General features: G+C 54.2%; 6 protein-coding genes across 18 annotated transcripts in view; 5 read left to right on the top strand and 1 right to left on the bottom strand.

The window, feature by feature from the left end:
- The first annotated feature begins 1,727 nt into the window (after positions 1-1,727).
- On the top strand, positions 1,728-18,550 carry LOC116948223 (uncharacterized). 3 transcript variants are annotated; one of them, XM_076071340.1, is made up of 7 exons: positions 1,728-2,015; positions 2,747-2,866; positions 5,679-5,806; positions 11,422-11,463; positions 12,266-12,433; positions 13,016-13,150; positions 17,850-18,550. In XM_076071340.1, the coding sequence occupies exons 1-7, from the start codon at positions 1,921-1,923 to the stop codon at positions 17,957-17,959; spliced, it is 798 nt and encodes a 265-aa protein (XP_075927455.1). In that variant the 5' UTR covers positions 1,728-1,920; the 3' UTR covers positions 17,960-18,550. The 3 variants fall into 3 exon arrangements, with proteins under 3 accessions (XP_075927455.1, XP_075927454.1, XP_032820606.2); XM_076071339.1 differs by lacking the exon at positions 1,728-2,015 and having other exon boundaries at positions 2,127-2,866; XM_032964715.2 differs by lacking the exon at positions 1,728-2,015 and having other exon boundaries at positions 2,128-2,866; positions 11,283-11,463.
- A 17,122-nt stretch (positions 18,551-35,672) lies between these two features.
- Positions 35,673-50,701, bottom strand: LOC116948221 (sodium/potassium-transporting ATPase subunit gamma-like). The gene is made up of 9 exons (XM_032964713.2): positions 50,568-50,701; positions 42,065-42,114; positions 39,733-39,765; positions 39,181-39,213; positions 38,347-38,421; positions 37,556-37,589; positions 37,368-37,402; positions 36,978-37,003; positions 35,673-36,525 (listed from the first exon to the last, which is right to left on the bottom strand). Exons 2-8 carry the CDS (start codon positions 42,108-42,110, stop codon positions 36,987-36,989), a joined length of 273 nt encoding a protein of 90 aa, XP_032820604.2. The 5' UTR covers positions 42,111-42,114; positions 50,568-50,701; the 3' UTR covers positions 35,673-36,525; positions 36,978-36,986.
- Positions 50,702-57,162: 6,461 nt separating this feature from the next.
- On the top strand, positions 57,163-68,273 carry IFT46 (intraflagellar transport 46). 4 transcript variants are annotated; one of them, XM_032964711.2, is made up of 12 exons: positions 57,163-57,302; positions 58,226-58,313; positions 59,816-59,880; positions 60,629-60,708; positions 61,099-61,173; positions 61,856-61,949; positions 62,601-62,729; positions 63,031-63,149; positions 63,276-63,342; positions 63,980-64,040; positions 64,575-64,660; positions 67,711-68,273. In XM_032964711.2, the coding sequence occupies exons 1-12, from the start codon at positions 57,234-57,236 to the stop codon at positions 67,804-67,806; spliced, it is 1,029 nt and encodes a 342-aa protein (XP_032820602.1). In that variant the 5' UTR covers positions 57,163-57,233; the 3' UTR covers positions 67,807-68,273. The 4 variants fall into 4 exon arrangements, with proteins under 4 accessions (XP_032820602.1, XP_032820601.1, XP_032820603.1 ...); XM_032964710.2 differs by having other exon boundaries at positions 60,626-60,708; XM_032964712.2 differs by lacking the exon at positions 64,575-64,660 and having other exon boundaries at positions 60,626-60,708.
- Positions 68,274-72,510: 4,237 nt separating this feature from the next.
- On the top strand, positions 72,511-97,997 carry LOC116948219 (SID1 transmembrane family member 2-like). 3 transcript variants are annotated; one of them, XM_076071334.1, is made up of 26 exons: positions 72,514-72,670; positions 73,879-74,530; positions 75,538-75,659; positions 77,609-77,812; positions 78,152-78,197; positions 78,756-78,872; positions 79,873-79,956; positions 81,144-81,243; positions 82,849-82,917; positions 83,792-83,885; positions 84,897-84,952; positions 86,701-86,787; positions 88,440-88,633; positions 89,022-89,095; positions 89,785-89,851; positions 90,311-90,384; positions 91,268-91,391; positions 91,784-91,901; positions 93,085-93,221; positions 93,737-93,845; positions 94,064-94,140; positions 94,844-94,890; positions 95,251-95,356; positions 95,742-95,852; positions 96,298-96,411; positions 96,815-97,997. In XM_076071334.1, the coding sequence occupies exons 2-26, from the start codon at positions 74,165-74,167 to the stop codon at positions 96,875-96,877; spliced, it is 2,760 nt and encodes a 919-aa protein (XP_075927449.1). In that variant the 5' UTR covers positions 72,514-72,670; positions 73,879-74,164; the 3' UTR covers positions 96,878-97,997. The 3 variants fall into 3 exon arrangements, with proteins under 3 accessions (XP_075927451.1, XP_075927449.1, XP_075927450.1); XM_076071335.1 differs by lacking the exon at positions 86,701-86,787; XM_076071336.1 differs by lacking the exons at positions 95,251-95,356; positions 96,298-96,411; positions 96,815-97,997 and having other exon boundaries at positions 72,511-72,670; positions 95,742-95,853.
- Positions 97,998-100,158: 2,161 nt separating this feature from the next.
- Positions 100,159-113,094, top strand: TMEM145 (transmembrane protein 145). 2 transcript variants are annotated; one of them, XM_032964704.2, is made up of 15 exons: positions 100,159-100,178; positions 101,787-101,861; positions 103,242-103,319; positions 103,627-103,713; positions 103,849-103,938; positions 104,464-104,548; positions 105,139-105,210; positions 105,962-106,030; positions 106,502-106,582; positions 107,028-107,106; positions 107,431-107,524; positions 108,166-108,338; positions 108,461-108,581; positions 108,868-109,128; positions 109,519-113,094. In XM_032964704.2, the coding sequence occupies exons 2-15, from the start codon at positions 101,835-101,837 to the stop codon at positions 109,660-109,662; spliced, it is 1,461 nt and encodes a 486-aa protein (XP_032820595.2). In that variant the 5' UTR covers positions 100,159-100,178; positions 101,787-101,834; the 3' UTR covers positions 109,663-113,094. The 2 variants fall into 2 exon arrangements, with proteins under 2 accessions (XP_032820595.2, XP_032820594.2); XM_032964703.2 differs by lacking the exon at positions 100,159-100,178 and adding an exon at positions 100,185-100,634.
- A 2,570-nt stretch (positions 113,095-115,664) lies between these two features.
- Positions 115,665-121,896, top strand: part of TTC12 (tetratricopeptide repeat domain 12) — a 237,655-nt gene continuing 231,423 nt past the window's right edge. For 2 of the 5 annotated variants that reach the window (XM_076071332.1, XM_076071328.1), the window contains exons 1-7: positions 115,665-116,697; positions 117,607-117,703; positions 118,115-118,284; positions 118,733-118,769; positions 119,743-119,820; positions 120,591-120,712; positions 121,484-121,543. In XM_076071332.1, coding sequence (XP_075927447.1) covers positions 117,643-117,703; positions 118,115-118,284; positions 118,733-118,769; positions 119,743-119,820; positions 120,591-120,712; positions 121,484-121,543 — 528 coding nt within the window. In that variant the 5' untranslated portion in view covers positions 115,665-116,697; positions 117,607-117,642. Of the gene's footprint in view, positions 116,698-116,725; positions 116,988-117,606; positions 117,704-118,114; positions 118,285-118,732; positions 118,770-119,742; positions 119,821-120,590; positions 120,713-121,483; positions 121,544-121,896 lie in introns of those variants that run through there. The other 3 variants (XM_076071329.1, XM_076071331.1, XM_076071330.1) reach the window with 3 other exon arrangements.

Raw genomic sequence — 121,896 nt, 5'->3', positions numbered from 1 at the left:
TACATTAAATACGCACTACAATGACAATAGATTAAAGCGATTTGAAGCATGTTTTATTTTCAAAATGGAAATATGGTTTTGGGGGGGGGGGCAGAGCTTTGTGACGTCATATTTGAGGGGGGATCTGACTTTTTGTGACGCCGTGTCGTCCACAATCGCGTGACGTCATTTATGAACGGCCCCTAAGTGAGAACGCTGTGCTTGATGAGTCGCTGTGGTTGATGAGTCACTGTGGGTGATGAGTCGCTGTGGGTGATGAGTCGCTGTGGGTGATGAGTCGCTGTGGGTGATGAGTCGCTGTGGGTGATGAGTCACTGTAGTTGAGTCTCTGTGGGTGATGAGTCTCTGTGGGTGATGAGTCTCTGTGGGTGATGAGTCGCTGTGAGTGATGAGTCGCTGTGGGTGATGAGTCGTTGTGGGTGATGAGTCGCTGTGGGTGATGAGTCTCTGTGGGTGATGAGTCGCTGTGGGTGATGAGTCGCTGTGGGTGATGAGTCGCTGTGGGTGATGAGTCGCTGTGGGTGATGAGTCGCTGTGAGTGATGAGTCTCTGTGGGTGATGAGTCTCTGTGGGTGATGAGTCGCTGTGGGTGATGCGTCTCTGTGGGTGATGAGTCGCTGTGGGTGATGAGTCGCTGTGGGTGATGAGTCTCTGTGGGTGATGAGTCGCTGTGGGTGATGAGTCACTGTGAGTGATGAGTCGCTGTGAGTGATGAGTCTCTGTGGGTGATGAGTCGCTGTGGGTGATGAGTCGTTGTGTGTGATGAGTCGCTGTGAGTGATGAGTCTCTGTGGGTGATGAGTCGCTGTGATGAGTCTCTGTGGGTGATGAGTCTCTGTGGGTGATGAGTCGCTGTGAGTGATGAGTCTCTGTGGGTGATGAGTCTCTGTGGGTGATGAGTCTCTGTGGGTGATGAGTCGCTGTGGGTGATGAGTCGCTGTGGGTGATGAGTCGCTGTGAGTGATGAGTCGCTGTGAGTGATGAGTCTCTGTGGGTGATGAGTCGCTGTGGGTGATGAGTCGTTGTGTGTGATGAGTCGCTGTGGGTGATGAGTCGCTGTGGGTGATGAGTCTCTGTGGGTGATGAGTCGCTGTGGGTGATGAGTCACTGTGAGTGATGAGTCGCTGTGAGTGATGAGTCTCTGTGGGTGATGAGTCGCTGTGGGTGATGAGTCGTTGTGTGTGATGAGTCGCTGTGAGTGATGAGTCTCTGTGGGTGATGAGTCGCTGTGATGAGTCTCTGTGGGTGATGAGTCTCTGTGGGTGATGAGTCGCTGTGGGTGATGAGTCTCTGTGATGAGTCGCTGTGGGTGATGAGTCGCTGTGGGTGATGAGTCGCTGTGGGTGGTGAGTCGCTGTGGGTGATGAGTCGCTGTGGGTGATGAGTCGCTGTGGGTGATGAGTCGTTGTGGGTGATGAGTCTCTGTGGATGATGAGTCGCTGTGGGTGATGAGTCTCTGTGATGAGTCGCTGTGGGTGATGAGTCGCTGTGGGTGATGAGTCGCTGTGGGTGATGAGTCGCTGTGGGTGATGAGTCGTTGTGGGTGATGAGTCGCTGTGGGTGATGAGTCGCTGTGAGTGATGAGTCGCTGTGGCCGTGACGGCGACTGCCGCCTGCCCGGGCAGTGACAGCGCGAAGCCTCAACGCTGAGTTGCCCCCCCCCTGCCCCCCCCCACTTCCTCCCCGCCCCCCTGCCCCGCGTGTTCACCCCTCATCACCCCTCGCCTGCAAACTGCAAGGATGTTCCGACGCCTTCTCTTGCAAATGACAACCGCCGACTGTACCCATCGCCAACCAAGCCGGGCGGAAATGTTGGCTACGCTGCTGCTGCGACCAGACACGGACGCTCTCTGCTGGAGCCCTCTCGTCGTGATAGGAGTAGCAGAGGCTCCACCTTGGCATCAGGGAGCTGCTGCTGTTGATGCCAACTGTGTGGAGGACCGCACAGGTGGCGGCACAGAGCCCATGGAGGGTGAAGGAGCAGCATCAACCTCTCATCCTCGACTCGCGTCGGTGGTGAGTGGTATTAAAACCCGGTGCTGGCCCTCCTCTAGGTCGACTCAGGCTTGATAAGTATTAGAATAAGTATTAGCTTGTGGTGTCTAATTGTAGTGACTCTCAGGCAACTTGAACTGTCGAGGTTTATTTATTATTTAGGGCGTTTCACGCAGATGACTTGGGCCAGGGATGGCACGCAAGTAGCGACGGCGTGAAGATAGTCGACCCCCATCCCACAGCAGCCCCCAACCTCGCCAAACACTTCCATTAGTTCCCGGCGTGGCCCTCACCACGGCCACGCCCCCTTTCTCGAACCCTCGAGCCCGTTGCCGGACTTACCACGTGGTTCCCCTTCCGTGATTACCCCTCGTGACCACTGCGCCACGTGCTGCACCCGCACCAGTCTGCACCCCTGCACTGCCTCTGCGTAATGAATGTGGCGCCTATTCTGTGTTGGCGAGCCGGCTAACGAGAGGTCGTTGTTGGTTATATCGGCGCGGTCGCTGAGCACTGGGCCCTAGAGGCTAGAAACGGCAGGCGGGCAGCAACAAACAGCACGTTTGGCAATGTGGAAAACCCCGCCGATGTTGAGAAGTGAAACTGGAGCGAACACAACAACAGAGACATCGATTTTCGGAAACCAAAATGTACCCCTCCCACCACCAAATCTCAACACTCCCCCCCCGCCCCCCAGCGAGTGCAGTCAGCATTAAAGTATTAGAGTTGAATGAATGCGACTCGCTCCGCAGTTCGTCGAGGTGGAGTCGAGCTGATGGCAGCGATGATGGCTGTGGTGATGACGGTTATGATGACTCTCGGGAGCCATTTCTTTGTGCAGCTGCTCCTGCTCCTGGTGAATACTGCTTCAGGTACGGGCCCCGCGATCCCCTATGCCCCAACCCCTCCAAACTAGACCTCCCCCTCCTACGTGCACCCATCACCCCTCTCCCATCACCCCCTGCCATCACCCCTCTCCCATCACCCCCTGCCATCACGCCTCTCCCATCACCCCTCTCCTCTCTCTCATCACCCCCTGCCATCACCCCTCTCCCATCACCCCCTGCCATCACGCCTCTCCCATCACCCCCTGCCATCACCCCCTGCCGTCACGCCTCTCCTCTCTCCCATCACCCCTCTGCCATCACCTCCTGCCATCACGCCTCTCCTCTCTCCCATCATGCCCTGCCATCACCCCTCTGCCACCGGGACGTCACTCTGAGTGTGGATGAGCGTGGTTGAGCTTGGGGCAGAGGAGGGAAACTTTCCAATCAGCACACGCGGCTCACCGTGCCGCGTGTGCTGCAGCGGCCTCTCTCTCTCTCTCCGACTCAGAGCGCTTTCGTTCACCCCCTTTTCGCACGAGACGGTGAACGCGCCGACGTTGAGCCAACGTTGCGCATGAGGTTGGAACCGTAGAGCCGTCGGCTCAGCGGCGACGTTGAGCCGACGGCTCAGCGGCGACGTTGAGCCGACGGCCAGTTCCCTCCGTTTGGCCGCTGTTCCGTTGTTAGCCTCGACCATGGGCCACCAGCATGTCCCTCCCAAACCCACTTCGGGTTTTTCTTAGCAGTGTGCGTGATGCCCCTCGACTTGCGTGTTCGCTAAGCCGAGTGGCTCCTCCTCCCGCCCCTCTACTCATAGGGGGCCATATGCACTGATCGAAAACGTCCCTCTGCTGTTTACAATCAGACAATCAGGGTTCCTAAAGTGCTCCACCATGCTCTTGATCGCCTCTATATTGTATTTTGATCCCGGTCCGCCTTCAATCATACATCTAGAGGTGTACAATAATAGATCTAGAGGTGTACAATCATAGATCTATAGGTGTACAATCATAGATCTAGAGGTGTACAATCATAGATCTATAGGTGTACAATCATAGATCTAGAGGTGTACAATCATAGATCTATAGGTGTACAATCAGATCTAGAGGTGTACAATCAAAGATCTAGAGGTGTACAATCATAGATCTATAGGTGTACAATCATAGATCCGTAGGTGTACAATCATAGCTCTAGAGGTGTACAATCATATCTATAGGTGTACAATCATAGATCTAGAGGTGTACAATCATAGATCTATAGGTGTACAATGATAGATCTAGAGGTGTACAATCATAGATCTAGAGGTGTACAATAATATATCTATAGGTGTACAATCATAGATCTAGAGGTGTACAATCATAGACCTTGAGGTGTACAATCATAGATCTAGAGGTGTACAATCATAGATCTAGAGGTGTACAATCATAGATCTAGAGGTGTACAATCATAGATCTAGAGGTGTACAATCATAGATCTAGAGGTGTACAATTATAGACCTAGAGGTGTACTATCATAGATCCAGAGGTGTACAATCATAGATCTAGAGGTGTACAATCATAGATCTAGAGGTGTACAATCATAGATCTAGAGGTGTACAATGATAGATCTAGAGGTGTACAATCATAGATCTAGAGGTGTACAATCATAGATCTAGAGGTGTACAATCATAGATCTAGAGGTGTACAATCATAGATCTAGAGGTGTGCAATCATAGATCTAGAGGTGTACATGCCATGGTGTTGATGCCATTCGCGGTAGCTCAGAAGGGGTCGTCTGTCACCCGGCAGCCGACAGTCGCAGCTAAGGTTGGCCCAACTCCACAAGTTTCAACTCCATCTAGCTCAACTCAACTCCATCCAGTTCCACTAAACTCCACCCAGCTCCACTCAACTCCACCTAGCTCTACCCAGTTCCACTCAAGTCCACCTAGCTCCACTCAACTCCACTCAACTCCACCCAGCTCCACTCAACTCCACCTAGCTCTACCCAGTTCCACTCAAGTCCACCTAGCTCCACTCAACTCCATCAATCTCCACTCAACTCCACCCACCTCTACCCAGTTCCACTCAACTCCATCCAGCTCCACTCAACTCCACTCAACTCCACCCAGCTCCACTCAACTCCACCTAGCTCTACCCAGTTCCACTCAGCTCCACTCAACTCCATCAATCTCCACTCAACTCCACCCACCTCTACCCAGTTCCACTCAACTCCATCCAGCTCCACTCAACTCCACCCACCTCTACCCAGTTCCACTCAACTCCATCCAGCTCCACTCAACTCCACCCAACTCCACCCAGCTCCACTCAACTCCACCAGCTCCACCCAGCTCCACTCAACTCCACCCAGCTCCACTCAACTCCACCTAGCTCCACTCAACTCCATCCAGCTCCACTCAGTTCCACCCAACTCCACCCAGCTCCACTCAACTCCACCAGCTCCCCCCAGCTCCACTCAACTCCACCCAGCTCCACTCCACTCCACCCAGCTCCACTCAACTCCACCAGCCCCACCCAGTTCCACTCAACTCCACCCAGCTCCACTCAACTCCACCAGCGCCACCCAGCTCCACTCAACTCCACCCAGCTCCACTCAATTCCACCTAGCTCCACTCAACTCCACCCAGCTCCACTCAACTCCATCCAGCTCAACCCAGCTCCACTCAACTCCACCAGCTCCACCCAGCTCCACTCAACTCTACCCAGCTCCACTCAACTCCATCCAGCTCCACCGAGTTCCACTCAACTCAACCCAGTTCGTTCCACTTAGCTCCACTCAACTCCACCCAGCGACACCCAATTCCACTCAGCTCCACCCAGCCCATCATATGTCACCTGTTCCCTTCTCCCCCTACCAGCCCAGCAGCAGCACCTGTGGGTGCGCCCGGGCGACAAGGCGACCCTGCCGTGCGGTGGGGGCCTCGGCGAGGGCTCCCCGTTCCTCACCCAGTGGAGACGCCAGAGTGCGGACGGGAGCTGGAGCGTGGTGAGTCCACGTGCGTGAGGGCGTGGCGCCGCGGTGGCTATGAGATGTTAACTCCCTCGCCTGGTATGCAAGAGGTCGTGGGTTCGATCCCAACCCTGACGCCTGCTGCTGTATATTTGGAGTTTGTCTCTCCCTGTGGTCGCGTGAATTTTTCTCCGGGTCCTCCGGTTTTTCCCTCCACGTGTATAATCAACATCACCACGCGATGAGAGTCGTTGCTCCTGCTGTAAATGTTCACGTGATAAGCAACTTCGTTGAGCTGTCACTTGTGGCCAGGTCGACTCTTAAAAAGTGCTGCGTAGCTCAGTGGGCGTTGCCTGGTAAAATATTTTTTTATTTTATTAATTCTAGTGATCATTGTGTGTGTATGCACATGGTGGGTGTACATGGTGAGTGTACATGGTGAGTTAGTGTGTGTACATGGTGAGTTAGTGTGTGTGTGTGTACATGGTGAGTTAGTGTGTGTACATGGTGGGTGTACATGGTGAGTGTACATGGTGAGTTAGTGTGTGTACATGGTGAGTTAGTGTGTGTGTGTGCATGGTGAGTTAGTGTGTGTGTGTACATGGTGAGTTAGTGTGTGTGTGTGTGTACATGGTGAGTTAGTGTGTGTGGGTTTTCATGGTGAGTTAGTGTGTGTGTGTGTACACGGTGAGTTAGTGTGTGTGTACGCGGTGAGTTAGTGTGTGTGTACATGGTGAGTTAGTGTGTGTGTGTGTACATGGTGAGTTAGTGTGTGTGTGTACATGGTGAGTTAGTGTGTGTGTGTGTACATGGTGAGTTAGTGTGTGTGTACATAGTGAGTTAGTGTGTGTGTGTACATGGTGAGTTAGTGTGTACATGGTGAGTTAGTGTGTTTGTGTACATGGTGAGTTAGTGTGTGTGTACACGGTGAGTTAGTGTGTGTGTACACGGTGAGTTAGTGTGTGTGTGTGTGTACATGGTGAGTTAGTGTGTGTACATGGTGAGTTAGTGTGTGTGTGTACATGGTGAGTTAGTGTGTACATGGTGAGTTAGTGTGTACATGGTGAGTTAGTGTGTGTGGGTTTTCATGGTGAGTTAGTGTGTGTGTGTACACGGTGAGTTAGTGTGTGTGTACGCGGTGAGTTAGTGTGTGTGTACACGGTGAGTTAGTGTGTGTGTGTGTACATGGTGAGTTAGTGTGTGTGTGTACATGGTGAGTTAGTGTGTGTGTGTAATGGTGAGTTAGTGAGTGTGTGTACATGGTGAGTTAGTGTGTGTGTGTAATGGTGAGTTAGTGTGTGTGTGTACATGGTAAGTTAGTCTGTGTGTGTACATGGTGAGTTAGTGTGTGTGTGTAATGGTGAGTTAGTGTGTGTGTACATGGTGAGTTAGTGTGTGTGTACACGGTGAGTTAGTGTGTGTGTACACGGTGAGTTAGTGTGTGTGTGTACATGGTGAGTTAGTGTGTGTACATGGTGAGTTAGTGTGTGTGTGTACATGGTGAGTTAGTGTGTACATGGTGAGTTAGTGTGTACATGGTGAGTTAGTGTGTGTGGGTTTTCATGGTGAGTTAGTGTGTGTGTACACGGTGAGTTAGTGTGTGTGTACGCGGTGAGTTAGTGTGTGTGTGTGTACATGGTGAGTTAGTGTGTGTGTGTACATGGTGAGTTAGTGTGTGTGTGTAATGGTGAGTTAGTGAGTGTGTGTACATGGTGAGTTAGTGTGTGTGTGTAATGGTGAGTTAGTGTGTGTGTGTACATGGTAAGTTAGTGTGTGTGTGTACATGGTGAGTTAGTGTGTGTGTGTGTGTAATGGTGAGTTAGTGTGTGTGTACATGGTGAGTTAGTGTGTGTGTACATGGTGAGTTAGTGTGTGTGTGTAATGGTGAGTTTGTGTGTGTGTGTACATGGTGAGTTAGTGTGTGTGTACATGGTGAGTTAGTGTGTGTGTGTACATGGTGAGTTAGTGTGTGTGTGTAATGGTGAGTTAGTGTGTACATGGTGAGTTAGTGTGTGTGTGTACATGGTGAGTTAGTGTGTGTAATGGTGAGTTAGTGTGTGTGTGTGTGTGTACATGGTGATTTAGTGTGTGTGTGTAATGGTGAGTTAGTGTGTGTGTGTAATGGTGAGTTAGTGTGTGTGTACATGGTGAGTTAGTGTGTACATGGTGAGTTAGTGTGTGTGTGTGTACATGGTGAGTTAGTGTGTGTGTGTACATGGTGAGTTAGTGTGTACATGGTGAGTTAGTGTGTGTGTACATGGTGAGTTAGTGTGTACATGGTAAGTTAGTGTGTGTGTGTAATGGTGAGTTAGTGTGTGTGTGTGTACATGGTGAGTTAGTGTGTGTAATGGTGAGTTAGTGTGTGTGTGTGTATATATGGTGAGTTAGTGTGTGTGTGTAATAGTAAGTTTGTGTGTGTGTACATGGTGAGTTAGTGTGTGTGTGAACATGGTGAGTTAGTGTGTACATGGTGAGTTAGTGTGTGTGTGTACATGGTGAGTTAGTGTGTGTGTAATGGTGAGTTAGTGTGTACATGGTGAGTTAGTGTGTGTGTGTACATGGTGATTTAGTGTGTGTGTAATTGTGAGTTTGTGTGTGTGTACATGGTGAGTTAGTGTGTGTGTGTAATGTTGAGTTAGTGTGTGTGTGTGTAATGTTGAGTTAGTGTGTGTGTGTAATGGTAAGTTAGTGTGTGTGTGTACATGGTGAGTTAGTGTGTGTGTAATGGTGAGTTAGTGTGTGTGTATATGGTGAGTTAGTGTGTGTGTGTAATTGTGAGTTTTTGTGTGTGTACATGGTGAGTTAGTGTGTGTGTACATGGTGAGTTAGTGTGTACATGGTGAGTTAGTGTGTACATGGTGAGTTAGTGTGTGTGTACATGGTGAGTTAGTGTGTGTGTACATGGTGAGTTAGTGTGCGTGTACATGGTGAGTTAGTGTGTGTGTGTAATGGTGAGTTAGTGTGTGTGTACATGGTGAGTTAGTGTCTGTGTACACGGTGAGTTAGTGTGGGTGTGTGTAATGGTGAGTTAGTGTGTGTGTGTACATGGTGAGTTAGTGTGTGTGTGTGTACATGGTGGGTTAGTGTGTGTGTGTGTAATGGTCAGTTAGTGTGTGTGTGTAATGGTGAGTTTGTGTGTGTGTACATGGTGAGTTAGTGTGTACATGGTGAGTTAGTGTGTGTCTAATGGTGAGTTAGTGTGTTTGTAATGGTGAGTTTGTGTGTGTGTACATGGTGAGTTAGTGTGTACATGGTGAGTTAGTGTGTGTCTAATGGTGAGTTAGTGTGTGTGTAATGGTAAGTTTGTGTGTGTGTACATGGTGAGTTAGTGTGTGTGTGTAATGGTGAGTTAGTGTGTGTGTACGTGGTGAGTTAGTGTGTACATGGTGAGTTAGTGTGTGTGTGTACATGGTGAGTTAGTGTGTACATGGTGAGTTAGTGTGTGTGTACATGGTGAGTTAGTGTGTACATGGTGAGTTAGTGTGTGTGTACATGATGAGTTAGTGTGTGTGTAATGGTGAGCTAGTGTGTGTGTACATGGTGAGTTAGTGTGTGTGTACATGGTGAGTTAGTGTGTGTGAAATGGTGAGTTAGTGTGTGTGTACATGGTGAGTTAGTGTGTGTGTACATGGTGAGTTAGTGTGTGTGTGTAATGGTGAGTTAGTGTGTGTGTGTAATGGTGAGTTGGTGTGTGTGTACATGGTGAGTTAGTGTGTACATGGTGAGTTAGTGTGTGTCTAATGGTGAGTTAGTGTGTGTGTAATGGTAAGTTTGTGTGTGTGTACATGGTGAGTTAGTGTGTGTGTGTGTAATGGTGAGTTAGTGTGTGTGTGTACGTGGTGAGTTAGTGTGTACATGGTGAGTTAGTGTGTGTGTACATGGTGAGTTAGTGTGTACATGGTGAGTTAGTGTGTGTGTACATGGTGAGTTAGTGTGTGTGTAATGGTGAGCTAGTGTGTGTGTACATGGTGAGTTAGTGTGTGTGTACATGGTGAGTTAGTGTGTGTGAAATGGTGAGTTAGTGTGTGTGTACATGGTGAGTTAGTGTGTGTGTACATGGTGAGTTAGTGTGTGTGTGTAATGGTGAGTTAGTGTGTGTGTGTGTAATGGTGAGTTAGTGTGTACATGGTGAGTTAGTGTGTGTGTGTAATGGTGAGTTAGTGTGTGTGTGTGTGTAATGGTGCGTTGGTGTGTGTGTACATGGTGAGTTAGTGTGTACATGGTGAGTTAGTGTGTGTACATGGTGAGTGTACATGGTGAGTTAGTGTGTACATGGTGAGTTAGTGTGTGTGTAATGGTGAGTTAGTGTGTGTGTAATGGTGAGTTTGTGTGTGCATGTATATGGTGAGTTAGTGTGTGTGTACATGGTGAGTTAGTGTGTGTGTGTACATGGTGAGTTAGTGTGTACATGGTGAGTTAGTGTGTACATGGTGAGTTAGTGTGTGTGGGTTTTCATGGTGAGTTAGTGTGTGTGTGTACACGGTGAGTTAGTGTGTGTGTACGCGGTGAGTTAGTGTGTGTGTGTGTACATGGTGAGTTAGTGTGTGTGTGTACATGGTGAGTTAGTGTGTGTGTGTAATGGTGAGTTAGTGAGTGTGTGTACATGGTGAGTTAGTGTGTGTGTGTGTGTAATGGTGAGTTAGTGTGTGTGTACATGGTGAGTTAGTGTGTGTGTACATGGTGAGTTAGTGTGTGTGTGTAATGGTGAGTTTGTGTGTGTGTGTACATGGTGAGTTAGTGTGTGTGTGTACATGGTGAGTTAGTGTGTGTGTACATGGTGAGTTAGTGTGTGTGTGTGTGCATGGTGAGTTAGTGTGTGTGTACATGGTGAGTTAGTGTGTGTGTAATGGTGAGTTAGTGTGTGTGTAATGGTGAGTTAGTGTGTGTGTAATGGTGAGTTAGTGTGTGTGTAATGGTGAGTTAGTGTGTGTGTGTGTGTAATGGTGAGTTAGTGTGTGTGTAATGGTGAGTTAATGTGTGTGTGTGTACATAGTAAGTTAGTGTGTGTGTGTACATGGTGAGTTAGTGTGTGTGTAATGGTGAGTTAGTGTGTGTGTGTACATAGTGAGTTAGTGTGTGTGTGTGTGTAATGGTGAGTTAGTGTGTGTGTAATGGTGAGTTAATGTGTGTGTGTGTGTACATAGTGAGTTAGTGTGTGTGTGTACATGGTGAGTTAGTGTGTGTGTAATGGTGAGTTAGTGTGTGTGTGTACATAGTGAGTTAGTGTGTGTGTGTACATGGTGAGTTAGTGTGTGTAATGGTGAGTTAGTGTGTGTGTAATGGTGAGTTAGTGTGTGTGTGAGTGTACATGGTGAGTGTACATGGTGAGTTAGTGTGTGTGTAATGGTGAGTTAGTGTGTGTGTGCATGGTGAGTGTACATGGTGAGTGTGGATGGTGAGTGTACATGGTGAGTGTACATGGTGAGTGTACATGGTGAGTGTGGATGGTGAGTGTACATGGTGAGTGTGGATGGTGAGGCCACACGGGCGACCTTTCTCTTCGTGTGCTGAGATCGCGGCTCGCAGCTCTGGGGACTCGACCCCTCCCCCCAGCTGGTTCTCGTGGGGTGAAGGCGGCTCCATGGAGCTGCTCGCCGTGGAGGCGGCGAGAGACTCGGGGAGCTACTTGTGCTTCGTCTTGTCCCGCGCAGACTCCATCCCTGGGGAGGCGGCGCTCAGCCTCTCCGTGTTTGGTGACCATCGAGAGGAGCGGCAGCAGCATCGTCATCCTGCACTTCATCATTACAGCCATCGTTTTCATCTATCACAATCCTCATCACGATCATCATGACCATCATTATCATTCACTTCAAGACCGTAGCTATGGAGTTAACATTGGGGGGGACCAAATCTTCCAGGGGGTCTGGGGGTCCCCCCCCCCCAGAAAAAAATCTAAATTTGAAAACGAATTTCTTGCCTAAAATATTTAAAAATTCACCAACATATGGGATGGACTTTTTAATTTTATTTTTTACAATAATGTCTAATAGTGTATTGTATTACATTGCTCTGTTTTTCTTTTTTACTTTTTTCTTGTTTCATTGTGTGTAATGGCAGAGATTAGGGATTACAAAAGTTCAACCATCACCACAATCGTATAAACAGAAATCTATGCATTGTCATATCAAGTCCAGATATTGTGGCCAAGGTTTAGCAAATTGTTGTTTTTATTTACATAGCATAGCAATTATTATTTTAAAATATTATTGATAGCAATATTTTGAGCATATTTGAATATTGGGGGGGGATGTGTCCCCCCCCCCCCAATTCGCATTTATGATCACCATTTAATTATCATCATACACTTTAACATTCTCATCATCACCATCTACTTCATCACCATCATGATCATTATCATATCAATAATCTCAATCCATTCCATCACCACTGCCATTATTTATCACCATTGTCAACATCATCATCAATATCATCACCACCATACGCTTGATCAATCATTCTCAATATCAACATCGCCCCCCCCCCCCCCCCCCACAGAGTACCCCACCTCCCCCTCGTGTGCCGCGCTCAAGCCGGAAGACGGCGAGGAAGTCGCGGCTGTGATGGAGGTCACCCTGGAGTGCAGAGGCTCCACCGGGACTCCCCCCGTCTCCTACTCATGGCAGCGCACAGATGGGGGGGAGCAGCCGTACATTTGTAAACCAGGTGAGTGAGGGAGGGGGGATTACGAGGTTCAGAGCCCCCCCCCTCCCCCCCCACCATCAAATCATTATAGTGCAGGTTCGAGGCCAGGTATGGGGCTCCGTGGATCATCCTGTATGGGAGTTCCACAGGTTGCTTGTCTTGAACCAGTGCTGCTGATTTCAGATGCACTCGCGGAAGGCCGTGTGGCTGATGAGGTCGCAGCCTCACGGAGGTCGAAGGTGTTGGGCACTGACCGAACTCGGGAGCTCATTGTCCACTTGGGTCGCTGCACATTTCATTAATCTAAAGACAATTTGACAGTGGACCCGGCTAGGGCCATCCATGGGGGAGGGGGGGGGGTTGGGGGGATGGGCGGCCCGGGGCAAATCACCCCGTGTGAGCCCCCTGGCGAATTCAAACTAAACCGGAGGTATTGCATCTGACACCGTGATGTCGAAGTTGTGGGGCACTCCCAAGCACGGGGCCTGGGGCGGTCGCCCCGATTCGCCCGTACCCTAGGGACGGCTTTGGTTGTACCGTGAGTAGGATGATTCAATGGGGGTTCACCGCGTGTGATCCATGTGCATGTGTGTCCGTGTCTAGGATCGAGCGTTTGCGAGCGGTCCGTCTCACCTGCGGATCGTAACTCCACCTACATGTGCACGGCGCGGAACCCGGTGGGAGCCGAGTTCTGCCACGTGATGGTGCATGCCGCGTCCCGGCCAGAGAAACACATCGGTTCGACTCCAGTTATGGGCGCTGGCGCGGGTTTCTGTGAATGAGCACTCGTGGGCAGCGGTGGCGCCGCGGTGGCTATGAGATGTTAACTACCTCGCCTGGTATACAGGAGGTCGTGGGTTCGATGCTATTTAACTCAGCGGGCCTCACCTGGTAAAATAAAAAATAGTTTAGTTTATAGTACATCGCACTGTGAACGTTACGTGTGGTGTGTGTACCTAGTGGTGTGTGTGTGTGTGTACCTCGTGGTGTGTGTGTGTGTACCTCGTGGTGTGTGTGTGTACCTAGTGGTGTGTGTGTGTACCTAGTGGTGTGTGTGTACCGAGTGGTGTGTGTACCTAGTGGTGTGTGTGTGTACCTAGTGGTGTGTGTGTGTGTACCTAGTGGTGTGTGTGTGTACCTAGTGGTGTGTGTACCTAGTGGTGTGTGTGTGTGTACCTAGTGGTGTGTGTGTGTGTACCTAGTGGTGTGTGTACCTAGTGGTGTGTGTTTGTACCTAGTGGTGTGTGTGTGTACCTAGTGGTGTGTGTGTACCTAGTGGTGTGTGTGTACCTAGTGGTGTGTTTGTACCTAGTGGTGTGTGTGTGTACCTAGTGGTGTGTGTGTACCTAGTGGTGTGTGTGTGTACCTAGTGGTGTGTGTACCTAGTGGTGTGTGTGTCCGGCAAAACAACCCCCTACCTCCTCACGGTGCCGGACGGGCAACTCTGGCGTGGACAGTGCTGTGGGGGGAGGGACAATTCCGATTGGCTCCCCCCCTCATGGCGTGTGTGACCACCACAGGGGCTAAACGGGGGCTCTGGACGGGTGCGAGGGGCTGGTAACCCCTCCACCTTCAAAAATTTACCACTAAACCACGACAGAAATATGTAACTAATAAGCTTGTGCCGGAGGCCCCGGGGGGACAGGCGTCTATGACGTCTCCTGGCCAAACCCCAATTGGCGGAGCCAGGAGATTGAATTTCTACCCACGGGGCTCCTCCAGAAACAGCGAAAAGCCACTTCGTGTGGCCACGTGGAATGTTCGAATGCTCACTGCAGAGGAGAGGCTGCCACTCCTCTGTCGGGAGCTGGACCGGTACCGCCTGAATCTCTGTGGCATTCAGGAGGTCCGGTGGACCGGTTCTGCCTCCTGCCACCATGAGGGGTGGACAGTCCTCTACTCGGGGCAGCAGACTGCCAAACAACAGGGTGTGGCTCTTCTTTTGAACAAAAGAATGAAGGGGGCGTGGGAGCATGGCGGTGAGGTGTGGGAAGCTGTAAGCCCCAGGCTACTTTGGGCTCGCCTTCCCATCAACCGGAGGCGAGGAGTGGTGGTCGTGGTTACTTATGCCCCCACCGAAGACGAACATCCGTGGAGGGATGCAGGCAAAGCCGATGAGCCAGATGCCTTCGATGACCTCCTGTCACAGGTGCTGGCTAAAGTGGCCCCTCGGGATAGAGTCATCTTGTTGGGTGACTTCAATGCCCGAGTTGGTCATGATGCTGGCACCTGGTCTGGAGTGATTGGAGGACATGGGCCAGATCAGCTTAATAACAACGGTAGGAGGCTGCTAGATTTTTGTGCAGCCCATGGGCTTGTAATTACCAACACGCTGTTCCGGTGTCGGCGCATCCACACAACATCATGGATGCATGCCGGGTCCAAGCAAGAACATCTGCTGGACTACATAGTGACAAACCAGCGGATGCGAGCCCATGTCCTTGACACCAGGACCTACCGTGGAGCTGATCTGCCCTCTGACCATCGACTAGTCATCTGTAAGATGCGCCTGCCATTCTTCCACTCCGGTGGTGGGTGTGCACCCAGGACCCCATTCCAACCTAAAGTGGCCTGGTCTCAGTTATCTGATGAAAGTTGCAAGCGAGAATTTCATCATCGCTTGCGGCTTGGGTTGGCATCGTCCCCCACTCTTCCTGATGTCGAGGGTAAATGGGCGAGGTTTAGGACTGTGACTCATGCAGCTGCAATGGCTGCTTTGGGTACGCGGTCCAGACCTGCCCAGAGACCCTGGCTGACAGAGGAGGTGTTCAGGATGGTTGAGAAAAAGCGACAGGCCCACTGTCATTGGCTACAGAATCCCACGTCAGAGAATGAGGAGGCTTAACACAGCCTTCGCTCGGAGGTTCGGAGAGCCGTGAGGCGCTGCAAGGATGGGTGGTGGTCGCGGGTTGCTGAGGAGATGGAGTCTGCCTCAGTGGCCCGCGATCACAAATCTCTATTTAACTCCATCAAAAAAGTAACCTGCAGTGCCACACCTATTACCATCATTAGGGGAAAAAACGGTGATCCAATCTCCGACCCCCAGGAACAGGTTTGCAGATTTGCTGAGCATTTCTGTGAGGTCCTGGGGGAGTGAAAATCGCCAGGAAAATATCGTGGCACAAAGTGAGGATGACCCTGTTGAGTCTGCGGTGCCTCAAATATTGGAAGAAGTCACCCCCTGTGAGTGGCTGGCTGAAGTGCCATCTGTTGAGGAAGTACTGAAGGCGATCCGGAGTCTGAGACCAGGAATGGCAGCAGGCAGAGATGATCTCCCAAGCGAAATGCTGAGGGAGGGTGGCGTTTATGCACAGACTGCCCTATATGACATCATAACAACAGTCTGGACCACTGGACGGGTTCCGCAGGATTGGAAGGATGCCCTGGTGGTCGCCCTCTTTAAGAAGGGGGACCGCACAGACTGTAACAACTACAGGGGCATCTCACTCCTCAGTGTGCCGGGAAGGTCCTGGCAAGGATTATTCAACATCGCCTTGCCAGGCACGCTGAGGAGAGGCTTGCGGAGCCCCAATGCGGTCTCAGGAAAGGGCGGTCCTACACAGATGCCATATTTTCTGTCCGTTTGCTACAGCAGAGGTATAGGGAATTCCAGCAAGACCTACATCTCTGCTTTATTGACCTGGTCAAGGCCTAGGATACCATCAGTAGGCCTGGGCTCTGGGTTGTTCTTCGTGCTTTTGGAGTACCTGACCCTCTGCTCACGATCATTAAGGACCTTCATGATGGTGAGTGGGCCCGGGTAAAACTACGTGGCCGGGAGTCAGAGCCATTCCCTGTACACCTTGGGGTGCGACAGGGATGTCCTCTGGCTCCCACATTGTTTAATATCTATTTTGACCACGTAGTTCGTGAAGCCTTCAATAGCTGTACCGGGGGAATCTTCATATGATACAGATATAATGGGAGGCTGATCGATGCACGGGTGCGGTCAAGGGATGGCTCCCTATTGCTCAACCACGTTATGTATGCCGATGATTTGGTAATAGCTGCTCATTCAGAGGAGGAATTGGAGACGCTGCTGCTGAGACTGGAGCGTGCTACTAAGAGATGGGGCCTTACCATCAGCCCCACCAAAACTAAGCACCTGCCTGGGTATTATATACCATCGGACACTCCACCCCCACAACTCCCAATCGGTGATGGGGCAGTTGTGGAGAAAGTAGAGAGTTTCCCATACCTGGGCAGTGTGCGTATGACTGGCTCCAGTTTAACAGCAGAGGTCTCACTCCGAATCAGTCGAGCGGCAATATCTTTTCATCGGTTGCGTAACGCTGTGTGGAAGCTACCTGGTCTGTCACTCCGCACTAAGCTTCAGGTCTTCTCGGCCACGGTCATTCCCTCCTTTCTCTACGCTTGCGAAACGTGGACCGCCCGAATGGAACATCTTCGCTGGTTAGAAACATTTAGGCTGGCCTGCCTACGATCCATCCTGGGTTTAACCAGGCTGGATTGTGTGAGGAGCTCACAAATCCTTGAAATATGTGGGCAAGGTCCCATCGGTGAGCTCCTCCGGCAGGCAAGGCTGCGTTGGCTGGGTCATGTAGCCCGCATGCCCAGCCACCGCATGCCGAAACAGCTTTTGTTCGGCCGGATCGAGGGGGCTAAACGGGCGCGGCACGGGCTAGAGAAGAGATGGAGTGATGTGGTACAGGAGGACGTGGAGCTGAGTGGACTTGCCGATGACTGGTACCAGCGGTGTCAAGATCGGCCTCTGTGGAGGAGGCTCGTGAAGGACGCTACTGGGTAGTTGGTGGCAGTGCCCCTCAAACAACAACGGAGGGGCGGAGGAGCGACGCTCACAACAACGAGCGGAGCACCGGGTGGCTAAAGTACAGCAGGTTGGCAAAGTAGGGGCACGGGTGGTGCATCAGCCAGTCATCTCAGTCAGTCGACCCGTGGCACCTGGGTCTGCCCCGTGACCTCCTGCCAGCGGGTGTTCGACACTTCACGTGGCCTCAAGGTGCACATGGCCTGGCACAAGCGTCGTGGTGACGTCACCGCCACTTAGTGGTGAATGGCGGTTGTTGTTGTTGTGTGTGTGTGTACCTAGTGGTGTGTTTGTGTGTACCTAGTGGTGTGTGTGTATGTGTACCTAGTGGTGTGTGTAGCGGTAGTGTAGTGGTTAGCGCGCTGCGCTATGAACCTGGCGACTTGGGTTCGATTCCCGCTCACGGCCAACACCAGTGACGATTATTTGAACCGGTCGTGGGCCTCCCCTAGGTCGACTCAGCGTCAAATGAGTACCTGGTGCGATGTGTAAGCATCGCCACTGGGGAGACAAAGGCGGTCGGGCGTGGTGCTGGCCACCTACCCCCTCGTGTACCGTCCCGGCCTTCGTAGGTGCTACTCGCTAAGCACTTGCCCCAAAAAGTATGTCGAGACTGTATGGGGGATCTTTGTTTGTGTGTGATCGCAGAGAGGAGCACGTTCACCATTGTGGTGATAATCCTGGCATTCCTCTTGATGTTGGCGATCGTCCTCGCGGTGACACTGTGGTGGCGCGGAGGCCAGGCCGGGAAATGCTGAGCCCAGCACTCCACCACGCGGCCCTCCTCGCAGACAGACAGACAGGCAGGCAGACACACAGACAGACAGGCAGACACAGACAGACAGGCAGGCAGACACACCGACAGACAGACGCTCGACCATTGGCCCGGCAAGAAAAAAAATATCCCAATGAAAAGTTCGGGCAATCGTTTGTGACACGGTGGTGAGACCACGTGTCCCGCTGTGTATTTGGAGTTTGCGTGTCTCTCTCTCTCCCCGTGGTCGCGTGGATTGTTCTCTGGGTCCTTCGGGTTTCCCCTCCACATTTAGGCACGTGCGTTTAGAGTGTTTGACTGCGAGGGACTTCCACGTGACCATAAACCGCTTCGTTGAGCTCTCATTTGTGACAGCCTGGTGGCTTCTGAGAAAGAGCTACAGAGCTCAGTGGGTCTTACCTGGTGAAATAAAACTCTTAAAGAAATGTTCGTGACTTACGCTTGGTTAAACCAAAACACAGCCATAAACATCCCGGTGATTTACAGAACTCGCACCGCGTCTCACACACTCGCAGGGCGACGACGCGCGGGTTCGTCCTGTTTGTTTTATAGATTAAAGTGCTGTTTGCTTGAACTGTGATTGCTCTCTCACACGAGGGTGTCAATGTCGCTACACTTGACATCCATCGCGACGTCCAGGCTCACGTCACCTGTCATCTAGCAGCACTCCACAGGAACGGCTCTCCACTAGGAAAACACGTGTCTCTCTCGTGTCTCTCATGTCTATGGGGTAGTGTAGGGGGGAAGAGTGGAGGGCGGGAAAGTGGAGGGTGGGGGGAGTGGAAGAGGGGGGAGAGTGCGGGGGGGAGGAGTGCGGGGGGGGGGGAGTGTTGGGGGGAGAGTGCGGGGGGGGGGGGTGGGAGTGCGGGGGGGGGAGTGCGGGGGGGGAGAGTGCGGGGGGGGGAGTGGAGGGGGGGGGAAGAGTGGAGGGGTGGGGAGAGTGGAGGGGGGGGGAAGAGTGGAGGGGGGGGAAGAGTGGAGGGGGGAGAGTGGAGGGGGGGAGAGTGCGGGGGGAGAAGTGGAGGGGGGAAGAGTGGAGGGAGGGGGGGGGAAGAGTGGAGGGGGGGGTCTCACGCAGGTAACGAGGCGTGCGGCCTGGTGCCACTGAGCCCCCCAGAGGGGCCCAAGTACCGAGCGAGGGTGTGAAGTGTGAAGGGGTTAAAGGAGGCGACCTGCGCTTGACTTTTTTCACTCCAACGCTGTCCTCCGGACAGGTTGGTCCCTTCACCTGATGAAGGCCACTTGTGTTGTGGTCGAAACGTCGTGATTTTTGTTATTTTATTTTTTACCTACGTGACTTTACCCAATAGAACCAAAGAGTATGGATCCTTGCAGTCACGAAAGCTTTAAATCTAGAAACGGCAGCCATTCCTCAGCTGTGAGTGGGTAAACAGAAAAGACGCCTTGACAAAGGAATTAGCATAAAATGTAAAGCTGTGCAAGCTCGCAAATATCATCAAAAATACATTAGCACCACCGTGAGAGTTTGGGATGCCACTAATTGAATGAATATGCTGTACCATTAAACATTCCTTTAACGTTTGGTTCGATTTAGAACATCTTTCCAATGGTTGCTTAATTTGAAGCCATCTTCTCGGTTGAAATTGTGTCTGTGTTTGTAGATCTGGATTGCCTCGTGAACAAATCTCTGATAAAAACCCGTGGGTTTGCAAAGAATCTTGGTATCGGAGAAAATTATATCGTGATCACCCACAACGTTGTAACAATAATCAGTTACGGCAGAAGAATTCGTTTTGCCGTGTTTCAAATCTGATTTGTGCTCGCGAATTCAATTCCAGACATCCCGCCATCAAATTCACCATGGAAGTGGAGAAAGATGGCAAGATATCATTCTTAGATGTTCTGTTTGAGAGGAGACCTGATGGCTCATTGGGGCATTCTGTCTACAGGAAACCCACCCACACAGATTCCTACTTGAAACCTGATTCCCACCACCCAGCCCAAAATAATTCTCTCATCAAAACTTTATACCATAGGGCTCATTGCATTTCGGACCAACACCACCTGACCAGTGAATTCAAACATGTACACCTGGCCCTCAAAAGGAATGGATACTCTGACCGTACCATCCGCCAAGCTGTTTCTCCCTCCATACAGAAACAACCACTTGATACTCCGGTCAAAACCATCACACTACCATATATAGCAGGCGTTACTAAAAAGATTTCCAAAATTCTAAACAAACACAAGATCCAGGTCCGGTTCAATACAGTACACAAAATTCGTGATCTGATCCCATCCGTGAAGGATGTCATTCCTGGCTTACAATACCTCGGGGTTTACAATTTGAGTTGTACCTGCGGTGATTGCTATATCGGGGAGATAAAGCGACATGTCTCTGACCGAATTCGCGAGCACAAATCAGATTTGAAACACGGCAAAACGAATTCTGCCGTAGCTGATCATTGTTACAACGCTGTGGGTGGTCACGATATAATTTTCTCCGATACCAAGATTCTTTGCAAACCCACGGGTTTTTATCAGAGATTTGTTCACGAGGCAATCCAGATCTACAAACACAGACACAATTTCAACCGAGAAGATGGCTTCAAATTAAGCAACCATTGGAAAGATGTTCTAAATCGAACCAAACGTTAAAGGAATTTTTAATGGTACAGTATTTTCATTCAATTAGTGGCATCCCAAACTCTCACGGTGGTGCTAATGTATTTTTGATGCTATTTGCGAGCTTGCACAGCTTTACATTTTATGCTAATTCCTTTGTCAAGGCGTATTTTCTGTTTACCCACTCACAGCTTAAAGGAGGCGACCTGCGCTTGACTTTTTTCACTCCAACGCTGTCCTCCGGACAGGTTGGTCCCTTCACCTGATGAAGGCCACTTGTGTTGTGGTCGAAACGTCGTGATTTGTGTTATTTTATTTTTTACCTACGTGACTTTACCCAATAGAACCAAAGAGAATGGCTGCCGTGTTCAGTGCACGTCTGCCTCCTGTCCGCCTCCTGTCCTTCCAGCCTGGGCAAGGAAGCTGACTCCAACTCGATGATATTTTAATGGAAGTGACTCCAGCACCTCACGGTGGTTCTTTAGCTCGTGGTCCTAGGGAGCCGCACGTAGCACGTGGACCACAAAGATGCCCCGTGTAGCTTTAACAGACTGTTGGGGCAAGTGCCGTAAGCGAGCACACGAGGGGATGGAGTGGGGAGCACCACGCCCGGACGCCTTTGTCTCTCCAGTGGCGATGTTTACACACCGCACCAGGTACTCATTTGAGGCTGAGTCGACATAGGGGAGGCCCAGTATCCGGTTCAGAGAATGGCCACCGGTGTTGGCCGTGCGCGAGAATCGAACTCGGGTCGCCGGGTTCGTAGCGCAGCGCGCTCGCCACTGCTCCGCCACTCTCCAGGTGGTCACGGATAACAGCAGGAAGTGGCCATAGTCGGTGGTTTGGGATGCGTGTGCCGCGCATACCCGGGGAGATGAGGCGGGGTGAGCCCACAGATATTCACAACTCCGCCACATCTCCCTTCGCGGTAGGGGGGTGGGGCAGGGGGGGGTGGGGCAGGGGGGGGTGGGGCAGAGGGGGGTGGGGCAGAGGGGGGTGGGGCAGGGGGGGATGGGGCAGGGGGGGGTGGGGCAGGGGGGGGTGGGGCAGGGGGGGGTGGGGCAGGGGGGGATGGGGCAGGGGGGGATGGGGCAGGGGGGGATGGGGCAGGGGGGGATGGGGCAGGGGGGGATGGGGCAGGGGGGGATGGGGCAGGGGGGGATGGGGCAGGGGGGGATGGGGCAGGGGGGGATGGGGCAGGGGGGGATGGGGCAGGGGGGGATGGGGCAGGGGGGGATGGGGCAGGGGGATGAACCGGCGGCCTCTGGATCGCACGTCGGGTGTGGATGGCCACTAACATCTCTACCGCGGCTGTAAGGCTGCACACGTGATGATGATTATTATTATTGCAACAGGCATTTGTGTCACGTGTGGGTTGGGCAACCGGTTTTACCGGACTTTTCAAGACGGTTATGCAAAAAAAATGTGTTTCAATAACCTTGGCCGAGAATAACGACGGAGCGGCAGTCAAAGGTGTGAAACGCGCCCAAGAAGACCTCAAGCGCCGTGGTGGCGAGACGTTAACTACCTCGCCCGCTACACCACAGGAGGCCGTGAGCTCGACTCCGACCCTGACGCCTGCTGTTGTATATTTGGAGTTTGAAAATTCTCCCCGTGGTCGCGTGGATTTTTATCCGGGTCCTCCGATTTCCCCCCCCCCCCCAATTAGAATCGAATTCACGCGTTTCGAGTATTTTGCTGCTCGACATTTCCACGTGATGACCAGCCGCTTTGTTGAGCTACCATTTGTGACAGCCAGGTCTTACCTGGTAAAATAAAAAAAGTTTAGTTTAGCGACGGTCTGGAGGAAATACACGAGTCCTTCATTCATTGCTGTGACGTCACCAGGTAAGATGCGCGTGACGTCATGTGGATTAAGACGCGCGTAACATCACTGAGTACGATGCGCGTGACGTCACCAGGTGAGCGGGATGCGCGTGACGTCACAGGACGAGCGAGATGCGCATGACGTCACCAGGTGAGCGAGGTGCGCGTGACGTCACCAGGTGAGCGGGATGCGCGTGACGTCACAGGGCGAGCGAGATGCGCATGACGTCACCAGGTGAGCGAGGTGCGCGTGACGTCATCAGGTGAGCGAGATGCGCGTGACGTCACCAGGTGAGCGGGATGCGCGTGACGTCACCAGGTGAGCGGGATGCGCGTGACGTCACCAGGTGAGCGGGATGCGCGTGACGTCACCAGGTAAGCGAGATGTGCATGACGTCACCAGGCGAGATTTAGATGGGCGTGACGTCACATCCCGTGACATCCAGGTGAGGTGTGGACTGGTAGAGAGAACAACAGAAGGGAGAGAGGCGAGCAGATCCAGGTGAGCTCACACGCAGGTGTAGCGTGCCATCACCATTATCGTCGTCGTCTGCTAGGGTAAATACATTACTGGACGAGGGGATAACTTGACCATACTTCATCGCGGTGGTGATGGCGGAGAGCGCAGACGTCGAGGCGCAGTCACAGCCATCGCCACCACCACGGTCCACGGCTTCCTCCCCAGGCCAGCCGCCTCGCGGCACGATCCAGCGATGCCACAACAAAACTCCTCTGTTCGCGAGCTGACCCTCATACTCGCTCCATCTCCGCGGTGTACGCTCCCCCTCTGAGGCCTCAGTCCCTACCCTGGCTCCTAGCCGTGACGCGCGCTGCCCGAGCTCACGGAGCGGTCCGAGTGGCGTCTCGACCCCGCGTGCTCCCGGCTCGCAGTCTCCCTCCCAGCGTGCATCTCCCCAGGCTGCTCCGCGCACTTTTAAATGTCGTTGTGCGCGCGTGTGTTTGGTATCGAGGTGAGATGCACGTAAGAGCTCATGCTTGTGAGTACTGTACTTAACTTGGGTGAGAATGAGGTCCAGGTGAGATCGTATCCAGGTGAGATTGAACTCCAGGTGAGATTGAACTCCAAGTGGGATTGTATCCAGGTGAGATTGAACTCCAGGTGAGATTGAGATCAAGATGCGATTGAACTCTAGGTGAGATAGTATCCAGGTGAGATTGAGATCAAGATGCGATTGAACTCTAGGTGAGATAGTATCCAGGTGAGATTGAACGCCAGGTGAGATTGAGATCAAGATGCGATTGAACTCTATGTGAGATAGTATCCAGGTGAGATTGAACGCCAGGTGAGATTTAGATCAAGGTGACATATCCAGGTGAGATGGAGATCAAGGTGAGATCGTATTCTAACTCGGGTGGCCGGCTTGGTCGTGGTAGTAATGTACTGTAATGGCTGTGATGGTGGTGATGCTGCTACTGATGATGCTGAGAGTAATATCTGTGATGGTGGTGGCCGATTGTGGACGTTTGATCCAGGTGAGTGTTTGACCCAGGTGAGTTCTGATCCAGGTGAGGGCTGACCCTATCTCAAGTGGCCATGTTGATGGTGGAGCGTAATGCAATGAATGGATGTGGTGGTGATGATGATGCTGCTGATGACGAACATATTGGTGATCCTGATAGTCACTAATCATGGTGGAGGTGGGATCCAGGTGAATTGTGACAACGGGTGAATCATCGTTATTATTAGTAGTTATAATGCATTAGCACCTAGATGTTTTAAATCCAGATGATGTGGTGCAGGTGAGGTCTTATACAGGTGTGCAGCAGGATCCTGGTGAGGGTTTTTGCGGGCGGGTCGGCCTGGTCTGCCGTGAGTGACTTCTGCACTGCACCACGCCTGGCGCGCACTCACCTGCACATGGAGGAGATGGTGAGACATCTGATCACCTGCTGGGTCGTCACGGTGGCCGTGCTAGGTGAGCCACGCATGCTGCTTCCCACAGGGTAACATCACCGTCTACATCACTGCCATCATCACCATCACCATTAGCTATCATCAACAGTATCGTTAACAGAGTAATTCCCATCAATTTCCTCGCTATTAATATCACCAGCAGCACAATGCGTAATAGGTATCATGCCCATCATCATAATGTGTATCAGTAACTACAGCATTGCCATAATTTCCATAATCATCATCATCATCAGAAGCAGCTTGAACTCATTACCACCATCACATTCACCATCACCACCATTTCCTTGCACACCTTCACTACCATTGTCATCAGCAGCATAATTTCTATCATCATCGGACCTCAAAATATTATAATAGGATTTACCCTTTCTGGCAATAAAACAGTTGTGTTAACAGCAAACTGAAACTTCTTGGTTAATGCAGACACGATTATTTGCAACTTTTTATTGCCAGAAAGGGTAAACCCTATTCTTATACCATCATCCTCATCGTCGGTATCTCTCCCATATCTCTACCCCCCCCCCCCCCATGTCTCTACCCCCCCCATGTCTCTACCCCCCCCCCATGTCTCTACCCCCCCCATGTCTCTACCCTCCCCCCATGTCTCTACCCCCCCCCATGTCTCTACCCCCCCCCATGTCTCTACCCCCCCATGTCTCTACCCCCCCCCATGTCTCTACCCCCCCCCCATGTCTCTACCCCCAACCATGTCTCTACCCCCCCCTCCCCATGTCTCTACCCCCCCCCCATGTCTCTACCCTCCCCCATGTCTCTACCCCCCCCCCCCATGTCTCTACCCCCAACCATGTCTCTACCCCCCCCTCCCCATGTCTCTACCCCCCCATGTCTCTACCCCCCCATGTCTCTACCCCCCCCATGTCTCTACCCCCACATGTCTCTACCCCCCCCCATGTCTCTACCCCCCCCCATGTCTCTACCCCCCCATGTCTCTACCCCTCCATGTCTCTACCCCCCCCCGTGTCTCTACCCCCCCCATGTCTCTACCCCCCCCCATGTCTCTACCCCCCCCCGTGTCTCTACCCCCCCCCATGTCTCTACCCCCCCCCCGTGTCTCTACCCCCCCCATGTCTCTACCCCCCCCCATGTCTCTACCCCCCCCCATGTCTCTACCCCCCCCATGTCTCTACCCCCCCCATGTCTCTACCCCTCCATGTCTCTACCCCCCCCCCCCCATGTCTCTACCCCCCCCATGTCTCTACCCCCCCCATGTCTCTACCCCCCCATGTCTCTACCCCCCCCCCCATGTCTCTACCCCCCCCATGTCTCTACCCCCCCCCATGTCTCTACCCCCCCCATGTCTCTACCGCCCCCCCCATGTCTCTACCCCCCCATGTCTCTACCCCCCCATGTCTCTACCCCCCCCCCCATGTCTCTACCCCCCCCATGTCTCTACCCCCCCATGTCTCTACCCCCCCATGTCTCTACCCCCCCCCCCCATGTCTCTACCCCCCCCCCATGTCTCTACCCCCCCCATGTCTCTACCCCCCCCATGTCTCTACCCCCCCCATGTCTCTACCCCCCCCATGTCTCTACCCTCCATGTCTCTACCCTCCCCCATGTCTCTACCCCCCCCATGTCTCTACCCCCCCCATGTCTCTACCCCCCCCATGTCTCTACCCTCCATGTCTCTACCCTCCCCCATGTCTCTACCCCCCCCATGTCTCTACCCTCCATGTCTCTACCCTCCCCCATGTCTCTACCCCCCCCCCCATGTCTCTACCCCCTCCCCATGTCTCTACCCCCCCCATGTCTCTACCCCCCCCCATGTCTCTACCCCCCCCATGTCTCTACCCCCCCCATGTCTCTACCCCCCCCATGTCTCTACCCCCCCCCATGTCTCTACCCCCTCCCCATGTCTCTACCCCCCCCATGTCTCTACCCCCCCCCCCATGTCTCTACCCCCCCCATGTCTCTACCCCCCCTCCCCATGTCTCTACCCCCATGTCTCTACCCCCCCCCCCCCATGTCTCTACCCCCCATGTCTCTACCCCCCCCATGTCTCTACCCCCCTCCCCATGTCTCTACCCCCCCCATGTCTCTACCCCCCCATGTCTCTACCCCCTCCCCATGTCTCTACCCCCCCATGTCTCTACCCCCCCATGTCTCTACCCCCCCATGTCTCTACCCCCCCCCATGTCTCTACCCCCCCTCCCCATGTCTCTACCCCCCCCATGTCTCTACCCCCCCATGTCTCTACCCCCTCCCCATGTCTCTACCCCCCCCCATGTCTCTACCCCCCCCATGTCTCTACCCCCCCCATGTCTCTACCCCCCCCATGTCTCTACACCACCCATGTCTCTACCCCCTCCCCATGTCTCTACCCCCCCATGTCTCTACCCCCCATGTCTCTACCCCCCCCCATGTCTCTACCCCCCCCATGTCTCTACCCCCCCCATGTCTCTACCCCCCCCATGTCTCTACCCCCCATGTCTCTACCCCCATGTCTCTACCCCCATGTCTCTACCCCCTCCCCATGTCTCTACCCCCCCATGTCTCTACTCCCCCATGTCTCTACCCCCATGTCTCTACCCCCCCCCATGTCTCTACCCCCCCCCATGTCTCTACCCCCCCCCCCCATGTCTCTACCCCCCCCCATGTCTCTACCCCCCCCCCCCATGTCTCTACCCCCTCCCCATGTCTCTACCCCCCCCATGTCTCTACCCCCCCCATGTCTCTACCCCACCGATGTCTCTACCCCCCCACCATGTCTCTACCCCCAACCATGTCTCTACCCCCCCCCCATGTCTCTACCCCCCCTCCCCATGTCTCTACCCCCCCTCCCATGTCTCTACCCCCCATGTCTCTACCCCCCCATGTCTCTACTCCCCCCCATGTCTCTACCCCCCCATGTCTCTACCCCCTCCCCATGTCTCTACCCCCCCCCCCCATGTCTTTACCCCCTCCCCATGTCTCTACCCCCCCCCATGTCTCTACCCCCATGTCTCTACCCCCCCCCCATGTCTCTACACCCCCCATGTCTCTACCCCCCCCATGTCTCTACCCCCCCATGTCTCTACCCCCCCCCCCCCATGTCTCTACCCCCCCCATGTCTCTACCTCCCCCATGTCTCTACCCCCCCCCCCCCATGTCTCTACCCCCCATGTCTCATCCCCCCCCATGTCTCTACCCTCCCCCATGTCTCTACCCCCACCCCCATGTCTCTACCCCCACCCCCATGTCTCTACCCCCCTCCATGTCTCTACCCCCCTCCATGTCTCTACCCCCCCCATGTCTCTACCCCCCCCATGTCTCTACCCCCCCATGTCTCTACCCCCCCCCCATTTCTCTACCCCCCCATTTCTCTACCCCCCCCCATGTCTCTACCCCCCTCCATGTCTCTACCCCCCTCCATGTCTCTACCCCCCTCCATGTCTCTACCCCCCATGTATCTACCCCCCCCATGTCTCTACCCCCTCCTCATGTCTCTACCCCCCCCATGTCTCTACCCCCCCCCCATGTCTCTACCCCCCCCCCCCCCATGTCTCTACCCCTCCATGTCTCTACCCCCCTCCATGTCTCTACCCCCCTCCATGTCTCTACCCCCCATGTATCTACCCCCCCCATGTCTCTACCCCCTCCTCATGTCTCTACCCCCCCCATGTCTCTACCCCCCCCCCATGTCTCTACCCCCCCCCATGTCTCTACCCCCCCATGTCTCTACCCCCCCCATGTCTCTACCCCCCCATATCTGTACCCCCCCCCCCATGTCTCTACCCGCCCATGTCTCTACCCCCCCTCCCCATGTCTCTACCCCCCCCATGTCTCTACCCCCCCCCATGTCTCTACCCCCCCATGTCTCTACCCCCCCTCATGTATCTACCCCCCCCCCATGTCTCTACCCCCCCCCATGTCTCTACCCCCTCCCCATGTCTCTACCCCCCCCAATGTCTCTACCCCCATGTCTCTACCCCCCCCCATGTCTCTACCCCCCCATGTCTCTACCCCCCCTCATGTATCTACCCCCCCCCATGTCTCTACCCCCCCCATGTCTCTACCCCCTCCCCATGTCTCTACCCCCCCCCATGTCTCTACCCCCATGTCTCTACCCCCCCCCATGTCTCTACCCCCCCATGTCTCTACCCCCCCCCCCCCCCATGTCTCTACCCCCATGTCTCTACCCCCCCCCCATGTCTCTACACCACCCATGTCTCTACACCCCCCATGTCTCTACCCCCACCTCTACCTCCTCCATGTCTCTACCCCCCCCCCATGTCTCTACCCCCAACCATGTCTCTACCCCCCCATGTCTCTACCCCCCTCCATGTCTCTACCCCCCTCCATGTCTCTACCCCCCCCATGTCTCTACCCCCCTCCATGTCTCTACCCCCATCCATGTCTCTACCCCCCCCCATGTCTCTACCCCCTCCCCATGTCTCTACCCCCCCCATGTCTCTACCCCCATGTCTCTACCCCCATGTCTCTACCCCCCATGTCTCTACCCCCCCATGTCTCTACCCCCCCATGTCTCTACCCCCCCATGTCTCTACCCCCTCCCCATGTCTCTACCCCCCCCCCCATGTCTCTACCCCCATGTCTCTACCCTCCCCCATGTCTCTACCCCCCCCATGTCTCTACCCCCCCCATGTCTCTACCTCCCCCATGTCTCTACCCCCCATGTCTCTACCCCCCCCCCATGTCTCTACCCCCACCCCCATGTCTCTACCCTCCCCATGTCTCTACCCCCACCTCTACCTCCCCCATGTCTCTACCCCCCCCCCCCCCATGTCTCTACCCCCAACCATGTCTCTACCCCCCCATGTCTCTACCCCCAACCATGTCTCTACCCCCCCATGTCTCTACCCCCCCCATGTCTCTACCCCCCTCCATGTCTCTACCCTCCCCATGTCTCTACCCCCCCCCCATGTCTCTACCCCCATCCATGTCTCTACCCCCCCCCATGTCTCTACCCCCCCCATGTCTCTCCCCCCCCATGTCTCTACCCCCCTGTTCCTATTCCCCATGTCCCTCCCCGCGCATCTCTCCAATCCCCCCCCCTCTCGCCGTCAGTATGCATCTCTCCCCCGCGCTGCGGGGACGCTGCCGCCTCTGGGCGCATGGTGCCCGTGAAGGAGCCCAGCTGGGCCGGCAACGTCCCCTGCTTCGCCTGCGAGCTGGAGGCCAACGAGACCTCCATGGTGTGGTGCGTGCGGCCACCCGGGGGAGGGGGGCATGGGGGGCGGTAGCTGTTGGCCAAGAAGACCGCCAGACACGCAGGCCCACAGTCGAACCCAGCCTCTTGAAGTGTGTGAGCCTTGCGTAAGACGAGGAGTGTGACCGCGTCTCAAGGCGCTGAAAAGACACAGTGGGCGCTTTGTGTTGTTGGGGCATAGGTCTCTATGTGAGTCTATGGGTCTCTAATTTAATCTGTGGGTCTCGATGTGAGTCTGTGGGTCTCTAATTTAATCTGTGGGTCTCGATGTGAGTCTGTGGGTCTCTATGTGAGTCTGTGCTAAGAGCGACCTCTCGCTCAGCCCTCCCTCCCCCTCTCTCTCCTGGTCGCTAGGTGGGCCCTGGGGGACGAGGTGGTGTGCATGTGGCCGCCCGACCCCAACCCCGTGGCGACGACGCGCGTGTTGTGTCAGCACGGGCGCGCGCCGGCCACGGGGCTCGTGTCCACGTCGCTGTGCGTGCTGCACGCCGGGATGACCGACTTCGGGAACGGCGCCGCGGTGCGGTGCCAGGCGAGCGAGACGGCGAAACTCCGGAGCGTGCAGCTCAGGGCCAAGATGCGGGCCGGCTCTCGCAGTGAGTGACGGGGAGAGCACAGCGTGAGAGATGGAATACGTGAATGGGTGAGAGTGTACGTACGCGAGTGCGTGCGAGCACGGGCTCACCAACAGCACTTGTCCCAACAACAACAGCCTGTGAAAAGCGACGGGGATTTTCAGCTTTCTATGACATGTTTGTGTATGGCTAAGCACGTGTGATTATACACGTGTGCTTGTGTGTGGTTTTACAGGGGTGTGTGATTATACAGTTGTGTGTTATTATACAGGGGTGTGTTATTATACAGGTGTGTATGCAATAATACAGGTGTGTGTGTGTGTGTGGAATGATACAGTTGTGTGATTATCCGGTTGTGTGTGTGTGGAATGATCTCCCGTCCAAACAGGTTGGGTGAGTGGCGGTGCCAGTACTCCCAGAATGCACCAGGGCGCCCTGGCAGCCTGCGCAATGCTGGCGGCATCTCTGCTGGCATGTACGTGCGTGCCCACACACACACAGACAAAGATCCCCCGTATAGCCTTAACAGACTGTTGGGGTCACACACACACAGACAAAGATCCCCCGTATAGCCTTAACAGACTGTTGGGGTCACACACACACAGACAAAGATCCCCCGTATAGCCTTAACAGACTGTTGGGGTCACACACACACAGCTGTTAGCGAGTAGCACCCATGGCGGGAGTCGGTGGCCAACACCACGCCCACCCTCCCGCCTGAGGGGACCTAGAAAAGACCCAGGACCGGTTAAGATATTCATCACCGATGTTGGTGGCTGTGAGGGGGAATCGAACTCGGGTCGCCAGATTTGTAGCGCAGCGCCCAAACCGCTGCACCACCGCTCCTCACACACACCTATTTATCGTTTATTTGTATAGTATGAAGATGTGGGGAGCGGTAGTGTAGCGCTTTGTGTGTATATATAGATGCTTGTATATATTATATCATGTTATTCAACTGGTTCGTGTTACATAACCGGTTTTGGCATATATCGGAATGCGTGGAACAATAAACGGGGGGTTATCACCTCGTTAACTGGGAAACAAAGGCAGCCGCTGGCCCAGGTTAGCAGGGTGGTGGGGTAAAGTGTGGGTACGTTCACCTCTTCCAGTACGCCTGGGTCAGTGTGGAAGAGTAGGCCAATTACCACTCTCGGGCTCCCCCTGGCAGAGATCCCCTTTCCGCCGGCGTGGCGTGAGTGCATCAGTTGCAGGGGCTGCGCCCTCTCCCGTAGATTTTTTTTGTTTTATTTCAGCCGTGCGGTTTGTACGTCCACGCGCCCCAGTGGCAGCTGTCCCTGTGCGGCACAAGCCGACTCGATGCCTGGGCCTGCGAGCCGGCATCTGCCAGTAGGTGGCGATGCTCGCCGCCGCCGCCGCTGTGTGCGTGCTTGCGATCCCAAGGGAGCGATGTGCGGTGTCATTGTAATCCGATTTGGCAAATTTGCACCGCGACGTGGACACGCGATGATGGCCTCCTGCTCCTCGTTTCGACGTCGCGGGGATCTTTAACGTCCGCCGTGAGCGAAGCGGGCGGGGCGTGGTAGTGTACGGTCCATGCCGCACACGCCGCAGTGGTAACCAGGGCGGCCTGACGAATCACGGACGCGTTGCCGCTCAGCCGTGTCACCGCCCCCCAGAGTTAGAGGTTAGGGGTCAGCAGGCTTGGCATCTTAGCCGGGCGGTAGTGGTCGTGGCTATGCACGTGGCCTGTAGTCCAGCATCGTGGAGGTAGGAAGGGTTGGTGGATCACACAGAAATCCTGTGAAACTCCCTTCTCCTGATTGGGTGTCGAGGAGGTGCCATACCCTGGCTAGCCAGGAGAAGGCAGTAGAGCAAGTACCTGTGTCCACCTGTGTCCATCTGTACGGGGATAGAGTGGTGCCCCCTCGCGCAAGGCGTGGGTTTACTCCGGCCTGGAAGTATCCAAACATAAACACCCAATGTAGCAGCAGCAGCAGGACCCTCCTGAAAAAGAGCCATACTTCTCGGTGTGGTCCTGCTGGATCAATGCAGAATGATCGCTCTCATGATGGTATCGTCTCGTGTCCCGTGGTGACGGAGCGTGCCGAGGCCGGAGGCGGCAGTGCGGGGCTCAGCCACGGGGCGGCGCCGTGAGCGCGCCATCGCCACGCGAGCTCGGTCGGAGCAGCAGGAGGAGGTGGGGGAGGGAGTGCACCAGTGGGTCCCTGCCACGTTTTAGCTCCGTTTACATGATCTGTCTTCCGTTTTACTTTGAATGCGGATGGGGAGGGTGGTGCTTGGCACAGCTGAAGCTTCTGGGCACCACTGCCTGCGCCGGTAACCGTAGCACGCGCGCGTGACGATGTGCGACGTCTGTGCCACGTACAGGACACTTGTGACACACGCGTGTCATCCTGTGTGACGCGCCTGTGACACCTGGCACCCTGTGTGACGCGCGCGTGACGATGGTGAACGTCTGTGCAGGATTGAGCTGGGATGTGGAAGACGAGGGAGGAGGAGGAAGAGGAGGTGACAGTCGCTCCCGGTGACTCCTCGGCCCCCCCTGCACATTGATCTGTTACTGAGCATTTCCTGCTTTTATCATCGTCACCTTCATCATCGCCAACACTCCAAGAGCCATCATGATTACCACTCTCAGTTCCATCATCACCGCCATCATTACACACATACACATACAAGTAAACAATTAAATATAGTGAAAAAAACTTTTCAAGCGAGTCGTGGCTGTGAGTTGTTGTATGTCAGCATACAGAGAGACGTATGTTGAGTTGCTTTGGCTGTAGCTACTGCCGGAGTCACGCCGACTCCAGACACCAGCCATGAGTGCCACGGGTGCCCGGTGGGGCCGGCTGCTGTCTCCTCGCGCTTCTATTGGTCTCCTCTCCTCGCATCCACAGTCTCACAGCTCGCTCCCCGGCAGTCTCTCCCAGCCCTCGATCAGTCTCCCTCCTGCCTTGCACCAGTGGCGTCGCCATAGCCCTCCTAGCCAGCCGGTCTCTGTGCGAGTCCCTGGGTCTCTGTGGATCTATGCGTCTCGGTATGAGTATGCTCTCTGTGCGAGTCTCTGTGCGAGTCTGGGTATTGCTCCGAGTCTGTGGGTCTCTGAATCTCTGCAGCCCTTCGAACGCCACCGTTTGTGCCGCTTCTCATCTTTGTGCCCAAACCATCCGGGCCTTGCCCCCTTCCAGAATACGAGCGACTTGAGGCTTGGGCTCGATCCTCCGCGCTCCTTTCCCAGGGAGTTGCTTTGGGAGAGGCGACGCCCCAGGGTTGTGCCGCGAGCGTTCGATCGGCTCCTCACGCGAGTCTCGTACCACGTGAGCGAAGCCACTCGCGCATCTCGTTTTGTTCCACTGCACAACCGAGCCGGGCTGCGCCGGGGCCTGGGCGGCCCGGGAGGTCGCCGCTGTTGTTTTTTTTTGTTCTGCTGCGAAAGCCGAGCCGTGCCGCCGACGTCACGTGCGGTGAACGAGGCTGGGTCGCAACGTGGGACTGTGGTTGACCCTGGCCCTGCTTGGCCCCAAACTAGAAGCTAGATTCCGATGTATTATTACGAGGCGAGCGTATCACGGTTTTGTTCCGACTCCGCTCGGCAAAATAGCCGGTGGTAAAACCTCCCGTGCCGAGAGCGTGCCAGTGGAAATGAAGGGGTATTGTAGCCGAGTGTCCGTGCCACTGCGATGCCACCATGATCGTGAGCTGCCTGGCCGGGGGGGTGAGTGCGGTGGAGTTCTATGCCCCCCGTATTAAACAACAGTGGGCTCCCCGTGTGCCCCCCAGTTCAGGGGCGGCTCCTTGGGGCGACTGGGGAGGCGCCCGGGGTCGAGTGAAAGAGACCGTGGCGCACAGCGCCGGTGATGTAGCCATCGCGTCCTTCTGCCAAATCGCGCAACGGTTGCACGGAGCTCGCTGGAGCTCCGGGGCCTGCTCGCTGGAGCTCCGGGGCCTGCTCGCTGGAGCTCCGGGGCCTGCTCGCTCGTCCGTGACGCACCGAGCTGCAGCTGCCGCACAGCCACAGCGGCTGTCCCGATGCACATGGCCCCGGAACGGCGGATCGCTGTTGGCCAGAGGACATTTGAATCGACCAGTGACTATGCCCACGTCACGTGCAACGGCGCAACTCTCGCGGCTTTCGTTCTCAAGTTCATATCCCGACACTCCACACCCTGCGTCACACCACACCCCGCGTCACACCACACCCTGCGTCACACCACAGCCCGCGTCACACCACAGCCCGCGTCACACCACTGCCCGCGTCACACCACACCCCGCGTCACACCACACCCCGCGTCACACCACACCGCGTCACACCACATCTCGTCACACCACACCTCGCGTCACACCACACCCCGCGTCACACCACACCCCGCGTCACACCACACCCGCCACACCCCGCCACACCCCACAGGGCTGGCGTGTTGGGGGGTGCGAGGGAGCGGTCGTGACGCGATTAGACGATGACGTCACACGGTGGTGGGCGTGAATGTATCATTACGGTGCTCACCTTAGCACTCACTCTCACTTTAACACTCGAACTGACAGTCACCCCAACACTCACTCTCACCCCAACACTCACCCTCACCCCAACACCCCAACACTCACCCTCACCCCAACACTCGCCCCAATACTTGCACTCACACCGCAACACTGACACCCACCCTTCACACTGAACTCCTGACACCGACTCCACACTAACAAAGACATCGGTACAGTACTCAAGTTGATCCCAAACCCTGCCATCAAATCTGACGAAGACACCACCGCCTCACCTGTAAATGGGTACACTATGTAAATGAGTACACTGCCATTGGCTAGAGACTAAATGAGTTCACCCTGTAAATGGGTACACTCTGTAAATGAGTACACTGCCATTGGCTAGAGACTAAATGGGTTCACTCTGTAAATGGGTGCACTCTGTAAATGAGTACACTGCCATTGGCTAGAGACTAAATGGGTTCACCCTGTAAATGGGTACACTCTGTAAATGAGTACACTGCCATTGGCGATAGACTAAATGGGTTCACCCTGTAAATGGGTACACTCTGTAAATGAGCACACTGCCATTGGTTACAGACTAAATGGGTTCACCCTGTAAATGGGTACACTCTGTAAATGCGCAGTCGCACCCGGCCTCTTCATCTGAGATCCTGCGGTTCGCTCAGGAATGGGGTCCCTGCCCCTTGTAACGCCCCCCCCCCACGATCCACATCCACCACGACCCCTCCCTCATCACCACCCCTCCTCCGTATGCCAGGAGGCCATCACGACGCACCTATGAGTGGGTGGTGTGTAACGGCACCACGCCGGGCCGCCTTTGTCTCCCCAGTGCTGACGTTTATGACCCACGGCGCCGTTGGGCTCGTAGCGCGGTGCGCTCGCCACCACGTCGCGTGATGCGGAGTGTAATAGGTGCTCGCTAACAGCACTCGATCCAGCAATCTATGTAGGCTGCATGCGGGATCTTTATATTGTGTGTGTGTGTACGTGTGCCAATAATGAAATACTGTATTACCAATCAACCTATCGCCCACCAAATTATAAACAACCATCGACTCGTAGCAAGTGTCAACCAGTACCAACCAATCGCATTGGATATCAACACAGCTTGACGCGGCCGTCTGGTGACCTTGCACTTTATTGACAGCTGGCACACAGGCAGGGTTGGCAGGACTGCTGCTGATGATGATGGTGGTGGTGATGGTGGTAACGATGGTAACGATGGTGACGGTGGTGACGGTAGTGATGGTGATCAGGGTGGGGTATGCGGCAGGTGAGATGAAATGAAGCCCTGATATTGTTGTTTCCAATGATGATGATAATGTTTGTGATTATGACGTTCGTGATGACGTTAATGCTGATGATGTTAATGCTGATACTTGTGATGATGATGCTGTTGAGCATCACGTGAAGGCTGACGGTCTCGCCGTTCGCAAACGATGACAGGAAGCGAACGTTCACAAATTAAACGACACAAAGCGAATTAAACCAAAAGCATTTAAATACAAGGCGGCTTATACAGGGCTCGAGTTCACACTGCTCCGGCACAGCCATTGCGACGACCGGTATACTGGACGTGGTGTGCCGGGTGCGTAGATATTCTCTGGGTCGCTGAAGGTAGACTGCGGGTCCACCAGCTCCCCATGTTTACCAACCATCGGGTGCGTGCAGTGTGTGTGTGCAGTGGCTTAACGTGCGTACGAATGAAAAAAGACAACCACGGCCGTAAACAAGGATAGGTATTCTGGACGTGGTGTGCCGGGTGAAATTAAGCCCTGGACCGAAGGCACTTAAAGGGTGGGGGGACACGGATGCAGGGGCTCGCCATGACGGTTTGGCAGTGTGGGGGGGAGGGGGGAGTGGGGGGCAGACTCCCCCGCCCCCCCGTGCCGCCCCCCCCCTCTCGTTTGGCAAGGTGGTTTTGTCCTCCGCTGATTGTCTCTGCTTAGTGGCACGAGGCCTGCGTCGCTCACCTGCACAGGTGAGGGGACAGGTAAGCGTGCAGGTGAGCATACAGGTGAGTATACAGTTAATGGCACAGGTGCGTGTACAGGTGAGCTTGCAGGTGCGTGTACAGGTGAGCACACAGGTGAGTGTATAGGTGATTGCACAGGTGAGTGTACAGCGTACAGGTGAGGGCACAGGTGATGTGAGGAGCGGCTGGCGTTTTTAAAGGGGCTGCGAGGTAATTGACCACAAAACAAGCGGTGGATTACGATGTCAAATCGACCAATCGGATTGAGGGAATACTCGGGCCAGCTCCGCAGGTGATGCAGGTGAGTGGACATACCTACTCCGTACACAGGAGACATGTGAGTCAGAAAGAGGTGAGGAGTTGAACAGTAGGAGAAAATGAAGGATGTGATGAGGTGAGTTTGGTGTGGATGAGGTGAGGCTGGGATGATGATATTGAGGAGGCACTCACGTGGACGAATCAGGCGGTGGACTGAGCTGCACACACGCACACAGGTGTCACAGGTGTCACAGGTGTTACAGGTCACGGATAGCCATCACACCGACCCACACAGGGTGAGTGGACAAGTGAGTGGGTGGGTGAGCGAAAGAGTGGGTGGGTACGTGAATGGGTGTGTGAGTGGGTTAGCGATCGGGCGGATGGGTGAATGCTTTGATGAAGGAATGAATGTACGAGTGTGTAAGCAATTGAAAGGGCCAGTGAGTGACTGAATCAATAATTGAATAACTGAATGAATGAGCGAAAGAATGTGTCAGTGAGTGAACAAAACATGAATTGGCGAATGAATAAGTGAATGGGTGAGTGCATGGGTGAGTGAGCGTCACAACCAAGGCTCCTCACCTGGGATGAGGCTATCAGAGCGATCTCCACGGTGCCTGCGCAGACGGTCACAAGATACATTACGCACAGTTACGCACAGTCACACAGAGTCACAGTTACAGGAAGTTACGTGGACCCTCACAGCTACTCCTCACCAGGTGAGGGCCAGGGGAGCTCTCTCCCGGCCCTCGCCTGCTCAAGGGTCTCACCTGTCCTGCGGGAATCTGCAGCGGCAGTGTTTACCTGCACACAAAGACAACGACACACACGCATACGTCAGTACTCGTGATTGTGTCTCAGTGCGTTTCAGCAGTGTGCATGTCTGAGTGTTGCGTGATGCTCGTGAAGGCCGCTACTGGGCAGTTGGAGGCAGTCGCCTTCCAACAACAACGGAGGGCGGAGGAGCGACGCTCACGACAACGAGCGGAGCGCCGGGTGACTAAAGCACAGCAGGTTGGCACAGTAGGGGGCACAAGTGGTGCATCAGCCAGTCATCTCAGTCGACCCGTGGCACCTGCTGGGTCTGCCCCGTGACCTCCTGCCAGCGGGCGTTCAACACTTCACGTGGCCTCAAGGTGCACATAGCCTGGCACAAACGTCGTGGTGACGTCACCGCCACTTAGTGGCGAATGGCGCTTGTTGTTGCGTGATACATTGCGTGTCTGATCTATGGGGAGCAGTCGTGCAGCGGTTAGCGCTATATTACGAAATCGGCGATCCGGGTTCGATTTACGCTCACGACCAAAACCGGTGTTGATTATCTGAAGTGGTCCTGGGACTCTCCTAGGTCGACTCAGCCTCAAATTAGTAACTGGTGTCGATGTGTAAACATCTCCATTCGGGAGACAAAGGCGGCCGGGCGTAGCGCTGACCACACACCTCCTCGTGTGCCGTGCCAGGATTCATAGGTGCTACTCTTTAACGGCACTTGCGCCAACAGTCTGTTGAGGCTACACAGGGTACCTTTGTCTGTGCACGCTGCGTGTGTGTGTGCGCTCACTGAACACGATGAGGAGTCCGGCCACGAAGAAGATGAAAGCGAGGGACAGCCCCCACTTACGCAGCGTTTCGTAGTCTGGCGGGGGGGGGGGCAGAGACGAGGCGCACAGCGGGGGCGGGGGGGTCGAGTTGGAGGCGGAGGGCTCGGGGTTGGGTCCGGTTTAGGGTGCACTGTGTACTCGTGTTTGTGTTGGGCCACGTGGTGTAAGTTCATGCTGACATCGTGTGTGCCACACATGTACCCGTGTGTGTCTGTGTACACACATGTAGCCGTGTGTGTCTGTGTACACACATGTGCCCGTGTGTGTGTCTATGTGTACACACATGTACCCGTGTGTGTGTCTATGTGTACACACATGTACCCGTGTGTGTGTACATACATGTACCCGTGTGTGTGTGTAAATACACATGTACCCGTGTGTGTGTGTGTGGGGGGAGCGGTAGTGTGGTGTTAGCGTACTGTACTACGAAGCCGGCGACCCGATTTCGATTTCCGATCACGGCCAAAATCAGTGACGATTATCTTATTCGGTCCTGGACCTCCCCCTAGGTCGACTCAACCTTAAATTGGTACCTGGTGCGGTGTAAAACATCGCCACTGGGGAGACAAAAACGATCGGGCGTTGTGCTGGCCACCCACCCACCCCCTCGTGTGCCACAGTGCCGCCCTTCTTCACAGGAGCTCGCTAACAGCACTTGCCCCAACAGTCTGGTAAAGCGACACGGGGGATATTTGTCTTTGTACACACATGTACCCATGTGTGTGCATGTACATTACATGTACGCGTGTGTGTCATGTGAGAATTCGTATCCTCTCTTAGCAGAAGCCACTCACCATAAGTCAACTTATCGGGCTGTTTAGGATTTCCTGTAGGGTGGGAGGGAGGGGGGAGGATGGAGGGAGAGAGAAGGAGGGAGGGAGGTTTAGGAGGAGGATCAAAGCACCGCAGGTCTGGACGTGGTGACCACGACTGTGATGATCCCGTCGACGGTTGCCATGACGATGACGGTGATGGTGAAGAGAGCGCCATGGAGACGATGACAGATGGATGGACGGATGGATGGAGAGATGGATGGGGGGTGTCATGGTAGAAGTGATTGTGATGATGACATTTGCCACGGTGATGCTGATGATGCTAATTGTGATGAAGCTGCCATCGCGATACTGACTGATGGTGGTGGTGATAGTGGTTGTGGTGGTTATGGTGGTGGTGTTACAAGTGTTGCTGGTGGCATTGCTGTGGTGCTAGTGGTTGTGGTGTTTTTGGTGGTTGTGGTGTTGCTGTGGTTGTAATAGTAGTGGTTGTGGTGCTGGTTGTGGTTGTGGTGGTGGTTGGAGTGGTGGTGGTGGTTGTAGTGGTGGTGGTGGTTGTGTTGCTGTGGTTACCGTCCACGGACGTCGCGTCCTCGGCCACGGCAACTGAAACAGAGAGGGCAGCGCGTCACCACACAGCTACCTCACCAGCTCCCTCACCAGCTCAACTCACCAGCTCCTCACTGAATTCCTCACCAGCTCCCTCACCAGCTCCCTCACCAGCTCAACTCACCAGCTCCTCACTGAATTCCTCACCAGCTCCCTCACCACCTCCCTCACCAGCTCCTCACTGAATCCCTCACCAGCTCAACTCACCAGCTCCTCACTGAATCCCTCACCAGCTCCCTCACCAGCTCCCTCACCAGCTCCCTCATTGAATCCCTCACCAGCCTCCCCACTGAATCCCTCACCAGCCTCCTCACCAGCTCCCTCACCATCTGCCTCACTAGCTCCCTCCTCTACCCTCACCAGCTCTCTCATTGTCTCACCAGCTCCAACTCCACTCCCTCACCGTCTCCCTCACCAGAGCTGGCAGAGAGAAAGGGAGAAAGAGAGAAAGAGCGATGTCCCAAACGCGGTATTTACTCTGCCGGCACCAGGGTGAGAGACAGGGCTGTCTAGAAGGGGAGGGACAACGGGCGAGGGAGCTGGTGAGGAGGGGGCTGGTGAGGAGTGGGAGGAGGGAGCTGGTGAGGAGGTGGAGGATGGAGCTGGTGAGGAGGGGGAGATGGGGGCTGGTGAGGGGGTGGAGAAGGGAGTTTGTGAGGAGGGGGCTGGTGAGGAGGAGACTGGTGAGGGGGTGGAGGTGGGGGCTGGTGAGGAGGTGGGGGCTGGTGAGGAGGTGGGGGCTGGTGAGGAGGAGGGGCCTGGTGAGGGGGTGGAGGAGGGGACCGGTGAGGAGGTGATTCGCCTGACCTCCCGTCCCCCACGTCACCCGTAGAGCAAATATTGACATGAAAACAGCTCCCGCACACACAAAGTCGAAGATCCCCCGTGTAGCCTTAACAGACTGTTTGGGCAAGAGCTGTTAGCGAGTAGCTATGAAGGTCGGCACGGCACGCGAGGGGGTGGGTGGCCACCACCCCGCCCGGCCCTCTTTGTCTGCTGAGTGGCGATGTTTACAATTGGCATCAAGTACCCATTTGAGGCTGAGTCGACCTGAAATCACATTGGAGTTCTGCAAGCCTCTCCTCATCGTGCCTGGCAAGGGGATGTTGAATAATCCTTTCCAGGATCTTTCCTGGCCTCACACTTCGGAGGGATTTGCCCTGATAGTTAGAATCAGTGTGGCCCCCCTTCTTAAGCATGCAGACCCCACCAAGGCATCCTTCCAAACCTGTGGAACCCAACCTGATGTCATGTAGGGCAGCCTGTATGTAAATGCCACCCTCTCTCACAGTTCACTTGGGAGATCGTCTCTGCTCAGTGCTTTACCTCGTCTCATGCTCTGGATCACCTTTCGCAATTCGTCAACTGATGTCACATCATGCAGCTACTCACAGGGGGTGGCTACTTCCCCCAATATTTGAGGCACAGCAGCTCCCCGGCAGATTCAATCCCTCGTTGCCCCGTGATGTTATCTGAGCTGATGGAGTTTCCCTCCTCCAAGACCTCAGAAATCCTCAGCAAACCTGAAAATATGTCCCTTGTGGTCAGAGATAAGATCACCGCTCTTTCCCTTGAGGACAGTAATAGATGTGGCGCTGCAAGTTACTTTTGCATGGAATTAAAGAGTGAGTTGTGATCGCTACTGAGGCAGTTTCCATAGCCTCTGCAACCCGCGACCTCCACTCATCCTTGCAGCACCACACAGCTTTCCGAACCTCTGAGCGAAGGCTGCCGTGAGCTTCCTCAATCTCAGACGTGGGACTGAGGAGGGAGGGTCTGAACCGTGTTCCCAAATGCCGTCATTGCTGCTGCATGAGCCACAGTCCTGAACCTCAATTCATCCTCAGCATCAGGAGGGGGGGGGGGGGGTGATGGCAACCCCAGCTTCGAGCGACGATGACATTCTCGCTTGCAACCTTCATCAGCGAGCCGAGACCAGGCCATTGTGGGTTTGAATGGGGTCCTAGATGCGCACCCACCACTGCAGTGGAAGAATGGCAGGCGCCTCTTGCAGTGGGCATGTCAGCTCCACGGTAGGTCCTGGCGTCAAGGGCATGGGCTCGCATCCGTTGTTCCGTCAATGTATCGTGGCACACACTGATACTGGCACGCCATCCCACTGACACTGACACGCCATCACACTGACACTGACACACCATCACACTGACACACCATCACACTGACAACAACCGCCATTCGTCACTCAGGGGTGGTGAAGTCACAACGGCGCTTGTGCCTGGCTAGGTGCACGCTCACACGCACTCACCACACACACTCACCACACACACTCCCTCACCTGTCAGCCCCAACGCGAACACGCAGATGGCGGCGAGAGCGTGCATGGTTCTAGCGTCAGACGGAGAGGGGAGAGAGGCAGCGTGTTTAGGTGTGAGTGGCAGCGTGGTGTTGGCGTGCGAGTGTGAGAACGTGTGTTGAGCTGTGAATGTGTGACAGTGCGTGTGTGTGTGCGAGTGAGTGTGTGTGCGTGTGTGTGCGAGTGAGTGAGTGTGTGTGCGTGTGTGTGCGAGTGAGTGTGTGTGCGCGCGAGTGAGTGTGTGTGCGTGTGTGTGCGAGTGAGTGAGTGTGTGTGCGTGTGTGTGCGAGTGAGTGTGTGTGCGTGTGTGCGCGCGAGTGAGTGTGTGTGCGTGTGTGTGCGTGTGTGCATGTTTGTGCGAGTGAGTGTGTGTGCGAGTGAGTGCGTGTGCGAGTGAGTGTGTGCGAGTGTGTGCGTGTGTGCATGTGTGTGCGTGTGTGTGTGTGCGCATGCGAGTGAATGTGTGTGCGTGTGTGTGCATGTGTGTGCGAGTGTGTGTGCGAGTGAGTGTGCGAGTGAGTCTGTGTGTCGTGGGTTGTGGTGGTGTCACGGTTAGCGCGCTGCGCTACGAACCTTGCGACTCAAGTTTGATTTCGGGTCACAGTCAACATCGGTGATGATTATCAGAACCGGTCCTGGGCCTCCCCTAGGTCGACTCAGCTTCAAATAAGTTACTGGTGCGATGCGTTAACATCGCCACTTTGGAGACAAATTGCGGCCGGGCGTGGTGCTGGCCACCCACCCCCTCGTGTGCCGTGCCGGCATCCATAGGTGCTCGCTAACAACACTTGCCCCAACAGTCTGTTAAGGCGACACGGGGGATCTTTGTTTTGTTGAGGTGTAAATGTGACTGTGTGTGTGTTGATATGTTAATGTGTTTATTGACCTGGTCAAGGCCTATGATACCATCTGTAGGCCTGGGCTCTGGGTTGTTCTTCGTGCTTTTGGAGTCCCTGACCCTCTGCTCACGATCATTTAGAACCTTCATGATGGTGAGCGGGCCCTGGTAAAACTACGTGGCCGGGAGTCAGAGACATTCCCTGTACACCTTGGGGTGCGACAGGGATGTCCTCTGGCTCCCACATTATTTAACATCTAGTTTGGCCACGTAGTTCGTGAAGCCTTCAATAGCTGTACCAGGGGAATCTCCATATGGTACAGATATAATGGGAGGCTGATCGATGCCCGGGTGCGGTCAAGGGATGGCTCCCTATTGCTCAATCACGTTATGTATGCCGATGATTTGGTAATATCTGCTCATTCAGAGGAGGGGTTGGAGACGCTGCTGCTGAGACTGGAGCGTGCTACTAAGAGATGGGGTCTTACCATCAGCGCCACCAAAACTAAGCACCTACCTGGGTATTTTGTACCATCGGACACTCCACCCCTACAACTCCCAATCGGTGATGGGGCAGTTGTGGAGAGTTTCCCATACCTGGGCAGTGTGCTTATGACCGGCTCCAGTTTAACAGCAGAGGTCTCACTCCGAATCAGTCGAGCGGCAAGCTAGCTGGTCTGTCGCTCCGCACTAAGCTTCAGGTCTTCTCGGCCACGGTCATTCCCTCCCTTCTCTATGCTTGCGAAACGTGGACCCCCTTTATGGAGCATCTTCGCCGGTTGGAAACATTTAGGCTGGCCTGCTTACGATCCATCCTGGGTTTAACCAGGCTGGAATGTGTGAAGAGCTCACAAATCCTTGAAAGATCTGGGCAAGGTCCCATCGGTGAGCTCCTCTGGCAGGCAAGGCTGTGTTGGCTGGGTCATGTAGCCCGCATGCCCAGCCACCGCATGCCGAAACAGCTTTTGTTCGGCCGGATCGAGGTGGCTAAATGGGCGTGGCACGGGCTAGAGAAGAGATGGAGTGATGTGGTACAGGAGGACGTGGAGCTGAGTGGACTTGCCGATGACTGGTACCAGCGGTGTCAAGATCGGCCTCTGTGGAGGAGGCTCGTGAAGGACGCTATTGGGCAGTTGGAGGCAGTCGCCCTCCAACAACAACGGAGGGCAGAGGAGCGACGCTCACAACAACGAGCGGAGCGCCGGGTGGCTAAAGCACAGCAGGTTGGCACAATGGGGGCACAGGTGGTGCACCAGCCAGTCATCTCAGTCAGTCGACCCGTGGCACCTGGATCTGCCCCGTGACCTCCTGCCCGCGGGCGTTCGACACTTCACGTGGCCTCAAGGTGCACATGGCCTGGCACAAGCGTCGTGGTGACGTCACCGCCACTTAGTGGCGAATGGCGCTTGTTGTTGTTGTGTTGGGGTTGGTGGACTTTGGTGTAGTGGTTCGCGTGCTGCACGAAACAATTCCCGGCCACGACCAACATCAGTGGAGATTTATATTTGAACCGATCCTGGGCTTCCCCAAGATGGATTCAGCCATAAATGGCGAATTGATGGAGTGTGAAAAATATCAGCACTGGGGAGACAAAGGCGGCCAGGCGCGGCGCTCGCCACATCACCTCCTTGTGTGCCTTAATATCACTTGCCTCTACAGCCTGTTCAAGGCTACATTGGAGATATTTGTCTTTTGTGTGTCAGGGAGCGGCGAGTGAGTGGGTGTGGTGTGTGTGGGGGCACGTTGGGATGTGTGAATGCTCAATGGTGTGTGTGTGGTACACGTGGTGTGTGTGTGTGGTACACGTGGTGTCTGTGTGTGTGGCACACGTGGTGTGTGTGTGTGGTACACGTGGTGTGTGTGTGGTACACGTGGTGTGTGTGGTACACGTGGTGTCTGTGTGTGGTACACGTGGTGTGTGGTACACGTGGTGTCTGTGTGTGTGGTACACGTGGTGTGTGTGTGTGGTACACGTGGTGTCTGTGTGTGTGGTGTCACATTTCTCGTGCAGTCCCCCCACCCCGTTTCTCGCTCTTGCGCAATTCCCCCTCTCTGCCCACACTCGATTGACCACGCGGTTGGGGCGCGGGAGGGTGGTGGTGGGGGTTAGGGAGATGGTGATAGTGGTGGTGGTGGTGAGGGAGAGTAGTGGGTGGTGGTGGTGGTGGTGGTGAAGGAGAGTGGTGGTGGTGAAGGAGAGTGGTGGTGGTGGTGGCGAGGGACAGTGAGTGGAGGGTGCATCATTCGAAATCATCTTTGGGAGTGAATCTCGTCTCTCCGTGTGCCCAGTCCACCACCACCATCACCACTATCATTGTCATCAGCAAGAATCAATATCATTGTCATCATCAGCAACTACAACAGCAACAACAATACGGTATGCTGATTCTGCTGATCATGGCAATTATTGATTAATCTGTTGAGTTTGTGTCTCGTAATTCTATGATTCATGCTGCAGCTAATGACGCTGCCACTGATGATGATGCTGCTGATGATGATGCTGCCACTGCTGATGATGCTGCTGATGATACCGCCGCCGTTGCTGATGATAATGAGCCGTGGCTTGCCCCGCGATTGAGGGTGTGGAGCAATGCGCGGATCGTGACAGTAAAATTATCCTCGGCTCAAAATAACGCAGCGACGCCCTGGGACAGACACACAGAGAGACAAAGATCCCCCGTATAGCCTCTGACGGATTTTTGGGGCAAGTGCTGCTCGCGAGGATAACCTTTGAAGGCCAAGGTGGCGCACCAGGATTGTGTCGCCAGCGACACGCCCCGGCCACCTTAGTCTCCCCAGTGCTGACATTTGTTATTTACATTCTGCTACATGTACTCGTATGGGGCTGAGTAGATGCAGGGGAGGTCCAGGACTGGTTCAGATGTCCGTCACTCTTATTTGGTCGTGAACGAACTCTGGCTGCCCGGTCCGGAGCGCAACGCGTTAACGACTGCGCCACTGCTCCCCATACGCACACAGACATTCACGTTCACACAATCTGCACCGAGCAGTGCGATGAAGTATGGTGAAACAAACAAAACGCATGGCTCGACATGGTGCGGGCCCACTTGAGCTGCTTGGGGCTCCTTGAGCTACTTGGGTCATTACGCTGTTGCTTGGTTTGCTGCAAAATAACAATACTGGAATAAGAACGTACAACAGGAGGGGCTCTGTCTCTCTCTCTCATGAAGAGAGTCGGAGTTGCGAGCAGGAGGAACCACAGACGAGCGGGAAAGCAGCGGCAGCCACGAGGTGAGTGGCCATCCCCCCGAGCTGCCGTCCTCCATATATCCAAGTGTTAGCGGCCAATGAATAAGCGTTTACATGTGGGGGGAAATCGAAGCAACACTCTCTGATACAGACGCAACGGGTGGAGTCCACACTTCGCGGTACCGCCTCCTGGTGGCGAGCCAGGGGTATGGCTCCTCGTCGCCGCTCGCGAGAAGGGAGTTCTACAACATCTTTGTGTGATCCACCAACGCTCGCAGCCGCGTGCAGCCACCGCCACCACCACCACAATGTCCACAGACAGCACGACAACCATAGCCGCTTGCTTGCAGACTGCAGGGGCAGACGATTCTCTGCCGCTCTCAGTCGGGAGCTCGGATGATTCACGGGGCCAGATTTTAATCTTCCAGAAAAAACGAGGATCCCAAGCATTCGGCCGATGTGTGGAAAATGCATTTCTGGGCCAGCGCAGGGCGCCAACAACGCGTGGCCTTGGCCAGGACAAAGTCCGCACGCGGGGGGCTGCACAGACAGGGAGGTCGCACGGTGGCTAGGGCCATTGCTGGAGGTCATGGTGGGGGGAGGTGGGGGGAGGTGGGGGATGGTGGGGGGAGGTGAGGGATGGTGGGGGGAGGTGGGGGGCAGTTGGGGCAGGTGGGGGGCTGGTGGGGGGAAGTGGGGGCTTGTGGGGGGAGGTGGGTGGGGGTGGAGACCGGATTGACACCGCGAGGCGGATCGAGGAGCGCGTGAATTTCGGTAGCGCGCGCAGGTTGGTGACGTCACCCGCTGTGATTGTGGTGATTGTGGTGATTGTTAACAACTGAATTCAACACGTTCGTCAATAAAACTGTGGCATTGAGAGTAAATCTATGTCATGGACAACATTTCAGGCCATGGCCCTTGGTTTCGGGCCATGGACTGTGAAGAAGGACCATTGCCCGAAACGTCACCTATCATATACATTATTTTGTCTTTGAAGGCCAAAGACAAAGAACTCCCGTATAGCCTTAACAGAATGTTGGGGCAAGTGCTGTTAGTCAGCACCTATGAAGGCCGGCACGGTACACCAGGCGGTGCGTGGCCAGCACTACGCCAGGCTGTCTTTGTCTTCCTAGTGGCGATGTTTACACACCGCACCGGGTATTAATTTGAGGCTGAGTCGACCTGGGGGAGACCCCACACTTGTTCAGATAATCGTCACTGGTGTTGGCCGTGAGCGGGAATTGAACCCGGGTGGCCAGGTTCGTAGTGCAGCTCGTTAACTGCTGCACTATCGCTCCCCACACACACACACGTGTGTGTGTGTGTGGGGAGCGGCAGTGTGTGTGTGTTAAACTTCTTTCGCACCGTGCGTAGCCAACCGTGTTAATCGGAAGGGCGGGAGAAGGGCAACAAGCTAAACACAAAAAGCAGTTTTTTTTGCGTTTAGTTTCGAACCGGTTCATATAATCGTCACTGGTGATGGGCGTGAGCGGGATTCGAACCCGGGTGGCCGGGTTCACACACGCGCGGTGTCAAGAGCGTAGGCGACGGTGACAGCCTAGCAAGCGGGAACGCGTCCCAGCGGCCACGGAGATGGAGCGATGAAATGATGGCGTGCGCGGCGGACGCTGGGTGCATTTTCATCGTTGGCGACGGCGTGCGGAGGAGGCCTTCGTCCCAACAGTGAAGCCATCATGGCAGCAGAAGCTGCTGCTGATGATGATGATGAAGACTGTAGGATGTTTTAATAAAACATTGTCCACATTCGAAATTGGATGTGCGCGGCTTCTGCGCGACGCTCCCGACAGTGCGGGAAATTGGCATCTGTGTTCGGGCGGCAGGAATTGATTTGTACCGAGCGCTGTGACCGGTATCGTGCTGAACTTTATCCCAGTAAACGGCTCGGTATTGACAACAGACCCAGTGGTGACTGAGAAACGTGGTCCTGGTTTGCGCCACTGTGGACGAGGTGGCGGCCCTACTTCAGAGCAGGGCATGCCCATACATACTCGCGAGTCAAAGGTCACGGCCGCATCGCTGACAATTAAACGTTGAATCGCAAAATGTGTAATGTAACGTAACAGTGTCAAACGTGCCTGCTGTTCACAACGCGTTTGAGTGGGGGTGACAGTGTGCGCTGAGGCTGTTGTGTCCGCGCTGGGCCGCAAATCTGACGTTGGGGGGGGGGGGGGTGTTGTGGAGTGGATGGAGGGGCTGGTGGTGGTGGGGGGGAGGTCATTGAGGCCACGCCGTGACGCGAGACCAGCCCCGGGAAATTCAGCCTCCAGCCCGAGCGGACTGCCCGGGCGCAGTTGACACAACAGCCGCGGCTACGGCGCCAGGCCAAACCAGAGTCGTGCGGCGCTCGTGGGCGGCACAAACACCCGCGCTTCGCAGCAAGGAGGCCCCCCTCCCCCCGACGCTGAGTTCGACTACCGACTGGGGCGCCTTCCTGCGTGGCGCGTGGAGTTTAGATGTTTCCTCCCTCTCCTCTGTTGAGTGTGAGCGAGTGTAGTTTGTATTCTCTCCCCCTGTCCTGCGAGGGTCTTACTCCGGGTTCACCGGTTCCCTCCCACAGCTAAAACAAAACACGATGTAACTGAAATTGGCCAAACCACATCCCCAATATTGAAACAAAAAGCCACCTGCAAATTACTCAGCTGTAGACCACACCCAGCAGCAGCAGCAGTAACATCCCCCCCCCCCCACCGCGAAAACCCGGCAGGACCCTCCTCAAAAAGAGTCTTAAAACTCAGGGAGGCCTTCCTGGGTACACTAGTACAGTACAACAACAATAATATATTAGAGAACAGATAATGGAGTCCCGCCTCAGAGTGCTGAAGGCGAAACCCTTCAGGAGCCATTGACGTGGTGGGAGCTGTGCTGCCAGATTCTCTCCAGACGATAGTGGGCATGGCTGGCTGGCTGCCTGACACTCAAAGACAAAGGCTCTTCGTATAGCCTTCAACAGACTGTCGGGGCACGGCACACGAGGGGGTGGGTGGCCAGCACCACGCCCGGCCACCTTTGTCTCCCGAGTGGCGATGTTTACACACGGCACCAGGTACTCATTTGAGGCTGAGTCGACCTAGGGGAGGCACAGGATCTGTTCAGATAATCGTCACTGCTATAGGCAGTGGACGGGAATCGAACTTGGGTGGCCGGGCTTGTAGCCCAGCGTGCTAACCGCTGTGTCACCGCTCCCCACATTCACGTACAAACACACGGACACAGGCGGATACGGTAACAGCCACACAAGGACACGCGCAGTTACAAAGTTACACACAGTCACACAATTACACAGCCACGCAGCCACAACAAATACAAGGATCCGCTGTGTCGCCTACAGATGCATATGGGACACGTGCAGCCAAGACAAATAGACGCAACAAAGATCCCGCGTATGGCCTTGACAGACTTTTGGGGCAAGTGCTGTTAGCGAGCACCTATGAAGGCCGGGCCAGCAACACACACACTCAGTCACACGTACAGTCTCTCACACACACACAGTTACACAATGATAAAGATCTCCTGTGTAGCCAATGCAGAAAGTGGGGGAAAGCGCTGTAAGAGAGCACAGGCACGACCATATGGCCACGCGCAGTCTTTCACACAAAGACAAAGATCCCCCGTATAGCCTACGTGGAATGTAGGGAGAAAGCCATGTGAGCGAGCACAGGAGTGGGTGGTGTGGCGAGCACCACGCCCTAGCGCCTTTGTCTCTCTAGCGCCGATGTTTACACACCGCCCCCGTTATTCAGGGCCGAGTGTACCTAGGCAAGGTCCGGTCGGGACACGTTGTGAAAAATATCACTTGGCTACAAAGGCAATGCTCACCCATGTAGTCTGCACACAATGTTGGGACACGTGCTGTGAGCGCGCCATACACGCAGAGTGACACACACGACCGCACGGTGGTGGTAGTGGTGGTGTCGGGATGTAGTAGGGTGTGGAGTGATTGTGTCACGCCTCAACACGTTACAACAAGACGAGGGTGACAGCATGCCACGGACTTCACAGCGACACGCGAACCAAGTAAAACATCAGACGCGTCAGCAGCATCAGAATAACTATCATCATCATCACCATCAGCAGGAACATCGCTCGTGAGCCGCGTTCAGGGTTAGGACGAGCACCGCCGCCTTTGTTTCCTTGACTTTCCTATGTTCGGGTTCGCACGCACCTCAAGCTTAACGCGGCTCATCAGCGAGACAGCTGCTGAAGATGCTGCTGCTGATGATGACGACGACGAGTATGGCCCCTATGGGGTTCGCGTCGACCCGAACCCCGACTCGCACCCCGACTCCGCGTGCCCTTAACCCACACCTAACGGCCCCTCTCTCTACCCCCCACCCTCTCTCTCCACCCCCTGTGCTCCCTCTCAAATATCCCCGGGATGGGGTGGCGGGGACTAACACCAACCCCCTCGTGGCTCACCAGGCGAGGAGGTGGACGAGGTGGTCGCGGGTGTAGATCCGAGCGAGGCTGATTCTTGAAGTGCGCACTCCCCTGCTGCTGCTCCTCTCCCACTGCCTCCTCCTCCTCCTCCTCCCCCGCCTCCCCTCCCCGAACAGCCTTGTTCACGCCTCCCGTGGTTCGGACCGTGTGGCCCATACGCACCACCGTACGTAGCCAACCGCGCCAATCAGAGGTGCGGGGGAAGGACAACAAACTCAAACACAAAAAAGCAGTTCTAAAGAAAATAGTTTTCCATCGAGATTTTAAAGCGCATAGCTTCAGTGGCTTCCTAATTTCGGGAGGAAGAGGCGTTCCAGACGGCCGGAGAAGCGCATCTGAAAGCGCGCGACGCAATGACCTCTGTGTTCGATTGACCTCGCGGAATCAATGCTGATACTTTACCCGCACGTCCGCCTTTGTCTCCCCAGTGCTAATGGTTACTCGCTGCAGTACACGAAGGGACTGATGTATCGTGTCCCTTGGTGTACGTTAGTGTGTATGAGTGAGTAAACATCACCCCTGGGGAGACAAAGGCGGCCGGGCACGGTGCTGGCCACCCCCCCCCCCCCCCCCATCGTGTGCCATGCCGGTCTTCATCAGGGCTCGCTAGCAGCACTTGCCCCGACACTCTGTTAAAGGCCGCTATCGTCTGTAAGTGAGGCTGTCAGTGTGTCAGCATTGTTGACTAACTCGTTGCCGCCTTTGTCTCTCTGAGTGGTCTCGAGTCGATGAGAAGGAGGCAGCAGCCACAGCTGTGGCTGGGTCTGTTTTGTTTTGCTGAAGAGGATGTGAGGGGCTGGGAGGGAGAGGCCGTGCCCAGTGATGGCTGTGGTTGTGGGCGCCCAGGGAGGGAGGGAGAGGAGGAGGGGAGGTGGCGGGTTTGGCAGATGCCGAGTATGGGGGGCGTAGTGGATTTGGGAGGCTTTCAATGACGTGTAGCTATGTGTGAGATGGCGGGAGCTGCGATATGGTATGTTTGGGGGCTAAGGGGGTATGCTGGGGTATAGAGGGGGTAGGGGTACTGAGAGGGTGCATGTACAGGGGGTGTGTAGAGGCCAGAATCGCCATCACCATCAGCCGTGATCAAGTTGGTGGTGACGAGCACACAGAAAGAAGACGAAAACAATTTGACCAAACGAATCGAATCGCGTTCCCTGAATCGCGATCATTCATCGATGAACCGGCAGGGCACACGAGGGGCGGTGTAGCCAGTGCCACGTCCGGCCGCCTTTGTCTCCGCAGTACTTTCTTGTACCAGGTACTTACTCACTGCCTTGGTCTCCTGGTGTGTGGCTGCGCAGCTGCTCCCGACCATCCTCAAGCTCTGTGTGCTACCTCAAGAGTTCCGTGCCACCTTGTGTGAGCGCTGTGAAGCCTCCCCACCCCACCACCGCGTTACATAATGGCCAGGTGTTCAACCTGAGCCGCGTCTCACCGACTTGGCACGCCTCAATCTGACCGCAAGACCATCCAGCGTGTCCCTGTGAGACATCTTTGATTCTTGAGCAGATGAAGAGCAATGATTGCAAGCGGCGGCCGATTGCTGTGAGGCCGCCGTCTCGCCACCACTCATCCATCCTTGAGGGGCCCTCCACGACGCTAGGAGACCTGCCCATGGTTATTTATGATGTATCTAACGCGATGCTTGTTTACGAAAGTAAAGCCTCACTGAGTCTCAAGACTACTTTTTCAGGAGGGTCCTGCGAAGGTTTTTACAGTAGGGGTTGGGATTCGATGTTGCTGCTGCTGTGTGATCTCAATTGTGTATTCTGCAGGTGAGTTGTCAGCATTTAGGATGTTGTTTGGCCAATTACGTTTACGTTGAGTGGGGGGGGGGGGGTGCTATAGGTGGAAACTGGAGGACCCGGAGGAAAGCCATGCTAACAGTGGGAGAGAATACAAACTCCGCACACTCATCCATACACACGCTCACTCTCTCACACTCTGCAGAACACGGGGAGAACATACAAAAAACTACAGTCACACACTCAACAATAACAACAGCCGTCATTCGCCACTAAGTGACGGTGACGTCACCACGGCGCTTGTGCCAGGCTCGGTGCACGTTGAGGCCACGTGAAGTGTCGAACGCCCTCTGGCAGCAGGTCACGGGGCAGATCCAGGTGCCATGGGTGGACTGACTGAGTCACTGAGATGACTGGCCGATGCACCACCTGTGCCCCCTACTCTGTCAACCTGCTGTGTTTTTTCAGCCACCCGGCGCTCCGCTCGTTGTTGTGAGCGTCGCTTCTCTGCCCTCCGTTGTTGCCGGAGGGCGACTGCCTCCAACTGTCCCAGTAGCGTCCTTCATGAGCCTCCTCAACACTCGCGCACACTCTCACACACAAAGACAACGGCTCACATTCTCATACCCTGCAGAACAGGCGGAGAACACACAGGCAGGTGCCTGAGGAGTCGAACCCAGGACCCTCTAGCTGAGGTGCACGTGCCACAACTGCGCTGCCTACCTGACATTCAGATTTCCAGATTTATTTCTGTATGGTTTATTTTCCTGTGAATTCTCTTTGCTCCATTGTGGCCTCGTATCCTACGAATAAAAGTAACAAATAAGCAGGACATTCAACTTCTACCCACATCTGTCCCACCACATGAACAAATATTAACGTATTTCTTTACCCATCCCATCAGCTACACGTGGTGGCCTTCTGGGAGTGCACGGGGACACTTTTAAGTGAAGGAGGCGTTTTGCCTTCTCATTGCTGCTGTGATTCCAAGTTACTGCCTTTGTCATTGTTGTGACCTTAGTCACTCTTACACATGAGACTCCTATCCTGGTCTCTTCACGTCTCACCTTGGTTACACAAAATCAACTTGACACTCGAAACGAGCTGAGCTTACAGGGGGCGGAGCCGTGGCGCAGTGATATGCGCACTGTGTAGTCCATCAATGTAACCCGGCTGCCCGAGTTCAATTAATCCCCTGCCACGGTTAACATCAGTGGCGATATCTGACTGGGTTGTGCACTCCTCCCTCCCACCACCACCACCACCACCTAACCAGCTCTCATTGACCAGCGTGGTGAAGTATGGTCAAACAACCTCCCCACAACCTACACGGCGTGAAGATGCCTTGATCCAGCAGTAGAATGATACAGAGCTGTCATGTACATCTGTTTTGAAATCTCGAGAGATCTGGCTCATTACCATCAGTCCTTAGAGACGGTAAAAGGCGCAGCCCTGCAACTGCTAGCTCACGCCACTGCTGGCGCAAGAGTCGTCACTAGGAGGGAGCTCTGGGGAGCCCCTGCAGAGGCTATTTGGTCTACTCTTTCACGCTGGACAGAAGCCTTGGAAGAGGTGTTAATTACCCACAAATCCCGCCACACGCCACTTGCATGCCGACCACAGACTTAGCTGGGGTGAACACATTTATACTGCTGGCATGGGATGAGTTGGGATGGGTGGGCGGTGCGGGATTTGCGAAATTCGCCCTCATTGTTTCAACTGGCGCGCCGGGAGATAGAACCGGCGAAGTGTGGCTCACAAGTCACGTGTTCAACACAAGTCACGTGTTCAACAAAGTCACGTGTTCAACACAAGTCTCAGTAACACGAGGGATGAACAGGGGCTTACGTAACAAACACGAGCTCGCGATCTCTCAGCTGGCAAGGGGTTGGGTGCCCCGCGAATGAAACGACGGCTCGGTAATAAACCCAATTAATCTTCAGATATAGCGCCAGGCCAATTAATTAAGACGTTAAGGTCGATTGTTTTTTATTCACATCACAATGAATCAACAGATGCGCGTGCTACAGCGCCACCTCGTGAGCTCACGGCTCCCATCCCAGTCCCAGCTGCCAATGGGACCACGTTGGACAGTCATTCTCGAACGGAGACGGATTTTCTCTTGCCAATTCCACTGCTGGATGAGGGTCGCCCTTTCCCACACCGTGTGGGTCGTGGGGGAGTTCATTATTTGACCACACTTCACCACGATGGTCAGCACGGAGGCGAGCGGAGGCGGATCTAGAAACTCCTGTGGCGGGAGAGGGCCCGGTCCTGAAAAGTCTAGCTTTTTGAAATATGGTTTTCTTATCTGGGAAAATAAATTAACTGAATGTTTAGAGCAGACGATGTTAACTCTACAGCTGCAGAACACGCGGAAATGTTTAATGACGGTGTTTATGCAACTGGCACCGAGTGAACATGGAACATTGGGCCAACGTTGATCCAACGTTTCCAATCGCACGCCAGCATTGTCCCAACGTTGGCTCAACGTTGGCGTGTTTACTTGGCAAGATGCCTTCAAACAAATGGAGACGTCTGTCGGAGTGGCCCATCTGGGGGAGACAGCACAGTGTGCACACCAAGAGCAGTTGTTGAAGGCAGCCCGGGATCAGAGCGGATGCAAAGCAACTCGATAAAAGTGCGTAAAGAAGTCGGGTTTCAATCGGTGCTGCATTACCCGCTGAGACAAACGAATCGGAGTGATGGACATCCACAAATAAAATTGAACACGGTGCTAAAAGTGCCCAGACAAGCGTGGGGAGGTGCACGCTTGGAATGACGCCGAGAGGAGCACATGGAGGAAGGGAACACGCACAGGTTGACTTGTTTGTATTTGACTCTCAAGGAAAGTCAGTGTGCTTGGGCAGGGCACGACCCCAGTAAACACGCAACGTTGGCCCAACGTTGCGTGTTCACTGGGTCATGCCGAGAAGCGATGAGGGCCGGTGGTCGAGACTAACGACGGATCGACAGGCAAGTTAAAGAGCAGGCCCGAGAGAGCGCGCCCGCCACGGAGATGGAGCATTGCTAGGGGGCCGTGAGAGATGGCCATGACTTTGGGAAGGCCTTCATCCAGCGGTGGATAGGTCATGGCTGGTGATGAGGGGATACAGTTGTTTTGGAGCTAAATCAATGGCAAGGTTTAGACGTCGCTGACAAGTGTTTATAGAGGGGTGTGAGGGTGACAGCGTGACGTTTGTACATGTGTAGGTGGGGAGCGGTGGTGGAGCGGTTAGCACGCTGCACTATGAACCCGCCCTACCCAAGTTCCATTCCCGATCACGGCCAACACCAGTGGCGATTATCTAAATCAGTCCTGGGCCTCCCCTAGGTCGACTCAGCCTCAAATGAGTATTTGGTGCTGTGTGTCAACATCGCCACTCGGGAGACAAAGTCGGTCGGGTGTGGTGCTGGACAACGTTGGGCTAACGTTGTCTACTGAGTTATACGTGGGTGTTGCTACTAAGAGATTGTCCTATTTGTTGAGCCCGTTCAATAAGCAGCATCGCCCAATGTTTATTATTTTGGTAAATTGAGGAAGAATTCTAAACAGGGATGGAGACTGCTGTAATAATACTGAACATGAGCAGCCTACACTATATCTGCAGCCATGATCAATCCACTGCTGGATGAAGGCCACCAGTCGTCTTCTCGAGTAAACGTGGAACGTTGGACCAACGTTGGTATGTTCTCTGGATTTCCTTTACACATCCCATCAGCCGTACATGGCCTTCCGTCTGTGAGTGCATCGTATCAGAAGCACTTGATTAACACAATCAAAACTCCGGACATGGTTTCAACATTCAGCGTCTCATCAACAGTCAGGCTCCAGATGTTTACAGGCGGGGAGCGCCTGGCTCTGCTGCTGCTGCTGATGATGAGAAGCTGAATGTCGAAGCCGGCACAGAGGTTTTGATTGTGTTGAAAAAGTAAACACTGTCACAAGGCCGTGTGGCTGATGGGATGTGTACACAAGCAGTATTTAAAATGTGTGTGTGGCTGGGCAGATATGGGAAAGAAGGTGTATATTGTCTGACGTCTGTGTCTTTGGAGTTTGCGTGTTCTCCCTGTGGTCGTTTGGATCCTTTCTCTGGCTCCTCCGGGTTTTTCCCCTCAACATTTAGAAAGATGCATTTCGATAATTTAGATAATTTTGCTGCTATACATTTCCACATGATACGCCACTTTTTTGAGCAATCACTTGTGACCAGGTTGCTTCTGAAAAATTAGTTAATACCGCAGTGGGCTTTGCCTGGTAAGAAAAAAATCATATTCTTAGCTCTTTCGGTAAAGTCACGTTGAAGGGAAACAATAAAATAATAAAATATATATAACAAAAATTCTCACGACGTTTCGACCATAACACAAACGGTCATCATCACCTGATGACGACTGATTTTGTTATGGTCGAAACGTCGTGAGAATTTTTATTGTTTTATATATATATTATTATTTTATTGTTTCCCTTTAACGTGACTTTACCGAAAGAGCTAAGAATATGAATTATTGTAGTCACGAAAACTTTAAATCAAAATTTTAAATTGAAAAAGAAAAAAATCGTTTACTTTTATGTGTATATTTTTAAAAAAGTGATTTGTTTACATTTCCTATACTTTGCACTCCTGTATTGTTTGTTGTTGTAACGTTCTGACCAGCCCCTATTGGACAGCTGTGAGAAAGAGAGCTTCATAGCTCATCGGATTCCTCCAGAATAAATGAATATTATCATTCTGTTCTGGATGCTGTTTCGTTGCCACGGAAACACGCAGCCGCTGTCGCCACGGCAACGTTCGCGTCTCGCGGGGCGGGGCAAGACGCGTTGGTGGGCACCACGTGACGCTCGCAGACCAATCGCGGCGCAGGGTCACGGCGTGGGGGGGCAGGCCCAGGGCAGCGCATGGCGGCTTCGAGGCCCCCGGGCAGCAACGGAGGAGGCGGAGGACGAGGAGGAGGGCAGCACCAGCAGGTGACGGGGCGAGGCGAGGCGCGAGGCACGGGGCAAGGCTAAGCAGGGCTTCCCTTCATTAAAGGGGGCAGCGCCGGGGCCACGGTAGAGGGAGGGGGCCAACGTCAGAGCTGGAGCAAAGGCAGCGGCGCAAGGTTCCAGTGTACACACCCGGTGTAGCCTGAACAGACTGTTGGGGCAAGTGCTGTTAGCGAGTAGCAGCACCTACGAAGGCCGACACGAGGGGGTGGGTGGCCCGCACCACGCCCGCCCGCCGTTGTCTCCACAGTGCCGATGTTTACACGCACTGCACCTGGAACTCATTTTTAAGGTTGAGTTGACCTAAGGGAGACCCGTTAAAATGTTCGTTGCCACTGCTCTCCGTCGTGAGCGGGAATCGAACTCGGCTCGCCAGGTTCGGAGCGCGGTGCGCTATTCACTGCGCCACCGCTCCCCAACTCAATGTACGGGGCAACGCTGAAGTTTACGGGGCAGGGCTCGAGCACGGAGGGCATGGCTCCAGTGTATCGGGGCAGGCCTCAAGGCAGGGGGCACGGCAAGGGGAAAACCACTGTGGTTGCTGTTACTCGATGTCTGCTCGTGTTCATTCATCACCGTTAACCTTGCTCTATCCGCCGTTGGCTTGAGTCTTCTCCGCACTGCCGGCAATGATTGCGCGCTGTCACCGCGTCCCCCCTCGCGTTGCCACCACCCGCCCTGTCGCCGCGGCTTCGTACGCACAGTCGAATAGACCGCACTGTGGCGGGGTGGTGCGGTTATGGGTCGTGGCATCGTGTGGCGCGGCTAAACCGGGACCGGGGATGAACAGCGCGGTCCGCCGGGGCATCATTGTAGCAAGAGCGTGCGGTGTGGGATCGGGCAGCGTGCTGTGGGGCGATGGTGGCGCGTGGTTGACGGCGTGGTCCGGCGTGGCGTCGTCGCAGACCAAGCTGGTGAGCGACCAGCCGTACGACGAGAGTCTCGACGTGACGGACACAGAGGAGGTGGAGACGCCAACACCGCGACAGACAGGTGACCGTCGCTGCTCCCGCCGATCTGAGAAACACAGCGACCAACAATCACGGTTCTTCGGTCCTGGGGCAAGGGAACAGAGTCCTGGGCGTGTCCGTTGATGGGTGTCGCGTAACTGCGTAGGACAACGGGGTATAGAGAGATAGGGTTGCGTTCGGAATATGTTTAGGGATAAGGTTGAGTTGGGGATGGGGTTCGAGGTAGTGTGGGGCTAGTGCAGGGGGCGGCAATCGAATTCGGTAACAAAAACTAATTATTTCAAGAGCCCCAATGCACATGCATGCGAGGCGGTGGTCCTTAATAAGTAACGGTCACGAAGCAGCCCTTAAAGAGCCCCACGCGGCGCTGGAGGTTGTCAACCCTTGGGCTAGTGGATGATGTTGGGTTAAGTGTAGGGTTTTGGGATAGGTTAGCTTAAGGGTAGGGTTCGAGTATTGTTAGGCTAAGGATAACACTAGGGATAGGGTTACGTTAAGGATAGGTTTAGGAGATCGGGTTGGGTAGGGTTAAGGAAAGGGTAAGGGATAGGTTGGGCTGGCTTCAACATCTCACTTGGCTGCAGAAATGTATGTCAGCGGGGCAGTATTTAACACGACGTCGCCACTCGCACTCGCCTTCGTATCTGCCCACCAGTAATGTGATGATACTCACACGATGCTGATAAGACTTTACAATATTGAACTTGGAGCACAGTGGCATTCTACTCAGATCCAGTGCGCAGTGAACTAGGGCATATCTACCATAAATCATTTATTGAATGTATTATTTAGAGTGACACTGTGGTCTTACATTTAAAGCTATACTTTGTAACTTAAACTCTAGGGGGGAAGTGGGGGCAACATCGCCCCCCCCCTACTGGCAGACTAATGCCCATTTTTAGCCCGGTGTTGCGTTCACCTTTTCCCGCACAGGGACAGCTGCCACCAGGAGGTCCCCTTGTCTGGACTACAGCAGGCCCTTGCAAGGGTTGAGATGAAATGTGATGTAAGGTCCTTTGATATCCTGAGGCGGTGGTGGCGATGCACACTTCTTGTAATCCAGCACTGTGGAGGCAGCGAGGGCTCGTGGATCACACAAATGCTGCGAAACTCCCTTCCCTTGGAGATCGAGGTGCCATACCCTGGCTCACCAGGAGGAGGTAGTACAGAAAAATGTGGACTAATATGTCCTTTCTGTATAGCATAGAGTGTCGCCCCCTCGCATGTGTGAGGTTTCACCGGGTGCTCTGGTTTCCTCCCACGTGTATGAACACATTATTTGACCGATAATTAATTTATGGAGGACCGAGAGCTTGGGGCGGAATTTGGTGCCGGCTCACCGCCTGGCTGCTGCTGCTGCCTTCCCGCTCGCCTGTGGTTCCTCCTCGCACCTCCGAGTCGTTATCTCTCTCCGAGAGTTACCGATACTGTGCGGCGTACAAGTAGAGTTCATTGTTGTATTATTATAAATGCACATTATTATCCTCGATCGCGTGACCACGTGTGACCCCCGTGTGACCCCAGCCCGAGAACCAAGTGCAGAACCGCGCTCCAAGATGTCGGAGGCCAGCGATGACGACGACGCCCAGGTGAGCGGCCCCAGACGGAGAACGGGGCAGCACATGGAGAAGAGCGTGGGGCAGCACACGGGGCAGTGAATGGCGAAGGAGAGAGGGCAGGCGGCAAGGCCAATGCCACCAGCACTCGCGCTCCTCTCCACACCTCACCTGCTCCTGCAGCCTATGGCAGGGATGCTGCTCATTCTTCCAAGCAGCCTTTTGTCCGTTAGAATGTTAACTTCTATAGTTACTTATAGTACTCTGCAAAGTGATTTCTTGCTAATATGAGCATTGAGGCATTGGTTCTCATCTCCTGTTAACAGCCCTGAGCCAGTGATGACTGTTCCACATTCCTATGGCGGGGGCGAGTCTATCCATATGACAACCACTGTTGACTTCACTGTTTTATCGACCCCGGAAGGATTATTGGCTGAGTCAACCCCTAACCAGGATTTAAACTCGTAACCTTCTGATTGTGAGTTGCTAGCTCTACTGCTGCATAGTAATGGGCATGATAACGTTAGTTTGGGTACAGCGGTGGAGGTTAACACGCCTCTCTGAATCCGGTGACCTGAATTCAATTTACAGACACAGCTGGCATGGGTGATGAGAGATATCTGAACCAGTCCTGTGCCTATAGTAATATCTTACGGCTGGTATTTCTCATCACTACCATCGTCATCGTGTCCGCGGAGTTAGTGGGTACTGCACCCCAGCGGCGCGAGACTAATGGTGGCCCCTCGGCCTGCTGACGTGTGCCTACGTGCCTGTGAAGAAGAGCCATGAGGAGGACTCTGATGAGGAGTCGGAGGAGTCCGAATCTGAAGAAGACAGAATGCACGGAGCCCCTCCCGAAGGGTACCACATACACACACAAGACAAAGATATATATTCTTCACAGACTGCTAGGGCAAGTGCTGTTGGCAAGCACTGATGAAGGCCGACACGGCACACGAGGGGGTGGGTGGACAGTACCTCGCCCGGCCGCCGTTATCTCCCCAGTGCTGATGTTTACATATTGCGCCAGGTACTTATTTTAGGCTGAGTCGACCTAGCGGAGGCCCAGGACCAGTTCAGATAATCGTCACTGGTGTTTGCCGTGAGCGGGAATCGAACTCGGCTCGCCGGGATTGTAGCGCAGCACGCTAACCGTTGTGCTGCCACTCCCGAAAACCCGCATACATACACGCACACACCCGCGTTGCGTACGCATTCCATGTGCATTCACGTTTACGCGTGTGCGTGCAGCGCGTATGACCCTGCGGATTATGAGCACCTGGCCGTGTCTGCGGAAGTGAAGGAGCTGTTCCAGTACATCACCAGGTGAGCTCACTCCACGCTCACCCGGGCCACGGGCTTGGCTCTCCCTTCTCAGGTTCGCTCAGTCTGCGATCTTATCACTCTGAATTGACATGATCGTCTCAGATCTTAAGATGCTGATCAGGGTTGAGCTTTGCAATTGGAAGGTTGCGAGTTCCAATCCCTTTTGGGGGTTGACTCTGCCCATCATCCCTCTGGGGTTGATACATTGAGTGCCACTTTGTGTGGGGAAGTCTACAGTGGTCAATCGATTAATGTTTATTACGCAGAAAGTCCCATGCAGCCAGTTAGTTACCCAAATAGTTTTCAAGGAAGATCCGTGGTGCATCAACACAGAACAAGAACAAGGATGTCAAAGTAATCCAAAAGCAGGAACTGACAGCAACAAACAGAATGCGTCAGAGGTGCAGCCACAAATAGTGATTAAAAACAATATTAACAAAATAAATAGCAATTAACGTTTGTATAGGCTACAGTGGATTACTTTACGGTCCATAGTTTGGGTTGCATGGCCACAATCGCATAAAATGTACGAAAGCGTTGCATTTATAATAATAAAGTATTACCATTAGTTTATTGTCCCAATGGCCACTATGCCCCCTTGCAATGCGTGTGCACGCATGTGCTCTGTGCCCCCTGTAATGCATGCTGCGTGTGGGGGTGCGTGCGCGCTGCGTGCATGTAGGTACACCCCCCAGACGATCGAGCTGGACATGAAACTGAAGCCGTTCATCCCAGACTTCATCCCAGCCGTGGGCGACATCGACGCCTTCCTCAAGGTGCCTTTCTCTCCTCTCCCATCCCCATCACACGGCGGGGCGCAGTGGTGGTGAGGGAGCTCAGTGGGTTCTGGTAGTAGTGGTGGTGATTGGAGTGGTGATGTGGGTCTGCCCCGTGACCTCCTGCCAGCAGGCGTTCGACACTTCACGTGGCCTCAAGGTGCACATAGCCTGGCACAAGCGTCGTGACGTCACCACCACTTAGTGGCGAATGGCGGTTGTTGTTGTTGATGTCGGTGGTAGTGGGAGTGGTGGGAGTGGTCGTAGTAATGGAAGGGGTTTTGGTGTCTGTCTGTTTGTCTGTGTGTCTGTATGTATGTGTGGGTGTGTGTATCTATCTTTTGCATCTGTGTGTGTGGTGTGTATCTGTCTTATGTGCATGGGTGTCTGTCTACATGTGTGTCTCCCGGGAATAGTAGCGGTTAGTGCGCTGCACTACGAACCCAGTGAGCCGAGTTCGATACCGCTTATGGCCAAATTTGGCGATAAATATCTGATCCAGTCCTGGACCTCCCATAAGTCCATGTGGTCTTTAAATGAGTACCTGGTGCAGTAGGCATTAGCATTGGACAGTCGTTGGTGGCCGGAGTTGTTGTTGGCCACTTGCCTCGACTGCCTGTTAACAGCTATCTGGGGGTTTTGTGTGTGTAGGTGCCTCCTCCAGATGGCAAGCCAGACACGCTGGGTCTCACGGGTCTCGACGAGCCCTGCGCGCGTCAGTCCGACCCCACCGTGCTCACGCTGTGGCTCACGGAGAACTCCAAGCAACACGCCACTCCTGTACGTACGCACACTTGCGCACGCGCTCATAACAACGCACTCGCGTGCGCTCGCACGCAAAAACAAATATCTCCCTTGGAGCGTTTTCAGGCTGTAAACACACAGTCCATCACACAGAGACATGCACAGTTATGCTGTCAGACACAGTCACACAAAAGAGATACACAGGCACACAGACAAAGAGACACAGATATACACACACACAGTTGTTGTGAGCCATGGTATGTGTATTGACGTGGTGTGTATATTGACGCGGTGCGGTGGTGGTGTGGTTGTCTGGCGGTGGGGCTTGCACGTACAGCATGTGAAGGTGCGGAGTGTGGAGGAGGCAGAGAGGAACCCGCGCACCCTGGAGGCATGGGTGGAGAGCATCTCCGAACTCCACCGAGCCAAGCCTCCACCCAACGTGCACTACACCAAGTGTGTCACAACGACCCAGCCACCCACCCAGTCACCCAGCCACCCACCCAGCCACCCACCCACTCAGCAGTCGCCTCGCATGCTTATGACGGAGGTGCCCCCGTGCGTGTGTGTGTGAGCGTGCAGGCCGATGCCTGACATCGAGAGCCTCATGCAGGAGTGGCCCCCGGAGTTTGAGGAGCTTCTCTCCAAAGTGAGTGGCACCATGACCCCCACATTCCTCATCTTCACCTTTTCACACACTGAGCCTACGCATACTGAGCACATACACACATTGAGCGCATTCACTGAGCACACACACAACACACGCGCTGAGCATACACACACGTAGCACATATACGTTTACGTGCCGCACTTTGGCACGTGCTCTCGCTGGAACAAGCGTCCGTCGTTTCTGGTTGTGTCGTTTGTTTATGTCTGGAGGAAAGCGTCGTCGAGTGTCGGGTATCCTTCCTAGAGAGCCGACCGTGAGTTCAAGGGCTACGAGGAGGCAGGGGTTGGGAAGCTGGCCCGCGGCCTCCGTTCTGTCTGCGTGTAAATAAAATAAATATAACCTTTTAGTCTCATCAGTCTATTGGCTTGCCAAAGCAATAACATCAAGCAGCATTTGAAGAAGCACGGAAACCGTGGACCGGTTCCAACCTTCTTGGTCCCATTCTCGGAATCAGGATTGTGTAAATAAGGCTGCCGGATTACTCGATGTGATTGACAAAAGCACTGCATGTAGACGAATGTAGATAAGCAACCATGGGAATGATGCCTTCAACTCTCGAGGGAGGGAGGGATGTGTTGACGTTTGGCCGATGATGATTCTGGTGACGCGTGTGCAGGTCAGCCTCCCCTCGGCTGATATCAGCTGTGACCTGCCCCAGTACGTGGACTTGGTCTGCGGTGAGTACCGCGGTGCCCTCCCTCGCCCCCTTCCCTCCTCCCTCCCACTCGTCCTCAATATTTAGATTTTCATTCACTCTTATTCCAGTCCCCCCTCCCTTCTGCCTTTAAATCACGAGTTAAAACTCATATATTTGACAGGCCCTGCTTCTCCCTTTCCCCAACTCGTTCTCTTCCCACTGTGCGGCGCTTTGAGTTGTTTGGTCACATGATTTAGCACCGTATAAGTAAAAGTTGTTGTTTGGTGAGGAGTAGTGGTACGTTGGTTAGTGCATTGCGCTACAGACCCAGCGACCCGAGTTTTATTCCTTGCTTATGGCTGATATTGGTGATAAATATCTGAACCGGTCCCGGGCCTACCCTAGGTAAACTCAGCCATTAGTGAATACCTGGTGTGATGCGTAAATATGAGCACTTGGGGAGACAAAGTTGATTGGGCATAGCACCAGCACTTGCTCCAACAGTCTGTGTAGGCTGTAAGGTGGACTGTCTTTGGTGGTGGTGGTGATCGTGCTGTGGCTATGTTTGGGGCAGCCATCTTGGACGTACCAGTGTACAAGAGTCGCGTGCAAGCGCTACATGTGCTCTTCACACTCTACTCCGAGTTCAAGAACTCACAGGTAAGGCGACAACCGCTCGATACAACCACACTCAACTGCTCGATATAACCACACTCAACCACGTGATACAACCACACTCAACCACTCAATACAACCACTCAACTACTCAATACAACCACACTCAACCGCTCAATACAACCACACTCAACCGCTCAATACAACCACACTCAACCGCTCAATACAACCACACTCAACCACTCAATACAACCACACTCAACCACTCAATACAACCACACTCAACCACTCAATGCAACCATACTCAACCACCTGATTGAACCACACTCAACCGTTCAATACAACCACACTCAACCACGTGATACAACCACACTCAACCGTTCAATACAACCACATTCTATCGCTCAATACAACCATACTCAACCACTCAATACAACCACACTCAACCGTTCAATACAACCACACTCAACCACGTGATACAACCACACTCAACCGTTCAATACAACCACACTCAACTGCTCAATACAACCACACTCAACCACTCAATACAACCACACTCAACCACTCAATACAACCACACTCAACCACTCAATACAACCACACTCAACCACTCAATACAACCACACTCAACCACTCAATACAACCACACTCAACCACTCAATACAACCACACTCAACTGCTCAATACAACCACACTCAACCACTCAATACAACCACACTCAACCACTCAATACAACCACACTCAACCACTCAATACAACCACACTCAACCACTCAATACAACCACACTCAACCACTCAATACAACCACACTCAACCACTGAATACAACCACACTCAACCACTCAATACAACCACACTCAACCACTCAATACAACCACACTCAAACGCTCTATACAACCACGCTCAACCATCGTCACAACTGCATTGTGTTCCATCATTGTGTAACGGTTAGGCCTCGGCAAGGTAAGGTAATTTACCCCTTTTTACCGGGTAAAAGGGTAAAGGTGTTGACATGCCAAGGGGTAAGGTAAAGGGTAGGGTAAAGGTAGCGCGAATAATTACCCGGTAAATGCCATGTTTACTGCTCGCTAAAAGCTCCGTGGCGCAGTCCGTGGCCTCCATTTAAAATTGGAATCATCGAGAGTATTCTATACTAGCTTTACTACCCGGCTTCGCTCGAGACTTGGATTCTTGTCTTTGATTAATACACAGCCTACGCGGAAGGTGGGGGGGGGGGATGCGTGACGTCAGTAGGTACACTGCGTGACGCTGCCGCATGCGGGTGACATCACAGATGTGACGTCACTGCTCACTTTCCGTGCAAAATATATACATTATTGTGCCCCCCCCCCCCAAAATACAAAAGTATATTTTTATACTTTTTGCAGTGTACAGTCTGGAAGCTATCCAAATGCCAAATTTCAAGTTTGTTGTATGTCAGAAAGTATGCTGTATGTCAGAAAGTATAAATTTGGGAATGTGTGTCGAACAGACACACATTCCCAAATTTCCCTTTTATATATATAGATTAATGAATACAGCGCTCTACCCAGCATTTACCTGTTATAACCCTTTTTCATGTGTAGTACCCCAGTAATTACCCTGTAATCGGGTAATTTGTATGGGGTAAGGGTAAAAGGTAGGCTCGTTGCTTTTGAACTTTTACCTTACCTTGCTAAAGGGTAAAAGGTAAGGGTAGAGTGATTGTATTGTGGTAAGGTAAAAGGTAGGATAAAAGTACGCTTCTAGATTTGAAGCTTTCGTGACTGCAAGGATCCATACTCTTTGGTTCTATTCGGTAAAGTCACGTAGGTAAAAAATAAAATAACAAAAATCACGACGTTTCGGCCACAACACAAGTGGAATCATCACCTGATGAAGGCCACTTGTGTTGTGGCCGAAACGTCGTGATTTTTGTTATTTTATTTTTTACCTACGTGACTTTACCGAATAGAACCAAAGAGTATAAAAGTAGGCTCGTTGTTTTTACCTTTTACCTTACCTTGCCGAGGCCTCGTAATAGTGTTATTGGGCCAAGATGCGCCATTCTCATGCGGTAGCCGGCAATGTCGGCCTCATGTCAATAGGGGGCAACAGAGGGACTGAGCCCAGTGCTGAGAGTCGATGCGCCACAGGGTCCAACGGTTACCCCATTGGAGCAGTATGTAAAAGGGGCATACCCCAGACCCCAGGAGGGGGGCTGGGGGATGACATTATCCCCGGATCCTTCTCGAAGGTTCGAGAAGGAAGGCGTGGCCGGGGCGGAGCGAGCCACGACTCTGTATAAAAGCCGGACCTTTGGACGGTCCGGGAAGTCGTCGTCCAGCTGAAGACAAGAAGCCTCGTGAAGACTGAAGAGTCCCAAGGGCAGAACCGAACCCCTGGCAAGGGTGGGCTCTAAAAACCATACCAGTGAAGATTCCAGCTTCACTCGGGGAGGACTCTTATATTAGCCAGTAAGAGGCGTATTAGACTGGAGGGCACACTCTCCATAGTGTATCGGGTGTGAGGGGCCGTAACCCTCTGTGTTAACTGTTAATTGTTAAAATAAACCCGTGTTGCCTCAGATAAGTTTCCTCTCTGTTTTCAACCCACTACAATTGCTTGGACTGCTGCCATATGTGTTATGCAGCCTCACACAAGCACAGGGATCTCCCATGTAGCCTACACAGGCCATTGGGGCAAATGCTGTTAGCGAGCACCTATGTAGGACGTCCCGGCGCATGAGGGGGAGGGTGCCAAGCACCATGCCCGGCTGTCTTTGCCTCCCGAGTGGCTATGGTTACACATTGCAACAGGTACTCATTTTAAGCTGAGTCGACTTCGGGGAGGCCCAAGACCAGCGCAAATAATTGTCAATGGTGTTGGCTGTGAGCGCAAACGAACCCTGGTCGCTGGGTTCCTAGCGAGGCACGCGAACCGCTACACTACCGCTCCCCTACACTACCGTTCTGTGTGAGTGTGTAGCACTGTGTAAGTTTATTGGTCTCTATATGAATCTGTGTAACAATGTGTAAGTCTATGGGTCTCTATGCAAGTCTGTGGATCTCTGTGTAAGTCTGTGTGTCCCTGTCTGAGTCATTGATTGTGTTGCAGCACTTCAAGTGGCTGGCTGAGAAGGGGGGCGTGGGTGAGGCTGGCAGTGCCCCCCAGGCGAGTGAGCCGGAGGCCGAGACCCTGACTGTGGACTGAGAAGGCTCCCCACCACTTTCCCACACACCACTCACATTACACCACCAGCACACCGCATCATACCAGCACCACCCCACCACATACACACACCATAAAAACCACACCAGCAGTACGGTACACCACAACACCGCACCTGTGGTATGCCGTTCACACCACGCATATCATACCGGTGGCACATTTGCATCATACCTGCAGCATCCAACACCAGCATCGCATCATGCACCCCACACACCACTCATATGACACTAGCAGCACACTACATTGTACCATGAGGACCCCATACGAGCAGCACACCAAACACACCACGGCAGCGGCACATCACACCAGCAGCATAGCCACACACACTTGGCAGGTGCGTGTGTTCTCTGCGTTCCCCACCTGCGTCCCTTCATCGTGTAACGTTCTCGTGTCACTCTGCACTGTTGTCTTTTATTTACATGAAATAAACAGAAGTAAAAATGTCTCAACTCAATGGGCCACAGAAGGAAATAGTGAGAGAGGCTGCGTGGTAAAAGTATGTGTGTGGATGCATATTGAATACCTATTGAGAAATTTAAACATCGCCATTAGGGAGACAAAGGCGACCAGGCGTGGTGTTGGCCACCCACTCCTTTAGTGGATGTCGCGGTTGTGCTGCACAGCTCTCCAATGCGATTGTGGGTTTACGCTGTGCTGTGCGCGATATCTGACGTTTCGCTCCACGCTGCTGAGAGCTTGGATTCAGTTCCTGAAGCAGGTCCCTGCCACGTGGAGCGAAACGTCGGACGTTGTGCCGAACGACACGAGGTCACAAACATCCCGAAACAACACATCTGAGAGCCGACGTGCAGAAGACGCGTTGCCAGAATTGGACGGGTTGACGCCAACGATGGGATTGAAGAGTGGAAGTTAAATTTGCCGAGCTGGCATCGTCGGGCCCGAAGAGGAACTTTCATTTCCCCGAGCAAGTTTGGCAGCAGATGTGGGACTGTGATAAGAATCGCCGTGATGGTGCAATATTGCTGCCTCTTAGTCGCCCGGAGCTCGGATCGTTGTTGTGAACGTCGCTCCTCAGCTCACGGCTGTCATTGGAGAGCGACTGCCTCCTACAACAGTGGCGGATCTGCGACCGCCTCACAAAATCCAGACTGATTCAACCAACAATGGATCGTAGGTTGCGTCTGTCGACGAGGTCTAGAATTTCCTCACGAAGCAAAGACGGTGGTTGTGTAATCGCCTACACGAATGCGGCCTACACGAATGCGCCTACACGAATGCGATCGAGGTTTTGTCCAAAAAGCAAGATGGCCGCCTGAGGCGCGCGCGCTCCCGGGCCGCGCTCCCGGGGCGCTCCCGGGCCGCGCTCCCAGCAGCGGCTGGCGGGGCCGTTTGTGAGGGGGCCGAGGGAGCCGACGGAGGGAGCCGATGGAGCCGAGGGGGCCGACGGAGCCGGGGGAGCCGACGGGTCCGGGGGAGCCAGGGGGACCGACGGAGCCGGGGGGGGGGGCCGACGGAGCCAGGGGGGGCCGACGGAGCCGGGGGGGGGGGCGACAGAGCCGGGGGGGGGGGCGACGGAGCCGGGGGGGCGACGGAGCCGGGGGGGGGGGCGACGGAGCCGGGGGGGGGGGCGACGGAGCTGGGGGGGGGCGACGAAGCCAGGGGAGGGGGGCGACGGCGCAAGCAGAGGGAGCCGACACTGACTTTCTCATACATCATACACTGACTCACTCACACATCATACACTGACTTTCTCATACATCATACACTGACTCACTCACACATCATACACTGACTCACTCACACATCATACACTGACTCACTCACACATCATACACTGACTCACTCACACATCATACACTGACTCACTCACACATCATACACTGACTCACTCACACATCATACACTGACTTTCTCATACACCATACACTGACTCACACCATGCACTGACTCACTCACACATCATGCACTGACTCACTCACACCATGCACTGACTCACTCACACATCATGCACTGACTCGCTCGTCATGCGCTTACTCACACATACACTCGCACAACCACTGACCCATTCACTCATCATACACAGGTTCACTCATATTCTTAGCTCTTTCGGTAAAGTCACGTTGAAGGGAAACAATAAAATAATAAAATATATATAAAACACTAAAAATTCTCACGACGTTTCGACCATAACACAATCGGTCATCATCAGGTGTGAAAACCAACAGGTTCACTCATTGTGTGCTGGCTCACTCGCACATCATACACGCACACTGCCGCTGACTCGCTCACACATCATACACTGACTCACTCATCATGCGCTGACTAACACATCGTGCGCTGACTCGCACATCATACACTCACTCAAGCTACTACTGATTCACTCACACATCATACGCTGACTCACACATCATTCACTCACGCTGCTGCTGACTCACACATCATACACTCACTAACTCTGCTGCTGACTCACACATCATACACTGGGAGTGTCGTGCTGCCAGCTATGGCTGCAGGTTTTGTCGTATATGTTATGTATATCGTTTATTGTTAAATTTAAAATCACAGTTCCTATGATTACTGTTGTTACATTGTTTTTGTAGCTTTATTTTGGTAATTGGAAAACATATGGTTAATCTAAATTGGCTTATGGTTGTTGTTGTTGGCTTGCACCACATTGTGATTTTTGCACAGCGTTTTAATACGTTTATTTTTTGTGTGGAATATTTGCTGTTCTTGGTTCTTTCAGTAAAGTCACGTAGAATGAGAATAAAATAATAAAATAAAACAATAAAATTCTCACGACGTTTCGGCCACAACACAAGCGGCCTTCTTCAGGTGAAGGAACAAAAAACTGTCGGGACGACAGAGCTCCAATGAACGCTGCTAAGATTCGTAGTGTCTTTTAAGCTGGTTGAGAGAAGAGGGGCACCTTGACAAAGGTGTTAACATATCAAACGGGAGAATTTATCATTGAAATAGCTGAAGGATTTAGCTTGTGACTGTCGGGACGACGGAGCTCTGTCGTCCCGACAGTCACAAGCTAATCCCTCAGCTGTTCAATGCTAAATTCTCCCGTTTGATTTGTACTAGGTGCCTCTGTGGATGTGTAGGCTTTGACTTTAACATAGCTATTTCTGTGACCAGTCACAAGCTAATCACTCAGTTATTTCAATGTTAAATTATCCCGTTTGATTTGTACTAGGTGCATCTGTGGATGTGTAGGCTTTGACTTTAACATAGCTATTTCTGTGACCAGTCACAAGCTAAATCCCTCAGCTATTTCAATAATAAATTATCCAGTTTGATATGTTAACCGCTTTGTCAAGGTGCCTCTCTTCTCTCAACCAGCTTAAAAGACACTACGAATCTTAGCAGCGTTCATTGGAGCTCTGTCGTCCCGACAGTTTTTTGTTCCTTCACCTGAAGAAGGCCGCTTGTGTTGTGGCCGAAACGTCGTGAGAATGTTATTGTTTTATTTTATTATTTTATTATCATTCTACGTGACTTTACCGAAAGAACCAAAGAAGATGAATCCTTGCAGTCACGAAAGCTTTAAATCGAATATTTGCTGGTTGAATTCCAGGATGTTTCTGTTGCGCGTCGTCGCTTTAAGATGTTCTGTGTTCATATTGTTTGTTGCGGTTGCACCCGACTTAAGAGCCGCATGGCTCACAGGGCTATACCTAATAAATTAAACTTGAAATCAACAGCGAGCACGTGGTCTTACACGCAAAGGTTTGATCGCGATTCGATGCACGGAGCCACGCTCACAGAGACCCAGACTCACAGAGACCTAAAGACCCACAGAGACCTATATAGACTCACAGATACCTATAAACTCACAGAGACCTATAGACTCACAAAGACCCAGACACTCACAGAGATCCAGACACTCACAGAGACCCAGACTCACAGAGACCTATAGACCCACAGAGACCCAGACACTCACAGAGATCCAGACACTCACAGAGACCCAGACTCACAGAGACCTAAAGACCCACAGAGACCTATAGACTCACAGATACCTATAAACTCACAGAGACCTATAGACTCACAAAGACCCAGACACTCACAGAGATCCAGACACTCACAAAGACCCAGACTCACAGAGACCTATAGATCCACAGAGACCTATAGATCCACAGAGACCTATAGACTCCGACTGATGCTCCTGTTGTTGTGGAGTGACTCATGCAGCCAGCTATGGCTCTAGGGTTTGTGTGTTATATGTTATTTATGTAGTTTATTGTAAAAAAAACCGGTCACAGTCCGTCTGATCACTTTATATTGCATTTATGGCTTTGTTTTGGTGATTTCGAAAAGTTTTTTGGTTTGGCCATGTTTGTGTTTATTGTAGTACGGAGTTAGACTGATGGCCTTAGTCTTAGTTGTCTAGTGGTTGTTGTTGTTTGACTTGCATCCCACTGAGATTTTTACACAAAGCGTTGGTGTTTCAGGAATATTTTGCTGTTTTTTCCTGGATTTTCTGTTTTCACAGTCACATAGTCACTTTATATGTTTTCTTGTTCATGTTTTTGTTTTTTGTTTGTTGCGGTTGCACCCGATTCAAGAGCCGAAAGGCTCACAGGGCTATACCAAATAAATGGAACTATGAACTATGACTCACAGAGACCCAGACTAACAGGAACCATAGACTCATCCTGCCCCCTAAACCCCCCCTCCCCGCCGCCCCTGGTGTCACGTGGCCTACGCAGCCGCGGTGACGTCGAGTGTCGCTATGGAGATGGAAGTCGCCCCTGGGGCGGATACGGCCGCTAGACGCCCTCAGGGCGGAGAGAAGCGCAGCTCTGGAGCCTGGGCGAGAGAGACGACGGGGGGTAGAGACGGCGCCGGAAGAGTCGAGGGGCAGGAGGCGTTCACGGAGGTGAGCAAGCGGCTTCTCTGTCTCCCATCCCCCGCCTTGTCTCTCCTCATGTGTCTCCCTGTGGGGTTCTCCGTGTCTCTCTCTGTGTCCCTATCCGGGTGTCTCTTCTCATGTGTCTCCCTGTGGGGTTCTCCGTGTCTCTGGGTCCCTACCTGCGTGTCTCTCCTCATGTGTCTCCCTGTGGGGTTCTCCGTGTCTCTCCCTGTGTCACTACCTGGGTGTCTCTCCTCATGTGTCTCCCTGTGGGGTTCTCCGTGTCTCTCTCTGTGTCCCTACCTGGGTGTCTCTCCTCATGTGTCTCCCTGTGGGGTTCTCCGTGTCTCTGGGTCCCTACCTGCGTGTCTCTCCTCATGTGTCTCCCTGTGGGGTTCTCCGTGTCTCTCCCTGGGTCCCTACCTGCGTGTCTCTCCTCATGTGTCTCCCTGTGGGGTTCTCCGTGTCTCTCTCTGTGTCCCTATCCGGGTGTCTCTCCTCATGTGTCTCCCTGTGGGGTTCTCCGTGTCTCTCCCTGTGTCTCTACCTGGGTGTCTCTCCTCATGTGTCTCCCTGTGGGGTTCTCCGTGTCTCTCCCTGTGTCCCTACCTGGGTGTCTCTCCTCATGTGTCTCCCTGTGGGGTTCTCCGTGTCTCTCTCTGTGTCCCTATCCGGGTGTCTCTCCTCATGTGTCTCCTTGTTGGGTTCTCCGTGTCTCTCTCTGTCTCTCTCTGTGTCCCTACCTGGGTGTCTCTCCTCATGTGTCTCCCTGTGGGGTTCTCCGTGTCTCTCCCTGTGTCCCTACCTGGTTGTCTCTCCTCATGTGTCTCCCTGTGGAGTTCTCCGTGTCTCTCCCTGTGTCCCTACCTGGGTGTCTCTCCTCATGTGTCTCCCTGTGGGGTTCTCCGTGTCTCTGGGTCCCTACCTGGGTGTCTCTTCTCATGTGTCTCCCTGTTTCTTTCTCCGTGTCTCTCACTTTGTCTCTCCTCACGTGTCTCTCTGTGTCTCTGTCTCTCACCGTGTCTCTGTGTCTCTCCCTGCCTCCCGAGGAGCTCCTCGACCCCCAGGCGTCTCTCCCTGAGTGTCTCCCTCGAGTCTCGCAGTGTCTCTCTGGCCATCTCTCCCTGCTCCCATGGACCTGCGTCTCCCCATGCCCCCCCCCACACCACGGACGCTATCTCTTCCTCTTTCCGCGTCTCTCCTGGCTTCTACACGTGTCCTCGTGTCTCCTCCAGATTCCCCACGTCTCTCCTCGCATCTCGCAACCCCGCGGCTCCTCGTGTCTTCGTGGACCCATGCGTCCGGGTTCCTGACCCCAGGCTCGAGGTTCAGAGTCCGCAGACTTCGCTGTGCGGATGCGACTCAAGTGGCTGGCGGCGATACTCGAGGCGAGTCCCTCCACCACCCCGAGTGCCCCCTAGCCCTGTACCCCCTAGCCCTGTACCCCCTAGCCCTGTGTACCTGGTTGTTCCCCGGTATTCCTGGCACTTGAAGGGAGGCGGACGGTGAGGCGGCGCCACGATGCCGGTGGTGATTCCTCTGAACGAAGCGATGGAGCAGATGATATTGCTCACCATGGAGATGCTGATGGTGACGATGCACATGCTGACCGTCACCATGGAGATGCTCATCGTGATGATGCGCATGCTGACGGTGCTCATGGTGCTGATGATGCGGTTGCTGCTGGCGGTGGCGACGGCGCCCGTGGCGGTGGTGGTGGAGGCGCGCGGGATGGCGCGCCGGGCGGGCCCGCTGCTGCTCGGCGTGTTCTGGCTGCTGGGCCCGGGCCTCGCCAACGTCCAGACGGCCGAGTTCAACAAAGTGTACAACGGCTCGGTGATGAACGGCACGAGCGCCGTCTACGACTACAGCTACATCCTCAACAAGGTGGCCGCTCTCCCAACTGCTACGAAGCCGGCGACTCGGGTTCGGTTCCCGCTCACGGCCAGTACCAGTGACAATTTTCTCAACTGGTCCTGGGCTTCCCCTAGGTGGACTCAGCCTCATATTAGTACCTGGTGCGATGTGTGAACATTGCCACTAGGGAGACAAAGGCGGCCGGGCGTGGTGCTCGCTAATATCACTCGCCCCAGCAAGTCTTTAAGGCTACACCGTCTATATGTCGACCTCTGTGTGTGTGAACTGGTGTCCACGTCCACGTGGCCATGTCAACCTATAACCACGTGCCACGTGTGTTGGCCCCACTATTCACAGTCATAGCGCCCGCCCGGCCACTTCCCATTCGCAGTTGGTCACTTCGTTGGCAGTGGCGGGAGCAGCCTTGTGTTTCCCACGATATCGCCCTTGATCCCTCACTTCCTGTGGAAAGTGGAAGCTCGGGTGGTGGATGATGGTGGGGGCCGCCGGCTCGATTGTTCACGCGCGTGGCCACTGCTGCTGCTGCCGCGTGTTTACCAATGGCCCTAAATATAACACGGTAGATCGCGTTTGGATTAAAAATTCCTGAGAGGTGGCTACAACAACAATAATAATGATGATTTACAGCCATCGGTCAGCCCACTACGAAGATGAAGGCCCTCTCTGCACAGTGCCTGGTCATGCTTGTTGTTTGACCATACGTCACTACTCTGGTCATTGCAAGTTGATGGAAGAGGCAGGGGGGGGGCGTCTTAATGAGTTTCGGATATTATGCGTAACTGATATTAGCCGTGGTCGGGAATTGAACTGGATGCTAGATTTTGTAGCATTGTACGGGACCCACTGCACTACCGCTCAGCCCCTGCTGTACAGTGACATTTTGACATCACAGTGGCATGCGACATGTCAGTGCGGCGTGTTTTGTCCTGTGTGGTGTGCCATGTAAGGTCTGATGTGTGGTGTGCCCTGTGTGCCTTGTGTGGTGTAATGTATCGTATGTGGTGCATGGTGTGTAGACTGCAGCAGTGCGCGTGTGGGTGCAGAGCAGCTGGAACGACTCGACCGCCCCTCTGCTCTTCGTTGTTCAGCAGCAGCAGGGGGTGATGAGCTGGCAGCTTCCTATAGTGCTGCGGGGCACGTGAGTGATGCCAGCACATAGCCAGCCAGCACACACACACCCAGCATGAACACACGCAGCACACACACACACCCAGCACACACACACCCAGCACACACACACTCAGCACGAACACACCCAGCATGAACACACACCCAGCATGAACACACCCAGCACACACACCCAGCATGAACACACCCAGCACACACACACACCCAGCACACACACACACCCAGCACACACACACCCAGCACGAACACACCCAGCATGAACACACACCCAGCATGAACACACCCAGCACACACACCCAGCATGAACACACCCAGCACACACACACCCAGCACACACACACCCAGCACGAACACACCCAGCACACACTCCCAGCACACACACACCCAGCACGAACACACCCAGCCAGCACACACACACCCAGCACCCACACACTCCCAGCACACACACACTCCCAGCACACACACACACTCCCAGCACACACACACACCCAGCACACACACACACCCAGCACACACACACACCCAGCACACACACACACACCCAGCACACACACACACACCCAGCACACACACACCCAGCACGAACACATCCAGCCAGCACACAGCCAGCACACAGCCAGACAGTAAACCTGCCGACAAAACACATAATACACACCCAGACAAAATATATACCACTCAGAACAGTCTATGCGCTGCAAGTAAACACCCAGTCATAGCACACCCTACTCGGATGCACATGCCACTCAGCACAGACAGCCTGCCTGGGCTCACACAGTAGCTGGAACACTCACAACCAGTCAGGCGTCACGGTGCCAGTTAAGCCTCACTAATTGTGCAAATTTTTACTTTCCAGCCAGGCGTCCTTCATCAGCGTCTACCCCCCCCCATGGTCATGTGAACTTTTCATAAATAAACCATTGCTCCTCTGCAATGGACCAAGTGACCTGGATTCTAGACCAGCGATAAACGCGATTTACCCTCCATAAACACCAACACGTTTACTGTATTAACAGCGATGTGAAGGAAGCTGCCACCGCGGGGTTATGGTGAGCAGCTCATTAGAGCTGCGATTCACAGCTCGCCGATCCCACCTCCCGGCACGGCAGTCCAAACAGCGATGCCGGTTTATTAAACCCCCCACCCTTACGCCGTCTCTGTCTGCCCGGCAGTGTCATTGATCATCGGCAGGTCCCGTGTGGTGGGTGGGGTAAAGTGTGGGTATATGCCCATCACCTCCCAGACGTCTGTCCAGCATGGAAGAGTAGGCCGAATATCACGACAGAGCTCCCTCTTCTCGGATATTTTCAGGATTATAGCCCATATACAGCTTTAGATTTAAAGCTTTCGTGACTGCAAGGATCCATACTCTTTGGTTCTATTCGGTAAAGTCACGTTTTATTTTTTACCTACGTGACTTTACCGAATAGAACCAAAGAGCATATACAGCTTGTGAAGCGAATTTTATTATAACAATACATATATTTAAACAAATTATATTCCAACAATATCAAACTAATCGACGTGAAAGAAATGCCAGTGGAGTGTCCCAGCATCACGAGATGTTCCTGGAACGCATAGCCGACGCGGCGGTTCCACAACGTTCACCGCACAGTGTTGCATTGCAATGCACCGGTAAGCCGTAGAACACCGGTGTGTTGCAGCAAAGTTCCAGGTGTGCCGCCGCCGCCGTTGTGCGATCAATCCACTGCTGGCTGAAGCGCCCACAGTGTTCTTTTTGTTGTTGGGTGTGCTGTGAAGATGATTGAGAAGCCGTGCGGCGTAGAGGCCGAAACAGGGACTGCCCGCTGCGTATAACGGGGTGACACGTGGGACACCGTGAATCTGCACGCGTCACTTTGAGGACAGAAGTCATGCATGTCAGGCTCCTTGTTTGTTCGTGTGTGTGTGCGCGCGTGCGTTGTGTGTGTATCTGTTTGCGTATGCATGTGTGCGGTTCAGCACGGGAATTCCCTTCCTTTACCTGGAGGCGGGACGCACTCTGTGTACGCCGGAGCTGGCTGTGGAGCCGGGCCGCAGGCCGCCTGCGGGGGACTCCGGCGCTGCGGGGCCCGAGCGCCGATTCACGGTGACCGTGGGCTCCCAGGCCTCGCACGTCATCAGCTTCCAGCTCAAGGCCCACCACCTGTACCCCTTCATCCTCAAGTGAGGCCCACGGGAGCCGTCGCAAGCAGATCCTGCGACCTCGCAACCACGCAATCACGCAACCCACGCACCCATCGCCGACCTACACAACCACTGCAACCCCGGCAACCGACACAACCACGGCAAACCCACGCACCCACCGCCAACTCGGATAACCACAACCCCGGCAACTCGCACAACCCCAGAAACCTGTACACCCACTGCATCCCTTGTTGTGTGCAATGTTTCGTACTGTGTGTGCTGTGTCCGTGACCCATGCGCTGTGTCTCGTACTGCGATACCGTTTCTCGTACTGCGATACCATGTTTCAGCTCATGCGTGTGCTGTGTCCCGTGCCAGGGCGGGAGAGATGAAGTCACTGAACGCCACACCTTCGCAGCCACAGGTGAGTGCGCAGGGATGGCGATAGGTGTTCAGGCGCGGCGGGGTGTGCGCGGAGGGGTGTGAGTTGAGGTGCGGGTGGTCGGAGTGTGTGGGGGATAGCGCTAGCGTGAGTGTTAGGGAAAGTGAACTGCACTGGGAGTTTGTGTGTGAGTATGTACAATGGCTATTACCCCAACAATCTGTTAGATGCTATGCGGGGGATCTTTCTCTTTGTAAGTATATGGGGAGTGGTAGCGCTGCGGTTAGCTCGTTGCGCTACCGAACCCGGCGAACAATAACAGTGGCGACTATCCAAACCGGTCCTGGGTCTCCCCTAGGTTGACATCAGCGCTTGTGAGACAGATGCGGCCGGGCATGGTGTTGACCACCCACCCACCTGCCATGCCGGCCTTCATAGGTGTTCACAAACAGCACTTGCCCCAACGGTCTCCTAAAGGCTACATGGGGGATCTTTGTTTTTATCTTGTTGGAGTGTGAGCTCATAGTCACCTCGTGAGCTGTCCTTGTGCCCCTGCCCCTCCCATGCACCCTCCCCACCCCCCATACATGGCGTCCTCAGTACTTGCTGTACGAGTTCCAGGACGGCGAGGACTCAGTGGTGGTGGAGGTGCAGGCCCATGGCCTGCGCCGAAACAGCACCCTGCCCTGCAGCGTCCTCTCTGTGCAGGACGTGGGGGTGAGCAGGGCGCGGGGGGAGGGCGGCTACCCGAGGTCGCGACGTCACGCTTACACCACCACGGTCTCCTCCAGCTCACGTCGACAGCGTTCGTGCATTAGCGCCGTCTGTTTGTCAGTCCCTTCATCTGTAACCGGGGTGGGAGGTGCGATAACTCTCGTAGCGATGATCCAACTTGAAATAAACCTTAGTGCGGCGTTTCCTGACCTTCAGTCCGCGCGACCCCCACGCCACCACACTCCGTATTCCCGCTTTTAACTCTTTTTACGCTGTACTTTTCCAGTGATTGTTAAATACATCCCGCGTGACGCGCTAAGCACTTAACGGTATCTCCGTCACGCTAAACGCGTGTACACGCACGTGGGAAGACGGAGCGTGGTGACGGGGGTTTGAGAAACCTCGCTGAAGCGCAAAATTGCGTTGCAATTTGGGAGTTGCCGTAAAAAAAAACGGAGACACTGATTGATGGTCAAGGCATTATTGCCCTGAACAATTATCAAATACGCAAATGCATTGTGCTGGGACAGCTAACCGGATGGGTGTGTGTTCCATTGCACTTCCATTGTCTCCCTCTTATCTTCCGTCTCATTTGTTCTCCCAGCGGTAGTAATAATAACAATACTCTCAGCCTGTATTGCACCACCATCTCCGCTGCACAGCGAGAGAGAAAATGTCTCGGAGGCGAGCAGAGGAATCGTAGATGAGGCAGGCGTCGGGCAGGTGCTGAGAAACTGGCGCTATTAAATGTGGGAACAGAGTATCACAACATCGGTGTGCGATCCACCAACCCTCGCTGCTGCCTTGACAACAGTGCCGGGTTACAGGCCACGCGCAGCAGCATAGCCACCAGGAACCCAGAGGCAGCACGGCGTTTGCGTGCGATCTGCACGGCTATGAAACAAATCAGTTCCCAGGCACAGTTGTTGGATGTATGTGCCGTGAACTTAACGCTCGATTGTGATGACCGCCGTCGACTAATGGAGGAGGCCTGGCTTCTCAGTGCCCTGTGAACGACCTGGATCAGAACGTCGACTTCTCCGGGGTTTACCAGACGATGACATCGCGGGCAGCCATCACTGTGCAGGTGACGAGCACACCTTCGTACATACGTACCGAAGTACAAATACAAAGACATATCCCCCGTATAGCCTTAACAGACTGTTGGGGTAAGTGCTGTTAGCGAGCAGCACCTATGAAGGGCAGCACAGCACACGAGGGGGTGGTTGTAACTTGCTGACCCCATGCCCCTACTTCACATTTGTGAAAAGAACTTCGTTGCTCATCAGATTCCTCCTGCAGTCTAAATAAAGATTCCGATTCTGATGTGGCCAGAGCCATGACTGGCCACCAATGTCTGCCCAGTGCTGATATTTACACACCACACCAGGACCAGTGTAGATGATCACGACTTATGTTATATTTGAGCGGGAATATGAAGTCTGCTCGCTGGAATTATAAAGTAGTGTGCTAACTACTGCGCCGCCGCTCCCTGCATGTGTTTATATGTATATATTTATATGTATACACTGACCCACGTGTGCACATGCAGATGCATATATAACAACAACTGCTGTTCGCCACAAAGTGGCCGTGATGTCAGCACAGCGCTTGTGCCAGCCAGCCTCGGTGCACTTTGAGGCCGTGAAGTGTTTAGTTTGTTGTCCTTCTCTTGCATCTCCGATTAGCACGGTTGGCTATGTACGGTGTGAAAGAAGTTCAACATACATACATGTGAAGTGTTGAAGGCTCACTGCAGACAGGAGATCACTGGACACCCATTGCCGTGGGTTCACTGCCTGAGATGACTGTCAGATGCAGCACCTGTGCTCCCCACTGTGCCAGATGGCACTGTTGGCACCCGTGCACAGACACACACACACACACACGTGTATGCCGCCATCCACACACGTACACACATTCAACGAAGCACAGGCACGTGCCCGGATGCGTGTGTGCTGTTGAACGCTGTCCTGTGTGGATGAACAGTGGTGTGTGCGGTGTGGTCCTGTAGTGTGATGTGGGACATGGTGTGGTGCTGATGTAGCGTGCGGTGTGGTGTGGTGTGGGTCGTGGTACAGTGCTGGCGTATTGCTGGTACCATTCTCCTGTCTGGTGTGTAGTGTTGCGACGTTGGCGCAGTGCCGTGCGGTGTTCTTGTCTCAACGTGCGCCATGACGCCGGTGCATGGTGTGACGCTGGCGTTATCTGGTGCTGTTTGGTGTGCTGTGGGGTAATGCTTTGCTGTGCGGTGTGGCGCGGCGTGGCGAGCAGAAGAAGGACTGCCGCTCCGGGCAGTTCTTCGTGGTGTTTGTCGTGAAGGCGGACGACGTCACCTGCGGTGGACCCACCCCGCTCACACCCATCAAGCCAGGTACCCGCTCACCCACTCACCCACCCACCCCGCTCACCCCCATCAAGCCAGGTCACCGCTCACCCACTCACCCACCCACCCCGCTCACCCACTCACCCACCCACCATGCTCACCCCCATCAAGCCAGGTACCCGCTCACCCACTCACCCACCCACCCCGCTCACCCGCTCACCCACCCACCATGCTCACCCCCATCAAGCCAGGTACCCGCTCACCCGCTCACCCCGCTCCACTCACCCTGCTCACTCTTTATATCTGCATGGCAGTCGAGCGTGGAACGCGATCCGACCCAGACATAATTTATGAGTCGTGGTATGGGCCGTGGAACCCTGCATGTGTCAAGTGATGATCTGACCTTAAAAAGCCTCGAGTCACTGGACTGAGATCATCGCCATGCTGAGAACCTCGGTTTAATCAGATTACTTGGCGACGCTGCCACCGCTGCTGCAGTGTTGGCACCAGCGGTGCACAAACATCAACAAGAAAAACTCAACACAATCGCCAATAACACCACTGTACCACTTTACAAAGAACAAAGGGGACGTTCTTGGCAGTGGTCCTTCTTCACAGCGCATGACTAGAGGCTGTCTCCAACTTTACGTCTCTTGCATCACTATTCATGTGCTCTGAAGAAGGATCGTCGTTTGAAACGACACCCGTGATATTGACGAAGGTTTTGAGATTGGTGTCGCCGAGGGAGGCTGCAGGGGCATAGTCCTCGAGTGTGAAGGCGGTGCAACTGCACCGCTGGGTCCCGCCCGTGGGCCAGAGGGGCCCAGAAGTCTCCGGGCTACAGAAAATGGGGGGAGAAATGAGAGAGGGAAGGGCCCCCCCCCCATGTCATTCCTCGCACCTGAGTGTTTACTCTGCTGTGGCATGTCCTCAATGTGTTTACTCTGCTGTGGCGTGTCCTCAATGTGCTGTGACTTGCTGTGGCACCGTCCTCAATGTGCTGTGACTTGCTGTGGCACGTCCTCAATGTGTTGCGTTTACTCTGCTGTGGCACGTCCTCAATGTGCTGTGACTTGCTGTGGCACGTCCTCAATGTGTTGTGGCTTGCTGTGGCACGTCCTCAATGTGCTGTGGTTTGCTGTGGTATGTCCTCAATGTGCTGTGGCTTGCTGTGGCACGTCCTCAATGTGCTGTGGTTTGCTGTGGCACGTCCTCAATGTGTTGTGGCTTGCTGTGGCACGTCCTCAATGTGCTGTGGTTTGCTGTGGTACATCCTCAATGTGCTGTGACTTGCTGTGGCACGTCCTCAATGTGTTGTGGCTTGCTGTGGCACGTCCTCAATGTGCTGTGGTTTGCTGTGGCACGTCCTCAATGTGCTGTGACTTCCTGTGGCACGTCCTCAATGTGCTGTGGTTTGCTGTGGCACGTCCTCAATGTGCTGTGGCTTGCTGTGGCATGTCCTCAATGTGTTGTGGCTTGCTGTGGCATGTCCTCAATGTGTTGTGGCTTGCTGTGGTGTCGCTTGGTGTGTGGCACACAGGAGGTGAGTGGTGTGGCCTTCTGAATGGTGTGGCTTGGTGAGCACTGCGGCTGGGTGAGCGGTGTGGCTTGGTGAGTGGTGTGGCTTGATGCGGCGTGCCGTGCGGTATGCAGGAGGGGTGGTGGTTGACAGCCAGGCTCACATCAAAATGTTCAACGTGACGGTGAAAGGAACGGCCTCACGTGAGTGCTCGCACCGCCCTCTCCCTCCAGAGACCCCCACTCTGGTCCCTCACACCCCCCCCCCCAATCTCCACCTCCGTCTTCCATCATTCCAGAGCCCCCGCTGCGTTGAGCCGCAGCCCAGGATGCCTTGGTGTGTGTGTCTCGGTGTATCCCTGTGTGTGTGATGTGATTCTGTCTCCGTGTGTCTCACTGTGTCCTGTGTGTGTGATGTGATTCTGTCTCCGTGTGTCTCACTGTGTCCTGTGTGTGTGATGTGATTCTGTCTCCGTGTGTCTCACTGTGTCCTGTGTGTGTGATGTGATTCTGTCTCCGTGTGTCTCACTGTGTCCTGTGTGTGTGATGTGATTCTGTCTCCGTGTGTCTCACTGTGTCCTGTGTGTGTGATGTGATTCTGTCTCCGTGTGTCTCACTGTGTCCTGTGTGTGTGATGTGATTCTGTCTCCGTGTGTCTCAGTGTATCCCTGTGTGTGTGATGTGATTCTGTCTCCGTGTGTCTCACTGTGTCCTGTGTGTGTGATGTGATTCTGTCTCCGTGTGTCTCACTGTGTCCTGTGTGTGTGATGTGATTCTGTCTCCGTGTGTCTCACTGTGTCCTGTGTGTGTGATGTGATTCTGTCTCCGTGTGTCTCACTGTGTCCTGTGTGTGTGATGTGATTCTGTCTCCGTGTATCTGAGCCTTTTGCACTGTGTTTCAATGTGTCTCATTGTTTGTCTTATCGTGTGTCTCATTCTGCGTCTGCGTGAATGTGTTTTGCCCGTGTGTACAGGTACACGATTATGAGATTCTATGTGTGTGTCTACCTGCGTGTGTCATCGTCTCTCGTTGCGTGTCTCATCGTGTCTCATCGCATGTCTCGCCGTGTGTGTGTAGCACACGCATACATCAACGCGGTGGTGTTTGGCTGCAGCCTCTTCCTGCCGTTCTACCTCATCGCCTTCATCGCCCTCGGCCTGCAGCAGTGGAGGTGACGCATGCATGGGTACAAAGACAGATCACCTTATAGCCATAAAGACTTGTGGCAAGTGCTGTTAGCGAGCATCAATGAAGGCTGCCACGGCGCATGAGGGGGTGGATGGCCAGGACCACGCCCGGTCGCCTTTGTCTCCCCAGTGGCAATATTTACACATGGCACCAGGTACTCATTTGAGTCCAAGTCAACCTAGGGGAGGCCCAGGACCGGTTCAGATATTAGTCACCAATGTTGTCCGTGAGCCGGAATCAAACTCGGGTGGCCGGGTTCGTAGCGCAGTGGCCTACCCACTGCGCTACTGCTCCCCTGCACCAGTAGAGGTGATGCACGCGCACGGGTACGGGCGGACACCCACACAACAACAACAACCGCCATTCGCCACTAAGTGGCGGTGATGTCACCACGACGCTTGTGCCTGGCCATGTGCACCTTGAGGTCACGTGAAGTGTCGAACGCCCGCGGGCAGGAGGTCACGGGGCAGACCCAAGTGCCACGGGTCGACTGACAAAGATGACTGGCTGATGCACCACCTGTGCCCCCTACTGTGCCAACCTGCTGTGCTTTAGCCACCCGGCGCTCCGCTCGTTGTTGTGAGCGTCGCTCCTCCACCCTCTGTTGTTGTTGGAGGGCGACTGCCTCCAACTGCCCAGTAGCGTCCTTCACGAGCCTCCTCCACAGAGGTCGATCTTGACACCGCTGGTACCAGTCATCGGCAAGTCCACTCAGCTCCACGTCTTCCTGTAGGACATCACTCCATCTCTTCTCTAGCCCGTGCCGCGCCCGTTTAGCCCCCTTGATCCGGCCGAACAAAAGCTGTTTCGGCATGCGGTGGCTGGGCATGCGGGCTACATGACCCAGCCAACTCAGCCTTGCACACGCACATTCCCACGCACACTCCCACGCACACTCCCATGCACGCTCGCTGTGTGACGTCTGCTTGTGTCTGCCTATGTCTGTCTGCCCGTCTGTCTCTGTGTCCGTCCGTCCGTCTCTCCCTGTCTCCAGATCCCGCCTGTACGGGGACATGACCCTGGTGGAAACTGCGAGTCCTGGGGAGCAGAGTAAGCAAGTCTGTCGCTTTCGTTACTGGTTGACCGTTGCAATTGGTCATCGTGGTCATTGTGGTAGTTGTGGCCGTTGTGGTAGTTATGCGCTTTGTGGTAGTTGTGCTCGTTGTGGTAGTTATGATTGTTGTGGTCATTGTGGCAGCGCTGTAACCGTGTGGTTGTCCTATGCTCTGTGCTCTGTTTGCTGCCCACAAAACGCCGCTCGATCAGGAGCCATCGTAGGTGAGTCTCGATATCTGTCTGCGCTCTTTGTCTCTGTCTGTCTCAGCCCTTACTGTGTCTCTGTATCTCGGTTCTGTGTCTGTCTCAGCCCTTACTGTGTCTCTGTATGTGCTCTACTTGTGTCTCTGTCTGTGCCCTACTTGTGTCTGCTCTGATCTATATCTGTGCCTCTGCTCTGTGTCTCTGCTCTGTCTCTGTCCGTTCAAAATTGTCTGGACACTAATACCTGTAGTCATAGTAGTATAAATAGCAATTATATTCGATTAGTCCATATGGTATTCACGCTATATTTCACAGACCGGTACAGTCCGCCGGTGTGGGGCGATGGTGCCGTGGGCTTTTACTCTGTGGAGTAATCTGCGATTAAACAATGTAATTTGTGCAAAGTTTGCACTGTGTCACAGACACAGGATCTTCGTCGTGCGCTGGGAAGCGGACGTCGCGTGGCACTCGTGCTCGTGGGTAACGGGAGCCGCAGTGTGAGCCAGAGAAGGCGCCGGGCTCAAACCACGAACTCGCGCAGAGCTAACGCCGTAGTTTAACACGTAGGCTTTCGCGACCAATATTATTCATAATAAAGGTTTTTGGGTTAGGTCGCGTAAGTATAAATGTGTCATAACCCTCCACCACCTGACACAGCCAATTAGTAAGGGATTTGTCACATAAAAAAATGCCAATTTGTTTACTACTTCAGCCCACCGGTGTGTTGGAGAGTAAATCCACAACATTTACAATTTGAGTAGTACGACGTTTCGCTGGTAATTACATCCAGCATCATCGGGCTATTTGCCGGTCTTAACGCCGTAGTCCCGACAGAAGCAAACCGTGGGACTCGGCATGCCCCGTAGGTCGTGGGGGTTATTTGACCATACTTCACCAGCCGTCACTGCGAGTTTACATGGGTACTTAGAGGCGCGTGGACAAGGCTGAGAGGAACAGTGCAGGTGTCCGTGTGTGTCGTTCACACGTCTCTTGTCGTCCTCACCTGTGCTTCCGTCCAAGCTTGTGTCCATTCTAACTTGTCACATGTTAACCTTGTGTCCACATGTGTCTCATTGTTGTGGGTGTGTGGGGAGGGGTGGCTTAGTGGTTAATGCCCACTGCCCTTCATGTAAACATGAGCACTGGGAAGACGAAGGCGGTCGGGCCTGGTGCTGTCCCCACCTCCACCTTTGCACACCATTCCGGCCTTTATCGGTGCTCACTAACAGCACTTCCCCAAAATCTATTCAGGCTATCAGGGGGATCTTTGTGTGAGAATGTGTGAGCGTGCGTGAGTGTAAGCGTGTGTGAGTATATGAGCTCTGGGCGCTTGCTTGGTCTGCAGCTGCCTGGCATCACCGCACTGCTTTTCACATTCTGCAGTGCAATCAGGGATTGTGGGAAAGTCCTTTCCTCCGTTCTGTCAGTCTGGGGAGGCCTCGAGGCAGTGGTGCGGGGGGCGGCAAGAAGCGGCCACCGTGACCGTTAAGTTAATTATTTCTCTCGACGACCTCTTTGCTGCCACCTGACCTCTGTAGGTCAGGAGGTCATGGTGGATCCCGCTGATGCGACCTCCTCCTCCGCACGGAGCGACTACGGTTCCATCAACACTCCCGTGGCCAACGGTGATCACCGCTCAGTCGCCCCCCCACCCCCTCGCAAACTCGCACGCCGTTCATTTCCGCTCGCACGACGAATGACGAGAATAATATTGGGCAACGATGACGACGTGGATAAGGTGGACGAAGACCATCGAGCGCGACGGTGGCTACGATCACCGTGCGGGGCCCAGCATGAGGGCGGAACAAACTCTGTCTGCACGGAGACCCAGACCGAGAGGGCTAAATCTCGCTTTTACCTTCAATGGGGCGAGAAGTTAGGACATGGGATGAGTCTCACTGCGAGAGTGAGTGGCCTCGTTGTTGTGAGCCGCAGCCCTTCTGAGATTCAGATTAGGGGTCAGGTTAGGGTTAGAGGTCGGGTTATGGGTCAGGTTAGGGGTCGGGTAAAAGCTAATGATGCCCAAGATCACCGCTTGTGTGCGATTAGTTAGCCCCAAGCCGATTGGTAACGTCATAGACCACGGGGGCACCGAGCAACAACACACATGGCTATTGGCTGTGTGTCGATAAAAAGATTCACCGAGTTCACCGATTGGCTGGCCTGATATAAGTGGGGGCTGTAGGGGGTAGTGTTGTGCCCCTCACACCAATGCTCGGAGTGTCCGACTAGACGTGCGACTGCCCTAGTCAACCGGACTGGATGAGTGATTCCATGAGATCCACAGACTCGGACACGACTACAATATAAACAGCGTCGACAAGATTAACACTCTTCACTCCTCACCTAGGCTCTCCTCACTCACACGCTCACCTAGACACCCCAACCGCAAACTCGCTCTAAATTTTTGCTTTATCCACGCGTGTAGCCTCTCACCTTCTCGCTTCCAGACTCGACAACCTACTCATCCACTCACTCCACTTTGGATGCTATACATTTCCACGTGTTAAGCCACTTCGTTGAGCTATCATTTGTGGCCAGGTCGCTTTTGAAAAAGAGCTATACAGAGCTTACCTGGTAAAATAAATAGTTTAGTTTAGTTCACTCATCCACTCACCCACTCCCTCATCCACTCACCAACTCACCCACTCTCCAAAACTCTACTCACTCGCCTGCTCGCTCACTTGCCCGTTCCTCTGTTGCTGTCACGTGAATCGGACCTTGGCGAGAGGCAAGGGGATGTTTCTCGCTCGTTCGCGACTGCTTCTGCTGCTGCCCCTATTTACTCTCCATCCACATTTCTGGGCGCACACAAACATGTTTGTACAAAGACAAAGATTATCTGTGTAGTCCACACAGGCTGTTAGCGAGCAACTACGAAGGTCGGTATGGTACATGAATGGGTGGTGTGGCCAACATCACGCCTGGTCAACTTTGTCTCTCCAGTGCTTATGTTTACTGCGCTCCGCACTGGGTCCTGCTTTTAATGCTGCGTCGACACGGGAGAGGCACAGGACGGTTGGGATATCAGTCGCTACTGCGTAGCTTTACGGGTCGTCCCGCGCGTCGTTCGGTCCGACGTTTTGCCGCACGCGCTCGGGAGCTTCTTCAGGAACCGGCGCGACTAAAACCGGAGAAGCTTCCGGCACGTGCGGCGAAATGTCGGGACATCCCGAGCCGACGGCGACACGAGGGCACGACCTTCGCCGCGGCACATGCCCCGCGCCGACGTTAGCCGCGCGTTGACCGCCGCTCGACCGCTGCGCCCGTCCGTCAGACGGGACGGTCAACGTGGAGGTGGGGGTCGCGGGGGGTCGCCGCGCGGGCCGCGCCAAGGCTGCGGGGCTGGCGGCGACGAGACCGGAGAGCTCCTCGTCGGAGGAGGAGGGCGAGGATCTCTCCGAGGATGAGGACCAGGACTACGACACCCTGGAGGACATGCTGAGCGACAAGAACGTCATCCGCAGCAAGGTGGCCGAGCGCGGGAGCCGCTCGCACGCGCGCACCCACACAGACAAAGGGCCCCCTCCCCCACCGTGTAGCCTGCGAAGGCCGTTCGGGCAAGTGCTGTTAGCGAGAGCCTGCGAGGGCCGGCACGGCGCAAGGAGGGGGTTGTGTGGCTGACACCATTCGCACTTGGCCGTCTTTGTCTCCCCATTGCTGATGTTTACTCCACACCGCAGAGGGTATTCACTTAATGCTGAGTCTACATAGGGGAGGCCCAAAACTTGGGTCGCGGAATTCGTAGCACAGTGCCTTAACCACTACGCTACCGCTCCCCACAAACAAAAGACAAATCCCCGTATAGCCACTTAGGTGCTTCATAGGTGGTAACTCACAGCGTACGTGCGTGCTGCAGGCGTGTCTGTACGTGTCAGATCTCTCTCGAAAGCGAGCGACCGTCATCAGACGCAAGTACCGCATCTACTGCTGGTAAGGACACCACACACGTACAACTCCGATTAACACGGTTGGCTATGTACGGTGCGAAAGAAGTTCAACATCCATACACAAAGACAGACAAGAGGCTGTGTGTCCAGATCATCATACTTGTTTGCCTGTGCTCAGGGTCTTTGGGGTGGTGGCGTTGCGCTGGTGACGTTCGTGTCAATTCAGTCTTGAGCCACTTCATAGGTGCTTGCTCACAGTACTTGCCCCAACAGTCTGGAATAGGCTATGTAGGGGACCTTTATCTTTGTGTGCTAAATAACAAGCCGATGCACCTGGGTCCTTCCCGTGACCTCCTGCTAGTAGCGAGCCTTCCACACTACACGTGATGACCCAAACCTGCACCTAGCCTGGCGCGACTACCACGGTGGCACAATGGCAGCTGCTGCCACTGTGCCGGATATGACGGTGCGCTGGCGCTGTTGTGACGCGTTGTGACGCGTCGTTGCGCTGTTGTGACGCATTGTGACGCTGTTGTGACGCGTCGTGCTGTTGTGACGCTGTTGTGACGCTGTTGTGACACTGTTGTGACGCTGTTGTGACACGTAGTTGTGCTGTTGTGATGCTGTTGTGACGCCGTTGTGACGCGTCGTTGCGCTGTTGTGATGCGTCGTTGCGCTGTTGTGACGCATTGTGACGCTGTTGTGACGCGTCATTGCGCTGTTGCGCCACAGGAACCTGCTGACGGTGGGGGTGTTCTACGTGCTGCCCGTCATTCAGCTCGTGCTCACCTACCAGAACGTGAGCGCTGCCACCCCCCCACGCCACCACCATCACCTCCACCTCGTTCACCCGGGATTGGGGTGCAGGGGGCTCCCCCCTGTGGAGGCTACACGGGGGATCTCTGTCTTTGTCCTCGTGTGCCGTGCCGACCTTCACAGGTGCTCGCAAATGGCACTTGGCCCAAAAGTCGGTTCAGGATATACGGGGAATCTTTGTCTTTCTCCTGCTCATGGTTTGGGCACTGCGCTATGAACCCAGCGACCTGAGTTTGATTCCCGCTGACGATCAATAACAGTGCCGAATATTTGAACCGGTCCCAGGCGTCCCCTAGGTCGACTTAGCATCAAATCAGTACTTGTTGCGGTGTGTAAACATCGCCACTAGGGAGGCCAAGGTGGCCAAGCGTGGTGCACCAACAGTTTGTTTAAGGCTACACGGGAGATCTCTGTCTGCTCACGTACGCGTGTGCGCTTACAGGTGCTGCACACGACCGGCGACCAGGACATCTGCTACTACAACTTCCTGTGTGCGAGGCCCTTGGGGATGCTCAGGTGGGGTCCCCATGGGCGCACCGACCGCGTGCCCTCGTGGGAGTGTGTCAGGGCGAGGGTGGCACTGGGATGGGGCCGGCGGCCTCGGGCCGTCCACGATCGCCGTGGGCGTCGGTTCGCCCGCCCGCTCGCGCGTGTCAGCGCTTAATTGGCTGCATCCTGGATGAGGCGGATGAGGTGGATAAGTGGAAGGGCAAAGTAGTGCTGAGAATGTTGTGTTTGAATCCGGGTGCAAGCTGCATGTGATTTAGCCGGGTTCTCAAGTTTCAGTGAGGTGATGGTCTCAGCCAGGTCGTCAGAGACTTACATAGAGACCCATAGACTCGCATAGAGATCCACAGACTCGTACAGATTGAGCTGTGATTAAACCGAGTTTTCAAGTACAAGTTTGGTGATGGTCTCAGCCTAGTTACTGTGCAAAAATAAAGAAAAACTCCGGTCACAGAAATTGGCTCTTTGATTCATTTGGCTGCAATTCTAGCTCTGAGAATTAGGCATGGCTGTGTCACGCGTTGACCATTCCTCTCTGGGCAGGGGGGAAGCACAGGTCACTTGAAGGAGGAATCTCAGAGGTAGTTCTGTGATATCTTCTTCCGCAGGGCATTCTGTGTGGATCCGAGGTTACTTGAAGCAATCTCGGTGGTAGCTCTGTGATATCCGCTTCCACGGGCCGTTCTTTAATACGGAGCGTTACGGTGCTCTGCAAGATTTCCAAATGGATTTTACATCTCGTGACAAAGGCGGCCGGGTGTGGTGCTGGCCACCCACTCCCCCCCCCCCCCCCGTGTACCGTGTCGTCCTTCAGAGACGCTCGCTAACATCACTTGCCCCAACGATCTGTTGAAGGCTATACGGGGGGACCTGTGTCTCTGTGTCTCTGCAGTTCGTTTAACAACGTGTTCAGCAACCTGGGCTACTTCCTGCTGGGGCTGCTCTTCCTGCTGATCGTCGGCTTCCGGGAGTTTTCCCACCAGCTCGCCGTCCGGAAGGACCCCGCGCACCTCCAGGTCTGTAAAGGCTATACAGGTAGTCTTTGTCATTGTTTCTATGGGGAAGCGGTGACGCAGTGATTAGCACGTGGTGCCACAAATCCGACGGTGACCCGAGTTCGATTCCCGCTCACCACCACCATCGGTGACGAATATTTTGAACCCGTCCTGGGTCTCTCTCCTTGGCCAGATCGGCCTTAAAAAAATAATAAGTACCTGGTACGGCGATGTTGACATGTCAGCACTGGGTAGGGAGACAGGCGGCGGGGCGTGTTTTGTTGGCCTCGCCGCGCCCCCTCAAAGTCGCGATGTGCCGGCGGCCTTCGTGGGCACCGCTCGCGAACGGCACTTCCCCAGTAGTCTGTTAAAGGCCACCACGGTGGGGGGTGGGGATCTTTGTCTTTGTGCAGGACCACGGCCTCCCCAAGCACTTTGGCCTCTTCTACTCGATGGGCTTTGCGCTCATGATGGAGGGCGTGCTCAGCGCCTGCTACCACGTCTGCCCCAACTACTCCAACTTCCAGTTCGGTACGAGCGCCGAGCGCCGTCGTTGCGCCATCATCGCGCCGTCGTCGCCGTTGGCCGCCATCATCGCGTGTGCGGTGTAAATGTTTGATTTTGATTGCTAAACGTATTTATTTATCCGGGAAGCCACGCTGAGTCATAGGGCTGTTTTTCAGGAGGGTCTTGCCACGACATTGGGGTGTTCTTTTTGGGAGGTTTTCAGCCGATTAACGATGAGTTGTGTTTATTATTCACGTGGGGAGGAAACCGGAGCACACGGAGATAATCCACGCCTTGCAGGAGGGGGCAACACTCGATCCCCGTACAGATTGAAACAGATGGCATTTGGTCCGCTTGCTATACTGCCATCCCCTGGCGAGCCAGGATATGGCACCTCGATGCCCACCCAGGGGAAGGCAGTTTCACAACATCCGTGTGCGATCCACCAACCCTCACTGTTGCCTCCACAACAGTGCTGTTGCACAATGTCTGAGTTTACATAATATACTGTGCGTACTCTGTGTACTGTGGCACAACGTCCGAGTTACATAATATACTGTGAGTACTCTGTGTACTGTGGCACAATGTCTGAGTTTACATAATATACTGTGAGTACTCTGTGTACTGTGGCACAACGTCTGAGTTACATAATATACTGTGCGTACTCTGTGTACTGTGGCACACAATGTCTGAGTTTACATAATATACTGTGCGTACTCTGTGTACTGTGGCACAACGTCTGAGTTTACATAATATACTGTGAGTACTCTGTGTACTGTGGCACAACGTCTGAGTTTACATAATATACTGTGCGTACTCTGTGTACTGTGGCACAATGTCTGAGTTTACATAATATACTGTGCATACTCTGTGTACTGTGTTGTCGCACAGCGGTTAGCGTGTTCTGCGTTGCGAACCCGATGACCCGAGTTCGATTCCCGCTCATCACGACCACTAACAGTGGCGAATGTGCGAACCGCTCTTGGACCTCCTCCTGGAGGTTGACCCAGCATGAACCGAGCACCTGGTACGGTGTGTGTAAACATCAACGCGTGGCGGTGGCCACACCGCCACCTCGTACGTGCGGGCAATCCATCGTAGGTTCCGCTCGCTAACAGCGTTCGCCCCAACGGTCCATTCAGGTGACACGGGGGATCTTCGCGTCTGTGCGTTGCCGTGCGCGTGTGCGACGTGCGACCGCGTGCAGACACGGCGTTCATGTACATCATCGCGGGGCTCTGCATGCTCAAGCTCTACCAGAAGCGCCACTCGGACGTCAACGCAAGCGCCTACAAGGCCTACGCCTCCTTCGCCGTTATCATCTTCTTCGCCGTGCTCGGCGTGGTGAGACAGCTGTCTAGGGATGTGTGGGGCTGTCCAGGCCTGTGCATGCCTGTGCAGGGCTGTATATGGCTTGCAGGGCTGTGCAGGGCTGTGTCGGGTGGCAGCACCGTGGAGATGCTCATGCCGCAACAACACCCTGGGTTTGATTCTCAACTCGGGCTCCTTTCTGAGTGGAGTTTGTATGTTCTCCCCCTATTCGAGTGAGTCAGTGAGTGAGTTAGTTTTGTATGTTATCCCCCTAGTTGAGTAAGTGAGTGAGTGTGGTTTGTATGTTATCCCTGTGCTCTGCATGGTTTTTCTCTGTTTTTGCAGTTTCCTGCCACAGCCACAAAACCATGCACACAACGCAGCCGGATGCTGAATCATTTCCTGCAAAATCACTCAACTAGGAATCACACACAGCATGAGCATCGCCCGTACTGCAGAAAACTTCACAGGACGCTCCTGAAGTTTTTCGTGGGTGACCAAGCACAGTGATAACAACAATAACACTCTGTGTGTGTGCTTGTGTGCAGGTGGTGGCTAAGAGCGCCGTGTGGTTCTGGATCCTCTGCACCATCGTCCACATCCTGGCGGCTCTGGCGCTCAGCTTCCACATCTACCACGTGGGACGCTGGAGGTTCAGTGAGTGTGCCGCAGCACACCCCCTGCAGACACACCCTGCATAGCACCTTGTAACCACGCACGTGTCAACGTGTCATGCCTCTCACTCAGCCCTATAGTGGTGGGGGGGGGAGGGTGGGCGGCACCACGGCACAGGCAGACTACAAAACGAATGTTCAGCGATGATACTGGGGGGGATCTTTGTCCCTGTGTGCGTGTGTACGTTTGCGCGTGTACAGGCCTCGGTATTTTCCGGACGATTGCGCACGTGTTCTACACGGACTGCATCCGGCAGTGCAACCGGCCCATGCACATGGCAAGAGACACGCACACTCACGCGCAGTCACACACATTCAGAACACATTCACGCACATGCACTCACACGCGTTCACTCACACACACACACAAACCTTCACTCACACACGCGCACAAACCTTCACAAATGCTCACACACGCGCACGCACAACTCACAATAATACACGCGTACACATCCTCACATACGCACGTGCTAACACACACGTAGGAGATTGTATGTGTGAGTGGGAGATCGTGTGTGTGAGTGGGAGATCGTGTATGTGTTGGAGATCACAACAACGAGCGGAGCGCCGAGTGGCTAAAGCACAGCAAGTTGGCACAGTAGGGGGCACAGGTGGTACATCGGCCAGTCATCTCAGTCAAACCAGTGACACCTGGGTCTGCCTCGTGACCTCCTGCCAGCGGGCATTCGACACTTGGCCTCAACGTGCACATAGCCTGGCACACGCGCCGTGGTGACGTCACCACCACCTAGTGGCGAATGGCGGTTGTTGTTGTGGTTGTTGATCATGTGTGTGGGAGATTGTGTGTGTGTGTGAGTAGGAGCTCGTATGTGTGAGTGGGAGATTTTGTGTGTGTGTGTTCTGGGCACGTGCAAGTGTGCGTGACTATGTACATGGCGCGTGACTGTGTACATGGTGCGTGACTGTGTACATGGTGCGTGACTGTGTACATGGTGCGTGCTGTGCGTGCGTCTCTTACAGGACAGGCTCATTCTGCTGCTGCTCGGCAATGCTTTTAACTGGTCCTAGTGAGTACACGAATCTTCACACAATACTACCACTACCGTGATCATCACTCGCCGATTCTCACTGTGTTATTGCTATCGTGGTTAGTCAATGGAAATTTAGACACAAGCCACAGTAATGTGACTGTGGCCATGCCACCCAAACTATGGACCACACTGTAAACCTGCTGTGGTCTGCGTTCCTTCAACAGAGGAGGAGGAGGAACAGCAAAACTGCACCAACTCTCTCCTGATACCCTCTCATCGTGGACAGCAGACCTCGGACAGTGGCTTTAGCTGCTGATCGCATTGCTCCTTCCATCATTCGCGAGAATAGAATCGTACAATTTTCTGTGTCATTAATAATCTCGTGCCAACCACCAGTGCGATATGGGGCATGGTGTATCGGCCGCGGGACTTCGACAGCTATCTGCTCGCCATCTTCATGAGCAACCTGCTCCTCTACTCGGCCTTCTACATCATTATGAAGGTGCATCGTCATCATCGTCATCATCGTCATCAGCAGCACACGAGCAGAGCTGACGGCAGCAGCATCGTCATCATCACATTAGTCTCAAAGCCACACAGTTGCAGCGTTATCACCGTAATCGCATCGCTCCGATCACGTGGTGCTCCTTAAGGATATCATCGTCGTCGCTCGTTTCACCTTGGTCATCTCCTCGGGACTCTTTCTCCATAACGGCCAAATCGTCATCATATTAACCTTCATCACGTCCTCATCATCTGGCTTGCCCTACATGTAGTGGCAAGCGTTTCTTACCCCACATGTCTCTTGTGTGGCTGTGTTTCTCCGTCTTCCCCCATGTGACTGTGTGTGTCTGTGTGTGTGTGTCCCCGCGTGTCCCTGTTTGTAGATCCGCAGCGGAGAGTCCATCCGCCCGACACCACTGCTCTGCATCCTGGCAGCTTCGGTGGCCTGGGGCTTCGCGATGTACTTCTTCTTCCAGGGGCTCACCAGCTGGGAGGTCAGCTTGACCTCTCACCCCACCGCTCCCCCCCTCACCCCCCTGATCCTACGCACGCAGACCTGAGAGAAGACTGCTTGTGACGCGCGGTGGTCGGGATGCGATCCCCATTGTCGAGAACAATTCTGGATCTTGCCATCAGATTATTCCGCGTCATTTGCGTTGCGCGAGAGCGAGACCGCTCGTCGTCTGTGCCAGATGCCGTGACGCCACGCAGAGCCACCGCTCGTGGCAGAAAACCTCGGGTGTGACGTCGCAGAAGTGACGTCGTGTTGTCAAATCGGACCCCAACACTTAGCGTGTAGCCGGAGTGTCATCAGGAAGTGTCACGTGTGCGTCGAGAGGTTCGCGCGTCACTAGCCATGCGTCACGGTCGTGCGTGACAGCCATACGTCACAGCCGTGTGTCACAGCCATGCGTCGTGTGTGGCGGCCGTGCGGTGCAGGAGACCGCCGCACAGTCTCGCGAGCGCAACAAGGAGTGCGTGCTGCTCAAGTTTTACGACCACCACGACATCTGGCACTTCATCTCCTCCATCGCCATGTTCTTGTCCTTCATGGTACAGACACCTGCTCGTACACACGCGCATTCACGCACACGCATTCACGCACGCGCATTCGCGTACGCGCATTCGCATACAAGCATTCGCGTATACGCATTCACACGCCTGCACGTATACATGCATGTACACACACCATACAAATGCATGATATTTACACACCGCATCAGGTACTCATTTGAGGCCGAGTTGATCTAACGACACCCATGGACCGGTTCAGATAATCGTTACTGGTGCTGACCGTGAATGGGAATCGAACTCGGGTTGCTGGGTTTGCAGCATAATGCACTAACCACTAAACTACCACTCCCCACTGTGACCCACACACACACACATACGTGTGCGAAAAACAAACACACACCTACGCACACCACACACACACACGTGTGTGTGGTATGTGTAGGTGCTGCTGACGCTGGATGACGACTTGGACTCTACTCGGAGAGACCGGATCCTCGTCTTCTGAGCGCCGATCCACGTGGGGCCTCCCCCTGCTCCTCCCTGCCACACCATGGAGCCACCCGGACCGGATCCGGGCAGCACGTGGCTCCAGCACGGTTATTGCCAGATTCGTTGGGGTTCGTCACGGTTCAGCTCCGGAGCTTCTGACGCCAGGAACTTTTACGCCCGGGCAGAAGCCATGGCTGGACTCGCACCAACACCGAAAAATAAACCCAACCCAACATTTATTTAAATACGATAATTTTCACTTCGCTCATTTCTTCTGGCTTGATAGAAAAAAAACGGTCTTCACATTTTTTACAACGTTCTTGAAAAGACATTTGAAGAGCTGCCGTTACAGATAAAACGGACGGACAGACAGACGGGCCAAGCGCGGCGTCTGTGGGTTGAGATGGATGCCGACGGTCTGTGGCGAGGCAGGACGAGGTGATGATGATGATGACTTTGATGCGATGCACATTTTCTCGTTCCGCGTCTGGGAGGTACGATTGCACAAAGTCTCCGCGTCGGGCGAGGGCCACGCATCACGAAAGCCGTCCAGGTGTGCGGACGCGACGTGCGTCGTTGCGTGGTTGTGTTTACAGCGTGTGCGCGTCTCTGTGTGCATGTGTGTCTGTGTGCGTGCGATAAAGTGAGGAGCAGTGACGCAGCGGTTAGCACGCTGCACTACAAACCGGGCGACCCGAGTTCGATTCCCCGCTCCCAGCCAAATCATAAACGAATATCTGAACCGGTTCTGGGCCTCCTGGAGGTCAACTCAGCATTACATGAGTACCTGATGCGGTGTGTACACATCACCGCTGGGGGAGACAAAGGTGGCCGGGCATGGTGCTGGCCACACCTACGGGGGATTAGTGCGAGTGTGCGTTAATTACTCGCGGGTTCTCTGAGCGCCCAGTACATTTTTTGCCAAACCTTCACCAAAGCGATGCCCCCCCCACCCCTCGCATCCGCAGGGCACGACCTCCGACCCCCTGCACCCCCATCCCTCGCACTCGGATGTGTTTCATTTTCGTGTTTGCCAGGCCCGTCTCTGCTTAGTTTTTTTTCCGAACTGATCTCTTCGGATTGTGAATATTGACAAACAAATTGTTTGATTAAACCCGTTCACGTGGTCGTTCCTCGCTGCCTGTTCCACTCAACCTGCTTGTGTTAACAGCATGCTCCACCTGTGCTCCACCTACGCTCCACACATGATCACCCACGCTCACACCGTGGCCTCCACCGTTTCCTCAACAATCCAAACCCCGACGGAGTTCTCAATCGGCACATGGTCGGTCAAATCTGAAGGATCTGGGATCAGGAAGCTCCTTCATGCAACGAGAGCTGAGCTGCTGTTAACAGCTGATACTGCTGGCTGTAATCTCCAGTGAAACGTTTGTACAACGTCAAAATGTCGCTTGCTTTTCAACATTCCTCCGGATTGGCTGAAAAACAAAATCCACTGGCACATGTGTCAAGCCATATTATAATTATTTATTAATCTCTGGGGCCTAGCATAGCTCTGCCATGCAAGGTGCCATTCCATAGAACACAATACAACATAATTTCAGAAAGTATAACATCAGTCTTATAGACTCCCATTTAAAATCACCAACAATTTCAGCAATTCACCACCATCACCAGCCGTGCTCGCCACAATGTGGCAACTTGATTTCATTGGCTCAATCGCTGCCTAGGAAGCACAGCCACGAGCTGGAAGGCTGCCAGGAGGTGCCCTGGCGCCACTCGCAATTGCTGTGCAATTCCCTGTTCATGAAGATGTTTTCAGCCAATTAGCGAGCGTTTATACACGTGGGAGGAAAATGGAGCACGCGGAGAAAACCCACGGGAGCGAGGGGGAAACGCTCTATCCCATCATACAGAAGGGGCAGATGATATCACTCCGCACCTTCATAATATAGGTTTTTGGGTTAGATCGCGTTATTTATAAATGTGTCGTAACCCTCCACCACCCGACATGGCCAAACAGTAAAAAATGTGTCACGTTTACAAAGGACAAATAATTCACTACTTTAGCCCACCGGTGTGTTGAAGAGTGAATCAACATCATTTAAAATTTGAGTACGACGTTTCGCTGGTAATTACATCCAGCTTCATCGGGCAATTCGCCAATTCACCATTCTGGCCAATTGCCAGATGAAGCTGGATGTAATTACCAGCGAAACGTCGTACTCAAATTTTAAATGATGTTGATTCACTCTTCAACACACCGGTGGGCTAAAGTAGTGAACTATTTGTCCTTTGTAAACGTGACACATTTTTTACTGTTTGGCCGTGTCGGGTGGTGGAGGGTTACGACACATTTATAAATAACGCGATCTAACCCAACAACCTTTATTATGAACAATATTGGTCGCGAAAGCCTTCTACGTGTTGAACTCCGCACCTCGCTGTACTCTACTGCCTTCTGATGGCGAGCCAGTGTATGGGTCCTCGATGCTCACGGGACAAAGCGTGTCGTCTGTATGACCCACCAACCCTCACCGTCTCCACAGTGCTGGGTTACAGCCAGTCACGTGCGGTGCCACCGCTGCCCGATGTGCATAGGCGGGGACCCCCTCTGTTAGACATGGCTCAGAGTTCATTTTGTATTACAACTTTTAAGTGATATCCAAAATGGTCAAGTGTGAAGCGTCCAAACCGCGCTGACAATGCTCTGTTAAGAAGGGTCATTGCTCGAACGACGCCTATTGATTAATGTTCCTTTTAAAGCCGCACTGTTCGTTTTTTTTATTTAAAGCTGAGGTTTTTAGTGTTTTCTTGTTAATTCACAGCGTTGCCATGGAAACGGTATCACTCCGGTCCAGGCGACTTGAGGGCCACTTGACGTCACAATGCCGAGAATATCCGGCGCGATTATGCAATCGGGATGACGTCACGCGCGCGATTTCACTAACGGCTGCGTCATCACGCCGGCGTGACTCCGGTGATGAACGATGTCACAATCTGTAAAACGAATTATTCGGTGATGCTGCTGCGTTGGCAGTGATGCACAAACACAATGAACGAAGAAAATACGATGTTTCGGATAATTCCCCTTCATTGCTAAAAGAGCCACTACCTAAAACATGGGCTTATATATATTTTATTTGAAGGGCCACAGCGATCATAATTAATCTTTAGGCGCGTGACGTCATTTTCAAGCGGGCCAGTGACGTCACGTAGTGACGTCACGACCCTGCACCACCATTGATCGCGATGACACAAATGACGCAGACCCCCCCCGTGACGTCGCGCGGCAAAACCAGGTGCAGGAGACGCAGCGCCGGGGCGGGATAGCGCAGGGGTGAGGAGGTGAAGAGGTGAGGGTAGGTGGTGGTGAGGGAAGAGGTGAAAAGGTGAGGGAAACAGGTAGTGAGGGAACAGGTGAGGAGGTGAAGAGGATGTGGTGAGGATAGAGGTAAGGAGGCGACTGAGGATGTGGTGACGAGGTGGTGAAGGGAGCGGTGAGGTGGTGAGGCAAGAGAGAGGTGAAGAGGTTGAGGGAAGAGGTGAGGAGTTGGTGCAGACGTGAGGGAGGTGAGGAAAAGAGGCGAGGGAGGTGAGTGAGGAGGCGAGCGAGGAGGTGAGCGAGGAGGTGAGGGATGTCGCGAACGGCGCTCGCGCCTCTGCCGCTCCGCCTCCTCCACCTCGTCCCCTTCCACCACCTTCACCTCGTCCGCCTCGCCGCAGTCGCCCTGGCGCTCCACCTCCTCGTCCTCCTCTTCGCGCCCCATGCCTCGGCCAAGATCGTGCGCGGCTCCGTGCGCGCGCCCGAGGTGCGCGCGCGTGAATGCTCTGTTTTTCCGACCCCCCCCCCGACCCCCCCACCACCTCCCGACCCCCAGGACCCCCCCCAAACCCACCAGGACCCCCCCAAACCCACCAGGACCCCCCTCCAGACCCACCAGGACCCCCCCCGACCCACACGACCCCCCCCCGACCCACCACGACCCCCCCCCCCGACCCACCACGACCCCCCCCCCCCGACCCACCAGGACCTCTCCCCAGACCCACCACGACCCCCCTCCAGACCCACCAGGACCCCCCCGACCCACCAGGACCCCCCCCCCGACCCACCAGGACCCCCCCCCGACCCACCAGGACCCCCCTCCAGACCCACCACGACCCCCCTCCAGACCCACCACGATCCCCCTCCAGACCCACCAGGACCCCGACCCACCAGGACCCCCCCTCGACCCACCAGGACCCCTCCCGGACCCACCAGGACCCCCCCCCCAAACCCACCAAGACCCCCCTCTAGACCCACCAGGACCCCCCCCCCCCCGACCCACCAGGACCTCTCCCCAGACCCACCAGGACCCCCCCGTGACTGCAATTTTGTTTCTGGAGACTGAGCACGTGACCTGGCGATAATGTGCGCGCACTGTGTGTGTGCGCACATGGTAATGTGGGAATGCGGGTGAGTTGACAGGTGTATGTGTTCACACGTGTATTTGTGTTTATAGGGGTGTGTACACGTGCGTGTGCACACGTAGTGTGTTGACAGGACAGTGTGGTTAGGTGCACACACAGGTGCATGTATGTGTGTCTACTTGGGTGTGCATAGACGTGGGTGTTTTAACCCGGCTATGTACACGTGTGTGCCCATGTATGCCTGTGTGTTCACGAGTTTGTGTTTGCCGTGGTTCATACGCTGCGCCTTAAACCCGGCTACCTAAGTTCAGTTTCCACCCACGTCTAACATCAGTGGCGAGTTAAAATTGAACCTGCACTGGGCCTCCCCTAGGACATTAGTCTACACTGAGTACCTTGTGCAGAATGTAAACATCAACACTGGGGAGACGTGTGGCCTGCCATGGTGCCTTCTGCGGCACCCCAACATGCACCCTGTTGACCTTAACAGGTTATCGCAAACATCACTTTCAATATGGGATGACTTTGTCCACGTGTCTCCGTGTCGCGTCTAGGACTGGCTCTTCCTCACGCGCTTCTGTTTCCTGACCGACTACGGAAAGATGGAATTCCTCTTCCGCTACCCTGAGGTGAGTGGTCTTGGGTGGCCTAGTGTCCACCCCCATGTGTCCACCCCCGTGTGTCCACCCCCGTGTGTCCACCCTGTGTGTCCACCCCCGTGTGTCCACCCCCGTGTGTCCACCCTGTGTGTCCACCCCCGTGTGTCCACCCTCTTGTGTCCACCCCCATGTGCCCACCCCCATGTGTCTACCCCATGTGCCCACCCCCATGTGTCTACCCCCGTGTGTCTACCCCGTGTGTCTACCCTGTGTCTACTCCGTGTGTACACCCCCATGTGTCTACCCCTGTGTGTCTACCCCGTGTGTCTACCCCTGTGTGTCTACCCCGTGTCTACCCCGTGTCTACCCCTGTGTCTACTCCGTGTGTACACCCCTGTGTGTCTACCCCTGTGTCTACCCCGTGTGTCTACCCCTGTGTGTACACCCCTGTGTGTACACAGCCATGTGTCTACCCTGTGTGTCTACCCCGTGTGTCTACCCCTGTGTGTACACCCCTGTGTGTACACCCCTGTGTCTACCCCGTGTGTCTACCCCGTGTGTCTACCCCGTGTGTCTACCCCGTGTGTCTACCCCTGTGTGTACACCCCTGTGTGTACACCCCTGTGTGTACACCCCCGTGTGTACACCCCCGTGTGTCTACCCCGTGTGTCTACCCCGTGTGTCTACCCCGTGTGTCTACCCCTGTGTGTACACCCCCGTGTGTACACCCCCGTGTGTCTACCCCGTGTGTCTACCCCGTGTGTCTACCCCCGTGTGTACACCCCCATATGTCTACCCCGTGTGTCTACCCCTGTGTGTACACCCCCATATGTCTACCCCGTGTGTCTACCCCTGTGTCTACCCCTGTGTGTACCCCGTGTGTCCACCCCAGTGTGTCTACCCCGTGTGTCCACCCTGTGTGTACCCCGTGTGTCTACCCCGTGTGTCCACCCCCATGTGTCCTCGCCGTATCCACCAGGGATAGTGAGCGTAGTGTCCATCTCGAATGTCTGTGGGGAGACGGAGCATCCGATTAATATTAACGAGCACGAGTGGCAAGTGGATCGTGAGAGTCACGAGTGAGCGATGTCCGTGTCACGAATGGAGAGAGCGGTGGTACAGCGGTTAGCACGCTGTGCGGCGAACCCAAAGATAAGATGAGTTTGATTTCCGGTCACAGCCAACATCGTTGACAGATATTTGAACTCTCCCCTAAGTCCTTTCAAACGAAAAATGTGTTTCTGTTGCAGTGTGAAATCATCAGCACTGGGGAAACAAAGGCAGCTGGGCGTGGTATTGTCCAATACCACACCCTCGTGTGCCGTTACAGCCTTAATAGGTACTCGCTAACAGCACTTGCCCCAAAACACCGTTAAAGGCTACACAGGGAATCTTTGTCTTCGTGTGCAGGCGCTTTGTTGCCAGAACGTGCTGCTGTACTTTGATGACCCGTCGCAGTGGCCCGCCGTCTACAAGCAGCCCTCCCAGGTGAGTGCCCACACAGCCACCAACAGTAGCAGCAGGGCCTGTCGTAAATAACAACAAGCTGGCAAGCCAGTCCCTTAACCCAGCCTCTGATATGTTAAGATATGCAGCATCTGTTTGCACAGGGGACGGCGGGGAGGGGTTCAGAGTGGGGGTGGCCACACAGGAGTCACGTGATTTACTGGAGGTTTGAGCTTATTTAGTGGTATAGAGATGCACCTTTGTGTTTTTGCGTGTACCTATGCGTACCTGTGAGCACCTGCGCATACCTGTTACAAGACCCGTGCTCGCCTGTGCGTTGTGTGAGCAGAGTTGCCAGCAGAAGGAACAGGTCCTACGGCCAGAAAACAACCAGGTGATCAACCTGACGACAGAGTACACCTGGTCGGGCTGCGAGGTGAGTCCACCTGCTTGTGTTGCTGTGTGTCTCTGTCAGTGCACCGCTGTGTTGTGTTACTGCTGTGTCTGTCACCCACCACTGAACCGCCACTAGGCCCCAACCTGCCTGTCCCCGCCGCCTGTCACCCCTCAGGTCGTGGAGGGAATGCTGGAGTGTCGAGGCTCGCGGAGTTTCCGCTCGGTGCGTGAGCGCTGGTGGTACATCGTGCTGAGCAAGTGCGAAGTAAGTCTGGCACACGCACACACGTGTGTGCATGTAAATTACACACACGTGTGTGCGTGTACATCACACACAACACGCTCATATAACATGCGTACGTGCGGTCATCACCCACCACCTGAACGTTTTACGTGTGTGTGCATGAGCGTATGTGTGTGTGTGTGTGCGTGCGTGTTTGCATGTGGTGTATACGTACATGTATAAGCAGTGTGTGTATATGTGTGGAGTGGTAGCACAGTGATTAGTGCATTGTTTTTCGAACCCGGCGATCCAAGTTCGATTACTGCTCAAGGCCAGCATCAGTGATACATTTTTGAACCGGTTCTGGGCCTCCTCTAGGTCGACTTAGCCTTAAATCAGTACCTGATGTGTTGTGTATTAAACATCAGCACTGGGGAGATAAAGGTTGGCCGGGCATAGTCCAGGCCACACCACTTGTCCCAATGGTCTGTTAAGACTATAGGGGGCATCTGATTCGATTCCTGCTCACGGCCAACATCAGTGGCGTCTTTGTCTTTTGCTGCCAAGGGTGGGGGTTTGGTCGTGGACTTTGAGCTCACGCTGACCAATGGAGACTCCTTCTGGACTCGGCACTTCTCTGCGGACGAGTTCGGTACGGATCTGGTGAAAGCACGGACACATGCATGCACACACACACATGCACGCACACACACACATGCACGCGAACACACACATGCACGCACACACACACGCCTTCACACTATGCCTGATGTCGACATGGATCCAAGTGCATGTGTCTTGTATCTTTGTAAATGTGTGTGTACCTTTGTTCCCATGTTTGAGTCTGTCTGTGTGCATAATCATGTATGTGTGTGTGGTCTATTTGCATACACTTGTGTCTGTGTGTGTGGGGGGAGCGGCAGTGTAGCGGTTAGCGCGCTGAGCATCGAACCCGGGGACCCGGGTTCGATTCCCGCTCACGGCGAACACCAGTGACGATTATTTGAACTGGTCCTGAGCCTCCCCTAGGTCGACTCAGCCTCAAATGAGTACCTGGTGCGGTGTGTAAACATAGCCGCTAGGGAGACAAAGGTGGTCGGGCGTGGTGCTGGCCACCCACCCCCTCGTGTACCATTCTGGCCTTCATATATGCTACTCGCTAACAGCACTTGCCCCAACAGTCTGTTTAGGTGATACGGGGATCTTTGTCCCGTACATGTTTGCACGTGCGTGTGTTTTCAGGAATCCTGCAGGCAGACATCACGTACCTGCTCGTCTTCTCGGCTGTTCTCGCTGTGTCTTGCTACTTTGCGGGTGACGTACACACACTCACGCACACACTCATGTCAGGCAGGAGAAACTCGCCAACCACACACAGATACCACACTCACCGACTCAATAGGAGTAACTCGACAACCACACCATCCGTACTCACCACACTCACCTTTACACAGGTGACTCACCTATATATTAATAGTGAAAAGTGATTTCAAGCTCAAATTAGCATTGAGGCATAAATGCTCATTTCATGGTTGCAGCCCTGCTGAACCAGTGGTGGAAATTACACATTCGTATGGCAGACTTCAGTCATATGTAGACATTATATGAATCTACGTTGTATTGAACAGACTCTCAAAGAGACCCTTGGACTCGCATAGAGACCCATATACTCACACAGACCCCAGAGACCCACAGATTAATGTAGAGACCTACGCCCCCACAACACAAAAGCGCCCAGTGCGTCTGTCCAGCTCCTCGAGACGCAGTCACACTTCGAAGGGCCCGGGTTCGACTGTGGACCTGCATGCCTCTCAGTCTCCTTGGCCAACAGCTATTGCCCTCGCCACACTGCCCCCATGCCCCCGTGCCCCCTGTGTGCGCGCACACACTGCACCATCACCGAGGTGTCGTCGCCCGTCGGCGTGCAGACGCAGGAGCAGCTTTACTGCACATCTGTGAAAAAGAGCTTTAGAGCTCATTGGATTCCTCGAGTATAAATAAATATTCTGATTCTTATTGTGTGTTGTATTGTATTATCTTCTGGTCTCTTATCCCGGTCTCGCAGACTTGCTGAGGAAGCGCCAGCTCTTCCACTCCACATACAAACTGTTCATGGCGGCTGCGGGGATGCAAGGCATGTGCAAGCACACACGCGTATACATGTATATGTGCGGGTGCGTGGGTGGACGCGGACGCTTGTGTACGCGCAGACGAGTGTACGCGGGCGGGCATGTGGTCGAGTTACATTGGTTTGGACGGGCGAGTTAGTGAGCAGGTGAGTGAGGGAGTGGGTGGGTGAGTGAACACTGTTAGAGGGGGTGGGTAAGTGAACAGATAGTGAGTGTGCAGTGGGTGGGCAGGCAGGTGTCAGCGACTGGTGAGTCTGGGTGGATGAGTGAATGGTCAGTTTGGGTGAGGATGTGGTGGATTGTGGTGAATAAGTATGAATGAGTGAGTTAGAGCAGTGGACCACTGTGTGGGGGGAGTAAGAGGGGGTCAGTGAGTGAGTGAATGAACGAGTGAGTGGTTGGGTGAGTGAGTTGGTGAGAGCGAGCTGCCTGCTCAAATACTCACCTTTCCCCCCCCCCCCTCCTCATCTCCACAGTGCTGAGCCTCCTACTGATGTGCATCTACTGGGGAGGGTACGCACGCACGGGCAGTGGGAACCAGCCCGTGCGCGTACTGGGTGAGTGGACGCACCAGCACCACTCGCCGCCTGTGCGAGCCAGAGGGGTGGTCTGTTGTGTGCGTGCGTATGTACGTGTGTGTCTCTTTATTTTATTGATGTGCTATGAAGGACCACTGAACGGAACATCGTCTGTTATACTTTCTCTTTGTGGGGAGCGGTAGTGTCGCTGTTATTGTGCTGCACTACGAACCCGGCGACCCGAGTTTGATTCTCCCTCACGAACAACACCGTTGACGATTATCTTAGCCGGATTCCTGGGCCTCCCCTAGGTCGAATCAATCTCAATTGTGTACCCGGTGCGATGTGGCCGTGCATGGTGCTGGCCACCCACTCCCTCGTGTCCCAGTGCCGGCCTTCATCGGTGCTGCCTAGCTCAAAGTACTTGCCCCAGCACTCCGTTAAAGGCTACGGGGTGGGGGGGCTGTTTGTGTGCACTGTGCAGGTAAGTTGCTCTTCTCAGCCAGCTTCCTCACCTTCCTGCTCCTGCTCATCCTGCTGGGGAAGGGCTTCACGGTTACGCGGTACGCACGCACACGTGCACACATGCTAGCACACATGCTAGCACACATGCTAGCACACGTGCACACGCGCACACGCGCATACGCACACGCGCATACGCACACAAACAAACGCACACAAACACACGCACACAAACACAATGCACGCACACAAGCATCCACACCCACGCACACACTGAGTTTGATTGCACGTGTCAGCATGCGTATGTAAGTGCGTGTAACAGTTTCACTGCGTGTATATGTGTGTGTGAATGTACCTTGACCCATGCCCCACCGCTATCGGTAATCGTGAGTTGCGCCGTGTCGCCCCCGCTGCCCGCTGTGCAGGGGCCGCATCAGCCACGCAGGGGTGGTGAAGCTCACCGTGTACATGACGCTCTACACCACCACCTACGCCAGCCTCTTCATCTACGAGGCAAAGGTGAGCGAAGCGCTCACCCGTGTGGACGACACCGTTCTCGCCCGGGTGGATGCACCCGGCCTGTAATCCAGCACTGTGGTGATCAGGGTTGGTGGATCACGCAAATGTTGTGAAACTCCCTTCCAGTGGGTGTCGAGGAGGTGTCATACCCTTGGTTTGTTCGATCTGTTTGGCATCGAGTGTTTCCCCCCCTCACACGCATGTTTTCTCCCTTTTCCACTTCTCCGTGGTTCCTCATGTTTTCTCTCTCTTCGCGAGTGAGCGGATGCTGTGCGGCGCGTTACAAGTTGAAATAATGTATCGGTAGTGTAGTGGTTAGTGCACTGCTCTGCAACCCAGCAACCCGAGTTTGATTCCCGTTAACAGCACATGTCCGTGACAAATGTCTGAACCGGTTCTGGACCTCCCCTAGATCGACTGGGCCTTAGATGAGTCTCGGGTGCGGTTTTAAACAACATTGGGGGGAGACAGAGGCGGCTGGGCGTGGTGCTGGCCACCTCGCCCTCGTGTGCCATGCGGTTTTTCATAGGTGCTGCTCACAAAGAGCTCTTGCCCCAACAGTCTGTTATAGCATACACGGGGGATGTTTGTCTTTTGCGTTTGTGTATACTTAGCGTGGCACGCTGCTGTTGTGTGTGTAGTGGTTTGACCCGGGCCAGGTGCTGTACACCTACGAGTCTCCCGTGGGCTATGGCCTCATGCTGATGCAGCTGACGGCGTACGTGTGGTTCTGCTGCTCTGTGTACCGCACGCTGCAGCGCCACCCCGACAAGCAGCGCTTCTATGTGCGTTTCTTCGTCGCCTACACTTTCTGGTGAGATGCAGAGAGAGAGAGAGAGACACAGAGAGAGAGATAGCCAGCGCTTGTGGCTCGTTAGAACCACGTGGCTCATTCAAGTCGTGGCTGTTATCCCCCTCACCCCTTCCCTTGTGGAGGTTTTTCTCGGTGCCGGTCGTGGCTCTAATCGCGAACTTTGTGATGGCGAAGTGGGAGCGCGAAAAGATGGTGAACGACATCCAGCTGGGTATCCACCTCTACGCCCACGCCGTCTTCCTGGTGAGGCAGCGGCGGGCACGCAGATGCGCGGCGTGGTATGATTACGATTATTACAGCATGTGGTAACAACCAGGGCGGACGCTGGATTCGAACTGCGAACCTCTGCAACCACAAGCGGCAAACACGCTACCGCTGTGCGCAGTTATGCAGAACTTTTGTACTCGCTCACTCGCCCACTCACCTGCTCACTTACCCACTCAGTCTCTCACTCAGCCACTCACCCACTGAATCGCTCACCCACCCACTCCTCCGCGTGTCTCCCCCTTTCCTTCTGCACCGACCGCAGGTGATGACCCGGCCGTCCGCCGCCAATCGGAACTTCCCGTTCCACGTGCGCACCTCCCAGATCGGGGCGCTGGGAGCGGCGCTGCCCGGGGACGAGTGCGCGTTCGCGCAGCACGCCTACGGGCCTGGCGCGCGGGGGGGCGGCGACGCGCGGGGGGGCGACTCGCTACAGCAGCAGCATCACGCCTACAGCAACGGCAACTTCGTGTCCGACTCAGTGGGACCCAACCTCACTGAGCTGTTCTGTGTCTCCGGCTCCAAGGTCCGTGTCACGCTCTCTGCCTTCCTTTGTCTCACTCCATCGCACTGTCTGTGTCTCTCTCTTGTATGCGTCTATGTCTACAGCATGTGCGTTTTTGTATGCGCCTGTGCCTGTGAATGTGTGTATGTCTCTTTGTTTACGTGTGTCCGTATGTATGTGTGTGTATCTATATGTCTATATATGTCAGTATGTGTGTCTTTGTGTATTTATGTTTTTGTGTAGCTATGTCTCTGCATGTATATCTCTTTGTCTCTCTGTGCGTCACCATATATATCTCTACGTGAGTGCAGCAGAGTGGCTCTATATGTGTCTCCCTCTCTCTACGTACCTCTGTTTCTGTCTAGATCTCTGAATGTCTACGCACGTCTCCGTGTGGCTGTGTGTGTGCAGGGCGCTCTGTTCGCGCCGGGGGGCTCAATGGGCAGCTTCGTGGATCTGGGCTCCCCCGTGGCCGAATCTCCCGAGCCCGGGACCCCAAACCCGGACGGGAGCCCCCCGGGGGGGGCCCGGGGCCCCACCAGCCTCCCCGCCTAGCATGGGTGGCAGGGGCCCTCCCCCCGCACGCGTCTCACGGATAACGCGCACGGAACATAGACAGCACGGAGATTACGGCGTCGGCCCCTTTTACCGGCCGGATAGAAGGTGCTCCTTTCAGAGCCAGATAACACCGGCGGCATCACCGCCGGAGTTTTTGTGCCAAAACCGCCGGGCCCCACGGCCCCCGGGGCTCGGGGCCAGGAGGTGGGGGTGCGCGGGGGGGCCTGGCTCGGCGAGGGCTCCGAGGGTTCCACCGCTGGCGCCGCCGTGGCAGCGTGCTCGGCGCCCAATCGTCCGGGGTGGCGACGCGGTGGTCGAGCGGTAGCGCAGCGATTTTGCCGCTCGTTGTGGAGGTTAGCGATACCAGCCACCGTGGCTGCCCCCCCCCCCCGGTTAATACTGCGCTGCGTATTGAGCATTAATCATTCTGCGCGCCGTCTGATTTATAGCAGACGCGTTAAAGATCCCGTGGTGTTATTCAAAATAGAGTAGTGTGTGTGTGCTAGCGTCACGGTCCAAACTTGACAACATTTAAAAAAATATAAATAACTCGTCAAATAATTGAAGCCACATAGCGACGTTGCCCCCTACTGTGAAACAACCCCAGGCTGTGTTTTTGAAACACAGCAGCACCTTCCTTGGCGATGATTGCCCCGCCGCACTGCGGGATGGCGCGAACACCAAGTGATGTAACGTGTGGGGTCAGGGGTGCCTTGTGCAAAGCAAATGTGAATTCGTTTACGAAACATTTCTTGTTGACCTATGTATAATACTCAACGCCATCATTCCTCTGGGGGTCGATACAATGCGGTCCCGGTGGCTGGGATTTTTCGCGATGCCGAGTTCGCCAATCGATTCGTGACCTGGCTCTTTGTGGTGAGTGGCAGCGCCTCTCGTGGTTGCAGGGCAACGTTACGCCCCGCGAGCGGATTCCGATGCACGCACGACGCATCGCTTGTCGTGGGCTTTTGAGTCATTCGCTGCGAGTCAAAATTTCCTGTGCGAGTCCACCTGTACTCATCCTGCTGGTGCTGCTGGTGATATTGGTGCCGGTGGTGCTATAGCAGTATTGCCAATGCTGTGCTGCTGCTGGTGGAGATACTGACGGTGTTGGTGGTTGTAGTGTTGGTGCTGATGGTTCTCGTGGGGGTGATACTGGTCGTGGTGTTGGTGCACATTGCCTGGCACAAGCGTCGTGGTGACGTCACCGCCACTTAGTGGCGAATGGCGGTTGTTGTTGGTGTTGGTATGGGGAGCGGAAGCGCAGTGGTTAGTGCACTACGATACGAACCCGGATATCTGGGTTAGATTCACGCTCAATATATCTGAACTGGTCCTGGGCCTCCCCTAGGTCAACTCAGCCTTAATGAATACCCTGTATGGTGTGTAAACATCAGCACTGGGAGGCAAAGGCGGCCGAGCATGGCCACCCACCCCCCTTGCGTGCCATGCTGCCCTTGTGTTCGCTAACAGCGCTTGCCCCAACAGTCTGTTATGGGCAACACGGGAGACCGTTGCTTTGCTGGTGGTGGTGGTGATGGTGGTAATGCTGCTGATGTTGGTGGTGGGGCTGTTGGTGGTGGTGTGGATTGTGGCGGTACTGTGGCTGATTGTTGTTGAGCTCGGCAGTATTCTTTTACCGGGTCGCTGGTGGCGGTTTGACTGGCGTAAGGTGGCACTTGACTCGCAGCCACAGGTATAGCGGCCAGAGGTATACTGGAAGTGGTGTGACGGGTGAGAACATAGAGCCCTGACTAAAACTAAAATGAATCCCCTGTCAGTGCTGGGCTGCCGCTCGCAGAGATGCGAGGAGAGACGTGCTGGTCATTATTCATCCATTTCAATCCCGGAATTCATTTTTTTTTCCATCTCCTAAATTTTCCACGGAGAACGGCAGCGATTTGTTAAACGCGACGGGTGAGGAGGGTTTAGCGTGTGTGTAGTGTCCACGGTGTGTGTGGGGGGGTGTTTGAGTTTGTATCGTGTTCACAGTGTGTGTATATGGAGTATGAGGGTTTGCATGGCGTGTGTATGGAGTATGTGGGTTTGCAGGGCGTGTGTGTATGGTATGCATAGTGTGTGTGTATGGAGTATGTGGGTTTGCAGGGCGTGTGTGTATGGTATGCATAGTGTGTGTGTATGGAGTATGTGGATTTGCATGGCGTGTGTGTATCGTATTCAGGGCGTGTGTATGGTATGCCCAGGGCTGTGTGTATGGAGCGCATGGCGTGGGTGTGCACACACGAGCTTCATGTGTGCACAATGCAGCCGCCGTGTTTGCTTCTCGTCTCCTGCCATCACCACGCGTGCCCCGATCTCTTTGTCCCGGTTACCCCGGCAACCAGCCAGGCGATGAGCTCGCTGGTGCCGCGACCGCCCTGCAGGGTCGTGGTCACACCAGCCCTGGCCCTAACCATCGCCCTAACGCTGCTGTCGCCCTAAAGCATTGCCCCTAATCCTATCTCTAACTCTCACCCTAATCCAACCATAGCTCAAACTAACCATAGCTATAACCATAACCCGAGCCCTAGCCCTTAACCTAACTGCCACCACAGAGCATAATCACAACCTTAGCCCACATTACGATCTTAATCATATCCATAAACCCAACCCCGAAACATCGCCCTAACCTATTCAGCTGCTGGGCATTGTGCGCTTGAGGGTGCGCTTTACGGTGCGCTTCTGCAGCCGTCTGGAATGCGCTGCCTTCCGATATTAGGATGCTACTGGAGCAATGCACTTTTAAATCGAGATTGAAAACTCATTTCCTTGGAACTGCTTTTTGTGTTCAGTTTGTCCTGGACCTGCGATAAGCACGGTTGGCTACGTACGGTGCGAAAGAAGTTCAACATACAACCTGGCCTAGCTCTAACCCTAGCACCTGGTATTCCCGTGTCTCCCCATATCCCAGTGCCTCCTTTCCCATGTGTTCCTGTGTCTCCCGTTGTGTCCCTGTGTCTCCCTCGTATGGTGTCCCCGTGTATCCGGTGGAGTCCCCCCCCCCCCCCCCATGTCCTGTACCATTGGTGTCCCGGTGTTTCCCTTCCCTACGGGTCCCCTGTGTCACGTCTGGTGGCCCTCCGGGACCGTTGTTGCTGTGCTGTGTGCTGTCTTCTTATATATCGGGTGTCAATGCGACCATTCGTGTTTTTTCTACATTCACAGTATTATACAAACATGAGCGTGTCGTGTGCATGCGGTGTAACTCGGTCGGTATTTATTCTCGGTCGCGATCGCAGTATTAAGCAGCGACGTGGAGTCGCTCTGCTCGCTCCCCCCCGCTAGCAGTGCTCTGGTTGTTATAATATTAATCTTTATTGATTTACCCAGGAAGCCACACTGAGTTGGAGGGACTGGGTTTTTTTCTGGAGGGTTTCTGCATTATATGTATGTTTAAAAAAAAATTATATTAAACATGTGTTCAGCTGACTGATGAGTGTTCACGAGGCTAGCCAACTGTCCTGGTTTTCCCAGGGATTGTCCCGCTTGTTGAGGAGGATGCGGCAGCTTCCACCTTGGGACATTAATATATACACAGTATATCCAGTGTATATCATATATTTATATTCCTTTAGACTTAGACTTTAGTGAAAAGGCCAAAGGCCCATGGAGTTAAATCCTGCCACGCCTTCCATCACGGGCCCTGCTCCACAGGTTCGACACCAGGCAGGGCGCCTCGTTTAGCCAACCTGACCCAAACACCCCGGTGCCAACGTGGGAGCACCACCACCCGCTCTGTGGATGCACTCCAGCGACTCGCTGCGACGTCGCTCTTTGTCCACGAGTGCCCGCCGCCTGACCGGACTCGACGCTGGACTCGGAGCCCTCCCTGCCCCTCCCGCGCTGTCGCTGCTGTTGCTGTTGAGGCTGCTGTCACAAGACGAGAATACTGCTAGTAATAATGATGATAATGGGAACAATGAGTTCAACACAGCTCGGGGTGTCAAGGGCGAGCTGTCCATGCAGGATGTTTTTTTTTCATTTATTAGGTATAACCCTGTGAGCCATGCGGCTCTTGACTCGGGTGCAACCGCAACAAAACAAAAACATGAACAAGAAACATCTTAAAGTCACTACACGCAACAGAAAAATCCAGGAAAAAACAGCAACAGTGTGACCGTGACCCTCGTCTCAGAGAAACGGCGTCTGAAGATGGCACTACGGGACTACTACAGGACTTCCATAATAGATCATTTTTTGGGTTAGATCGCGTAAAATTTACGAAAAAATGTGCGTAAATTGGTCGCGAAAGTCGACGTGTTAAACTACAGGACTGTCGCGTCCTCGTGTCTATGCTGTTGCACCTTACGAACACTAGGCGGTGCACTTGTATGCTCTGTAAAGACATTTCGTGAGAACGAAAGCAGGACTGAATGTCCATGTTAAATCGTCAAGCTTGTAAGACGCTGACTTAAGTGACGGACTGTCTTATCAGTGTCCCTCATTACGAACCCCCCCCCCCCCCCAAAGATCCCGTCAGTCGCTTATCTCATGAGCTTCACTTTACGCCAGGCTTTTATCGGTATCATAACTATATTCATACCACGTAAAGTAATTTCGTTCAAAAATACATCTACATTTTGATGCGTACATGCTAAAATATAAATGTTACAATCTGTCATTGGTACGGTTCAGGTATGCCCTTCTAAATCGATGCAACACGCAACTCTCTACCGGTCCACTGCCAGGTCCACGGGTGGTGGCGCAGTGGTGAACACTCGAGGCTCACAGCAACAGGGGGCTTGGGTTCGATTTCTGACCTGGGCGTGGGGGTCTGTGTGGAGTTTGTAACGTTCTCCACCTGCTCTGGGTTACCTCCCTGCTGCCGTGGCTAGGAGATATTAACTACCTCGCCTGTTATGCAGGAGGATCGTGGGTTCGATTCCGACCCTGACGCCTGCTGTACGTTTGGAGTTTGCGTGTCTCTCTCCCCGTGGTCGTGTGGATTTTTCTCCAGGTCCTCCGGGTGTTTTCCCCTCCATATTTATAATCGACATCACGCGTTGAGAGTATTTGCCGGCTATACATCCCCACGTGATATGCCACTCCATTGAGCTATCATTTGTGGCCAGGTCGTTTCTGAAAAAGAGCTATTTCGCTGGTGAAAAAAAACGTTTAGTTTAAGTTTATGGGTAAACAAGCATAATAATATTAGTTGTGATATTAAAATGAATACCTTCCCATACCATGTCGATCACAAGTGTAGTTTGACCAGACTTCACCACGTAGGTCAATACTGGTTGGTGCACGACCGGTTTAGATCGATCACTCGCCACTGATGTTAGCCACGGGTGAGAATTTAACTCGGCTCACCGGGGTACGGAGTTCATATTATTTGGGTCTCCCGATAAAGCCATGCAGATAGGCCCAAACCCATTTGTATGTTAATTTGAACCCATCTACGCGACCCTACCGAAAGACCCAAAGAATACGAACTCCTGCAGTCACGAAAGCTGTAAGTCAGGGTACGGAGTATCGTAGCAAAAAAATAGCAACCATCTCGAGCTGATGGCTGGAATGAAATTTTGGACGAGAATATAACCTCTTTGCAAAGTTAATGTGTTTCCTATCTATGAGACCCTTAATGACTTTCACTTAATTATTCCCACATGGGACGAAGCAGCCTAAGAGTACTTCAGACATCGCCCACAAGCGACGTAAACCCGAGTCAGGAATCGAACTCTGCACGGAAACATTTCACGGCGGGGTTGACACTCTCTCGATGTTAACAGCAAACAGAAGAAAGTCTGTAATAGAGGTTTTTTGGGTTAGATCGCGTAAATATATATTTGTCGATAAACCCGCCATCACCCGACACATCCAACTAGTCAGGGTTGTTATGTAAACAGAACGTGCCAGGTTATATCGGATATCGAGAAATAAATAGAGATCTGTAAGTTCTTCACGGGGACATTAAAAGCCCCGTTTGTCACTTGCATAATTATAATAATCACCACCACTCAAGACACTGGCCTAACACTGGTGCGGCAAGGTTATAAAGGAGGCTGTTTCCATGTTTTACCACAAGCAAGTGTGGCTCATGCAAACTTGATGCCTGGCAAGAGGCGTGTCTAGTTGGACATCTTGACACCCGTTTTATTGTTACCCGTAAAAAAGGTCCCATACATATATCCAGTCTGGGTTGCAGCATCGAGTGCTCTCACTATTTAAGTCGACCCAACGTTGATAGACGGCCTATTGTCGATCGACCTCTGGACGAAGGCCTCCCGACGCAGCCGTGGTGGTGATGTGACCACACACTGCGGTGGGGTCTTTACAGGAAATGTCCGGCGCCAGGCTCCCTGCGCTTCAATCACGGTGGAGACATCCAAGATCCCTTGAACCCCATTCGCAAGAGTTTGGTAACCTGCGTTCCGGCGGCGTGGCTGCTCAAAGTGAGACGGCACGATGACTCGCCTGGGACATGGCAGGACCCTCCTGGAAAGAAATGAAACAGTCACGACACTCGAAGAGGCCTACCTGGCCAAACTGATTCACTCGCAAATCAGCTGATGAAGTGCACGTTCACCGATTCATTCAGATACCAAAAAGCCCAGCTGAAACGTTCATAATGAAATGATTCACTCGCAAATCGGCTGATTAATTCACATTCACTGATTCGTTTAGATTTAAAACAGCGGAATCATTCATAATTAACTGATTCGCTAAAAAATTAAGTCATCCATTCACAACTAATTAACTCGCACAAAAATCAGACGACCCAATCACAATTAACTCACTCGTTCACTCGCCCACATCAGGCGATTCATTCACAACTCACTCATTCACAACTCACTCATTCACAACTCCCTCATTCACTCGCGCGCACGTCGAGCCATTCATTCACAACCACGCACGGCGGGTGGTCACGTGACGTCCGCGCGCGTCGCCGTGGAGACGAGGGACGCCGGGAATCGGGAAGCTCGCCACTCCGACCGAGCCCCGCACGCACCTCGCGTGGCGCTGCCCGCCCGGGAGATCGAACTCGTGAGGGAGGGAGGGTGAAGGCGGGAGGGTGAAGGCGATCTTGGCGTGAGTTCAATGGAAACCGCGGCGCCTTCCGTGAGAGTTGGGGGTCAGGGTTCACGATGGGTCTCCGTGCTGCTCGACGAGTCCCGATGATTGCTCGAGGAGTTGATTAATGAAGCGGGCACATCGGGTTAATTGGTGTGTGTGTGGGGGGTGATGAGCCGAGGTGGTAATTAACGAGGCTCGTGAGGAGTTGTCGCTGCTGCTGCTGGGACCGCGCTGAGAGAGCGCCCACAGAGCGCCACGCGGGCACGAGCCGGGGAGAGACGCACGGAGAAGGGGGCACAGGCGTGGTACTGGCCTGGTGTGTGTGTGGTGTGTGTGTGTGGTGTGTATGTGTGGTGTGTGTGTGTGGTGTGTGTGTTATGTCTGTGTGTGGTGTGTGTGTTATGTCTGTGTGTGGTGTGTGTGTGTGGTGTGTGTGTGGTGTGTGTGTGGTGTGTGTGTGTGGTGTGTGTGTGTGGTGTGTGTGTGTGGTGTGTGTGTGTGTGGTGTGTGTGTGGTGTGTGTGTGGTGTGTGTGTGGTTGTGTGTGTGGTTGTGTGTGTGGTTGTGTGTGTGTGGTGTGTGTGTGTGGTGTGTGTGGTGTGTGTGGGGTGTGTGGTGTGTGTGTGGTGTGGTGTGTGTGTGTGTGGTGTGTGTGGTGTGGTGTGTGTATGTGGTGTGTGGTGTGTGTGTGGTGTGTGTGTGGTGTGTGTGGTGTGTGTGTGGTGTGTGTGGTGTGTGGTGTGTGTGGTGTGTGTGGTGTGTGTGGTGTGTGTGGTGTGTGTGGTGTGTGTGGTGTGTGTGGTGTGTGTGGTGTGTGTGGTGTGTGTGGTGTGTGTGGTGTGTGTGGGGTGTGTGGTGTGTGTGGTGTGTGTGGTGTGTGTGGTGTGTGTATTGTATCCCGCTGTGCGTGTGTCCCATTCATCAGAGCAGACACGCACAGAGCAACACGGTCACAGCGGCCATGGTGGACTCGAGCACGGACGAGCAACTCGGTCGCTTCTTGGGCAGAGTGGACGACGTCGGTGAGTCTCGCGCACGCCACGGGTGGGCAGGGCAGGGCAGGGCATTGCCGTTTCCACCGTCACATCCGAGCCGAGCCGCCTATGACAGCGGTGGTTTTGACCGGCCGGTACTAAACCGAAGGTGCGCCCACCATTCTTGTCAGGCGACTGAAGTTACCTCGGGGCCAAGCAGGGCCAGGGACAAATGACGCAATCGCTGCGTGTGACGTCGGTCGGTACGCGCTGAGGACGCGGCGTCTCCGCTCGTTCACTGCGCGTTACTTCGGCGGCACGGCACGGTTTCCGCTAGTGGAAAAAAACAACATGGCGCCTCCTGAGCCACGATGGCCTGGGTCAGGACAGCTTCGGCTCGGTTCAGATGTGCCAGTGAGAAAAGGATACAAGTGTGACCTCTGTGCACGTGTCGCCCAGCTGACCTGCTCGCCCGCATGAACTCCCCGGACGAGCAGCTCCGGAGAGCGGCGCTGGCGGAGGCCGACCGCACCATCCAGCATCTCCATGACGATCAGGAGGAGGTTGACGGTTGCCGGGTACGCCTGGACCGCACCGTCATTGCCGCGGCACCGGCGCCGGGCAGCATGGTGAGAAACGCAGCGTCCACTCTCGCCAGGCGTTGCGGAGTTCCATGCGGTCGTCGACCTGATCACGACCACCTGCATCATCGTCATCAGGTGTATCCTGATGATGATGATGATGATGATCATGATCACCATGAATATTAATTGGCTGAAAACATCTTCATATAGAGGTCCGCAGAGCTTGGGGAACTGCGTGGCTGCTGCATTCCCGCTCGTCTGTGGTTCCTCATCCACAGAGCGAGGAGCGAACCCCTTGTGGTGGCACGACATTACAATTTGGAATTATTTACTTTTTGTCATCAATGGTGTCATCATCATCATCATCAGGGATGTTGCGATGCAATGGGTTCTTCGTTTTAAACTTGACTTTCTAACCGTGTAAGTAGGGTTCACTATGAGCATGGTTGTCGTTGGTGTTTAATTGTGGTTGTTTCATTGCGGTTGTTTTCAGGAAGGAAAACAGTGCCCGGAGATGAGCCAAGGTAGCGGTGAGGCCACCACGCGCGCACACCACAACGTCTCATGCCAACTACACGTAAAGAGTAACGAATTAATTCACGTGAAGCAGGGTCATTGCCTGAAACGTCGACTTAATTTATTTTCTTTTAAGGCCCCCCCCCCACACGCACAATGTTCTTGTTGGCGATTGTCTTATGTATGCTTGTGCCACTGCAGCATCAGCAGTACCAAATACTATTTTTTCGACAGAGATCAGCAGATAATTTCTCTGCTCGTTGCATTCTTCCGTCCCTGATATGCATCGTGAATCCCTCGTGCACCCTTGAGGGCTCCAGCATTCGCGTCTTACCAACCATCAACCTCCCATTCGCTGCGTCTATGCTCCCATTGCTTGTTGCCACATCGTCAAGATTGTTTATCCCGACTGGCAGAATAGTGCCCACCTGCAGGCTGGTGCTGTGCACACCACGTGCCGCAACAGGACTGCAGCAGGGCACTGAAATGGTTGAGATGTGATGCGAGGCGGGTAGGCTTGCCAAGGCGTTTAAGTACCTCGTCTATGGGAATCAGCCGAAGCCTCCAGTAAATCACGTGGCTTCTGTGGGACTGCCCCCACTCTGAAACCCTCTCCCCGCCCGCTGTGAAAACAGACTCTGATGCTCCTCTACGTGGCTCGCTCCTGCTCGCTCCTTCCTTCTCTTCTCCCTCTCTTCCCTCCCCTCCCATCACCACCACCATCTCATCCCTGACATCTTTGCCCGATACTTTCTCCCCCTCCTCCTCCGTTTCCCGCACCGATGCTCCTCCTTCCTTATTCTTCCTGCCACTGCTCATCTTGAGCTGTGCCCTCCTCTTTGTCCGTCTTGGGGACTTCCATCCCGGCATCCCTTCTCCTTTACCGCTCATCTTGCCTGGACTGCCCTTTTGCACCACAGACTCCACTCTGCTTCCCGTGGGTGTTATGGTGTCACTCTCCTCCGTGTCACTCTCACACTCTCACAGACGCCTTCATGTCACTGCTGGAGAAGGACGCGCGCGAGAGGGCGGACCGCAGGAGGGAGAACGAACTCCTGGCGTTGGGTACGAGATGCAAACATTGCACATCCCATCGGCCACCACACAGCCATCTGGGAAGTGAATTTGTTCACGTCAGCAGAGTCAAGGCTGGCTTATAACCAACACTGGTGACCTGCCAGATGTCTGTGGGCAAGGAAGGCTCCCTTTCTGTTACCAGCGCCATACCAAGGAAGCAACAGAGAGCCGGGCCCCCCGTAGCCACCTGGCCACCTCCACATCTGCCTCTGGGGCTCACTGTGGACCCCCCCCCCCACGAGGCTGCCCTGTGGGGTCGCGGGTAAAAGGCCCCAGCCGCTGTTGTTGAAAGGTTCGGGCCCTGGGACCAACTGGTGGGTGGGCTCCAGCCCAATCGGAACGGGGGCGCCACAGCAGCTGGATGTTAACTACCTCGACTAGTACACGAGAGGTCGTGGGTTCCATCCTGACCCTGACGCCTGCTGGGTATTTGGAGTTTGCGTGTCTTTCTCTCCCCGTGGCCGCATTGATTTTTCTCCGGCTCCTCCGGTTTTTCCCTCCACATTTAGGATCGACATCACGCCTTTGGAATATTTGGCTGCTACAAATGTCCACATAATAAGCCACTTCGTTGAGCTATGATTTGTGGTCGGGTCGCTTCTGAAAAATAGCGACATAGCTCAGTGGGCCATACCTGGTGAAATAAAAAATAGTTTATAGCTTTATAGTTTCAGAATCGTAGGGGCGGCTATCACCGCACCGCCGCGTGGCCTCTGTCCCGCGAGTGACGCGGTGGCCGCTCCTTCCCGGCGTGCCAGGCCTCAAGGAGCGTGGGAACGCCGCGTTCCGGGAGGGAGACTTCGCCTCGGCGCTGGCGCTCTACTCGGAGGGCCTGGACGCGTGCCGCGATCTGGAGGTGCTCTACACGAACCGCGCACAGGTGTGTTGAGGGAAGGGGGGAATCAAGGGGTTGGGGGGGCAGCTGGGGGAGTGACGTAACTCGCTTTCGCTTGAATCTGGACATCTGTGAAAAAGAGCCTCATAGCTCATCGGATAATTACTCTGATTCTGAGAATCGTAGTTTTTCCCATCTCTGATGACCGTTGTAACAGCAAAATAAATCCGTAGCTCCTGGTTGGCGGCAATGTCGAGTGACGACCACGGTCAGTTCAAATGTGAAAGTGCAGCGCTGAGAAGCGAAGGCGACCGCCGCTGCTGCCACAGCGGCGGTGTCACGGTCGCCAGCCACGTTGGCCTCGCAGTGCCGAGGTCGCCGGTTGGATTCCATCTCCCATGGCGGCAGTTGAAAAGACGGCGGTGCAAGTCTCTGAAATCAGCCCCCCCCCCCCGCACGCCTCTTTCCACGCAGCGGTATGAACGTTTAGTTTCACGGCAGGTCGCGTCTAGAGGGGTAAAGCGCGGGTACCCCCGCCTCTTCCTCGAGGTCTGGTGAGCGTGGATCGTCAGGCGCTATCCCACTCTCGAGGGGCTCTCAACTGGAGAGTGGAGGAGACCGATCCACCCGCAGTGGCGTGTGGAGGTTGCGCTTTAACCTTAGCCCACAGAAACGATGGAAAACGTCACCGCGCGGTGACCGAGGCCGCCGTTCGGTTTGTACGTCCGTAGGCGCTGCCGCTCGTTAACAGCACTTGTCCCAACAGTCTGTTCAAGGCCATGCGGGGTATCTTTGTCTCTGCGTGCGCGTGCACAGACGTTCCTGAAGCTGGGCCGGCCGGCCGAGGCGCTAGCGGACTGCCAGTGGGCGCTGCGGGTAAGCACCGGGAGCGTGCGGCAAGCGGGCGGCGAGTTGAGTCGCGTGGTGCAGTGGCGTGGCTTGACGCGTACAGAGCACGCCGGGCTCCTACCCGCACCGTAAACAAGACCCCCCCCCCCTCACCTGCTCCCAATCAATGCAGTCCATTTCAACATCGCACACTCGAGATCCACCCTGGACTCACCCCAGCCTACTGCTCCCCTCTCATCTCACTCCACTCCCCTCCCTCTCCTGCCTCTCCCCTCTCATCTCACTCCACTCCACGCACTCACCTGCCTCTCTCCCCTCTTGTCTCACTCAAGTCTTCGTCGTGTAGCCAGTGTTGATGCAGAGCACCAACTTTAATAATA

This window comes from Petromyzon marinus, chromosome 32 (assembly GCF_048934315.1).
Source record: "Petromyzon marinus isolate PM22_M1 ecotype Great Lakes invasive population chromosome 32, UKy_Petmar_22M1.pri1.0, whole genome shotgun sequence".
In the NCBI taxonomy this organism is placed as follows: Eukaryota; Metazoa; Chordata; class Hyperoartia; order Petromyzontiformes; family Petromyzontidae; genus Petromyzon; species Petromyzon marinus.
The sequence above is the reverse complement of the archived record's forward strand: the minus strand, read 5'-3'. Positions and strand labels throughout refer to the sequence as shown.

What these genes read in the sequence shown, in the direction of transcription:
- LOC116948219 (XM_076071334.1), top strand. Translation starts at nt 74,165, where the DNA reads ATGCCGGTGGTGATTCCTCTGAACGAAGCGATGGAGCAGATGATATTG. An exon ending in TGCGAGTCCTGGGGAGCAGA is followed by an intron (nt 84,953 to 86,700) that starts GTAAGCAAGTCT and finishes TGACCTCTGTAG; the next exon opens with GTCAGGAGGTCATGGTGGAT. An exon ending in AGAACGTCATCCGCAGCAAG is followed by an intron (nt 88,634 to 89,021) that starts GTGGCCGAGCGC and finishes TGCGTGCTGCAG; the next exon opens with GCGTGTCTGTACGTGTCAGA.
- TMEM145 (XM_032964703.2), top strand. Translation starts at nt 100,461, where the DNA reads ATGTCGCGAACGGCGCTCGCGCCTCTGCCGCTCCGCCTCCTCCACCTC. An exon ending in TCTACAAGCAGCCCTCCCAG is followed by an intron (nt 103,320 to 103,626) that starts GTGAGTGCCCAC and finishes TTGTGTGAGCAG; the next exon opens with AGTTGCCAGCAGAAGGAACA. An exon ending in TCGTGCTGAGCAAGTGCGAA is followed by an intron (nt 103,939 to 104,463) that starts GTAAGTCTGGCA and finishes TTTGCTGCCAAG; the next exon opens with GGTGGGGGTTTGGTCGTGGA.
- LOC116948223 (XM_032964715.2), top strand. Translation starts at nt 2,725, where the DNA reads ATGAATGCGACTCGCTCCGCAGTTCGTCGAGGTGGAGTCGAGCTGATG. An exon ending in GCCGTACATTTGTAAACCAG is followed by an intron (nt 12,434 to 13,015) that starts GTGAGTGAGGGA and finishes GTCCGTGTCTAG; the next exon opens with GATCGAGCGTTTGCGAGCGG. An exon ending in CCGGCCAGAGAAACACATCG is followed by an intron (nt 13,151 to 17,849) that starts GTTCGACTCCAG and finishes GTGTGATCGCAG; the next exon opens with AGAGGAGCACGTTCACCATT.
- LOC116948221 (XM_032964713.2), bottom strand. Translation starts at nt 42,110, where the DNA reads ATGCACGCTCTCGCCGCCATCTGCGTGTTCGCGTTGGGGCTGACAG. An exon ending in GGACGCGACGTCCGTGGACG is followed by an intron (nt 39,214 to 39,732) that starts GTAACCACAGCA and finishes CCCACCCTACAG; the next exon opens with GAAATCCTAAACAGCCCGAT. An exon ending in TGCAGATTCCCGCAGGACAG is followed by an intron (nt 37,403 to 37,555) that starts GTGAGACCCTTG and finishes CCGTCTGCGCAG; the next exon opens with GCACCGTGGAGATCGCTCTG.
- IFT46 (XM_032964710.2), top strand. Translation starts at nt 57,234, where the DNA reads ATGGCGGCTTCGAGGCCCCCGGGCAGCAACGGAGGAGGCGGAGGACGA. An exon ending in CCAAGCAACACGCCACTCCT is followed by an intron (nt 62,730 to 63,030) that starts GTACGTACGCAC and finishes TTGCACGTACAG; the next exon opens with CATGTGAAGGTGCGGAGTGT. An exon ending in TTGAGGAGCTTCTCTCCAAA is followed by an intron (nt 63,343 to 63,979) that starts GTGAGTGGCACC and finishes ACGCGTGTGCAG; the next exon opens with GTCAGCCTCCCCTCGGCTGA.